The 132,237-nt window shown below is 44.6% G+C and overlaps 24 protein-coding genes and 4 long non-coding RNA genes across 35 annotated transcripts; 10 read left to right on the forward strand and 18 right to left on the reverse strand.

Annotated features, from left to right (window-relative positions):
• Positions 1-11,166: 11,166 nt before the first annotated feature.
• On the reverse strand, positions 11,167-13,582 carry LOC108163783 (coiled-coil domain-containing protein 28B). 4 transcript variants are annotated; one of them, XM_017299262.2, is made up of 4 exons: positions 13,381-13,582; positions 13,042-13,273; positions 11,864-12,295; positions 11,167-11,788 (listed from the first exon to the last, which is right to left on the reverse strand). In XM_017299262.2, exons 1-4 carry the CDS (start codon positions 13,507-13,509, stop codon positions 11,565-11,567), a joined length of 1,017 nt encoding a protein of 338 aa, XP_017154751.1. In that variant the 5' UTR covers positions 13,510-13,582; the 3' UTR covers positions 11,167-11,564. The 4 variants fall into 4 exon arrangements, with proteins under 4 accessions (XP_017154751.1, XP_017154754.1, XP_017154753.1 ...); XM_017299265.2 differs by having other exon boundaries at positions 11,167-11,785; positions 11,864-11,941; positions 13,381-13,581; XM_017299264.2 differs by having other exon boundaries at positions 11,864-11,941; positions 13,381-13,581.
• A 903-nt stretch (positions 13,583-14,485) lies between these two features.
• Positions 14,486-15,042, reverse strand: LOC108164171 (cytochrome c oxidase subunit 7A1, mitochondrial). Its single transcript, XM_017299787.2, has 3 exons — positions 14,946-15,042; positions 14,742-14,811; positions 14,486-14,684 (listed from the first exon to the last, which is right to left on the reverse strand). Exons 2-3 carry the CDS (start codon positions 14,784-14,786, stop codon positions 14,541-14,543), a joined length of 189 nt encoding a protein of 62 aa, XP_017155276.1. The 5' UTR covers positions 14,787-14,811; positions 14,946-15,042; the 3' UTR covers positions 14,486-14,540.
• Positions 15,043-19,358: 4,316 nt separating this feature from the next.
• Positions 19,359-20,340, reverse strand: LOC117188756. The gene is made up of 3 exons (XR_004472824.1): positions 19,885-20,340; positions 19,607-19,823; positions 19,359-19,474 (listed from the first exon to the last, which is right to left on the reverse strand). It is a non-coding gene; the product is annotated as an uncharacterized LOC117188756 (long non-coding RNA).
• A 6,736-nt stretch (positions 20,341-27,076) lies between these two features.
• Positions 27,077-29,764, reverse strand: LOC108162068 (2-phosphoxylose phosphatase 1). Its single transcript, XM_017296613.2, has 4 exons — positions 29,363-29,764; positions 28,980-29,295; positions 28,771-28,911; positions 27,077-28,713 (listed from the first exon to the last, which is right to left on the reverse strand). The coding sequence occupies exons 1-4, from the start codon at positions 29,457-29,459 to the stop codon at positions 27,501-27,503; spliced, it is 1,767 nt and encodes a 588-aa protein (XP_017152102.1). The 5' UTR covers positions 29,460-29,764; the 3' UTR covers positions 27,077-27,500.
• Positions 29,765-29,907: 143 nt separating this feature from the next.
• On the reverse strand, positions 29,908-31,165 carry LOC108162072 (ubiquitin carboxyl-terminal hydrolase). The gene is made up of 4 exons (XM_017296619.2): positions 31,040-31,165; positions 30,760-30,900; positions 30,562-30,704; positions 29,908-30,493 (listed from the first exon to the last, which is right to left on the reverse strand). Exons 1-4 carry the CDS (start codon positions 31,073-31,075, stop codon positions 30,130-30,132), a joined length of 684 nt encoding a protein of 227 aa, XP_017152108.1. The 5' UTR covers positions 31,076-31,165; the 3' UTR covers positions 29,908-30,129.
• Positions 31,166-31,212: 47 nt separating this feature from the next.
• Positions 31,213-32,072, forward strand: LOC108162073. Its single transcript, XM_017296621.1, has 3 exons — positions 31,213-31,339; positions 31,394-31,846; positions 31,908-32,072. The coding sequence occupies exons 1-3, from the start codon at positions 31,264-31,266 to the stop codon at positions 32,036-32,038; spliced, it is 660 nt and encodes a 219-aa protein (XP_017152110.1). The 5' UTR covers positions 31,213-31,263; the 3' UTR covers positions 32,039-32,072.
• Positions 32,062-33,247, reverse strand: LOC108162071. Its single transcript, XM_017296618.2, has 2 exons — positions 32,497-33,247; positions 32,062-32,432 (listed from the first exon to the last, which is right to left on the reverse strand). The coding sequence occupies exons 1-2, from the start codon at positions 33,145-33,147 to the stop codon at positions 32,304-32,306; spliced, it is 780 nt and encodes a 259-aa protein (XP_017152107.1). The 5' UTR covers positions 33,148-33,247; the 3' UTR covers positions 32,062-32,303.
• Positions 33,248-33,300: 53 nt separating this feature from the next.
• LOC108162076 lies at positions 33,301-33,626 on the reverse strand. Its single transcript, XM_017296624.2, has one exon. The coding sequence runs from the start codon at positions 33,599-33,601 to the stop codon at positions 33,356-33,358; it is 246 nt and encodes an 81-aa protein (XP_017152113.1). The 5' UTR covers positions 33,602-33,626; the 3' UTR covers positions 33,301-33,355.
• Positions 33,596-34,027, reverse strand: LOC108162075 (protein CEBPZOS). Its single transcript, XM_017296623.2, has 2 exons — positions 33,811-34,027; positions 33,596-33,751 (listed from the first exon to the last, which is right to left on the reverse strand). Exons 1-2 carry the CDS (start codon positions 33,938-33,940, stop codon positions 33,618-33,620), a joined length of 264 nt encoding a protein of 87 aa, XP_017152112.1. The 5' UTR covers positions 33,941-34,027; the 3' UTR covers positions 33,596-33,617.
• Positions 34,027-37,333, forward strand: LOC108162067 (GATOR complex protein MIOS). Its single transcript, XM_017296612.2, has 5 exons — positions 34,027-34,355; positions 34,418-34,591; positions 34,648-34,899; positions 34,964-36,947; positions 37,017-37,333. The coding sequence occupies exons 1-5, from the start codon at positions 34,235-34,237 to the stop codon at positions 37,105-37,107; spliced, it is 2,622 nt and encodes an 873-aa protein (XP_017152101.1). The 5' UTR covers positions 34,027-34,234; the 3' UTR covers positions 37,108-37,333.
• A 765-nt stretch (positions 37,334-38,098) lies between these two features.
• LOC108162069 (tudor and KH domain-containing protein homolog) lies at positions 38,099-43,257 on the forward strand. Of its 2 annotated transcripts, none has more exons than XM_017296614.2 (5): positions 38,099-38,272; positions 40,862-41,223; positions 41,302-42,120; positions 42,183-42,289; positions 42,356-43,257. In XM_017296614.2, the coding sequence occupies exons 2-5, from the start codon at positions 40,931-40,933 to the stop codon at positions 42,856-42,858; spliced, it is 1,722 nt and encodes a 573-aa protein (XP_017152103.1). In that variant the 5' UTR covers positions 38,099-38,272; positions 40,862-40,930; the 3' UTR covers positions 42,859-43,257. The 2 variants fall into 2 exon arrangements, with proteins under 2 accessions (XP_017152103.1, XP_017152104.1); XM_017296615.2 differs by lacking the exon at positions 38,099-38,272 and adding an exon at positions 39,651-39,871.
• On the reverse strand, positions 42,947-43,715 carry LOC108162074 (protein C10). The gene is made up of 2 exons (XM_017296622.2): positions 43,697-43,715; positions 42,947-43,627 (listed from the first exon to the last, which is right to left on the reverse strand). Exon 2 carries the CDS (start codon positions 43,595-43,597, stop codon positions 43,247-43,249), a length of 351 nt encoding a protein of 116 aa, XP_017152111.1. The 5' UTR covers positions 43,598-43,627; positions 43,697-43,715; the 3' UTR covers positions 42,947-43,246.
• Positions 43,716-43,930: 215 nt separating this feature from the next.
• On the forward strand, positions 43,931-48,726 carry LOC108162070 (Golgi phosphoprotein 3 homolog sauron). The gene is made up of 5 exons (XM_033393078.1): positions 43,931-44,683; positions 47,411-47,538; positions 47,607-47,725; positions 47,788-47,963; positions 48,029-48,726. Exons 1-5 carry the CDS (start codon positions 44,465-44,467, stop codon positions 48,275-48,277), a joined length of 891 nt encoding a protein of 296 aa, XP_033248969.1. The 5' UTR covers positions 43,931-44,464; the 3' UTR covers positions 48,278-48,726.
• Positions 48,727-50,693: 1,967 nt separating this feature from the next.
• LOC108162935 (protein transport protein Sec24C) lies at positions 50,694-56,048 on the reverse strand. The gene is made up of 7 exons (XM_017297921.2): positions 55,563-56,048; positions 54,199-55,344; positions 53,680-54,139; positions 53,494-53,609; positions 52,559-53,426; positions 51,707-52,497; positions 50,694-51,637 (listed from the first exon to the last, which is right to left on the reverse strand). The coding sequence occupies exons 1-7, from the start codon at positions 55,779-55,781 to the stop codon at positions 51,497-51,499; spliced, it is 3,741 nt and encodes a 1,246-aa protein (XP_017153410.1). The 5' UTR covers positions 55,782-56,048; the 3' UTR covers positions 50,694-51,496.
• On the reverse strand, positions 55,918-57,972 carry LOC108162938 (endonuclease G, mitochondrial-like). Its single transcript, XM_017297924.2, has 2 exons — positions 57,701-57,972; positions 55,918-57,645 (listed from the first exon to the last, which is right to left on the reverse strand). The coding sequence occupies exons 1-2, from the start codon at positions 57,872-57,874 to the stop codon at positions 56,866-56,868; spliced, it is 954 nt and encodes a 317-aa protein (XP_017153413.1). The 5' UTR covers positions 57,875-57,972; the 3' UTR covers positions 55,918-56,865.
• Positions 57,973-61,236: 3,264 nt separating this feature from the next.
• On the forward strand, positions 61,237-65,746 carry LOC108162937 (phospholipase A1 2). Of its 3 annotated transcripts, XM_017297923.2 has the most exons (5): positions 61,237-61,690; positions 61,768-62,047; positions 62,602-65,227; positions 65,282-65,536; positions 65,622-65,746. In XM_017297923.2, the coding sequence occupies exons 1-3, from the start codon at positions 61,627-61,629 to the stop codon at positions 63,398-63,400; spliced, it is 1,143 nt and encodes a 380-aa protein (XP_017153412.1). In that variant the 5' UTR covers positions 61,237-61,626; the 3' UTR covers positions 63,401-65,227; positions 65,282-65,536; positions 65,622-65,746. The 3 variants fall into 3 exon arrangements, with proteins under 3 accessions (XP_017153412.1, XP_033248968.1, XP_033248967.1); XM_033393077.1 differs by lacking the exons at positions 61,237-61,690; positions 61,768-62,047 and having other exon boundaries at positions 63,398-64,177; positions 64,247-65,227; XM_033393076.1 differs by lacking the exons at positions 61,237-61,690; positions 61,768-62,047 and having other exon boundaries at positions 63,398-65,227.
• A 3,677-nt stretch (positions 65,747-69,423) lies between these two features.
• LOC117189052 lies at positions 69,424-70,407 on the reverse strand. The gene is made up of 3 exons (XR_004473107.1): positions 70,059-70,407; positions 69,608-70,000; positions 69,424-69,545 (listed from the first exon to the last, which is right to left on the reverse strand). It is a non-coding gene; the product is annotated as an uncharacterized LOC117189052 (long non-coding RNA).
• Positions 70,408-70,778: 371 nt separating this feature from the next.
• LOC108161346 (probable nuclear transport factor 2) lies at positions 70,779-71,855 on the forward strand. Of its 2 annotated transcripts, none has more exons than XM_017295584.2 (4): positions 70,779-71,019; positions 71,259-71,330; positions 71,385-71,480; positions 71,620-71,855. In XM_017295584.2, the coding sequence occupies exons 1-4, from the start codon at positions 70,912-70,914 to the stop codon at positions 71,728-71,730; spliced, it is 387 nt and encodes a 128-aa protein (XP_017151073.1). In that variant the 5' UTR covers positions 70,779-70,911; the 3' UTR covers positions 71,731-71,855. The 2 variants fall into 2 exon arrangements, with proteins under 2 accessions (XP_017151073.1, XP_017151072.1); XM_017295583.2 differs by having other exon boundaries at positions 70,782-71,019; positions 71,382-71,480.
• Positions 71,856-73,435: 1,580 nt separating this feature from the next.
• Positions 73,436-77,359, forward strand: LOC117185815 (nardilysin-like). The gene has a single exon (XM_033393775.1). It carries the CDS (start codon positions 73,571-73,573, stop codon positions 76,817-76,819), a length of 3,249 nt encoding a protein of 1,082 aa, XP_033249666.1. The 5' UTR covers positions 73,436-73,570; the 3' UTR covers positions 76,820-77,359.
• Positions 77,360-77,549: 190 nt separating this feature from the next.
• LOC108164103 lies at positions 77,550-78,380 on the forward strand. Its single transcript, XR_004473039.1, has 2 exons — positions 77,550-77,793; positions 77,855-78,380. It is a non-coding gene; the product is annotated as an uncharacterized LOC108164103 (long non-coding RNA).
• A 1,143-nt stretch (positions 78,381-79,523) lies between these two features.
• Positions 79,524-82,728, reverse strand: LOC108164329. The gene is made up of 4 exons (XR_001775828.2): positions 82,240-82,728; positions 81,901-82,186; positions 81,663-81,842; positions 79,524-81,608 (listed from the first exon to the last, which is right to left on the reverse strand). It is a non-coding gene; the product is annotated as an uncharacterized LOC108164329 (long non-coding RNA).
• A 6,375-nt stretch (positions 82,729-89,103) lies between these two features.
• On the reverse strand, positions 89,104-89,927 carry LOC108161454. The gene is made up of 3 exons (XM_017295716.2): positions 89,785-89,927; positions 89,566-89,716; positions 89,104-89,509 (listed from the first exon to the last, which is right to left on the reverse strand). The coding sequence occupies exons 1-3, from the start codon at positions 89,854-89,856 to the stop codon at positions 89,160-89,162; spliced, it is 573 nt and encodes a 190-aa protein (XP_017151205.1). The 5' UTR covers positions 89,857-89,927; the 3' UTR covers positions 89,104-89,159.
• LOC108161452 (longitudinals lacking protein-like) lies at positions 89,927-90,924 on the forward strand. Its single transcript, XM_017295714.2, has 2 exons — positions 89,927-90,451; positions 90,508-90,924. The coding sequence occupies exons 1-2, from the start codon at positions 90,001-90,003 to the stop codon at positions 90,753-90,755; spliced, it is 699 nt and encodes a 232-aa protein (XP_017151203.1). The 5' UTR covers positions 89,927-90,000; the 3' UTR covers positions 90,756-90,924.
• Positions 90,925-96,091: 5,167 nt separating this feature from the next.
• Positions 96,092-96,897, forward strand: LOC108163352 (Golgi-associated plant pathogenesis-related protein 1). The gene is made up of 3 exons (XM_017298594.2): positions 96,092-96,360; positions 96,425-96,651; positions 96,705-96,897. The coding sequence occupies exons 1-3, from the start codon at positions 96,166-96,168 to the stop codon at positions 96,796-96,798; spliced, it is 516 nt and encodes a 171-aa protein (XP_017154083.1). The 5' UTR covers positions 96,092-96,165; the 3' UTR covers positions 96,799-96,897.
• A 22,143-nt stretch (positions 96,898-119,040) lies between these two features.
• On the reverse strand, positions 119,041-119,930 carry LOC108163350 (trypsin alpha-like). Its single transcript, XM_017298591.2, has one exon. It carries the CDS (start codon positions 119,895-119,897, stop codon positions 119,160-119,162), a length of 738 nt encoding a protein of 245 aa, XP_017154080.1. The 5' UTR covers positions 119,898-119,930; the 3' UTR covers positions 119,041-119,159.
• Positions 119,931-126,801: 6,871 nt separating this feature from the next.
• Positions 126,802-128,542, reverse strand: LOC108163346. Its single transcript, XM_017298586.2, has 2 exons — positions 127,692-128,542; positions 126,802-127,623 (listed from the first exon to the last, which is right to left on the reverse strand). The coding sequence occupies exons 1-2, from the start codon at positions 128,422-128,424 to the stop codon at positions 127,430-127,432; spliced, it is 927 nt and encodes a 308-aa protein (XP_017154075.1). The 5' UTR covers positions 128,425-128,542; the 3' UTR covers positions 126,802-127,429.
• A 115-nt stretch (positions 128,543-128,657) lies between these two features.
• On the reverse strand, positions 128,658-129,143 carry LOC108161270 (myosin-2 essential light chain). Its single transcript, XM_017295490.1, has one exon. It carries the CDS (start codon positions 129,141-129,143, stop codon positions 128,658-128,660), a length of 486 nt encoding a protein of 161 aa, XP_017150979.1.
• Positions 129,144-130,821: 1,678 nt separating this feature from the next.
• LOC108163354 (dynein light chain roadblock-type 2) lies at positions 130,822-131,272 on the reverse strand. The gene has a single exon (XM_017298596.2). The coding sequence runs from the start codon at positions 131,185-131,187 to the stop codon at positions 130,894-130,896; it is 294 nt and encodes a 97-aa protein (XP_017154085.1). The 5' UTR covers positions 131,188-131,272; the 3' UTR covers positions 130,822-130,893.
• Positions 131,273-132,237: the final 965 nt, after the last annotated feature.

Raw genomic sequence — 132,237 nt, forward strand, 5'->3', positions numbered from 1 at the left:
AAGTAATTGCATTATTCTATCTATAAGTCTATGATTAATCGATTCATTCTCCTAAAGCTCTTCTGATTAACTTTAATAATTCATTATCTTGAAGTTCTTCTAATTAACCTTCAAATATCAACCTATATATTCTCATTGAGATCAAGAAAGATTCATAAATAATGTGTTTCCCTATAATCCATATCAAAAGGTGAGATTGTCAAGTAATTCCTTTAACAATCATTCATTCCAGCAAACAAAATACTCATTTATAGTAGAGGAACACCTCCATTGTAATAATAATTCTGCAAAACAATTTACTATAACCGGATCATTTCCCAGAAGGAGTGGCGGAACACACAAATGTTTCCGCCCTTCTCACAGAAGCGGATCCAATGCAGGATCTTGCACGATCCTGCCTACATACACCACCCACATAACATGACATCATTTTTTAGCATTAGGAAGGGATCTAGGATCGAATCGGATCTCTCTTATCCTTTTCGTTACACTTTTTCCTGCCCAAGAAATAATTGAATTGCTTTGAATGCCTCTTTTTGATTTTGTGTGTGTGTGTGTGTGTGTCTGTGATGTAAAGGATATTACGTGATGATCCTGAGATTCTAGGACTCTCTCGCCCTCGTCCTGGCCTAATTGTTACACATTCCTCTTGTGCAACAATGGGTAATTGTAAGATTTTTGCCGCCACTGCGCACATTAAGGATCTAAGGTTGCTTTGGTCCTTTGACAGTTGGTCCCCGACAAATCTCTGCCTTCGACGATGTATGTGCGTGTGTGTGTGTTTATGTCTGCAGGATATGAAATATGCACCCTGCAAAAAGGGAAAGAAGAAACCGTGGGAAACCTGCCCGCCTGTCTGGGCCTCTCTATAAGGAAGGCGACCAGGAGAGCCCCGAACAAAGGCCCAAAACGGAAAACTGATCGAAGAACCCACAACGAACACTCAAATATCGTATCGATCTTTGGCTACAAATCGTCGATGCCATCGTCGTTGCTGGCGACGTTGTTGGTCAGGATTATGGCAGCCCAGTCCCCAGACCCCAGACCCGGAGAAACGTTCCAATTTAGCGCCCAAACGAAGTGTAGCCAAGCAGAACGGAACGACCGACTCTGAAGAAGGAAGAATATACATCAGAATAGGACATGATCGAATACAAAGATGACCTGTAGGAAGAGCAGGATACTTTTCTCTATGGAATTATACACATACATGTGTTTAATGAACAACTGGAAACATAAGCATCCATTAACATAGAATATCATGCCATGTGCAATAGATAGATATTCTATTAATTCTGGTCATTTTTTGGTGAAATATGATAAACGATATGATCCCATTGGAGATCCTTCAGATATTGGAACACCTGATGGCCGCGGATACATTTTTTTCTACATCGAAAAGAAGTTTTGGCTTAAATTGACTGGAAAGAAGGAATAGGATCGAAGGAAATTATTATGAAATATTTTATTTCCCATAAACCTATTAACTACCGAAGAAATATTCAACCAAATGAAGCATAAGCACCCATTTCACCTGTTACACACCCATTCCTCTGCCTAATATTCCCCGTTTCTATACCACTCCCATTCAATGGGTATGAAAACCCAAGAGTGCACTTAAGGGATGGAAAAAAAACAGTGATCGCAGATCGATCCACAAGTGTTGGCAGGTTATACTTCTACCCACTCTTCCGTATCGGTGTATGACCTGTCGTGAGTGTGTATGGGTGGTATATGTGTGTGCGTGTGCGTGTGCGTGTCGAGAGCACCTTACCGCAAGAACGCCAGAGCAAATGACGGTGAAAGGTTTCAGATTTCATCTGGTAGATGTTGTTCGGGGATATAGTAGGGATAGGGATAGGGATAGCGGCTGGGAGGGGGGGATTCGAAGTTTGTTCGGGGTTGGAATGTCATTCGAGTGCATTGTGCAACTGAGATTCGATCCTCGCTGCCGCCAGGATAAACAGAGAGTGTCGTGTCCCCTCCACCTCCTCCTCCTGCTGCACTGCTTCTTTGGCTTCTTTCAGGCTTCATCTTCATCGCTCTGTGTGTGGAATGTGGAAATCTTTATCAATTAAATAATCGCTGTAGAAAGGGGCCTCATCATCATCAGAGAAGGCATCAGGCCTGAGGCACTGAAGGCATCTATAGAATGTATGGATAGGAAGAATACTTAGAGATGGATAGACACAGAAGTGGATTGAATGGCTGCTGGCTGCTGGCTGCCGTTGCACGCACACGCACACATGAGGCACAGAGTGGCTGGAAAATGTGCCCAACATCCGCTCTATGCGGCTCAGCCTCGCCTCTGTCTTTCTGTCTGTCTGTCGTTCTTCGATCTCTTCGAGCGTTTCTTGGAAATCGTTTAAAACCAGAACACAACACACAACCAATGCTGGAAGATTGAACGTTTCGAAGCGTGGAAATGGCAGCAAATGAGAAGCAGCAGCGGCAGCGGCAGGAAGATCTCTTCTCTTTCCAAATGAAAATGCTGTGTAATTAATTACAGAGTCTGGGTAGGATCGTAAGGGAAGCGGGAACAAAGACTGCCAGCAGCAGGAGCAGGTTGAAAACCCACCATATCGAGTGGCATGAGAACCTTTTCGGTGTACAGAAAGGAAGTGAAGTTATCCTTGGGTTAGCACATGGCTTATCGACTTTTATGCCCCTCTGAGTTCAGGCGGCGACAAAAGGAAAATCATTTCGTAAAAAATACATAAATTTCCCCCCATTTTTATGAGGCTCTAGAGAGTAGATGTAGAGTGTTGTTTGGCCTCTAATTGAAAATCCTGTTTCCCTTTTTGTCGATCAGGAGTGTTGGTTTTAGCTCTTTGTACAATTAGATAGTCACACCATCCATTTCACGGGTATTCGATTGGGAATAAGCGCAGTTTTTTTTTGGGTAGAGGAAGGCCATAAAAAATGAGTTAGAGGAAACACTTCAGTAAAGTAGATGATATTGAAAGAATAGATAGAATCGTTCGATCCTCAGGGTTATCATAGGGTTAGAGAAGTTTTAGAGATCATTTGGTCGGAATATTGTGGTAGAAATGTCTTTCAATAGTATCGTATTTATTGTATGATCAATGGATTGATGGATCATGAAATCTAAGGTTTCTTTTCTGTTCAAGATAGATTTTCGTTCAATGATTTCCATAATGATAAAACTTTAACATAAGTATTTTTTAGTACTTCGTCACAATCCAAAAATGAACTACTTAAAAGTCTACGGAGTTTCCTTAAAAAGTTAAATATTATTTAGTTAATATTATAGCCATATAGTCGTGAAACAAAGTGTAAGGACAACTTCATAGAGAGCCAAGCCAAAGATTTGCAATCTCTCATTAAATATGTCGCCAATCCAATTCAACCATGAATTCAGTATTATATAAAACCATGAAATTTTTATTGTAAAAGTATCATATGTTCATATATTTATGATCAGTAAAAGAGTATAATAATTCAGAAGTGATCAATAGTGCACGATCACTACTACTCTACGATCATTTTTCCTCATTTTTCACCAAACAAGTTTCATATTTTTATGGCCTAACCATTTCCAGTAAAACGAATAAAAACCCCTTTAATGGATCGATCAGTAAGACTTCGATTCCAATCGAAATAGCAACTATAAAACTCTTGCTCGCCCCAAAAAAACCATTCCCAGGAAAGTGTTCATGTTGATCGATCCTCCTTAATTGCTAAACGATCATTTGATCCTCGTATCGATCACCACCTAATGGGAATCTCAGGAGCACCACACACCACACTGCAATGCACTCTCAGTCTCGTCTCCGAGGCTTAATGAGGAAGCACCACCATAACAGCCTTTCGGTGGGCACTCAATCGGATCAGTTACCTCTCTCTCTCTTTCCCTGGCTCTGTCTCTTGTGCCACTCTTTCTGTCGATCGTCCCAACCTGATTGCCCACCCACATAATCCCCCAAGACGAGAGGCCTCCTCCGAAGCCAAAGTTTCGCATTTTTGTTGTTGGTTTTTTTGGTTTTTTTGGTTTGTTAATAACTTTCAGGCTGGGGAGAGCGGGCTCATAAATGTTAAATTGATTGAGGCATATTGCCGACATATCGCGATGTTGTCTCGATTATATAACTTCCTCAAACCAGACGCAAGACTGCAGACCCGCAGACATCAAGACACACAGAGCTCCCCCGAAGCTCTACCCCGAAACTCCAGTGTTGAAGAAAAAGTGTTACAGACACGCTACCGTCTAACGATATCCCCGATACCATACACCATACACCAGACCCCGACGCCGGCAACAGCCGCAACTTGGACCCCGACTCAGACACCCACTGCCTTACATTCATAATCTATTTTGCCACCACGCGTTGCACACTAAAACTTTGCTCAAGCCCCCCAGAGAAAGAAAGAAAGATAGAGAGGGAGTCAGAGGGAGACAGCATCCGGAATCGTTATGCCAAAAAACGAAAGAAAGAAACACGAGATATATGAATGAGAGGGGGTTTTTGAATACAGTGATCTTTGTATACTCTTGTGGATTGGGTGGAAACTAAAGAGATCTTCTCCTGATTTTAGGAGAATCTTTGCTTTAGGGTAGTCGCTTAGATTTGAAGGAAGTGAAAGCTCATACGAGTATCTTCCAGGGGATGAGGGTTTTGATTCGATAGAATCAGAAAATTTACTTAAAGGTAACTTCTTGTACATACAAACTGATCCTAGATTGGTGTTTCGATTGAAATGGAATATCTTTACCAGAAAAGAGTGAAAATATAGGTTTATAGGTAGATCCTTTGGGTACTTCTTTAGGTCATAAATAAATATTATTGCAGATTCGAAAGGAATGACATCATATCATAGCAGATAGGCTATTTACATATTTATTTGGTAGATTCCAGAGAACACACATTATATTTTTCAGACGCATTTGAGTCAAATGGAATTATATAGCTGATTGATTTCTTTTTAAATTCTACAACTTTTTTATTAAATTACCTAGTGGCACTGTATATGTTCAATGTTTTAGGAGATACATAGGTGTATTTTCTGGAACATATCTTTCACTAAAACAGATCAGCTATATTCAAAGTTGGTGTTTTTGGTGGTGTTTTTTGTAGATAGAATATCAAGAACGTAATTAAATTTTGCAAGGAAAATGGGGAAAGATTCAATTTAAAAGGATTTAATCTAAAGAATGTACGAAATGAAAGCAGCGTTCTTTAAATAATGACAATTTTTAGCAACAACAAATGTATTGTTTGTCTTCAAACTTCTTCAAATAGTTATCTCTATATCTTGCCGCCTATTTAGATCTTTATAGGCACCTGCTCTCTCACCCGTAAGAGTATTATATTGAAAGACAACGCCGAAGAATTCAGGTTTGCAATGCGGTAATGCACCATCCAAAGCGACGAAGAAGAGTCTGAAGATGGTAACCAGCCCCGGGTATGGGGTCTGGGGTATGGGGGTCTGAGAGTCAGCCAGTGGGTCGACGGCGTCATCATCAGCTCTATCTGCATCGCCAGAGCTCCAGTGTGACTTCTGCACTGCGCGCATGCGCCATAAATGGGAAGAGGAAGACACAACAAGAAGAAGCTGCCGACGAAGAGGATGATGAAGGAGAAGGAGAGGATGCAGACGAGAAGAGAAACTGGAGGAGACGACCACTGACAACCGACAAGCGACTACTGTGCCACTGTTCCACATTCGGATTACGGAAATATCTGCAACAGCAGCAGCAACAGCCACAGCGACAACAGGTCGCCGACAGGTGGGGTCCGGTTCGGTTGTCGTTTCGGTGTGTCTTTGGTTCGGTTTTTGGATCGGTTTTCTCACCGTTTCTTAGCCTGACCCGCTATGGAGTAGTGCCTCCGCTTTGGTGCTCGCCTTTTGCCTCCTTTGCGGTTCTCAACAACTTTCACCTTTCACGTAATCCCAATGTCCAACAGAGGCCTGCAGATCAGGCTCCGGCTGTGTCTCTGGAAGCTGAAGCTCATTCTCTCTGTGGCCAAACAAATCTCTTTTGGCGCAGGCTTTCTCAGCGCCCCGTCTCGATGAAGATTCATTTATTGTCTCTGCTATTTGCCAATTGACCATTTCCAGATGGAGGAACTCAATTACAGCGCCGCATTCTCATTCGCATTCGCATTCGCATTCGCATTGGGGATCTCTCTCTCTTTTTATGGTCCAGGCATCGGCATCTAGCGGTACATTCACCATAGATTGAAGATTGCCCCAAAGAACGGAACGGGGGGGTAATCATTGAGGTAAATTACATACCCCATATCCCCACATTTCGCTCGCTGAAGATTCTCTCGTTCTTCGTGGCAGAAGAAGCCATTGGTGGTTCCCGATTTGGCTAACGGGCATGGCAGCATCTTTTGGGATACATGCCTCTGCAGGCAGGATGTAACATTTTTCTAATGGCATCGCAAGGAAGTTGGCTATTAGGAGAGGCATCTGTGGAAACTGAGGCATTCCCTCGTGTCGGCAGGTGCTTTGGCATTAAAAGTGTGCTGGTAATGGGAGTGCAGCTTTGAGATTTTCACTCCAGTGGATCTAAGATCTTCAGAACGCAGTTTGAGAAAGTCACAAGTTGTGGGATCTACCAACAAACCTCAGTTATATATTGTGCTTCTTGGGGAAAATTTAACAACCAAAATAATGAGATTCGGTTCCCCAAAAGTTCCTTGAACTCCATGATATGATATATTAAGCCTCAACTCGGGTAGAGCACCAATGGGTCTTGTATTATGTTTTTGCATTCTCGGCCACGAGTCTCTTAACCAGTCTCGCTCGCGCATTCTCGGTCATTCGCTTAAGGAATGGTAGCCGATGGGAGCAAGGGCGTTGAAAGATAAGTTACACAGTTTTGAGGACTTTCCAATCCCCAAAGAAAAGTAGAAAATATTTCCAATTGAAAAGGTTTGGGACTTACATTCTAGATATTTTATTAGGGATTTCGAATCCCCAAATAAAGGGTCGAGTATAGTAAAATATTTTATAGCTAGAGAGTCGATTTGGATAATTCTGCAGGGTTTCTGCATCATTTAAGTCAAAGAAAGTCTACCCCATAGATGGAATCTTTGACAGATTCTAGAGAACAAATCTCAGGAGATCTCTGTATCCTTAAAGCATTCCTTTGGGGTTTCTCTTTGAAGCTACAGCCTTTAAATTCCCTTTAATTGAACTATGTACAATGTACATCCTTAAGGAATATCCTTCCTTGTCATTCCCAACTGAAAACACAAGTAGATTTCCATTCTATTCCATAAACTCAATTCAATTTGATATTTATCCATCACACACACACACACACACACACATTCTATTCCGTTTGCAAAAGGCTTCCTTGGCTGTTTCCCTTTTGCTCCATGATTTATAAACTTTTAACATATCATTCACCCATAAATCCCACAACCACATAGTGCATGTCCTTTGCTTTCCATGGGGCATCGCATCTCTCCAGCTATCTCCTCCCCCTGCCTTGAGGAAATAGTTGTACCCACAGTACGCCCCTCCTTCTGGTGTCCTAAGCATCTCTCCTCTGGCTTTCTCTCTCTCTCCATCTATCCAAGAGATAGAGTCTTGGGTGGGTGACAAAAATTAACTTTGCATGGAATTTAATTTACGTCGCTGGGACGATGATTTCCTGCCAGAGCAACGGTGTCCTGTGTGTGCCCCACATCTCGCTCTCTGGCAGTCCAAGAGGGAGCGGGAGTCGAGCCGAGCCGAGTGTAGTCGAAGGAGCCCAGTAGCTACTGCTGAAGCTGCTTCCGTCATTTCCTTGATGTAAAGGCTTTTGCCTCTCGGATTCCGTTTGCCATTTTGTGGAGGCGGACGCCGAGGCGAGTGGGAGTGGGAGTGGGAGGCAGGCCGGCGGCAACCGTCACGCTTCCTGCAGGATGCGACAACGTAGAGATGTCCAACTCTCTGTTGCCGCCCCCTCCTTCTCTCTATCCAACGCTCTTCCGTTTATCCTCCCGTGTCCTGTTCCACTTGTGTTGTTCTGTTGCTGGTCCTCGTCCGGGGTCCTGCCTGGCTGCCGGGCTGCCGGGCTGCCGGGCTGCCGGGTCCTCGTCCTGTCAGTCGTCGCTGTTTACCCGCTTTAATCAAACCATCCAAATCCACATTCATGTCCATGTTTTGTGCTCTCTACCTCCTCCTCCTCCTCCTCCATCCCCCTGCCTGCCTGTCATCATCCTCCTCCTGCTTCCTGCCCCGTCACTTCCTTGCAAATGCTGCAGCTTCCGTTTCCGGGATATAATGTTCATATTTTCGAGGACATTTTCAGGAAATAAAGTACGTCGCCCTCTGCTCTGCGCCCCGTTCAACGCTCGGGGATAACGATAACACACACACACACACACACAAATAGAGGAAGAAAGAGAGCAAAACCACCCAGCCACCCCTTGCTCTGCACTAGTCACTTCCTCTTTGGGAGTCCTCCTGGCTTTCGGGCAGGAAACTTTTTGCCTTTTCGCCGTGTGCGCATTTATGCCAGCCCAAAACCCAATGTGGCACAGCCACCCACTCAGCCACTCTGCCACTCTGCCACACGGCCACACATAGCCGCATAGCCAGGCGCCCTGCCACCTCCTCCCTGTGTTCTCTCTCCATTTGCTTCCGCAGTGGCAGCAGGATGCAGCCACCAGCAACAGAGAGAACGACTCTCTATCTCTCTCGCTCTGTCTGTTTGAATTTTGTCGCACTTCCTGTAGGTAGGAAAAGCTTCGTGCGTCTTCCGCTTTTCCTTCAGCTGCTCATCAGCAACGTAATTTCCGCAAAAGGTCTCCACCAGCAGTAGCTACTGCTCCACCAGCCCCTCCTCCTCAGCTCTACCTAACCCGTCTCTCTGTCTCTCCGTCTGTGTGTTCATGGGTGGGCAGGATTAAGTCCAGACAGAGGACCTTTAAGCCAAATGCCTGAAATGTTCTCCTCGGAAAGTCGGAGTGCAGGTTAATCAAGTATCGGATTCCTTTGAGGCAACAAGTGACAGTGCACCTTCCCCAGACCGAACGATGACTGCACCTTCCCCTCTCTCTCTCTCTCTCTCTCTGTCGCTTATGGTATCAACGACTCTCCACCGCCTTTGGCAGTTCATCAAATTCTCATGTGACCAAAAGCCAAGTAAGTTCAATTCATTCGAAATTTGATATGCGCTACACATATTTAATGACTTCTTTCCCTGCCTTGGTTCTTTACACACACACACACACACACTCTGGGGGGAGAGGGGGTTCCGATGAACTGCCAACGATCCCAATCCAATCCGTTTCGGATCCCCTGTTGCACCCACCAGCAGCAAGAGCCACCAGCGGCACTTGTCGCGCACATTCTAGGGTTGGGCACACAACACAACAAAATGCCGCGGATATTCCCCATTTCCATGTCCAATCCTCGATCAAGAGAGGCGACCTCTGCACGTGATGGAACGCCGGACAAATGGAAGTGGGGATGGGATGGGATGGAATGGGATGGGATGGAGACGCGATGCATGTCTGTGCATGTGGTAGAAAGGAAGATTGTATGCCGGAGAGAGGTGGGAGTAGCAGTGGCACTTTGTGGTAGCAATTTTTTGTTTTTTGGATAGATGTGGCGTGTGTGTTTTCCCTGCCACGCCCTGTCCGATCCAATCCGATCCGATCCAAACACTGCATTTGTATGCAGCATAGCGGATGCGACGGTCCAAGCGTTTATTTCTTCATTTCTTGTTCAGGCAAATGATGTTCCAAGCCCCAGACCCCAGACAGAGAGCTGGATGGAATGCACTAAACCGCTAACTAAGCAACGAACCCCAAAAGAACCCGAGAGCTACGGCACCACAAAGAAGGAGAAGCATAAAGGGAACGGAGGAACGGTGTGGCATACAACAAGTGGGAGTACACTCGAGAAAAGATTACAGGAATTACAGGTCGAAAGTTGTAGGAAATTATACGAAATTTAATGCTACGGGATATTAATTAGGATAGAAATAATGGTTAAGGGTAATCTCAGTCGTAATTAGGGTAGGATGATGTTTAATTGATTATGGAGTTCTAGAAGATTATTGTTTATTTCTGTATCGTTTTTAGGGGAAACTTTCAGTATAATTAGTAAACAATATAATCAAAATGTATTTAGAATGAAATGAGCATAAGAAAATATAATTGTAATTATAGTTTTTAAACTATAGTTTAAAAAAAAACTATGTCAAAAGCCGCCATTTAGCATCTGCCATTTTGAATGGCAAATGATAAGCAAAATCAAAACCTGAACCGGAATCCTCAAATTTCGATAAGTTGCGGATCAAAGATTGAAATTGCGGATTGAAAGAATCTCCCGTTAACTTTTTAATCCTTATTAATACTTAGATCCTGATAATTTGCAATCTGTTATGGAATCAATTCCAATTTCTAGTCCCCACTCAAAAATTAATCTTCCAACATGTCATACCCATACTAACATTTCTCTCAGTGTAGAGTTCTTGTTATTTGAAACCCGGATTTACACCAACATTAAAAAGAAAGAAGAACGAACAACATATTACTTTTACCGATCACAAAACAAAACGAAACACAACAAAAAAAGAAGAACAGAACCCGGTGCTGCGACTGCGCAATGACAGCCCAGAGACTCCCCGCTTGAGAGGAGTGGAAAGAGGAGGAGTAGTGGGAGGTGGAGCCATTGAAGGAGTACACCAACGGAATACAAATCCATAAATTAAATCAATGTTGAATAAAATTTCCTATGTACGAATGCACTTGTCGAAAGGTTCACATCAGACATTGATATGCCCATCCAGAGTCTCCGGGGGGATACGACACGATACGATACGGATTGTGCATGCAGAACGGAACATGCGGTGCGGTGCGTTGTGGGGGCGTCTGTCACTGTCGATCGGTATGGGGACATTCTTCAGGCCGGACGAACCCTCCTCAATTATGGGGAATTCCGTTTCAGCAGAAAATTCATAAGAGGGGAAAGGTTCCTTAAGCGACAGGCCACATAAATAAGTTCATTTAATGATAATGCTATGAAACCATTTACTGAATATTTGTGTTATAAAAATGATAACTTTAATAGGTTCCGCGATGTATGTATATGGGTTTATGTATGTATTGTATGTATGCAAATAACTATAACAAAAAAACAATCAATTGAACAAATTTCATTCGTGAATCATCAAAAGCCTGATAACAAATTCTGTTTTGTAGCACTCAAATGAAACGCAAACAATGTTTCTAATGGTCAACTTTTTTTCGTTTTTGTTTTTGTAGCACCCACATCTTGGCACTGTCCTGTCTTTGAGGAAACTATTGCTATGCTATGCTAGGCGAAAGATATAATCTAAATTAGTTCACAATCATTGCGAGTGTGCTAAACATTAGTTAGCATAAGAAGCTTATCGTCGAGTTCTGTCCTACTACTTAAGCATACAACTTAGATATTTACACAAATCCTATATTGAAAATCCTATGAAAAACTTTTGCTAATCTCGTTTAAAAACATGTTGGTTGAATCCCATTGCAAGTGTGTCTGTGTGTTCGTGTTCGTGTTCAGAGCCAGAGCAGGCGTTGGTCCCCCCGTTGGGGCTGGGCCAAGTCTCAGAGACCCGTGTGACTTGTCTGCAGCTGCTCAATGGAGATGGACAATTGTTCGAGGCGCTGCATCAGCTGCAGCATATTCTCCTGCGCCTTGTTGGTGTTGAACTCGTTGCCATGTTCCAGGGAGTCCTCCTCGGCGGCAGCAAGTTCGAAATGCAATTTGGCCAGACTCTCCTGCTGCTCTCGTATCTTGGTCATCTGATCCATGGTGCAGCCAGAGCCTGCTTGTTTTTGTGGAGCAAAGAATATTATTCAATTAGAAGAACTATCGTTTGTTTTCAGTTTCGATTGAAGCTCACCGAATGCCTTCAGCTTGCCAGAATGAAAGTCATCCAGTAGACCGAGGAGGGCACGTTCCATATGCTTGACATCGGGCACTTCGGAGACAAAGGAATGATGTTTTATTGGACGATCGTCGAATTTGTCGCTATGGACGCTGGCATTTGGCATCGATGCTGCTGCTGCTGTCGCTGCTGCTATTGGCGGTTTGCGACGCTGCGAACGCGGTGTATTCGTGTTGCTATCATAATTAATATTACTACACGTGCTGTTGATGTCGGTGTCGTTGTGGTTGGGTTTTGTGCTGTCGTTGTTGTTATTCATGGTGCTGGTGGCGGTGGTTGTGGTGTTGGTGGTGATAGTGGGATCTGGGGATAGCCACTCGCTGCTGACCAATGTAATGGCATTCAAACTATTTGCACTGCTGTGTGTGGGCTCCAATGCATCACCATCTGCACCACCATCATGCCAAATCATACGGGTGGAATGGAATTACGTAAAAAAGTATAAGAAAGAAAAAGTATAAACATAAAAAATTAATAAACTAAACATCATCAAAGAAAATTATATATACAATATTCAGGTGCAAAAATCTATGAACTATGAATAAATAATGCTCCAATTATAAATTTCTATAAATATATACGATAGAACGTGCGAATGAACCGACTTGTGCTGACACACAGAACCTAAAGGAGAGCCACAACCAGACACAAAGCCAAAAGGGGAGGGCTAGGCTCCAGGCAGAAATCAAAGCCAGATATAATAGGAGAGGCGCAGGCCCACACGGAACTAAAAGGCGAGGAGCGCCATAGCGTCATACGGAACTACAAAGAGAGGCCCGGCCCGGCTCTGTCTAGGCACTAGGGAGGTGCTAGGCAAATGTATTGTTATTTCAATTATTAAAATTATAACGAGATATCCAAGAATGTGGGTGGACTGGGCTGTGAATAATTTAGCCGTAATGTGTCGTCCCGCCATATGGCCAAGTGGACAGGGGCACGGCTGACTCATAGCTAAAAAGAGGTGCGGGCGGGCAGTGACTCGATAGACACCCATCCATTCGACAGCTGGTTCTTATCAATAAAACGAAACGGAGACAGCTGACAGATCGAATACCAATACCGCGCGTTCATGGCAACTGGAAGATAAGGAGAAAACCACATGAGTAAGTCTGTTTCCATCGGCAGGAACCCACCTTTGAGCAGTTTGCGTGGCCTCGTCTTGAACTCGAAGCGTTCATCGCCAGCACCTCCGCTGCCGCCCTGGGCCTGGGGGCGTGGTCGTTTCTCGTTTACATAGGTCACCTTGGTGGCAGTGGGCTGTTGTCCCTTCTCTTTGTCCTTCTCGGATATGGTACGTTCTATGGAACAGGAGGCAGAGTTTCGGCTACGCGTGGTGTCCCCACTGGATATGCCTTTGATTTTGATCTGGAATATGGAGATATGATGAATCTTTGACCAGGAACTTGTCCAACGAAAGGATTTGGGCGGGGTTTGGGTGTGATTATCTGTTTGGGGGAAGTGGGAATCTTTACATTTGGCACTGCGGGCGAGGCAGGGGTTTGAGCTGATTTCGGTGCGCTTTGGCTTTGAGCTTCTTCCTCCGTTTCCACATCGTTTGGCACGAGTTTCTGGCGCTCTACCACTTCATCGTTGGGCTCCATTCTTCTTTTGTTTTGCTAAATTTTACAATTTCTGTTTCTACCAGTGTGACCGCGGATTTATTGATAAAATATACCGTCCGACCCTCAGAAATATTCCGAAACATACCGTCTCATTTAATAAATATACCGTAAATATACTGACGAATACAAGTTATATTTGTGAGTGAAAATTCAAAAAACCTTCGTATGAAAGTTTCTATATTCCTTTCTTCTTCAATATACCTTTCAAAATGAAATTTAATAGATTGATGATATTGACAAAATATACCAATATACCACTCCCCAACCAACCATCATGTTTAAACAGTTTTCAGTATTTATTTTTAGTTTGTCTGCAAATGGTACTCAAAAATTCCATTTAAAGTATATATGGAGATTTCGTCATTCCCATCATTCATCGACCACCAGCCCGCCAGATTTGAATCGCAAAGGCGGCAAGGGCCGTTGTGTTGGTGCGATTTTCAGTGCAGACAAATACCATTTGAAACGTACGCGACATTTGATTGAAAAGCGTTGCAAGTTCTTGGCCATAATGACCTTTAATGTAGACGGAAGTAATTTCCGGTATCTTAATTTTCGGGTGGTTTGATTTCGGATATCATATCATATTCTTATACATCTTATCGGCAAGTGCAACCTCAAGAGCACCCTGTAGCTGCCCAAGAGTAGCTGCAATCTGGCTACGGGATCGAAAAGGTCCAAAAGACGCTCCTATCGCTCATACATTCCCAATCCGTTGCTCCGTTGCAAGTAGGCGATGAAAGTGCTCCTGGATATTTATCAAACGTCTACGATGATGGGATGACCTTGAGATTCAAATCCTGGCGGTCTAGAGACCGATGAATGACGTGGAATGACGAAATATCTCAACTCAATCTATTTTTGAAGAACAGTGCTGCTCTGCTAGATTTGTGAAAAAATGTCCATTGGCGGGCATTTAAAATGTAGATTTCTCATGTATTAAATAATAAAATCATTAACAATACAGTGTCTTGCTTTAATAGATAAAACATGACATGTGAGCGCTTAGATTAGGCCTTCTTCTTGGCAAAGCCCATTGTGTAGATCATATGGACAATGCTAATAAGTCCGATTCCGCACAGTCCCGCCGTAATGCCGAACAACGCCTTGTCTATGGGGCCACCTTTCAGGAAAACTGGAACATCGTTGACAGCCTAAAGAAACTATGCTTATCAAATATGATTTACTAGAAATATGAATGGATAACTCACCTGGAAGACCTTCATTTTGTTAGACAATCCCTCGGGCAGCGCCATGGTCTTAATGATCTGTTATGTAATGCTGAAAATATGCAAAAAAAAAACTTATAAGAAAGCAACCTGAATAAGTTTAAAATATTGTAGCACTAGCGAAATTGATGCAGCTGTTATTTCATGCATTAGTTTCCTTTTATTCCTATAAAAATTAGCTCTTACCTCAAGAAGCTTCTGTGAAAACTTACGAATTGCAATATATTTGCTGCAATTTCTTTGTAAATTCTAAAAATAGACTTCAACACAGATGTTTTTGACAAAAAAACTGCATTCAAGAGTTGTCAGACGCTGCAGAGCAAAAATACTGCCAGAATTTGAATCCACGCGGGCTCCGCCAAACGTTAAAAATTCAAAAAGTGCTACGTAGAACAAAGAACATTCCGATGGAACTATTTACAATTAACTGATTAAACCATTTAATAACATTTAAACAATAAAGATAATACTGTAAAAGAACAGAAAACTAAAAACAAACCCCAAGCATGAAGATATTCAAATTAAAGTTTGTGAAAATACAGAAAAAGAGCTAGTTTTGCCAGTCTTTCCCTAAAGATTGCCAAGCCGCGGAACGTCCAGTGTACCCGATTTATACGTTCCGCGCTATTTTGGCTTTTTGTGAATTTTTCAGCAGGCGCACAGCGAAAACAACACGCGGATTGCGTCATTTCTGCACTATTCGATTTTACGGCCGCATGTGAATGCAACACTGGTCGAGAGCGGGACGCATATACAGGCGTATATGGGGCGCGGCAAAAAGCCGTTAAGCACAGCCGTTGTCCCGCTCACACACACATGGCGGAAAGCGCTGCGAGCTAAAAAAGCACTCCGAAGACATTTGGCGATAACCGTCTGCTGGTTGTTTCTGTGCGCCTGTTGGGGATTACAATAATTCTACACCGAATGAGTTGTGCAATTTGGCGGTCGGGCGTTCGTTGTGTGCAAGCGGCGGCCGGCTTCATAAAATTTGTAGACACAACGAAAGCGAACACCGAACGGCCGCAAAGATTCCGTTGGTTTCGATTCGTATTTCTCCATTTCTCGTCGTGTGGGGTGGCTGTTGAATATTTCTATGCGACAAGCAAAAATGGAACTTAATTTTAGACCGACAGACAGCTAAGTACTGCAGCAGCAGCAAACAAATAATATAATTTCTTTGGGTAAAAAGCTGTTTAAGCTCTCAGCAAAAAAAGAAAACGCTTACGCTCGGATCGGTCTCTGCCGCTACACCGGTGCCGACCATCGACCTGTTTTAAAACAAATACATATCGCCCTGCTAAAGCCTTCGACGATTTTCAGCGCCCAGCACAAGAACTTTCAAAAACTGTAGCTTCCATCAGAAATTAACTTGCCAAAGTTGCGATGCGGCGGGCTGCTTTTTGGTATTCCGAAACGAAACTTGAAAAAAGTTAAATCTGTCAAGTTCACCTCCGAGTGCTTTTATTATTACACATTCGTATGCCAGGGAGGGGCGGGGGGGACGATTGAAGAGAGAGGAGAGTGTTGTTCATGAGTGTTCGGTTAGCTTAGGGCTGCGGCTGGGTTCAGTACTGTTCTTTGTCTCTCTTTGGTCTCTCTCTCGAAAAGTTCCAAGCTAAATAATTCCAAGTTCTGAACGTGTTTTGCAAGCTGCATCGTCTGACCATGTCTTACTCTCTGCTTCTGTCGCCGCCTCGCCTCTCTCTTCTGGGTGTGCGGTGAGTGTGTAAAAGTTCTGAGTCTAAGCAAATGGCGCTGGGAACATTAACCAAAAGCGTTATATTTAAAATACATACATATATAATACGTATGGGTTGCGAAACTAATATAGAAATCAATAGAATCGGATCACTTTTTGAAAAAGACTAGAATAACATTTTAGCCAAGATCGCTTAAGATGACGATCTTTTAGTGACTCGGAAGGTTCAAGGGATTCGAAAAAATATTATCTGCCCTGCGCTTGTTCCCCAAATTGGTATAATCTATGGATCAAAAAGCACCTAAATTCTCACACACACACACAACCAAACCCACACACACTTACAAATCCATTGAAAAGCGCTGTTAATGCTTTTTTTGTGCTTTGCGGATTGAAAGTTTTATCAGAAAGCCAAAATGTGACGGTGGTTACCCCCCCCCCCCCCCCCCCCCCCCCCCCCCCCCCCCTTGTCTACAAAGGGGCTGGCAGCCTCAATCCCGGCCTGAGAGACAAGCTTATTTTCGAAACAAAAGTTCTCTAGGGCTGAGCAGCAGACCCGCAGAGCGGATAAGTCAGAGGAGCTTATGAACGACAAGCCTTCAAGCAGATTGAAATTACTTATAAACATTTTATATTAAAGATATAATACATTAGTTTTTTGTTGGATATGGATGAAATACGTATGTTCTTGATCAGCATCAATAGCCGAGTACGTACAGCTACATACATACATATGTCTGTCTGTACGTCTGCACTTTTTCGTCCGTCCGTAGTTTTCGCAGACTATAAGAGCAATGGCAACCAAACCGTTAATGCAGAATCGTAGAGAATGGTCATAACTACCAAATTGGTTTAGATCGGCCAGTCTTTTGGTATACATCACCCTCTGAATTGTTAGGATATCAATCGTGATCGTGCGCCAACCATCGATTCACTTGCTTATGCAGCAAAAAATACCCTCGACCACGATTTATCAATAATTTACGTGCAAAACCTATTATGCCTCAAATGTCACTGATGTAGTACTAGCTAATTTTAATAATATTAAACGGATGACAGTTTCAGGGACCCCGATTTATCAAGAATTTACGTAAATAAACTTTTTGGCGGTCAGAAATGGTTAGACATTTTTGTCCACATATGATCCCGGATCCCTGATCACTCACGTATTACTCTCTTCTGTCGCCTCGCTCATCTGGTAGAGTATGTTAAAGGACCTTGGTCAACCATCAATCAAATGCCTCCGAGAACTTTAATTATAAGCGTTACATTTTAACAAAATTTTGTATGTATGATATGATATTGTGTCATCTATAATATCTTCGAAATATCTTTAAAAATATGTACATAGTCGTATGTTTAGAGGCCTATGCTATTTTTTATTAAATCATAAGCACCTTAATTCTCACATTAACGCGACAGACACCCACTAACAAATATATTGAAAAGCGCTGTGAAAACTTTCAATCCGCAAAGCACAAAAAGCATTATCAGAAAGCCAAAAAGCGGGGTGTTACCCCCCTCTCGTCTACAAAGTGGCTGACAGCCTTAATCCCGCCCTGAGAACCAAGTTTATTTTCGAAAGAAAAGTTCTGTAGGGCAGTGCAGCAAACCCGGAGAGCCCAAAAGCCAGAGAAGCTTATAAAAGACGAGCCTTAAATAAGATTCGATCAGAAATAAGGAATATTTTTTTTAAATTTCATTATAATTTCATTTCTAAGAAATGTTTTGTTTAGTGAGCTTTGTAAATAAGCTGCGTTTTGTTTACTGAAGATAGCATGCAAAATGCTTAATTAGCTTTTTGGCACTCAATGCGCTTAAAGCTTAAGACTCAAATATCAATTAATCATTGTGTAAACAGACACGTCTTGTTGCTGCAGTCAAACTCAAGAAATCCAAGTAAATTATTGATATGATATAAGCCGCCATAGTTTTACTACCCTTTTCGGGAGGGACGATGGCTCGCCAACAGAAGAGCACCCTCAGCATCTGCTACTTTTTCGCGCAGCTTTGTCTCACGTCCGTTTCTTTCTCGCAGCTTTGCCTATGACGAACCGGCGAGACGGCAATAGTAGCAGAGATGCGAGACAGCAACAACAGAAATGGGGGCCAGGCCAGAACATGAACATTGGCGCTACTCCTTTTCCTTTTCGCAAAACAAAATGGATTGCTCTTTAACTAAAACAGTTATCAGGCGCGCAGAGAGAACAGCAGAGAGCGCAACGAACCATCGAACACTGAGCAAACATGTCGTATATTCATCTCTCTCGCTCGGCCGCACTGCTTTACCAAAAAGCACAACCAACCAGGGGCCAACATGAGCACGCCCGCTACCTTTGAGTGCTGAGAACCTGTTACAAAATTCACAAAACCGCTACGAATATAAGGCATTCACAGTATTCACTCACTCGCTCTGTGTCATACTCGTACTCGTTTGAGAGCAAGCAGTCCGCCAGCCCTAGACATAGGAGTACAGTGGGTCTTTTGGGGGCTGGTTGGGGAGTGTTACTGTGACTTTTGCACTGCCTCTGAAAATCGTTTTGAATTTGAAGCAGCACTCGGAATCGGACTCGGACTCGCACTCGCACCCGGAGTGGGTTCGGAACTGTGAGTGATTCAACAACGGTGAATCGGTTCGGGTTGGCTCTCCACTTGGCTGATGATTTTGTTTTCGATTAATGTTGTAAAAAATGTTTGAACTGTTTTAAGTTTAAGTTTTAACGGTAACAGTGACGCAGAAACGGACAGCAGGCTGCTTCCACTCTTGAACGCGGCATTGCGGGTGACTGAGAGAGCAACAGAGAGCAAGCGAGAGCAGACGAGTGACACCTTGACAATGAAATACGCTCACGCTCATTCACACACACACACACACACACGCGCGCGCGAGTAGTTCGTTTACCTTTATTTCGTTTGGAGAATTAGATGCCCCTTTGCTTTTGCTGTTGTTTGCTTGTTGCTTCTGCGTTAGAGCGGGCCAGCAATATAGTAGGCCTTTAGCTAAAAATGCTAATTACTGAGAGAGGAGAACTATGAGTATGAGTATATTTATATATAAGAACTCAAATGTTTGCTCATCCAACATGTTGTTGTTGGTTCGTTGAAGTTTCTTCTGCTTATGCCCTCAGAGAGGGTACTCTTACCATACCGTTTATTTTGCTCCACGTATGTTGTATCCCTTATGGTAAATACTGTTTTCGGCAAGTGAGAGATATATAGGAATGGATTGGAAAGGGTATAGAACGTGAAAGTTTTGGACGGACGCCATTGCTGAGGGCGATGTTGTTGTTTCTCTGCAAGGGTATCAAAAGCTTCGGTCTTCTAAGCTAACTTGCTGCTTCGGTCGTGATCATGAGCTTTTGCGCCTGTCAAATGTGTTTCAAAGTCAATGTCGTGTGTGCGAAAGAGCAAACATAACGTACATACATATGTGGGCCCTTTTCCCCCCTTGTTTTGCGTGTGCGCTTCCCGTGAACTTGCTTGCTCTTCCTCTCTGTCTCTCTTACTCCCACTCTGTGTTGGGGTTTGTTTTATCATTCTAAGTGGCTGTTGTGTTTTTTGTTACTGCTCTCCTGCGCCGGTGCTCCCGTCATCATTTAGAACCGTTCTGTTCGGTTCTCCGGCCTGCGCATGAGAACAAAAAAGTAAATGGGGCGGGCTCTGAGCACCCCGCCGCAGCACATGCGAATATACATATGAGTATCATCATCATCAAACTGTCGTCGACATCGTCGCTGGCAGAGGCAGAGGGCAGAAGAAGCAGCACCAGAACGGAACAGAACCCGAACAGAACCAAAACCTGGGCTACAGCCCTACGAATTTGCTGTTCGCCTATTCGAAAATTTCACTAAAAATTGTTTGCACTCTCTCGTCGGGCATGAAATGAAAGTATCCTTTTTTCGAACCCCCCCAGCAAACATTCAGGTGCCCCGGCACTGCCCCACCCCACGCACAGAGGGGTATAAATACGTGGGGGACTTCAGTGGTTTTTTGGGCAAAATTGTCGTTCTGTTTCAGGTGGTCTGTTCTGTTGGCCAGGTGGGTTGTGTCAACTTTGGCTCCAAGTTGGAGAATTCATTTGATATGTGGTCGGGCATGCCATAATTTTTGGTGGGGTTGAAAGGACAGTGACGTTGTCTAAGGGGGGTGCGACTTATGAAAAAGATTTTTTTATTCCTTACAAAGTTCAAAGATAACGAATTAAAGTTAAAATATTTAAAGAAACTTATCGGAAACGTAACATTTTGATGCTTGGAACTATAATTTGATAATATGTCCATATCAAAAGCTTCATATCAATATTTCCTTATGTCCCTCACGTAGATTTCTTGAAAGAATTGTTCTTTCCTGTCGATATTTCAACTCGATTTGAATATTTTGCAGTTGGATTGTAGGAGCTTATCTTTTATATAGAAGGAAACTTTACAAATATAATCCTCTATAATTTTCATAAATCAATTAAGAACCTTTAATTTTCCCCAAAAACGACGCCCCTGTTCCTCTAAAAGTAATTGCCCTACCCTACCGAACTCTTATACAATCCAATAAAAACTGTTTCAAATTTATTCAAGCCCCATTTACCCAAAAAAGGCTCTCCTTCAGAGTAGTATCCTGCTTTGTAAATTCCGCAAGTATGACCGTGGCTTCCCCAAGCATGCCCCTACCTTGCCCAACCATTCCCCTTCGGTTAGGTCAACAAGTCGCCACAAAGTTCATGAAAGCGTGATGTAACCAACAGTCGAGCGAAGCACGAAAAGGGCGGAAAGACAGAGGAGGGGCATGGCACTCATTTTACTGATACGCGAAACAGACACGAGTACTCGTACAATTCCGAGTGTCGGGTAATCGCATTTTCCCCTGACTACTCTGCCTACCCCTCCGCACTACCCCCCCAACCACCCACTCGCATAACAAACAAACAAGCAACCCACCATTACCCCACCTTCCCAGACCGAGACAGAGAGAGAGAGAGAGAGAGAGAGCGCCACGTGGTCCCTGTGCTGCCGCCTTCTGATCGCCTGCTACGATAGTCAAGACTTCCCCATGTCGGCGTGTGTTCGCGCGCCTCAACTGCGACTAAAAAGTGGAGCTCCCCCAAAGGTAGAGGCCACAACAGCCTTGAGAAGGTCTCGTGTAATGGTGGTGTGCCCCTTAAATAATGCCATCTCTCTCTCTCACTCTCTGGTTCGGTCTCCTCTTTCCTAGGGCGGCCCCAACATCCGAATGCGAAGAATACTCACGAGTACTCGGACTCGTACGCGTACGTTCCCCAACCGATTGTCGATGGGGAAGTCTACGAATACGAATACGAATCTTCGTACGAATAGTATCCGCAACATTCGCTATGCTATGCTTTCTGTTAGCCCGCTTTGCTAGTAGCCATCTTTTTCGATTTTTTGCCCAATAAGACAAAAAAGAAAAGTAAAATTCACATCGGTTCGCATCGCATCATCGGAACCACGGTCTCATTGAGGATGGTGGCCTGTTGTTCTCGTTTCGGATTGTATGCATGTCTAGGCGTGTGGTTCGGTTCTGTGGTTCCCCTGATTTTCGGCATTGGTGTGTTTCCATTTTAGAGTGCACAACTTCTGTTTTCCTGGTGTAATTAAGCAAACGAAATATAATAATAATAAATTATAATTTTAGAAGGCCCCATACGCAAAAAAGGCCTTACCCTGGCCTAAGAATTGGTGCGATGCCTTTCCTCGAGGAGGGGCACAACCTGGGGGCTCCTATCTCTCCTGTGGCATCGCATCGCTCTTCGTTTGTGTGTTTTAAACATAAACGAACAGGCTCTAAGAAATTATCAACGCGGCAAAGTAATGCCCCGCCCCATTGTGCTATAAAAAACGTTGGAAATTATAATTCGAAAACGGAAAATGCCCCCTATCTATCTATTTGTTATGTTAATTTTACAGCCAGCGCCAACCATTTCGATGTTAGTGGACTGAAAACCTGAACGCCAGTTGGAGTCCACAGCTGCAGAGCGCACTACAGTACCCCAGTCCGGTCTCCAGTCCAGCCCCACCCAGCCCAGAGACCGAGCATTCCTAGCCCCACTCAAACTGCCAAGCTTCAGCGCCATCTCCGCCTCAAGTTCCAAGCTCCAGCTGCTCCATCTCCACCTCTGGTTCCAAGCTCCAGCTCCAACCGTCGATTACCCAGTTCCTGGCAAAGTTGCGGCCAGATTTTTGCCATTTCTATGAAAACTTGGTAGCTCTCGGGTTGCTTCTAATGATTTTCTATGCCCATCGCTGTTAAAGAGCTCCCCAGCTGCGGCAACCACTCGGATGTGCGCCACGCCGCCGCCGGGGTAACAATCTGTTGAATGCGGCCTTCTGTCTGGTGTCTGGCCTTTAGTGGCGCGCGGTTGAGAAATGTACGTTCTTGGTGGAGTTTGCGTCATGCGATGTTAAGGGAACAGGCGAACAGAAGGCAGCCGATGGATGACGTAAGACGTAACGGCAAACGGCGCAACGAACCGAACGAGATGGCTATATACGGGAACAGACAACAGAAGGTCGCACAACTTGTTCACTGTGTGTGTGTGTGTGTGTGTGTGGGTGTGTTTGCTGCGAGATAGAATGGGTTTGCGAGTGTGTGCCTGGTTGAGTGGGGCCAATGTACTCGGTCGTTCAGTGCATTGCACTCACACTCACACCAATCCTCTTTGTTATGCCCCTTCGCGGTGTTCTGTACTCGTATCTTGAGTCTGAGGATCGAACGAACAGACGGGAGAGACGCTCTTTGGTATAGGGTGGATGAGCTCCAGCATTTGATGAGAGTTCTCCTACATAAAGGTTTCGGGTAAGAAGATCAGCAGATCACTAGATTACGGAGTTCGAAAAATCATATTCCGAAACATTTGTGATCTTAAAAGTTAAAGACTGCCTATAAATTTGCATTTTCTAATGCAACGAAAAAACACCTGAATGCCTATGAGATCATAAGAAGATCAAAAGTCCTATTGATGGATTATTTCAGAATAAAACTTATTTGAAAATGTCTTCAGTTAGTTCCATTTTTAATTATAGCTGAGATATATGTAGGTCCAATTTTTGAAGCATTATGACACTACATGTTCCCTAAAAGATTTTTAACAGATTTCCTGTGTGTATTAGAATATCCCCTTTTTTTCAGCTGGAACTATGGATCATATGGAATATGTACTCCTGTTATCTACCTGTACCTACTATACACTCTATAAATAGACAATCTGTCAGTAGTAATACCACAGAGATGTTCTTTCACCTTCAACTTCCTACCTGTTGCCAAGTCAACTTATAGAGGAGATCGACATTGCCCGCCGCCCCTTGCGCCATATCGGCAGTATGTTGCAATTACGGCAACGTCATCGCGTCTACGTACAGTGTGGTGTGCCATTTCTTCTTCTACTCGTAAAATGCACGTAGCTGCAGCTAGCTCTATCTCCCTCTACAGAACTAGCCCTCTCTCTCTCGCTCGCTGCCTCTCTATAGCTCTATAGCTCTCTTTGGTCTATGGGTGTGAGAGTGAGTCTCTAGCCGGCTCCTATTGCCGCCCCCTCCAGCCCAGTGCAGCCAGAGAGCGGCTGATGGAAAACTGTTTGAAAAGTGCATCTCCCGATGCACCCGACACCCGCCACCCGCTGTCGCCCTGCATCTGCCGAAGCGCAGTCCCAGACCGAGGCCTAGTCGAGCCTAGAGTCCGACGCGTCGTCTGCTTGGAAAAACTCTTTGAGTTTTCTGTTAGACAGAGCGCAGACGACATAGACCAACGATCCATGAACGAACCACCGAAGCAGCAGCAGCACCAGCGCCAGACCAATCCGATGCAACGAATGCACCTATTGGGGGCACATGCAACTCCAACTGGTTGCATCTATTGCCCCGCCGTTTGCTACGGCTAGGAAAAATCCTGGCCTCAGTTTTTCCCCAAAATGAAAACCACACGAATGTGTGTCTAGCGGCCCATAGAAGACTCCCCTCCCTCCAAATGGTAGCAATCCTCCTAGCGGACCCTGTTTTGGGGGTACTTCTACCCCAACCTCCGTTGCACGCGTACCAATGAAAAATGGTTGAAAAAAAAGTTTGAAAAAAACGTTGTATGATTTTTCTTCGTCAATATTTTGTAACAGAGACGCAGCACCGATGCAGAAGCAAATTCCCGGATCCGACGACGACTTGTGTAACAATAAAAATGCACACACGGCCAGGGCGAGAGCGAGAAAGAGTGATAGAGACTGACTGCGAGAGGAAAGAGTCATGTCACGTCACCTCCACATCGGTTACTCTTTCCTACTTCCCCTCCAAATGCAGTCGATTGCCCCAGTTCTACGTTTGCGTGTATGTGTGTGACTCTGACTGCTGTCTCTCTTTCTGTGTGTGTGTTCTCCTGCTTTGAACGTTTTTCAATGAGAGCAAGCGAGCCAGACATAAGCGGTACGAAAGAAAAAGCAAAAGAGCAATGCAATCGATGTTTTAGTCGGTACAGTGGTATAAAAGAATTTGGAAAGTGGTACATTTTAGATTTTATGTAGTACAATATTAACAGCTAATTCGTATAATCAAAAATCAATTCCCAATATATGTATATCTTATACAGAAAATATATGCTTTCGCCAATGAAAACTTTTAATCGATCATAAAAACGAAAAACATTGGTAAATCTTTACTCAACCAATTTTCACCCGATTATCAACCGATGTGAGCCCACTGTGCAAGTGCATTCACCTTCACAGACGCACACCAGACACCGCTTGCATGTGTTACTGCAGCTGAGTGAGAGAGGGAGCCAGAGAGAGATTCGAAAAAAAATCGAAGGCAAGCAGAGAGCAAAAGAGGCAATGCAAGTGCATCTCAGTCGCAGCGCAGCAGCAGCAGCATCAGCTCCCAGCAGCCCCCACACACCAAAACACCCCAAGAGACGAAGGCAGACACAACGGCGTACAGCAAACGGAGAGCAATGACGTTTGCTCGTCTCTCACACACTGATACAACCCTGGCACTTGGACATGTATTAACTTGTATCGAGATTTGTGTATGGGAAGGCCTTTGACTGCAAATCTTCTCCACGCGAAACAAGGCGCGCACCTGCTCCGCCCCATTCTCGCTCGCTCTCACACACACACTCGCAGACGCGTACATTTTTGCATTTGCTGTATTTATTTTTTGCAAAAAGTGCATCGCTTCGCTACGAAATCTGGGCTCCTTTTCCCAATGTAACACAACCATGCACCATGCGAGTGCGGATGGCCCCTAGGGGACCCGTTACGACAAAAATGGCGTGAACGTGGACGTGGTTTTTACAGCTCTTCCACCCTGGATGGAGATTGAAGTAGGATTCTCTCGGAGATGGGGCACAGGATTATGGTAAGGGACCTGAAAGGAGGCTGGCACTGCCAGTGTTCGTTTTCATTACATGTTATCCCTCTCCATCAACGGTCGCGGGCTCCATTCCCCGCAATGGAGCCGTAGGTTCTCCTCCTGGTGTACGGCTCCTCTCCAGCTGGCGGCCAACTCGGAACACTCTGGGGTCCGCCGGCTGCGTGCACAAAAGTAACAAAATGTACTGAATGTCATCAGGCTCTCAGTTTTCTGTAGAGCAACGATTTTACATTACGCTGTTCGTTGTCGTCGGACTTTGTGGGGGGCTCTCAGTACGGTACACGCTCATTGCGCGATATTCCCCCCACCCTCTCGTTCACCCAACCACTCTCTTACTTTGTGTGTACTCGCTGTGTGCGTGTGTCTGTGCTGTGTACTGTGTACTGTGTGTGTGTGCGCGTGTGTGAGCTATACTTGCGCGGTTGCTCCCCTTTCAATCCGCCCTCTCCCCAACACTGTACAAGTATTATCTGTGGCTCCACTGCCCTGTTGTCTCTTTTGTTGTTGTTGTTGTTGTATGCCTTTGCCTTTGGCGGGGTCTTTGCTCCCGCTTTGCTTTATCATTCTCGTCTTGTCTTGCCTTTTTCTGATGCGCTTTCTGTGTATGCGAGAAAGACAGCAGAATGCATTTCTGGCCATCCTATTCATTCGACTTTCGGTTGCCAAAGAGATAAATTCTTCCAAGGAACGGATTCTGCTCAAATAAAAATCGCGACTTATGGGGTATATTGGAATTGGTTGTTCAGAAGGATCTTATCACATGGTTCAGATCAGCTTCATTTAACTCTTCTTTGTGATTACTACAGAATATCAAAGAGTATACAATACTACAATTTGTGGTACGGGCGCGTGGGTTTGGTACTTCCATTCTGCAAAAATCTGTGGCCCCCACAATTTTTATGATACGAGAAACCCGAAAAAGCAGAATCATGGAGGATGACCAAATCTACTAGATTTCCTTAGCTGGTTTTAGACTGTGTATCGGGTATAAAAGTAGTGAAGTCACAGTGTAGTAGAAAAATTTAATAGAATGAAAAAAATGGGATTTAAAAATATCTGAAGAAAAAATTTAAACAAATAAATAACCAGTGATCATGTATCATGTCTTAAGGTTCATGGCGAACGCCTGTGATGCATTATCCCTGGGTGGAATGAGCGAGATATAATTCTTCTCCGTCCAGTGGCATCCATGGTGCAATATCCATATTTATTACATCAAAGAATGGCTCCAGGAATCAACATATTCGTTCATATTCTTTAAAATCGGGAACATTTATTTAAAGGCATACTAAAATCTAGAAGGCTTTCTCCCTCCAATTTTGTTGTATAATTAATTTATAACTTTCGCTTGATATGCTTACGTTTTGGACTTAGGTCTAGGAAAACGTTCACACACTGATATGCATCGGTTTTGCTAAGAAGTTTAGCTCGAATTCACGATTTGATATGTATCGATTTCGACTCCAGGATCAACAATTATCTTTCAATAACTAAAAATTCGTCTAACTTGAGATAAATAACATCGCAAGATGCGGTCGTTTCGTATATGTACTATATGTATGGATAGCTGGAATGGTCGCTGCTGCTGGAATTGGGCTTACTTCGGGGGCATGTTAACTACGTATCACAGTTTCAAAAGTGCGTGGGAGACTCCTTGATGGGCGGGGTGGGGCCGGCCTAGAACTCGTTTGCCTTTGGTGGATTGGTGGTGCCACAGGCCTCCTTAAAATTGGTGGCATTCAGCGGTGCAAAGTAGTCCTCGTGCAGGAAGCGAATAATATTCTCGATGGGACACAGGTCCGCCTTGTTGCCCCTCGAGTCTCGGGTGACACGCAGACTCTTGCCTCCCTCGCAGAAGTCGATCTGCTGTGTGACATCCCGCCCATTGTAGACGACCCGGAAATAGTAGTCTGTGTGCGCCTCGCTGCGGTACACCTCGAAGGCCAGCCGCGAGGCATAGGCAATTGTCTGTCCCTCGCTAATGGCGATTCCCAGCGCCGCTGTAAGATACTGCATGGTGCAGTCGTGGCCGGAGTATAGGACGAACTTGGTGCGATCTCCCGAGATCATCTTGAGCATGTAGCTGACGATGTGCCGAATCATTCCGTAGGATCGGAGCAGCCCGGACAGCTTGTAGTACGCATGATCGGCGGAACGCTTGGACAGTTCATCGGCAAAGGACATCAGGGTGTCCACATGGGTCGCCTCCACGCAACCTTCTTGATGATCCTCCTCCTGTGGCAAGGAGGGATTGCCATTGTCTCCCTCGTTGGACTCTGGTTCCATGTTGCCATTGTTGACCTCCTGCTGCAGATTGGGCGCCGCCTCATCCTGATCAATGTTGATCACATCCACCAGCTCCTGGTTGGGGTTCTTCCTGGCCGGCCTCGCCGTCGGGCTGCGTTTCTTGTGGCGACAGGGCAGTGGCGCCTCGTGGCACAGAACCGTCAGCATAGCGTCCACAACTTCAAAGGGATTGGTGATTCCATTCGGCGTATGCTGCAGCAAGGTGCCGCCAATCCACTGCATTGCCTCCACAACATCCAATCTTTTCAGCAGCTGCGTGTCGCCCATGGCCTGCAGTCGTTTCCGGAGCAGTGCCGACTGGGCACAGGTGCATTCCCCGAAGCAGAAGGCCATGCTGTGGGATTCTCGCACGTTCAGGCCCAGCCACTTGTCCGCTGGCAACAGGGTGAACAGCATGGCCAGGGCAGACTGAAAGGTTCGACGATAGCGCGTGGTGTAGACCACCACCTCATCCGAATTGAGCAGCGTGTGCGGTGTCGTCTCCATAGCCCCGCGATTGAGTGTCGGCTTGAGGAGCAGACCCAAGGGATGGGCATACACCTGATGAATAATGTCACCCACATGCAAGAATTGAGAGATGCCCCTGAGGAGAATAGAAGAGAACGGATATAAACCATATGAAGTGCGTGACAGCACTTACTTGTAGGTAAGTTGCCCCAATGGACAGCCACGCTCTGTGGCTGGAAGCAGAGGAAAGCCATGAAAGGGTCCCACCTTGTTCCAGTACATGTGATTCGAACCCGAAGCAGAGCTGCTCGAATTGTGAAGGAAACTGCGATATCTGGGGGTGAGTAAGCGGTAAGCGATTACCTAAATGGGATGGGAGGTGTACCGTGCACCATAACCCACCTGTTGACCAGGTTGTCCGTTCCTCCACCCACGCCACAATTGATGCCTGTTGTGCGGACATGCGACATGGGTCCACGATCCCCGTGACGAATGACGAGGAGCACGCCTTGCAGCTTCCAACCCTCCAAGATGCCGCCATCGTCCAAACGCTGCAGCTGTCCAAGCGGAGCACAACGCACTCGATACTTGGCAAAACGCTGAGCATACGAGGAGGACGATGTGTCACCCAAGGAACTGATTGTGCCTGAGCTGCTGGGGCCAAAGCCAGCCCCAGCACCAGAACTCGTCTCCACATTGCCCATATAGCGATACATGCCTGTGGAGGAGGATGCCTTGGATTAGAGATATGAAAGATTAGGAAAAATGCAGCTGCTCCATCTTACCCGCTATGAGGAGGAAGATCCAAATGCTGAGCAGCACATAGCAGTAGAAGGTGCGATGCTGCGTGGCCAGACGCATCAGTTCCTTGAGGAGCAACATGCTACCACGACCTTGCTCCGCCTGGTTCTTCCCTTACCTTACCCTTCCCACAGCGGATATTACAGGGCATATAGTATTCTCGATGGCGGCACTCTCAGAGGGTATTCTATGCTGCTTAAAAGAATGAAGTTTTCTAGGCAAACAAAAATCCTTTTAATTGCTCCAATTCCACTTCGTCGGAGACCGTTTTCACAGCTGGAAGAAAAACCTGGTTTAATTATTGGAGAGAGAGAGAGAGAGGGGGTGGATGGAACTGTCAAGCGACGACGTGGAGCATGTCCAATTGTCAAGGCATGCGCATTGGAGGTCACAGCGTTATCAGCTGTTTTGGGAGCCAGTGGTGGCGCCTGAATGGGGGGAAATTTAAACAAATATATACAGCGAGATGGGATCTTTTGTGATTAGCTTCAAGCTTGAGAGTTTACTCTTTAATTAAAAATTTGAAATGCTCCCCATACAGTGTGGCTTTGGGTGTGGCGGCTTTTTGGCTCAAAGCTAAATAAATATATGCATAATTGTATGTTTAAACTGGCTTAATGGCGTGCCCTCATGCGCCTTAAGACAGCTTACAAATATATATAATAATGTACGTGGTATATGTATGTATGTATGTAGGTGTATCTGGCAGATCAGAGATCATCGTATTCTCGTATGCTCTTTTGGAAGCAGCCTAATCCTGCGCAGCAGTCAAGGCCAAGACTGTGAAACGTACTTCGGTGGGATCACGGGCCATAAACTCTTTGCACACCTTGGCCGCATCGCTCACAAAGGTCTCCTCCGTGGTCTTGCCATGCTTGATGGGAAACGATTTGCGTCCATCGAGCTCGTAGAGGGTGCCATCTTTGTTCACCAATGCAATAAAATGATGGATCACACTCTCATGCTCGTCGGCATTGGTCTGGCCCTCTTGAGCCAAGGCCTGATGGTCGGCTGTAAACTCGGTATCGTGCTCCAAAGCAGAGCCACGCTCCTCTGGCGACAAAGCGGCGGTTTTCTCCAGGAACTTCTTCAGAACTCCCCCAGTTACATCCACTCTGAAAGGAGTAAGACATAGGGTAAGGTGATGGATCTCTTGGATTCGATTCTGACAAAAGGAACATACTCCTTGTTATTGGCCACGCTATGGATGAGGGCCACAGTGCCGCAAGCATTGTGAGTGAATTGGCGCATGTAGAACAGATCGTCGGGATGCTGCTCCTTCACATCCTTGATGCGCTCATGCTCCTCTGCACGATGTTTCTCATACTGCAAAAAAATGTGTGTAGAACGGGACCTGTTTATGGACAGAGGGAACGCTTACAGCCTCGCTGCATGGAAAGAGCAATATGAAAGCCTTCACTGGACGCGGAATAAACTCGAGCATTTCTTCGTCCAGACCAATGACGTCATTCACCGACCAGGCAGGCGACACGCCTAGCTTGTGTATGTACTTGGTCAGCACCTAGGAATGGGTACAATATCAATGGCGTCTTATAATTGCCAATTTCAAAGGAGCAAAGCACTTTTTGCAATGCCGGCAATCAGCCAATATCCCAGTTGCAGAAATTTTTAATCATCCACTTAATAACTATAGTAATTACCTCGGGGTTGGATTCAAGTGGCGTCCAGGTCGACATTTTTCTTTATTTTTTCTTTTTATACGTTCGAACAAAATTTACAAGCAAAATGGCTTTGACTGAGAATTACCGGCACTTTTGTGGTGTCAATGTGTTGGGAAGCGCTCAAAAAGTATGCTTTTCACAGTGCTGCACTGCAGAAGTATATCGATATCGCTATCGAAATCTATCTCTAAATTGTTTACAAAATGAGCAAAACAAAGAAATCGCCACAGAAACAAAGCGAAACAGATATAAGAACTACATCTTTAACACCAGTGCGATGTGAGTTAGCTTAGTTATCAGTCTGTGTAAGTTTTACCTTTGGTATAATTACAGATCTGGACAGCCCGCGCCTGCAATCTCCCACAAGTCACGATGCCACCTTGGGCACCTGCAAAACGCGTCTGGAAACGTTGGTGAAACAACTTCAGGATAACTATGCAAAATGGCAGCTAGCCCAGCAGCGGGGCACTGCCATCTGCTATGCCATTGAGGCCAAGAAGACCAAGTGCTTGGAGAAAAGCGAGGATGATGACAGCATCAGCACTGCCTATCCAGACGACCTGATCCTCCCGTGCAACAAGTTGGCCATCATTGCTTCGATCTTCGGGGACATTGCCAACAACACACGCGAAACGCTGAGGCAGCTGCTTGCGCTAACAAAACTACCTGGCGCGGCGGCAGACACCATATTCTATCGCTCCTGGCGGCTGTCGCAGTTTGTGGCCTTTACCCGAGAACTCGCGGAGCGATACGAAGAGGAGGCGCTGGTCAAGATACAGGTTTCAGGTGAGAGGTTTAGGTTAGGGTATATTCTAGGAGATTATATGTATTCTATGTATACTTGTAGAGAATATTGCTCATTGCACGCGGAGAAGCGATCTGATAGCACATACATCTCTCTGGGAGTATCCGGAGCATGTCGATGCCTACGTTAAATTGGGATTTCTACTGCTGGCCGAGGAACTAAGCTTAAAATAATCAACTATAAAGATTCATGCACGTTTTTACAGAATGTTCAAAGTTTTCTTTTTAATTATATGAGAAGTTTTGGAAAGTCATATTTTTCCAAGGGGAATGCTGCAGAGATTATATATATGGTGCTATATGGCTATTCTTGTCATGTCTGTAGACAATTTGTTAATACACTTTTTATATGTTCATGTTTTCCACTTAAAAATATCGAAATCTATGAGAGGCTGGAAAGCAATCTGTTTCCAAAAGGAATGAAGTGCATAGATTATATTCAAGTCGATAGCGAGATCCTGTCGAGTCGTGCAGATCCATTATGCTTGGACCACCACCAAAACCAGGCACAGGACAAGCCCAAAGCCATGGCTGCATAGTAAACGCAAGTGACGAATTTTAACTTTTTCTGAAAGCGACAAAGATAAATATAAAAAACCACTAATAAATCCAAACTATGTATGTTTTCCAACCTTCTTGGTGCCTCCATTGGCCTGGTTATCATCTATCTTCTGCAACTCATTGACAGTTTTCTCAATCTTCTTTAGATCCTTGGACATCTGTTCCAATGTCTCCAGTGCAAAGCGACTGGCATAGCGCTTATCCCCGACAACAAGATCTTCCACGGGCATCATTTTCATCCTGGAATTGGCGTTCTCAAAGGAGGAACACAGCGCCATGGTATGTTCTGTGGCTTTGCCTATGATCTGAGAGTTGTATTCTTTGGCCATTTCCGAATTGCAAAGGTAATCATAGCTGGGATCCTGGTTGCCCATTTCGGCAAATATTTGCAGCATCTCGGCGCGGTGCTGCTCCGGTTTGAAACCAAATAATTGCAGATCCTCGTCGGTCAGCGAGGCTAGGTCGCGGTAGCAGATGCAATCGGGTATGGTGCTGTTCGAAAAGCTGCTGGACTTATCCACCAACAGCGTCTTGAGTAACTCCCGTTCACGCGTTGTATCCATCTTGACACTAGGCCTCACGTAGGAACGCTTCCTGAAGCCCAAAAATGGTTTGTCCAGCTTCTGTTGATGGGTTTGCTTTTGGAATTCCTCGTTGGCGTCAAATTCAACGGCAGAGGGAATATTAGCAAAGGATGCTAATGGCACATATTCCGCGGCCATGTGGAGGCTGCGATCTAATATAATAAACTAAAATAAATGAAAATGCAGAGCAAAGAGCATCCGATTTCTTCTTTGAGCCAAATGCTCTTTTTGCAACACTGTCCCGCCGACCAGTGTGAACAGAGCGCATATGAATTAAATGCTCAAAATTAATATTTTTCGAATTTGTTTAACAATTTACATATATTTAAACGAAAAAAGTTCCTAACTAGTCTCTTTTGTCCCCTGTTGGTGTCCTGTATATTGGTGCACTGGTGCTGGCCGCCTCCTGCAAACGCTTCATAAACAATGCCTTCTTCTTCTCATCGTCGGTTTGGTTTGGATGACCACGGGTAGAGGCTTTTATACGCTCAATTTTCTCGGCATTTGGTTCGGTCAGCAGCATCAGGCCATAGCCAATGCCCCCGAAAGACACAAGCCACAGCAGGGACTTTAAATACGGGTTGCCAAACATGGGGAATTGTGGGTGTTTAGTCGCTTTTCTTCAAGGTGCTCCAGTAGCTGGCGTCCGACTGACGGGCCTTGTTGTCGCCTACGATCTCGCCGATTTTGTAATAGTAATCAAGCACAAAGGGATAGTTCTCGTGGATATGCTGGCGGAATTCTGCAAAATGGGAATTATTTTTAATTCGGAATCTTATATAAAGGTTGTACTGGACTTGCCTCGATTCGTGTTCATGCGGTAATACACGCCGTAGCTGGCAGCAAAACAAACCGCCTCCACTACAAACAGAGTCTTGGCGCTTCCCTTGATGAATCTCCAAAGTGCAGGCTTGGGTGTTTTCGGCAACATTACAGTGATATAATTAAAATGAATAAAGACACGTGTAAGAAGTTAAATGTTAACAAAATTCGTCACGGGATAAAAACAAAAAATATTTCTTACGAAGTTATGGCTTAGTGCTAAACAAGGCCAAATGACAGAGGTACAAACAGCTGATTAACCGGCCTTGTGTGCGTGGGTGTGTGTGTGTGTGTTTATCTCATTTTTTTTTGCGACTGATAACACGACGCAATTAGGTGTCGCCTGGGAAAATCTGGGGAAAGAAACTGCACCACAGACATTAAACCGAATGGAAAACAGCTTATGATGAGTGGCAACATACACGGCCTCAGTTGGTTTCCCAACTTTCCCGACAAGTTCGTCTCGTGGGGCCAGGAAATCAATTTGTACGAGTTGCGCAGCAAGGATGATGCCCCACAGAAAAGTGAGTGCGATCTAGCATATGGGTATTTTTGAGACACTTTTCGCTTCCCATCCTCCCACCAGGTCGCCTGCCTTATATATCGGTTAACTATCTGGCCAACGAGTCGCGGTACCAGTATGCCCGATGTGTGGCCGCATCCTACCACAGCCATCAGCCCATCATAGCCGTGGGCTTGGCGGATGGCAAGATTGGGATATGCAACTTTCGGGACACCTACGACAGCAGCTGGGAGTACAGTGGGTAGAGATTATCCACCGCTATGGTTCCATTTGACTCTTGAATTCCTCTGTAGCGCCGCGACAGCAGCGGATGTGCACTTGCTTAGCCTGGAGCGAGATGGATGCCAATATACTGGCCGTAGGCCACGATCGCCATCGTTCCGACTCGTGCATAACGATTTGGGACACTGAACGGGGTGTGCCCAAGGAGACGGCAAACTTTTTTGGCCAGGCCGAGTCCGCCAATTCTCTTTGCTGGGATCGCAATCATCGAATGCTCATAGCAGGCATGAGCCAGAAGATTATCAAGCTGTTCGATCTGAGACGTAAGTGGCAGAGGTTTCCGCCATAAACTCACACTAATGTAATCCCTAATCCACAATCCCTTAGAGAACAATGCCTCCTGCCAGAGCATCCCCACAAAGACTGTCCAAGGGCTTTCGGTGGCCCCCAATGGCAATGATCTCTGCAGCTATGTAGACTCCATCATTATGCTGTGGGATGTGCGCTCCATTAAGCAGCCACTACGTCAAATACAATCCTCCAGGAATCATCTACAGATTGCATGGTGTCCCACCAGGAACAGCCTGCTGTCGTCCCTGCAGCGTGACTCGTCCTACATCACGCTCTATGACATTCGCAGTGTGGAGAACGAGAACTCCAGAGAGATCTATCATGTGAAGCGACAGATCAGTCCGTTTCCTTCCAAATATCATCATAGTGGAAAGTTTGCGTTCGTCAATTGCCTTTCCTGGCACTCCCGTGACTTCGAGCGGGCCCTGCTGCTGGCGGATGCTGTGAACATCCTTGATTTTCGACTGCCTGCCACGCTACATACAGCGCATAGCAATCGGAGGAAGCTGCCGCTGCTCATGCAGAGGCCTCTCTATGCTCCCGCTTCGCCCACATCCAGCACGGCCACGGCCACGCCCACGCCCACACAGCAGCCGACGAGCAGCTGTAGCCTGAACAGTGGCAGTTCCCTGGATTACAATGGTCCCGCGTCGCATTCCGCATTGAATGTGGACTTTCTGGTGCCGGAACTCTTTGAACTGGATCTGGTGGACGAGACTCGGCAGCGTGCCCTCGACGATTATGGAATCAAGCCGGATAACAAGAGATTTGCCGAGCTCCATCTGACGCCATATCTGAGGAACGTTTGGTCCACGCTGAACAATGTCTATTGCGATGATCAGTTGTCCGGTTTGAAGTCCGCTTTGGGCATCAATTTGGGTCACACGTCTGAGGCCTTGATGGCCAGCTCTCGCATCGAATCTCAGCTGCTGCAGTGGCCAGATGGCATCAATAATTCCAATAAGCTCGTGTGCTACAAGAGCGAACAGCGTGATCATGCTTTGCAGCTCTGTGGCTGGGCGTTTGAACTGGGCGAACTGGAGCGTTTTATCGACCAGCTGTATGCCAGCAAGGAGTACAGCCGTGCGGCCATGATCTGTGTGTTCCATTTAAAGATAATGCATGCCTGCAATATCCTGTCCTCTGCGGCGGACAACATGAGGGACCCCAGCATGTACAGGATCACAGTGATTGCGCTGTCCAGCTTCAATGCGGATCGCTGTAGTTCTACATCGCGCAATCAACGCTCCAGTGCAAATATGCAGATACAGGATCCACATCTAAGGGCAATTTTCTCGTTCCTCACGATGGAAAAGGACAACTTTGAGGCTGTGCTCAAAGAAGAAGGCGTCTCGCTGTCCGATCGTATGGCATTTGCATGCAAATATCTGTCGGAGACCAAGCTGACGGACTATGTGAAGCAACAGATACAGTCGGCCATCGAATGCGGTGATCTCAATGGACTGCTGCTCACCGGAGAGTCGCTCGATGGCATAAACATACTGCAGTCGTATATGGATACCAGTTTTGATGTACAGACTGTGGCCCTGGTGGCCATCAATTACTTCCGACAGGAGCTTTTCTCGGACAAACGCATACAGTACTGGATCTCGAGCTATTTGGACTACCTCAACAGCTGGGGTCTGTGGGAGAAACGTGCCGAGCTTGACATCAAAATTGAGGGCATACGGGCGTCGGCGCGCAGCTCGCGAACCGTTTATCTGTCGTGCAACTTCTGTGGCAAGCCCGTGTCGAATGCCCTGCTGGACGAGCCACGTCCGCGGAGCACCACGACCAGCACAAATCGCCTGTCGTCCTGCCCCAGCTGCCGCAAGCCCCTGCCACGCTGCTCGCTCTGTCTGATGCACATGGGAACGATGATTAACATGAGCAATGGCGAGACGCTCAGCACCACGCCAGAGGTGCAGGGCTGGCAAACGAAGCCATTTTCGAAGTGGTTCTCTTGGTGCCAGACGTGTCGACATGGCGGTCACACCGAGCACATAATGCAGTGGTTCAAGTGAGTCTCTAATTTACTTCCAAAAACCCAGAAAATCATTCGTTTATTTCCGTTTATTTTTCTTTGCAGACAAAACTCTGAATGTCCCGTCTCTTGCTGCAATTGTCGGTGCTTTGATATGGATGGCAGCAAGCCAAATACGCTAAGAGACATTTCCTAGCTGTTCAGGAGCAACAGCCAGAGCCACTAAACACGCCCATGCCATAATGCCTTAAGTTGTTGTTTTTTCTTCCAAATGTGTGCGCGCACGCCTTAAAACTCAGAAAGTGTTCATTGTACTTAGACAAAAAGGGATGTCTACCCGTATAGTTAGTGATTACGACCTAACAGCTTTTAGCTGCTCAAAATGCATTTTATATTTACATTCAAATAAATGACAATATAGAGAAAAGAGCGCGCTTTCAATTTCAATTTCTGGGCATACCCTTGGGAAAGGGATATTATAGAATTGAGAATATGTTTATCATCCCAGGCTCCAATTAATGCAAGAACCATTTTATTCTCTGTTTTAAACCTATATCAACGATATTGTGCAGCTATCAGGATCGGGCTATAATTCGTTTTATCCTCATATTAAATTAACGAAATAGGGTATACAAAGGTATATACTACGGCTTACACACAACATGTACCAGCATCATTGCGACTGTTTTTGTGGAACTATTTTGCTTAAACCTTGTTTTAGTCAAAATACAATAAAAGCAAGGACTAAATATTAGCCAATCTTGTAAAAAATTTATTCGATAATGGTCTAAAATTATGTGGGCAGAACTAAGGGTTTTAGTTAGCCAGAATTATTCAACGGAATCTCTAAATTGAGCAATAGTTGAGTTGAGTTTTTTTTGGTTGACCATTTTTGCTAAAACCTTTTTTAGACAAGATTTATATAAAAGCAAGTATTTAGAATAAGCCAGTCAAGTAGAAAATGGATTCATTAAATGCATAAAATGATGTGGGCAGGTCTGAGAGATCTAGATAGCAAGTAATATTCCACGGAATATCAAAATCGAGGAATATGTATAATAGAACTTGAATTCGTCAGTATATTTACGGTATATTTTTAAAATGAGACGGAATATTTTGGTATATTTCGGAGGGTCCGACGGTATATTTTAGCGATAAATCCGCGGTCACACTGGACTCGGCGTTTTTGTTGCTTTTTGGCTTGTTGCACGTTTTTATAAAGCAGACTCGATGTTTTTGTTGTTTTCAAACCAAGAATTGAGTGAATGGTTAATTAGTGTCGGCTTAAAGAATTAGATATAGAACAAATACAGCCAGGGAATCGATAGAACATAAAGACGGCATTAAGATAGCTGTATAGGGTAAGTTAACGTATTGAATGGTCGAATTCGTAGCACTTTTACTATCAGTTGTACGCAAACACAGGAAAATATACCTACGTGTGTGTGTAGCGTACATAACTATCCAAGTTATTGACAAAGCTTTAAAGCCATTTAGTAACCCCTTGATTGACCTTTTTACCTTTTACGAGTGGCATCTCTACCTTTGGCTGCTTCTGCTCTTCAACAAACTGGTTTTCCATTAAGAACTTCACAAAGCCGCAAGCTGCAGCGCACACAAATCTAAAATGCAAATATACTCCAATGAATGATAGATTTGGTTCTTGTTCAATAAAGTTTCTCCAAATAGCCTCGCGGATTATTAAATACCTTAAGATGACGTCGATATTTGTTGTGGACTCGGCTTTATTTAGCAACAGGCAGGCAGAGACAATAAATACATACATACGTACAGGCGAAATAAAATTTGAAACTTTGCCAATAGAAAATTCGACTCATCCCAAGCATTTTCACCGCGTGACCTCTTCGCCAAACAGAACGCACAATTGTTGGCAGACAATATTTCGTGCGAGGGAATCGGGAACGTCCGCTAGGTAAAAGCTAATGGCGACTCTTGTTAGGGGATCTATTTATTCTAACTGTAATCCTTGTTGTGGAACTGGGGGCCATTCAGAAATCGATCATAAATCAGCTCTGTTTGAGAGTACAGAGAGGGTCACAACCACAACTTAAGCCAAGCGAACGGTTTATTATGTCATTTCACTAAATTTAGCACTCTGCGCACTCTCCCGCTGTTCTGTTCAAGCTATTCTCGCTCGCTCTCCTCTCCCTCTGCATCAGACACTGCCGCTAGCTAATTTACGTTTTGTTTGCTTTTCATTATTTGCCTTTATGCCAATAGTCGTATTGCTGTTAATTACCACAGCCATATGCGTGTGTACATGTGCTTATGCAGCTCTATTCAATTTTTCAATTGCTATTGTTCACACTACGACTACGAGATACCCTCTAATCTGGTTTGTTTGTTGATGGACTCAAAAGGTAATGATCCAATTGGCATTCAATATATGCCAATATATAGTTTCACTTATTAGGGCTCAAGAATATATTTATACTTTATCGGTTCGGAAAAGCTCTCTTCCACCTGTTACATACGTATACACAGAAACAATACACTCTTCTATTCCACATTTACCGTGCAAAATGAACCGGCAAAATAAAAACAACAAGAACCCAGCTAGACGCTCTCTTGTATGAGTGTATTGGTGAAAGAGTATGCTTCCAAAACAGCTGATGTCGGCGCTCTCTCTCTCTCTCTCTCAATGGAACCCGACCGACCGTTTGTGCGGCCAAATATTCAAAATGCCTTCTTTTCAACAGTTTATATTGAAATGTAGAGGCGACGGCAAGCCTTTTATCTCTCGCGAGAATTAATAATTTTCTAATAACTTACGAATTACGAACGAATTAGACGACGTGAAAATGGAAAAACCAAACAACTCATCTGTCGACTCAAATAAGACGCTTCATTGAGTTTAAGCATTTGTTTTAGCAAACAGAAAAAAAAAACACAAAGGAAAAGCTTTAGTGCGAAACAATCTACAGCAAATCACGATCAAGGTCAGCGCCACAAAAAAATCAATTAAATGTGCTATACTTATGTTATTTTTGGCTGTTGTTTACCATGTATTCCCATAATTAGTTTGGGAGTTATCAGTAAAAAGTAAATAGATAAAAAAGCTTACTTTCATTTAGCTGCATTTGGAGGAAATAAATGTTAAACCGGTCTGATAACACATATGAGCGCATAAACTCGTTTAACTTGTCCAAGAACCAGTGCAAAGCTACGACAATATTGTGAATTATTGGGGTTTAAAAAATGGAATATGTATACAAAACAATAGACAGTGAATACTGGCTAGGGGAGAACCCATTATTTGGGTATCTATTTTGGTTAATTGCGTTACCCAGTTGCTAGACTTTATGGCTTTTCACAGCACTATCCTGCATAAGTCATGCAATTTGCTCGACTCGAGACGCACAAGCGCATTCGCTGCAAAAGAGAAGTGCAAATCTTAAATTGAAAAACAAACCTGTCCAATGCTGATCTACCATATACACAATATCATATAAGTTATGTTTGGAAACAAATTCTGGCCTCTAATCGTAGGGAAATCCTGCCAATTGTTGCAACATCTTCATCTCAAATTTGTTGTATAGTGTGCGCACACGGGGCTAACGTCACACATCTATTTTCTGTGCAGGGGAACCTCTCGCTGGCAATTTCAATTATGAAGTCACTTTTTGTGTGGAGGATTGTTTGCCAAATTTAATTTGTGCTCTGCGGCCTGCAATATGTCGGAAATTGTCAAATTGAATGTCCAGTGACAAAATGATAAGTGTTTATGTAAGCGAAGACCCAACCATGGTCTTCTATAGATTCACTTACTCACATTAATGCGTATTATATGTCGTATTATATTCTATTTTAAGGTACCGTACCAGTACCGTACCACACGCAATAAATACTAACAAATTACACGACCTTGACCTTGGAAAGAAACTTGAGAAAATTTATCCATCACCATTTCTTTGATCTGTTTGTTGCAGTTTGACAGAAAGCTCAAAGGAATAATCAAGATTACGACTTAAAATATTCTAGAATAGAAACTCCACAAAATGTTACGCAATACTCCTTTTGGTGGCACGCCCACATATAAATTGATATTGGGCCTGGGACTCTGTTCCCTGGGAGGTGCCATGCTGTATGCGTACTTTAAGAATCGCAGCGATGAGGAGGAACAAGACGAGGCTAGGAATCGGATAGAACTGGAGCAGCAGCAGCAGCAGATTACAAAGGAAATTGTATTGAAAATCGTAGTGGATAATGAGCATGTGCCGCTGATTATGGGACGCGGCGGAGCCAATATGAAGCTGATGGAGGAAAAGACCTCGGCCAAGATAAGATTACGGTAATTGGATTTAAATTTTGGCCAAAGTTACACAAGACACAATCTCTAATTCTCCCCCATGGGCGCTTGCTTTTTCAGCGACAAGGACAGTGAACACAAATATTGCGACATTAGCGGCGTACCAGACGCCGTAAAGGCAGCCCGTGTGATGCTTGTACGCGAAATCGAGCGTGCACCCATTGTTAAAGTGGAGCTGCAAGTGCCACAGCGGCTGGCTAGCAAACTGTACGGACGGGGCGGCGAGATCATCCAGGAGATTGGCCGCAATTCGTTGGCCAAGATCACGATCGATCCGAATGGACGGAATGGCAAGGCCAAGATCACAATTGTGGGCAATCAGAAGCAGGTGAATATTGCCCGCAAACTACTGGACGATCAGATCGAAGAGGATGAAGAACTTCTGCGCTCCGTGGAGGACGTGGAGCAGCGCCGTGAACCACGCCGTTCGCCCACCAATAGCATGGCCTCCAGCATATACTCCTCGCAGACATCGCTCAGCTCCATGCAGCCGCGTGACAAACTGATGGCTGCCCGTGGCGATGACAAGCCCATGGAGGTGTATGTCTCCGCTGTGGCCTCGCCCACTAAATTCTGGGTGCAGCTGGTGGGCCCGCAGTCGAAGAAACTCGATGACATGGTCAAGGAGATGACCAATTATTATAGCAGTTCAGAAAACCGAGCCAAACATGTCCTGACAGCCCCTTATGTGGGTCAGATTGTGGCCGCTGTGTTTAAATTTGATCAGAAATGGTATCGTGCCGAGATTGTCGACATTATGCCAAATCAATACAATCCCCAAGAGCAGGTGATTGATCTTTATTTTGTGGATTATGGAGATAGCGAGTATATCTCCCCAGCGGATATCTGTGAACTGCGCACGGATTTCCTAACACTCAGGTGAGACGACACATACCTTTAGGTATAGCTATAGCTTTAACTTGTGTTGATATTTCCCTTAGATTCCAAGCGGTGGAATGCTTTTTGGCCAATGTCAAGTCCACCATTAGCAATGAGCCAAATACATGGCAAAAATCATCGATAGCAAAGTTTGAGGAGATGACAGAGGGTAAGTTATAGCTTCTAAAATGATTTCTAAATGGAAATACCTAAGATAAATCATTGTATGTTTTAGTGGCCCACTGGCGTAAGCTAATAGCCCGCGTCGTTACCTACAAGGAGCGTCCCAAGGTGACGGCTGGAGGGAATGCAGCCACCCGTGAGGGCACACCATTGCCAGGAGTAGAGCTGTTCGATCCCGCAGAGGGAGCTGATTTAAACATAGGTGATTTGATGATCGCGCATGGCTTTGCTCTGCCCCTAGATGATGCATATCCGGTGCGTTCACGTTCCAGCACGCCCTCAAATCAAAGTGATTCAACGATTGAGGAGCTGTGTGCCAGCATAACGCCTGTGACGCCACTCTCACCCATGTCGATGTCAATTACAAACGATGCCGATAGCATCTCCACCACAGCGGCGGAAGATACACATTTCGCCCAGCAGCTTGAGCACCTGCAACACAAACTGAATGGCAATGACATGGCCAGCATAAATCCTATCAAACTCACGGCGACAGACAATCAGAATGGCAATAATAACAATTCGCCCACCACAAACGGGAATGCAATGCACTAGTTATCCTCGCTTAATTGTTAATTGTTTCGGGGCAGCTCTCACTACTTGACGTGTACATAATGTTTAGATTTTAAGGAAAGACTTAAACTATAGGTACGAAGAAATTGTTTATTTTATCGCCCCGAAAGCGTGGGCTGTCTTCTCGACATATCCTAGACTTGACTCTGACGATAATTTATATATATATATACGTCGTGGACTGGCACAAATCCTTAATTGTTTATAGATATGAACCATATGCCATGTTACTTATTGTTTTAGCAATAGACAACAAAATTTGTAAAAATACACAAGAAACAAACACAAATGTATAAAAAGAAATGCGCCTATGTGGAAAGTTAACTTAAGCCTAGGTACAGTCTTGGGGCAGAGTATAATACATTCTCTATTAAATCAGTATATCATTTGTGGTATTTATAGCTATGGGCGGAAGGTAGATGGCCCGAATCTGACTGCGCAGGCGTGCAATTTCCATATCATCGCGTTCCATTTCCCGTATGAGCTGCGAGAACTGCACCAGGCCCTCGCGGTTGCCGGGAAAGCCATGGCTCTTGATTACCTCCAGCTGCAGCTGCATGACCAGTGGGAAGACGTGCTGCATCATTAGCATCATCTCCTTGCCAGCGGATGCCTTGGCCTCGGATAACTTTTTCGAGTTGTCCGGCTGATTCACACACCGGATGATGTCCATGAGTATTTGCTTGGCATTCTCGTTGTTGAAGTTGGACAAATACGACATGGTTACAGCGTCAAGTGGGCGTGGCAGTGACTAATGCAATGAAAAGAATAGAAAATTTACGAAAATCCTTCAGCTGTCCACTGTTTTTATTATACACACACACACAGGGATTCTACTAGAGCTGGCAATCACAACGATTGCAGTATCGATAGCAGGTGAAAAATAGGAAACCATCCTACAACCCTGGCCAAACAGCTGTTGAGTGGTGCCTAAATATTCATTAAATTGTACAAATCTGTGTGTTTTATACACCAATTTAATATAAAATATCATAGTAACTTATTAGTTTTCAATTAAATTGGGAATTAGTTAGAGTTTAAGCCCACTGTTGGACACGCTTTCCAACACTAGACAAGAAAATGTCACGTCGAAGAAACAGAAGCGACGACAAAAGACACAAATAAAAAAGCTTATTTTGCGCAAGATTTCATATAATTAAAGCAAACGCAAGGATATGCGATTAAACATTTAGGATGTGTAGTTAAATTATATTAAATTACAGAGTTATATTGCCAAAGTAAACGGTATACAAGCAACGAGAGCCCCGACGACTACGCAGTTTTTGGGAGAGTAGAGTGCATTCTAGTGCAAGAAGTGAAAAGTGCGTGTGTGCGAAAAGCAGAGAAAAGTTCGGGGGCATAAAGAAGCAGAAATAACAACACAACACACCAAATTTACAGATACACGCGCGCGTACAGCAAAACGCACACTCTGTAAACAGGCTAACCACCATCCCCGCAGCAGCCGACGAGTCACCAATTTGTGCCACACACACAAAAAGAACGACCAGCAGGCAGAAGCAGCAGCAGCAGCCACAGCCAGCATTAACAACAACATCATCATCACATTTGTAGCTTCCATCAGAAAATGAATCGCACGGATGGCTTGGTCAGGCGCACCGTGAAGTACCGCGAGAACGGTGCGGAGGGTGCAGCTGGTGGCTTGAATGCCAATACACCAGACGACAATCAAGATCCAAATGACAGCGGCAAGGATCAGGAGGATAACATCGACGATGGTGACTCCAAGGAGACGCGGCTAACGCTTATGGAGGAGGTCCTTCTGTTGGGTCTCAAGGATAAGGAGGTGCGTTACCCATAAAAACACTCTGACAGGCGAGTGGAGTATGTACGTTCCCGCCTTATCTTTGGCGCTCGAGCGCTAATTAATTGCTTTCTGAAGATGTTTGGCAGCATCAGCAACTAGCTTCGACTGTGATCTTGCTCTTTCCCCTTTTGTTGCATTTTTGGCTTGCGACACCTCCATGTCGTGGCCCCCCGTGCGCGTTCGCCTCCCATTCGGAGGTCTGTTGTGCAATAAACTATGAATGTTTTCCTATATAAGTAACTCTGGCTTTTAAAGTTGCGTTTCCACCTCCCCTCCCCCCCATTTGTAGTGGCCATAAATCTGTCTTCTATGACGTTTTGCCAATCTGTTTGGATGTTAATTTATGCAGAACTGATTCCTATAGGTTTTGAGCTGTTTGCTGTCTAATATCTGAAGGTAGAATGAAGCGTTGCTCTCTGGCTCTATCATTTAGTCCGATTAGATTATCCAATCCACAGCTGTTGGGGCCGCATAAGCTTGATTCAATTACTCAGTTTTCTAAAAATATACCTTCTAAGAGATGGAAAGAATGCCCGCTACTTCGATGTATTTCGAGTAAAGCGTACAGAAAAGGTCAAGGGTTTATTTTATAATGCCGTGTTAGTAGGGAAACGGAACTATACCAAGAACACTGTGATCTAATTTTTATGTTTATCCTTATATTTGATTATAGATTATAGCTAAGTGCTCTATTCAACGAAATGGGACCCTCATATCTTTAAATTTGTGAATGCCACAGCGAAAGAGCACTTGGTTTCCAATCCCTTGTAATAAAACAGGAGTTTACATCATACATTTTGTTTCTCTAGTTCTTAAATGTTTTTACAATGTCTGTTTAATGCTTTATGCTATGAAAAACACTCCTTGTCTTTCTACTACAACGCTCACTCTGCTCACACATTTAAAATAGCTCTTCCTTAAACTTCAAATCAGATACAGCCTCCGGCTTTGGGGACTTTGAAGCATTCCATCAAACGAGTTTTTCTTCCCCCTCTCTCTCTCGCTCTCTCTCTCACTGTGTGTCTATTTCTTAATTTGCATATTATTAAGAGATATTCAGAAATATATTTGCATAATATTTGGTATGTTTGCCATTAAAATACGTGCCCCATTGGAGTGTATACTCAAATTTCTTCATTGGAATACGTTTTTTATATTGTATTTCATTGGGCTGATCGTTCGGGTGCTTTATCGCTCAATTGTTGTTCTCAGTGATGTAAGTAGACTTGTATATATGTAGTAGTATATTTGCCTGTTCATATGTATATGTCTCTGTGAATGAGTGATACGACGTCTATTTGTTTTTATTAGTAGTATATTATACCCGCAGTGGCCGGGTGGAACCAGAGAACGGACGTGGACATGAACGTGTCGCTCTGCTCTCCATTGTTTCTCTTGAAAGTATTCTGTGTGGCAGCAGAAAGAATAAAAAAACTTCTTATCAGAGACATTTTTTCACCATTTGGTTAATTGTTTGAGGAAGTTCTACAGAAAATGTTCCAGCACACGCTTGCTTTTCATCCGTCGTTTCTTATCAGCCCTATGGAACGTCACTCAATATTTGAAAAGATATGCATAAAAGAACCTTTAAATATCAATGATACGGTTTTATGGTGTTTCGAATGATTCATTCGTGATAAGGGTTCGACAATTAATTGAAGAAAAATAGGTTTAATGGCTACCTTTTATCGGTAGCATAACAATCGATGGCTTTATCGATATATAAGAATTTTATATTCGAAAAATTCTATTTTTAAACCATACTCTCTTCAAATTTGATTGTTTATTGATATATTGTATATTTTAACAATGCAACATTGTCCAGTATTTAATTATATGGAAATATTTAATCGTACATCAAAAAAACTGCTAAATTAATTCATAAAAATTTTTTTTTTTTTTTTTTACTAAAAAAGCAAATAAATCACCAAATTATATAGTTTTCTCCACGTGTTGCACGGGAGAAAAAGTTAAAAAGTAATATTAAAAAATAATAATGATGTCAGGGCCGAAGAGCCTTTTTTTGTCGGGAACACAACAGCTGTTTAAACTTTTGAACAGTTGAATTTGTTTAGGCTATAGCAACGAGAACAGAACCAAGCCAACCTTTTGGGCCGGGGGCTGCTTTCGGACATTTCCATCAATAGAAGCCAGCCAGAAACAAAATTGCTGTGTAAATGGATCTTAAAACAATACATAGATCTTCTGCATAAGTGCAGAATGCATTTAGAGGGTGTGTCAATGTACTTTACAATCTAGATTCTGGAGAAAATATAAAAAAAAAGATTTAAATATTGAATGTTGAGGTGGCCAGGTTTTTTTAAATTTAGGAGCATTTTCACTGGGCGTATTTGGTTTTTGGATTCATTGTCCCGAGCCTCGGTCTGGAATCTATTGCGTCTTTTGGATTATTGGTCCCTAAACCAATCACACAGCTGCCTTAATGGCATTGCATGTATTTTGTTTATGCATTCTCGGGCATTGTCTTTTGCGCTTGTGCATCTTCCTGGCATCGTTCGCGGAAGAATAAATCTCAATGCAGGGAGCCAGGCCATATTTCAGAGGCCCTTCATAAGTTCTTAGCATGCAATCAAACAAATAATTATTCACAAGGGGATTCTCTCCAACAATAAACCTATGAAGCCATCCACTTTCCGTCTTATTAATGGAGTCTAAAATGCATATTTCTTAACCTTTTGTTGCCAGGGTTACACATCGTTCTGGAATGACTGCATATCAAGCGGATTGCGGGGCTGCATTCTCATAGAACTTGGCATCCGAGGACGTGTGATGATTGAAAAGTCTGGCATGCGGCGACGTGGCCTATGTACAAGGTGGGGTCGTGAAGAAATACACATATGTGCTACCCTTTTAAATGATTCCCATATCTTTTGTCTCATAGAAAATTGATACTGAAATCTGATCAGGCGACGGGTGATGTTCTTTTGGATGAGGCGTTGAAACACATTAAGGAAACAGATCCACCAGAGACGGTCCAGAGTTGGATTGAATATCTCAGTGGTAATTATTATTAGCCTACAGCTAATCCTATAATGATTATAATGATATGGTTTCTGTTTCAGGTGAAACTTGGAATCCATTGAAATTACGCTACCAGCTAAAGAATGTACGCGAACGTCTGGCCAAGAATCTGGTGGAGAAGGGTGTTCTGACAACGGAAAAGCAAAACTTTCTGCTTTTTGATATGACGACACATCCGCTCAACGATAATGTTGTTAAATGTCGTCTGGTTAAGAAGGTAGGACTGCGTATAACCCGTCCGAAAGAATACCTTCTAACCAGCTTTCCTTCTGTCTGTTGCAGATACAAGATTCAGTGTTGTCTAAATGGGTGAATGATCCACAGCGCATGGATAAGCGTATGCTGGCGCTAATCTTTCTGGCGCATGCCAGCGATGTCATTGAGAATGCCTTTGCGCCGCTCAACGATGATGACTACGAGGTGGCCATGAAGCGTGTACGAGAGCTGTTGGATCTTGATTTTGAAACGGAGGCGGCCAAGCCGAATGCGAATGAGATACTTTGGGCGGTCTTTATGGCGTTTACGAAATAGAATGTGGGATACCACTCCTCTCAACAGCACACACACACACACAAGAAAAACACAGACCCAAATACACACACACACACAGATCTGGAATACATTTTGCTGCTTTTTGTTTAAGAAACGAAACTTTTGCTGTGACTGGGACTCCTCCATTCAGTTTCAATCAAATATCTATGTTATACTTTAAGCAACCCCCCAGAAGAAGAGCAGCCATAAAAGATATACCATCTATATATAAACGATATAAAGAAGCTGCAAAATTCGAAACAGTATCCAATCAACAGATCCTTTCACCTTTCGGTTAAATATTTCTTTTACGTATTCAACAAATATTCCGAATAAACGAAACGAAACGATATGCTAGCCAATAGTTGAAGTTCTTTTCTAAACAAAAAACAAAAACCACAAAAATATTTAATAAGCTGTGTTCCAGAGTATGTGACTTGAGTATAAATCGAAACAGAAAAAAAATCAGTTAACTCTTGAGGTGTAGCTCGGGAGAGAGAGATTGACGAGAGTGCAGGAGATCGAAGCAGATCGCAAGAGATAGGAGCTATGGCAATGTTTTTGTAATTATAAACTGTAACACCTAATTGTAAGTGCCGTGCAAAACTCTACAGCCCCCACCCCCGCCCCGTGCAAATCTCTATTTTTGTCTGACGATCCTTCTATATCCTACACATACCATACATACTTTATATATATACATATTTTTTAATGTCCCCCCAAAATTGTGTGTGTTGTCTATTATCAATTTAATTTGTGATTGCCAGGCGGAGTATCAGTTCAAAACGTTTATTAAATTCCGCACTTTCGCTTTTTGTTTAAATTGAAATATAAGTACAGCTACACACAAAAGTATATGTGCACCTGCCCCAGACACACACACAGAAGAACAGACAGACAGAAACACTCGCAGAGACATTCATCTTAGGAAACCTTTTTATTTTATTTTAAATTGTTATTGAATTTCGGGAACATTGAAATTGAAAGATAAAAAAAAATAATTTTCTAAATGCTAAAGAGAAAACCTTTTCTAAATGTTAAAAAACAAAAACAAAACATAATATATACAAGAAAAAGAAGAAAACAAAATATTAAATTTAGAGGAGACAAAAAAAAGAGTACGAAAAAAACCCAATCTATGTAAATGTAAAATGTGCACGTCAAATAATAATAATTCTTAGATATTTAAAGGCCTAATAAAATATATAATACAATATATATATACATACATACCATATAAAACGAATATGTATATGCAACTTTGCAAAATTCTACCCATTTATGCGAATTCGGGGATCGATATATTTCATTCCCATACATAATACTTGGGGCATACACATACCAATTTCTTATAGTACTTGCTATGCTTGGATGAGGATGGCTAGATCTAGGGAGGGTTCTTGTATATTTTCAGAAGTTACTCGTGTGTAGATATTCGGAGGAGCTATACATTTTACTCTATGCAATCACTAGGATCTATACCATATAATAGATGTTATTACACTTCTACAATTTTCTTAAAGTACAGGGCAAGCGTGGAAGATGTGGAGTCTCTCAAACACTCAAATATGAGGATATGAGATCTTTACAACGAAACGAAATGAAACAGGGCTACCTTTTTGAATAGACAGTCACATGGCGACTTGTTCAATCTCTATTTAGAAAGAGAGTACAATAGTTTATTTAATTCTAGCCCGTTGAGGACCTTTATGGCGAGAGGTTTTGTATGAAGGGTTCTACATGTATCCAAAAGTTTTATTTAGAAAGAACAAAGCTCCGAAATATTATCTAGACAATATATATATGTATATATATATGCATAAATGTTTCTAAGATATTTCATCAATGAAACTATGTTAAGATTTTTAATAAATACTAAGATTAACTCTGGATTTTCGATAATTTACAGAACAGGAAACGTAGGATAAAAAGATGTATTTCAGACAGTACCTCAACCGATGTACACACCTAAATATTTATGGATATCTTTTCTATGATTATTGAATTTTATCCATCAACTTGCTAACTCTAGCCAGCCCAACATCTCATATCGATGATCTTAAGTTCAAAACTTTTTAATAATATTTTTAGTTTTATTAAAGGGATTTTATTCCATAATTTGAATACGCTTTAAGATCGACCGAACGAATCATATGCTATCATTTATGGAATACAAAGCCCAGCATAAATGTCCTTTAGACAGAACATCAATCGCACTCCCCATACTCCACATACGAGCACTCGCATCTTTCGTTTGAAAATTTAAGACAGATTTAATATCTATAAAGACTTCCCCTCCTTCAAAATCCACCACTATCTTATATCAAAATATTCTATCTAAAAAAAAACAATTTTCTAGCGAATTTTGTGTTTTTATTAAAGAGTTTTTATTCCGGTTTTCTTTTTTTCACTTTCAGTAATATATTTTTCGTTTTTGCTTTTCTGTCTGGGGAGAAGGCCTGGGTGTAGTGTGAGTAGGGGCAGTATACCATAGAATTATAATAGTTCTCACATCAAAACATTTATGTTATAATAATAATAATAATAGTTTGAGTTACATTAAGTAGTGGATAAAAAGCAGGGCGCAGCGCACACAAAATGATTGACAAAAAGATTAAAAATACAAAAAAAATACGTGTGATGGGGGAAAAACACTCTAAAAACTCTAAATCATGATCTATAATTTGAATCAATTGAATCCTCATCCTAAAAGATCTCAAGTGTGGTAGGAAATTTGCAAGTAATTTTAAATTACATTTTTGTTTTAAATATTTATGGAATTTAATAAGAGAGTAAAATTTTGATAGTTGTTGGCCTCGTTTATCAAATGTTTCATTTTTTAAAGGCCCTGGGCGTTCAAGAATTCATAGATCGAAGGGAAATTTGTTGGAAACAATGTGGAAAATGTGAAAACTTTAATAAAATTAATGGAAGATTTGATACGCTCGAAATGATAGCAATTAATTAAATATATTTATAGATGTATATGTATTTATATGTAGATATAATTGAAGTTCCAGCTCCTGCTTCACTCCACACGAGCCCACATGCCACATGCCACGCACATACTCCATATACTCCTCCTCACTTGCCAAAGCGACTGCGCATGGACGATAGCCGTCGCATACGTGCCCGATTCTGGGAGTAGCTATCGGACCAGTCGCGTCCACCGCTGGAGGAGGCAGCTGCGGCGGGCAGCTTGTACGTGTAGCCTACGTGCTAACTTAACAGATCCTTGATCTCCTTGTGCATGTAACAGAGGAAATCCACATAGCTGGCAGAGCCATCAGTGCCCCGATCCTCGATGAGGAAATGCCGGAACACGCTCTCCAGTTTGTCGTTCTGTCGCAGCCAAGTGATCTGTCAAGAAAGAGATTAAAGAAATGTATCCTTTTGCTTAGGGGAACCTTAAAAGAGAGATTTCCTTACCCTCATATAGCGCGAGCGTTCCTGCATAATTTGCTCGAGAATATCAGTGATGCGTCGCGCCAGTGGCGTCTCCGCTGTAATGTTGAACCTCTCGAGAGCCAGCTGCTGCAGTCCCTGGACTCCAAACACGGACTGCACAAAGTTCTGGGACAGCGACTGACCCAGCCAAATGAACAAATGCACACCGTTCTCCAGTATATAGGCGCCATCCTCTGTGATCTTCTCGTGCGTGCAGCGCACTGGTGTCGGCAGCTCCGTCTCCTCTGCACTGACATTGTGTATGGGAATGAATCTGGGATACAGATAGTTCACAGACATATTCAGATCCATCGAGAGCACAAACTGAATGACAAACGAGCGATCGTCCAGCGTCATGTCCGAGCCACCCGATATCGCATCGTTCTTGAGCAGGCACGAGGCATACAGCGGCAACAGTTTGAGGCACTCGGGCAGGATCAATTGTCCCGCGGATGTGGGCGAAGTGCAGTGCTTGCGATAGCAGGCCAAAATCTGTGCCGAACGATGGATTAGGTTATCCTTGACCTGTTTGGGTGTGTGCTCCATTAGCTTGAAGCATGCCTGCTTCGCAAAGAACAGCATAATGGCATCCAGATCGCAGCTCTTGAATACATCCGCAATGGTGGTGGTCACGCGCAGAGCGAGATTAAGGACACGCAGACGACGCTGGCCACTGCACGAGGTATACAGCAGGGCCACCTGCACATAGACGTTCTCCTCTGGCGGCAGCTTGTCATCGTGTTTGATCTCAATGCTCACAGACTTGGTGGCATCTGTAAAAAGGGTTCGATTAAAGTTTAGAAAGGGATAATTTAAAAGGAGGCGTGCACCCACCAATACTGGCCAGTTCCACATCCGTTGTGTTGGACATGTAAAAGTGTCCAAAGAACTCTGTGGGTCGTATGCCCGCCGATGTCCTCACACGCATCACCGCATCAAAGGCAATCGGCCGCGAGACGTTCTTGATGATGTCCTCGATCAAACGCTGGCCATCCACATCTGCCTGGAAGTAGGTGTACTTGTACACCTCCCCTCCCGTCAGGCGGGCTACCTGTCCAATAGTGGCAATGTCGATGTACGCATTATTAAAGACAAACAAATCCACCGAGCATCCCTGCTGCACGCACTCCTGTCCGAGCGTATTGTACGCCGTGGTCTGTGGCGTCAGCACAGTCTTCTCTTTGTCGGTGCCCAGGAGTTTCCGGTCATCGCGATTCTTTAGTTTACCCGGTGCCTCGGCAATGGGCAGGGTGGAGTTGAACACGAGCAGCTTGCCCGCCGCATTGGAGGCTTTGAGGGCCTCCAGACCCGCTTGAATGGCCGGATAGAGAATTGTTTCAGTTTCCTTGGTGTCTGCAAACATGCGCGGTATCTCCTCCATCAGAGCATCAATGACGGCTGCAGATTCCTCTGGATGGCAGAGGAAACCATCGAGTAGCGGCATAAACATCTCCTGGACATCGCCCACCACCATCATCTGGGGCTGGGCGAGGTTGCTCTTGATGTTGTAAAAGTGCACGGTGCTGTTGTAGGTGATGAAACCCACACGCACCTTGGACTTATCCTGGCCCTGATCCACCGGCAGGTGCTTGAGTATGTTCTTGATTTGGGCGCACAGCAGATGGACCAAGCCCGATTTGACTGTATTGTAGGATACATCAATGATGAAGATAAATGCAGGCACCTCTGGCTGGACATTGTTCTGTTTTGGGATAGAGATAAAACCATGAAGAAAGGACTGCATGGCCTTGTGGGCTTTATTCGCTTACACGACAGTAATCATTGGTGGCCAGAAATTCGTAGGTTCCCAGCAGCAGTTCAGGTCTTTCATGCTTATCCACACGCTGTCCTGTGTGATCCAAATGCTGATAGTAATCGGGATGGACTGCCAAAGAAGGGAAAACCATGATCGTTAGAATACATGAATACATTCCTTAAGGTCCTTCAGCGCTCACCCTCCGATGAAACCTTGCACATCAGGCACTGGAAACGGCGTCCTGCATCCACAAACTGCATATTGGGCGACATGTATGCCTTGCAGCGATTGCAGCGAATGGGTCCCATATCGCCAAAGTTCACAATCGGCGGCTCCAGCTCTCCCTTTGCAGTGCGTGCCAGCGGCGAGATGTTCAGCGTGAAGGGCAGAGCCGTGGTCTTCAGTATGTCACCCGTATTGGGGATGCAGTACAGCGATGAGCGCAAGTATCTCGGCGACGAATTGCCCTGATCGTGCACTACGAATTTGGTCGTTACCAGCGGCGGCAGCAGACCCGGCTGATTGGTGACGAACGGCCCACCGGCTAGCCTCTGGTTCTCAATCATCACTTGAATGGGATTCGGCATTTGGTCGGGATCCAGACGGCGTTGCTGCGGTGCCTGTTGGTACATGTTGCCGGCTCCAGGCATCGGAGGTTGCTGAAAAAAAGAATTGGTAGGTGATATTGGTATCCCAAGAAATGGCATTTCTCACTCACATTAAAACCAGGACGTTGCTGCTGTCCTGGCTGCCCTGGATAGCCGCCTGGTTGCGGTGGGTATCCTGGCGCTCCAGGCTGTTGTCCAGGTTGCGGGGGATAGCCCGGCATGGACTGCTGTCCGGGTTGTGGGGGATATCCCAGGGCTCCAGGCTGCTGTCCGGGCTGTGGGGGGTAGCCAGGCTGCGGAGGATATCCTGGTGCTGATGGCTGTTGTCCAGGCTGTGGAGGATATCCTGGCTGCTGTTGTCCAGGATATCCACCAGTTTGTGGCGCTCCAAATTGTGGAGGTACCGCCGATTGTTGACCGGAAAGCGGTGGTGGACCACCTGGATAGCTGCCTGGGAAGCCACCCGGCTGTGGTGCTCCTGGTTGCTGCTGAGGTGCCCCAAAGGACGTTCCTGGTTGCTGCTGCTGTGGTGCCCCAAAGGATGCTCCTGGTTGCTGCTGCTGTGGTGCCCCAAAGGATGCTCCTGGCTGCGGTTGCGGCGGCAATCCAGGTTGCTGCAGTGGCGGCGGCAGACCTGCCTGAGACTGCGGTGGCAATCCCGGTTGCTGCATGGGCGGCAGACCCGACTGCTGTGGCAAACCGGCCTGCTGCATGGGCGGCAATCCCGTCTGCGACTGTGGCGGCAGTCCTGCTTGCGTATATGTTGGTGGGGCACCCGCTCCCGGCGGCAAGAGAGGCTGGCCTGGTCTTGAGGTGCTCACACCAAAGGGTCCTCCAGCTGGTTGAGCTCCTGGCGCTCCCAGGGATGGCGGCGGCGCAGCTCCTCCTGCGGATTGGGGCGTAGCTGACTTGGGCGGCGGCATATGGGGCAATCCGGACAAATGGCCGCTGTTCAGGCTCATCTGATTGATGCCACTGGCCACGCTCTGCGGGGTATTGGTAGGCGGTGGAGGAGCACCGGTTGTTGGTCCATTGGCATAGCCTGCTCCTCCTCCACTGGCAGGCGGCGGCGCAGCAAAAGCATTATTATTGTTGGTCGGAGGCAGAGACGCATTCGAATTGAATTGATTGAAACCCGTTGGCGGCGGCGGCTGTGCACCCTGACCGGCGGGAGGGGCCGGCTGCTGGGCAACCTTCAGAGGCGGCGCAGGCACCCCACCACCACCCACATTAAGGCCACCCATCGACGTGGCCAGCTGGAAGAAGGAGAATCGTTGAGCATCGGAGAACATGTTAAAGCAATTTCAATTATATATTCGTTATCTACAAGCACAGCTTCCACTCTTCCACTCATTACGAAATCGAATCTTGACCTTTTTAATGAATGAAGGCTTATCAGTGGAGGGATTGAACAGTCCCCAATCCACGACCCAACGGAAGATTCTTTGAATATAAATTGAATGATGTATTTTACCTGCTGCTGATAGTTGCCATTGAGGTACGTTTGTGGGGCCGACGATGGGGGTGGAGCTCCATACTGTGGTTGTTGCTGTTGTTGCGGCTGCTGCTGCTGTTGAGGTGGCCAACCAGCAGGTGCACCTCCCGCACCCACTGGCGGCGGGGCTGCTGCATATTGTGGCTGCTGCTGTGGCTGGAATTGCGTAGGCGGCGGCCCGTACATATTCGGATTCATACTTTTGGCCCACAGATAAAACAGACAACTTTCACACACACAGAGAGAAAAGAAATTGACAGCAGCTCAAAGTTCGCCAAGGCAAAAACACAATTTCCTGGCTTGTTTGGGCCACTTTCTTTCCACTGACTGCCGCTGCTGGATGCCCTTCAAGCGTTCCGCTGGAACTTTCCTTGGCCACGGCACAGGGATTGCAATTAAAAGCGAAAATGGTTTGAAGCAAAAAGGAACTTCCACGTCAGTTCCCTAATTCGATTTTTTTTGCTGCTTGCCACGTAAAGTTGTCGTCTGCGCGGGGTGACTGGCAAGCAAATCAGCTGTTCGCAGTCTCTGTTAACTAACACGGCGTGCTGTTAGCGCACTGTAGTTGCGTGTAGAGGTGGTGCGTGTAATGTAATAAAAACAATTTGTGACGTCACGTGGCCATATCTGCTTGTAATTATAAATTAATGAAAAAAGATACAAATTCCAATTGTTTTCTAATTGTATGCACACTAAATTTTGCAAAAGTCAAATTACAAAAACAATTAAAAATTTGAAATAAAATGCGGATCATTTTACGCGTCACCTTATTCGATTGCATCTCTATTAGATGATGTCAGTAACTTAGTGTAAAATTTCGATCATTGGCTGCAGATCCTTGTTTATCCTTAGTCTTTGATGCGGAAACGATGATCGCTTAACTTGCAATGGAACCGGCGTGTGAGTATAAGAACATTAGTTACATTGTTTAGTTTAGTTAGTGTATACCGAAGTTTCCCGCGTTTTTAACGCGACATGCGTCCCAAATAAGGCGCTTGAAGACCTTGCCCATCTCAATGGAAACAACACTCAGCACAAATACATCATTGAAGCGCAGATTCAGGATATCCAATGCGAAAATGGTGGCATATCCACCCTTGCGCACCTCTCATACGAATCGCTCCTAATGGAGCCTTGGAGACACCTCCTGCTGCAGAAAAGCCCAAAAAAAGAATCCAGTCTTTTCCTTAGGATAGAATATCGAATTATATAATACTTTGTTGAGAGTTAGGAGACTGATGAATTATTTTGCCAACTGATTTTGTCCCCCTCGGATTATTTGTTAACCGAAATCCCGAAACACTTGAGACTCCCTCGGATAATTGCTGGCGAAAATTGCATTTCTGATACCATCGAAGAACTTCAGACCGGCATAGTGTTCAATTTCCCGGATGTCACAGAGGAAAGAGCGCAAATTGAGTCCATCTGGAAGGGCAGTGTTGGGCAGAACGTAACCCTCCATATAGGGTTTGCCCAGAGGCAGCTTCGACTCCACAATGATGACCTTGAAGAAGTGCGTTGGCACTGCCACCATATTCAAGCCAATCATCTCGAACTCCACGCTGAGTTTGCCTCCCGTTCGCTGCTTGGGCTTGTACAGAGGACCCGTGCAGACGTACACCGATCCAAAGCGAAGGGTTAGATCCCTCACATAGATCTCCAGTTTGTTCCAAGCCCCACTATTGAAGCCGCGACCAATTTGTGGTGCTATGTTGGTCAGGAAGAAGGTTTCGTTGCAGTGGCTCTGGAGTCCGCGATGATTGCCAGCTGCCGCCAGATGACCACGGTCGAAGCCAGAGCGATGATAATCCGCCAGGGTTGATCGGAAATTCGAGGGCACACTCAAATCCGGTCGATACGAGGCACGATGTCGACTCACTTGGCCGGACTGCAGTGCGTCCACCTGCAGATGCTCACACACCCAATGGGCCACACGATTCCGTCGATCGTAGGATAGCACAAAGTCACTGTACAGCCGTAAGTCATCCAGACCCGGGAAACCATACTTCATGATCTGCCTCAGTCGATGATCAGCTTCATCTTTAGTTCTAAAGAAAGAAAACTACTTGCATAAGGGTGATAATGATTGATAGATTCTGGCGAGGACCTCTCCTTACCACTTTATAGATTTTGGGACTAATGTAGTAGGCATAGGGATCTTCTTGTATCAACTGCTGCAGCCTTCGACTGGCGATCTCGTGATGGGAGTAAAAACCTGCCACAAAGGAGGTACAGACAGTGGTCAGTCCCAGGACAAGCCCAAGAGCCAATAGGTGCCATTTTCGGTTCATTGAAGGGGGACGGGACGCAGGATGAAGGCTGTTAAGGCTAAAGTTTCATTTTGTTTTGGGGTAAATGAAAGATTTTCCTTGGGTAACTGAGATCCCAAAGGTTGTGATTCATAAACAATAGGAAAATTCTTGCTAAAGTTGACTTTGGTTCCTAAAACTATTGGTTTTTAGAAGTAATGTTGTTTATAGTACAATTTCCAGTGATCTGTATGAGGAGTTTGAGCTCTTAACATTATGCAAGAAACCCATTGCTATTCAACCCTTTGGTGAACTAAAATCTCTAAGAATTTACTTACGGGTCTAGCATCCATCAGCACTTTCGGATGAGCGGAATATTCAAATGTTGTAAGGATTTAAAAATGATATCACAAAGCTTTAATTCTGTTATTTCTCTTCTCTGGCTCTGTTCTCCAATGCTTTAAAGTTTTCTGTGTCCCAAGTTCAAAGAGTGCCGTGCCTTTTGTAGAAAATCTACAGCCAACACTTCGTTGCACTTTCCAACTGCATTAAGTCAATAGAAAAAGTTGAAGTCATCGTCGCAGCGTCCCGAAAAACTAGAAAGCCCTTGGGACAAAGCCAACCATGGCACCCCAGCCTCAGTCTCAGCCAAAAGTCCCCACCAATCCACCTTTCCACCCCTTTTTTGAACTACATAATAAGCGTTTTTGGGGGAGGGCAATGCCTGACTAAACCAAAAACGGCGTTAAGATTTATACGCCAAATCTCGTCGTACTTTGTTATGCTTAAAAATGTTAGTTGAGGATTTAGAGTTTTTCGGTTTTTGGTCAGAAAAGTTTTGGCTCTCTGCAGAAAGTTGGAAAAGGTGAAGTGGTGGACTGTACCGGACCGTAGAGGTGGAGGTAGAGTGTGGGGGTTTGAATAATGTTTTGGCCTGGAAATTTTAAACTTTGAATGGAATCATCTACAAATTATCAAAGGAAGTTTTAATACTTGTTAGTGAGTGAAATAATACAGATACAAATGTAATGTTTAGTTAAGAGACTAGCACAAAATCGTGTCTATATAATTCTATACAGAATCAACGTCTATGCTGTGTTGAGCATAAATTGGGAAGGAACTAGCCATCTCTATTCTTCAATCCCCATTCCACAGATTCAACACTTCAATTCGCAAACTTGTTTTCTTATTTCCAACACAATTTATAGCAAAAACCTTTAATGACAAACGACCATTGGAAAACAAAACCCCCTAGGCAATGGACCGACCTCCCTCCAATCCGTTTGGGGAAACAGTTTGTAAGGAAAATTTAGCCTTGGCAAAAAAGGAAAAACTTTTGCGACACTTGACAAAGGTTCTGCGAAATAGAGAAAAAGAAAAACTCCCAGAAAATAGCGCAAAAGTGCAGTAAATTTGTAGTCGAAAGAAGAATTTTCAGAGGCTTCAGGCTCTCTGATAAGCATCTCATCATTGTCAAAGCCAAATGGAAACCTCAGATTTCTGCTCCTTGAACTCTCCTCAAATCCATTTGCAATTTGAGGCAGGCCCGAGGCATTGCCAATTAATTTTCAACATCTAATTGGTGGTTTGCCAAATTCATTAGGGGACGAGGATGTGTTTGTTCTGCCCTCTGGCCTTGCCTTGCCCTGCCCGGCCAGCCTCCTCCTCCATATTGATTGATTTGAAGCCTAAAGGGCAAGGAGGGGGAAGTCCCTTGGCAGCTGGGATGCACCTCAGTCCTGGTGGTCCTGGTGTCAAGGGTTTGACGTTTTTCCTTTTGCGGATTTTCTAATCAACAAGGCTCTCGCCGAAAATTTGCATAATTAAAATGCTGCTCAGGTGTGCCAGGAGTTGAGCCGAACGCAAGACTTCCCACTGGAGGAGGGCTCTCTCTGGCTGGGGAGACTGGCTAAGTGACTGAAAATTTGTCGCCTCATTTGAGTTTGGATTAATGAATTATGTACTCGGGGGGCGGAATAATTAAACGAGCTTCAAATCTGATTAGGGGCCAGGCAATTAAACGTTAGAGTAGGGATTCTTTGCCCGCCCTGTGGTTGTGGTTTTTTTTCGGGATATGCGGTAATTATTTGCTGACTGACAGCCATAAAAATGTTGCCCGAGGATTGGAAAAACCAAGCTCATTAATGCTTGGGGGTTTCACTCGTTTTCTTTTTTAATTTTGTTGAATTTATTGCAGGTCCACTTAATGGGGTAATTAACTTATCTGAGGGGAGGGATGGGTGGTAGGTGGTCCAATTTTATATTTGTTTTTAACTTAGTTAATAAGTGAAACATGTTCTGGGAGAGAAGGATGTGGCCTGGAGGCGAGTGCTTAAAAATGGACTGCACATAAAGGTAAGCGATCCGTTAATTGGGGTTTGTTTGTTGGTGGTTTCTGGATTTTTGACTAGAATTTGGCTTAAAAAATCATGAGTTAGCCTGTTAATGAGGAATTATTACTACAAACCACAGCAAACTTTTATAAAATAATAACACCTAATATACTTATTTCTGTATTATTTTATTTGTGTTTTCAAGCTTGAAGCTGTAGATCCATTGTTTAAAAGTAGAATTATACATATATACATTTAGATAGTCTTATATTAAATGCCACGAAAATACAGGAAACGGAAACGGAAATATGTTGAGAGCAAAGCGGACGTACATGAGATTCGTGTAAACCTTGGAACGGAAGCGATCTCCCATCTCATCCGCCTGCATGAGCTTATGGAGACTCGTAAGGTAGCAGGATAAATACCAGATAGTGAAGGTCTTTAAGTAACCTAACCTTATTAGAATACGTTACAATCCCTGGGCTAAGATCTCTACTCACTCCCTTAAAAGAGACATTTCTGAGATTTGGCTTTTTTCAAGAAAGTTCTTGGACCAAACTAATTTTTATAAAAACTAGGTTCTTTAATGCTTTTAATATTTCAAAGTTGAGTGTCCCTAAATACTGCCGATCTGTTTTTGATTTTCTTTCGTTTTTTCAAAGGTTTTTATTACTAATAAATAGTAGTATTATTTATTATTTATTTATTTATTTTCAGGCTGGATACACGCACTTATTTTAGTTATTTACAGAGGTGATCTCAACAAGTGATATTTTCTATATCTTAAATCTTTTCGAAGACCTTTTTATGGAAACTATGGGAGACGTCTAGGCATCTCCGTCTCAAGTTTCCCTTTTTTTCATTTCAATAAACGATCGTATACTGCTCGTAAAAAAGCATAATGATATTCCATCCAAAGAGGATCAATATATCATCTTACCTTTATTTGTCCCTTCCCAAAAACATTAACAAGGTGATCTTAATCTCTACATCCCCATGTTTTTTTTTATATTTTATTTTCGCGAATATCGAATATCAACGAACAGAGATACCTACTATTGTCGATGATCGTCGTTGTCGTCATTAGCAATTAACACCTCTAGCCTATAACTTATAACGAAAATGCTCCCAAACAATTATCACGAAAAGAGGGAGAGAGAATGAAGGAAGGGGAGACTGAAGTGGAGAGGTAGACATGACGTCGCCACGCTATATCTCTCTCTATAGTTCCCTGTGCCATTCGGCGGTTCGGCGATCGTTCAGAGCCAGAGCCAGAGCCAGAGCGTTTTGTCAGTTGTGCACGCACCATTGAGCAGGTCAGAGCTCTCATCTGGCTGGTCGGCGGAGAACATCTAAATTGGTGGAGTGTACGGGGGAGATCGGTAGATCAGATCAGAGTCAGAGTCAGAGCAACGCACGCACACGAGCTCTCAGACGCCCCGTGGCGATCTACAAACAGTCATGATCTCGCAGCTGAATCTGATCACCATCGTTGGTGCGGTGGCACTGAGTGCTCTAGCATCGGGTGAGTCCGTAGCAAATACATACATGTGTATATAACTCCATTATTGAATAATCTAAGCAAGTGTTTACCCTCGTTAGCATCACCTACAAGCACCAGCACAGAGGCAACGGCCACACAGCTATCCATGGAGCTGTCTCCCCAATGCAATTATACGCTGATCAAAACCAAAACCCTTGGCGTGGATCCCTCATTCTGGAAGAAGTTCTTTACGCATCTGATACCCTTCGTGGGAAGTTCACGGAGTAAAATGCAATTTATACTCTTCAAGCGGGACTTTGCCGATTGCGGAAGAGAATTGTTAATCGACAATAAGGAGAATCTGAAAAACTCTGGCTTCGATGCACGTCATCCCACAAGGTAAGGGACGGGGGATTTCCTCGAAAGATTAATGTTTGCAATCGTTTACAGAGATGTGGGGTGGGGACTTTTTGTTTGGAATCGGAATGGGAAATGGGAATGGGAGTGAGTGCTTTAGAAATTCGTGTGGCGGAATAATTGTTCGAAAGCTGTTCAGAAAACGTCATAGAGTGTATTTAACACTCGGTTTGATATATATTAAAAGCAAAATTAATATTTGATAACTTCTATCACTACATTTAATGAATTTTTTGCGAGAGTAAATGCAAAAACAGGTTTTGTATATTTTGGTTTCTTACCCCCGCTTATCGCATTGAGTCATTGCCATTTGGCTTTTTAGCGCTTGAACATTTTAATTAGCAATTAAAAAGCTCGTAAATATATACTAGAGCCATGCATGTAATTTTAACATGCTCTACAGAAATTTTGCATTACGGAAAATAATGATAAGATAAGTTTTTGGCAAGAGAAGAGAACTTAATGAAACAGAGGTTCGATATTGTAGAGTTTTAACAGAGGTTTTTCATTGTTCTTCTACTGTACTGCCTTTTCAGAATCGTCATACACGGCTGGATGAGTCAGAGCAAGGGTTCCCACATCAGGAAAGTGAAGAATGCCTATTTGAGTCTCACCCAACCAGGACTGAATGGAGAACCACCAAGGTACGAGGACTTCAACGTGATCGTCTGCGATTGGAGTAAGATCTCAACGAATGTGAACTACTTTGGAGTGGCCAATATGGTAGAGGATATGGGCTTCCTGCTGGCCGATCTAGTGCGCTATCTGCACTTGAATGCCGATCTTCACTACGATGACGTCTATGTGATTGGACACTCGCTCGGGGCACAGATCGCAGGAAGTGCGGGCAAGCAGATACAACCGTTCCGGTTCAACACGATCTACGCGTTGGACCCGGCCGGACCAAAGTTTCGCGATCAAACGGATGAGTACCGCATCGATGCTAGTGACGCCACCTACGTGGAGTCCATCCAAACAAGCGTCAGCCTGGGCTTCGAGCAGCCAGTGGGGCATGCCACCTTCTATCCGAACTACGGCAAGAACCAAAAGAAGTGCTATGTCTATGGCTGTTCCCATAAGCGGGCCCACGACTACTTTATGGAGTCGCTGATCAGTCCCGCTGGATTCTGGGGTCCTCGTGCCGAACGTCAGACAAATGGGACGTGGATCCTCTTCCTCAGCGACGGGGAGTTCCGTATGGGCGGGGAGCCATCGGTACCGAAGAATGGCACTTTCTACGTAAAGACCTATGCCAAGCCACCCTATGCCATGGGCCACCGATGGCAGACGGAGCCAGATCCCGAAGAAGATGATGAAAACTCAACAGATGAATAGCACGACGGAGGAGGCAATACACTTGTAGGAACTGTGAATAAAATATGGTTAGAATTTAAACAGAATGATTGAGGTTTTGTCTTTGGTTTGACCGTAGTTTTGTTTCTATTTAGATTTCATACGAGTAAACCTCACAAAACCCGAAAAACCCTGAATGTACATATGCTTATCTTTGCCCTTTGTCTATGCAAAAACCTCTTATCTTTAAAGTAATTTCAAACATGTGAAACAATTTCAGTTTATGACAAAACGTTATCCAAGGAATTTGTTTGTTATATTTTTGACGTAACCCAGATCAGATGGTTATTTATGTACACCGTGTACTTCATAATGTTTTCGTAGCATGGAGTATATATAGTGGATGTCCATTCCGTAGTTGTTCCATAAGCAGGTGGAAAATGTTACGAGCTCCAAGACTTTGCGGGATTTTGTTGGTTCTACTAGCCATGGCTGTGGCCAGGCCTGAACGAGATCATGTTCGATTTTCAAGTAAGTGGCCAATAGTCGGTACGGACGCGGGAATCGCTGGATATAAAAGTAAAGGACAGGCAGAAAAACCCGAGAAGGATTCTAGAGAAGCAAAAGAACAGGCACGGGACGAATATTCCGAAGATGCAAGTGAAGAATTATTTGAAGAATATGAAGAATCATTTAGAGAATCATCGAATGAATTTGCTGGAGAATCTTTTAAAGTGTTGCTTAAGCAACTTCGACAAGAAGGAACACCTATTCAACAAAATACAGAAGAACCAATTGTTCCAACAACGATGGGATCAGGTGAAATAACTACGGGATCAGGTGTCCAAGCAACTACGGGACCAACTGTTCCACCAGCGATGGGATCAGGTGAAATAACTACGGGATCAGGTGGCCAAGCAACTACGGGACCAACTGTTCCACCAGCGATGGGATCAGGTGAAATAACTACGGGATCAGGTGGCCAAGCAACTATGGGACCAAGTGACCAAGCAACTATGGGACCAACTGTTTCAACGATGGGATCAGGTGACATAACTACGGGATCAGGTGGCCAAGCAACTATGGGACCAACTCTTCCACCAACGATGGGATCAGGTGAAATAACTACGGGGTCAGGTGGCCAAGCAACTATGGGACCAACTGTTCCACCAACGATGGGATCAGGTGAAATAACTACGGGATCAGGTGGCCAAGCAACTATGGGACCAAGTGACCAAGCAACTATGGGACCAACTGTTCCACCAACTATGGGACCAGGTGACCAATCAACTATGGGACCAACTGTTCCACCAACTATGGGACCAGGTTACCAATCAACTATGGGATCAAGTGAGCAATCAACTATGGCATCGAAGCCAGAAACAACCAAAGAAACGAGTCTGGGATCGACTGCGCAGACAAGCCCGCAAACAACTGAGAGTCCTAGCAAGACAACAACCGAGATGCCAGATGAATGGACCGAAGATTGGCCCGAAGAAGAAGAAGAATCAAACGAAGATCTTTTTGAGGAGGTAGCGGAAGAAATTTGTTCATGGTTCATAGAATGGTTATGTTGGTACTGATAAAACTCTACGAGTACCTTATACTTTACATCAGAGGAGCCTTCGATTTTGTTTTAGTACGTATTTTTACACATATGTATATCAGACTATGTTTGAAACTAAGCTCAAATTGTTTTGAATTATATTGAGGAAACAATAAATTGTGCAATAATGACTTCAATTGTGGTTGCTTACGTATTTGTGTGGCTTTTGCTGATGATCCATATCAAAGCCATAGCCATACCCAACATGGATCCGTTTCTAAACCAGCCAGATACGGACTATGAAGATGTGGAAGAATGGGGCGGTAAGTAAATGAGTTATTTTTGGTGATTGCAAGAATTAAAAGTTGAATTTCCAGCAATTTAAGGTCCGCAAAGAAGGTCCACCTATAAACACTGACACTACACTGAATAATTGAGCGGTGCCAACAACATTCAATCGTTAGGCCCCTAACATGTAACATTTTCAGGTGCGACCTATGCCCTCCGCCCACCCATCAATACTCATCATGGCAAGGCCCTGGTTATAATATTTACACGCGATTCACACAGAGAAAGCCTTGAAATAAAATCGATCACAGCTATACCCGATATGGACCTATTTTTAGTGGACAGTAAGTAGTGTGTTTTTTTCCAGCTTATTGAAAGACTTACATGTTTCATTTGAACGATTTAAATGCCTCATCTCATCCTGATAAGAGTTCGTGGAGGTGCTTCCCCATAATCTGTTGATGCCCCTCAAGACTGGTGTGCTCATAGAATGGAATCAACTTTACTTCCAAAACTTTGAAGAAATAATTACAAATTAAACAAATAGAATCATATGTGGGTGTTTTGATATTTCTGTGCTTTTTGCTGTTTATCACGGACTTAGACGATGTGGATCCATATTTAAACGAGCCGGACATGGACTACCAGGATTTGTTTCATGTTTCACTTTCCGAAAATTAAGGGCTATGATGCCAGACGATGCCACTGCCACTCTGCTCTTCCTCTACGTTGCACACAATATTTTGAACTCAAAAAAATTTAATTAAAAAAAACAATATGTTACCTAAATTGTGGCTGGTTGTAGGATGTGGTGTGTGCGGGGTAGCTGCAGAACATTGCAGTTTTCGTAGCGAAATCCTGGACCTGGGCAAAGTTTGTTGTTAATACATTTACTCGGCTTAATTAGTTGAGATTTTACATTATTCACAGCCACGTGTGACCACCAAGTGGGCTTAACCTTTGTCCTTCCCCCCCCGTCGTGTGCTCTTCTCTCTCCTGCTCCAGCAACATCATAATTTTCACTTAATTAAAGTTGTCCTTTTTGTGGGTGCTGTGTTAGAGTTTGGTCTGGTTGGGCACGGCCGGATGTGGGAAGGCGAAATGTTCTTCTGTGGAATTTTTGGGCACATGTGGAGCATGAGGATACATGAGGTATCCAAAGAATATATCATCTTCCGATACACACAAACGATCAAGCCAATTATGTCTCAATAAGCAATTATGTACCAGCACATTCAACATGTTATTGACAGCTGGCCAACATGCAAAGGAAACTCGTTCATCTTCCAAAAAAGGCAACGAAACATTCAAGGCAGGCCATAAGACAATTGAAGTTTCGACATAAGTCACTGATTGGCTTAATAAACGTCTCAACGCACTTATCTTATCGTAATTGTTGTCCTAAATTGACAGATTGACGGGCATTCGAAATGAAAGCCAAGACCAGCCGCAAGGATAATCCCTGAGGTTTTCGCACACACACACACACATCTGCATACGGGGTTAAATCTCAGGTGGAGAATGGTTTCACTTAAATTTTATGCAAAATCATTTACCCTTTTCTTGAGGATGCGAGGAGGGTGCCCCCTGCCGAAATAGTTGGGTTGGAATTCGATTAAACGGGCAATGCCTGAATGTTAGCCCCGAGCCGGGACTACAATGTCGATTGATGATTGTGTGTGTGTGTGTGTGTGTGGTTTTCTACCCACTGAATTTTATTATTTAAATTTCACATTCATTTTCATGGCATATACATTATTTATGAGGCGTGTGTGCTTGAGTTTTTGGCATTCTAATTAGGACATCCCACAAAATGTCTCCCCAGATGACCACAGGAGGACATTAGACTCCGTAACCTTCCCTTCTCTCTGGCTAAAATCCTTAGAATTCTTAGAGCTGGGTCCACCCTTTTTCGGTTAAGGCCTAGAAATGGACCGTGCGTAAAGCCTCAGAGCAACATAACTTACTGGATGTGTGTGTGTTCGGTGTTGAGATTGTCACGCCCAAGGAGCCAAAGGAGAGAAGGGAAAAATTAAAATAAAATCAAGTTTCTTTTCTGTTGTGAAAAAAGGGCTACAAAAGGCGGCCCCAGATATCCCCAACAAATGAGTCTCCCGGCAACGACAACGATATGATACCGATGACAATGACTTACACATCTCGCAAAAAAGAAGGACCTGCAGCAGGACACACCACAGCACTCACACTTCGACCCATTCACACTCGTTAAAGTTCATGTGCACACGCACTTAGGTCAGCAGATACTCGTACTCGTACTTGTACGTATCGAGGAAGTGAGAACGTACGGATACGGCTTTCGGCTACGGGTAGACTCGTATTCTGTATCTACTATTTGTGCAATTTTACAGCATTTTTATGGCACACAAGTTTTGTACTTTGTGCCTGGGACGGAAAGGGGTGTCCTGCGTCCGGTTTCCTCTTTAAAATATTTAAATTTGATGTGTGTGTGTGTGTGTGTATGGAGACCCAGCAATTCGGCTTCGTTGTGTGCTCAACTGTGTAATAGAGGCGGCCGTCTTGAAGTAATGGAAAGTACTGCGCAAAATGGCTATAGTCTGAGATACAGGCAGGGCCTGAAAATTGTTAAGTTGAACTTTTTAAACAAAAAGTTTGAGTGCATAACGGCCTGTCAGATCTATGGCGATGGGAAGAAGAGATTGTGCAGGGGACATCAAGAGTGCTGATAAGCCAGCATGCACATTTAACAGCTAAAGATATTGTAGGGAGGGGCCTACTTGTAGCTCTTAGCTTCGACCAACTTTCTGGACTCGTTTTCTCCATTTCAGAACCAAGCTACTCGCAACACATTCCCATAAGCACCCACATATGCAGGTCTATATATGTATATATTGTACACCCCATATCCATGTCAGTTCACTTGAGGGTTGTTGCCACTCCTTTTTAGGCCTTTGCGGCCCAAGTTTGCGGTGTGATTTTATGTGCAAACTTAAATTATACAATTTGGGGGCCATGAATACATTTTTCGTTGCCGTCATCGTCTTGTGCGCTCGTTGCTGTTGTTGGGCCTCCAGCTGGGAGCTGTGGCTGTGGCTGTGGCTGGTTGAAGGGGACAATGAGTTGCTAAATGCTTTGAATATTCTTCTGGCCATTGCCTTGCACTGCATGCATAATATACGATATATGGCCGCCTGTCAGATGCGAATCCTTCGAGTGTGGTCACAGCCACCCACCAACACAAAGCAGGGGGAGCCTGAGTGTGAAGTCTTGACGGCAAAGCAAGGCGGCCGGTCGGTCGGTTGGTCGGTAATGTGTTGACAGGTCGAGTGTGTCATGTGGTTTCTGTACCCCAAAACAGAGTCTCGGTACGAACATGGATGTACCACCTCGTCCCCACTTGTAACCAATAGTTTTTGGCGTAGAATGTGCCTTTTAAAAAATAGTACTTTAATTATCTTGGAAAAAGCAATTTTGTTTATTAAAATACAGTTTAAGCAAGCAATTGCTGCCTATACGCCGACTTTGACAAGATGTTTGCATTCCAGTAAAGAAACCCCTGCTATGTGCACACATCTATCTGTCTGGGTGTCTAACTGTTTTCATGCTGAATACTTTCGCCGATGTATAGGAGAGCAAATGCTATGCTGCATGAGGATATCTGAGCTGAACAAAGCAGTTATCGTAATTTATACTGTGTCAGAGCCGAAAGTTTCGGTTTTTCTTTCTCGCTCACTTTCTACTTGATTTTCTGGTAAAGTGATGACCATCTGGCTGTGGATTCATGCAGGGCTTCAGTGTAAATGTTTGTATATCTAATAGCTGGAACACAAACGATCAATATTCAAGATCAAGATGTAATATTTTTATAATTATAATTCATATAGATTTTATGCATTTTATACTCAAATTCCGTAAACATGACCCTTTCGAATTTGTTGACTCCCGCTTTATGGAGTGCCCTCTCTTTATGGAAAGGCAGGTTAATGATTGGGGTTTAATGCGCTCACTGCTACTGCTCTTAATGCCTGTTAAGCACTGGACAAAGTACGCACTTTGTTAACACTTAAAAGCCAGCAATAAAGACAACGACATCTGCTGGCCTCTGGGCCAGTGCTGCCAGATTTTGAGCGTCAAAATAAGCTAGATTTCACAAAAACACAAGCTAGAACAAGCTAAAAATTGTAAAAAACAGGCAAAAAAATAGGCTAAAAATAAAAAAAACACATAGATATACACATTTCTAATTGTGTTATTATTTTATCCAACTCGCTATTACTCGAATCGGTATATTTATCGCTGGAACGTATTAAATTTAAATATTTCTCCGGTAATTGTTAGTTGTGGCAACATTTGCCATGACGGCGCAATCCATATCTGTAAAATTCAAAAGAATTATAGTCGTATTCATCAGACAATTAAATATTACTAAAACAAACCTTATATTTAGTATTGAGTTTAAGGATTTAACAGTCATTTTGTTCCTAAGCTTGGTCTTAACGATATTTATTTGACTGATTACACGTTCAATGGCAGCATTTGACCACGGTAGACTTAAAATTTCAATGGCAAATAAAGCGATTTCTTCAAGAGGTTTGTTTTTGCCAGCATCTTTATAATTCAGTACTTCTGACCAAAGCTTTATAGTGTCATCTGTACTTTGCCAAGGGAATAAGTGAATTTTGCCATATTGGGCAAGAATTCCATCTATATTGCTATAGTTGAAGTGTTCCAATATGGAAATGAGATCATTAGGATTTTTATTATGTTCGAGTACATTTTCTGCTGCAAAAAAATGCAGTTTTTCCAATGTCTCAAAATTATCTGGAAGTCTGAAATTAAACAGCAGATTATTATTTATTTTTAATATCAAATCCTATTGAAGCTTACCTTTCTCTGAGTTGGATAATAAGCTCCTTTATAAAATCCTTGCACCTCAATTTTACACAATTACACATTTCACACGATCGCCAAGTTTCTGTGTAGTAGTGACCGAAACTTTTCAACGAAAATATACCATAAATGAATTCTAAAATACCATGATACACCAAAATATGTACAACAAATATACTTTTTGTTCGATTTGCCTAAAAATATATGTAGGATATAAAAAGGCAAACATAAACAGAGTGAAATTAAAAAAGGCTAGATTTAAGGCTATAATCATTTTCATAATTTTTCAAGCTTTTCCGTTTTCAAATAAGCTAGATCTAGCCTTAAATAGGCTAAAATGGCAACACTGCTCTGGGCGCAAAATGTATGCAAGCAGAGATTTTTTTTTGCTGACGTATATAGTGGAGTATATAGTGGGTATCACTAAAAAGCAAAGACAAATGCTTGTGTTTTGGCAATTTAATAGTTATAGCTAATTATATTATAATTATTATTATTATAGCTGATACTCAGAGACTCCAGATCCCTCAGAATCACCGGAGGTGGCCGAAGGCTTTTTGCTCTCGGCCTCGCTGAGACTCTCCAGTTTGGAGTCTGTCTGTTATTTCTTTCAGACAAGAGCGTCGTTTTTGAAGTCTAGTGGAAGTCTTGCCTTGTTTTTCATTCCGAATAGGCAGAGCTGTATTTTCGTGGCCTATCGATATTGCCCCATAGGGGCATAACATATGTGAACATAAAGCAAGCGTCACCTCTGTGTTCATTCTTGTGTTCTTTTCATTCAGAAGACTTTTCAATAAGTCAGCAGTGCTGATTAAATATTTTTTGTTGCTTCGAAAGTAAACTGAACACGATGTCATTGAATTTGCAGTACGAAAATATGGCCAAGAGCTTTGTCCAGAAGTTCTATGCCCTGTTAGACGACCCGGAGAACCGAATTCGTGTGGCCCATTTCTACAAAGTGAGTTTTACTGCATATGTTGGCCCTTTTTTGAGGTGAAACTTTGCAGACCAGTTGCCTTTGCAGAATTCTAGTGGTTCTGTCTGCTGCAGCAGCTCCTCTCTTGTCTCGCAGACGCCGTGCTCTGCGACCTTGATGAGAAAATCACTCAATACAAGCGCACCCACAGATATACACACATACATATGCCTATGTTTTATGTTGAAGTATTATTTTTCATTGGAGAATTCTCCTTCCAGGCCAAAGAATCCCTAATGACCGTCGAGGGCCTTCAAAGTCAGAGAGCTTCAAAGATATTAGAGACAATTCAGGTAAGCGCATTATCATCTTTAAGAATTTTGCTCATGAACCGGTTCCCACAGAAGCTGAGTTTTAAAAAGATTCAGCACGTGATAACCGTTGTGGACGCGCAGCCCACCATCAATGGAGGAGATCTAATCTGTGTCATGGGACGTCTCAAGGTAAGCGTCAGGGGGCGATCGAAAGAAGAAGTTTCGATTGGGTTCTCAATTGATGTTTGCACGCCTTTTAATTGAAATTAGGAACACAATTGATGTGCAGAATTTGTAATTGTAATTTGTTTGATCCTACATTTTGCAGATCGATGACGATCCCCCGTTTGCCTTCTCGCAGGTCTTTGTACTCAAGGCCGATGGAAACTCGTTGGTGGCAAACAAAATTTTCCATTTAAGTGAACTCAAGTCTCCATGAGTAATATCCATAAAAACACATACTGAACCCCCCTACGCACAAGTCGACACCTCAAGGAAACTGATACTCGTAGTATACATAAACTTAATCGGCAAATATAAACGCATTTCCACATAATTAATTAATACACTAAGATCCCAATACATTATATAATCCTTAGTAGAACTCTGAGGTGGGTAACCGCTTGTCTTCCGGAGGAAGGACTCTGCAATGGTGTTGATTTGCTGGACACGAGTTGGTGAGGAGGACGAGAAGTTGTGTTCCTTCCTTGTCTTTTATAAGTTTGGCTGTGATAAATGCTGGTGTCCTGTTCTCTTTTTGTCTGCTTCTGAGAAATGACATCAACTCTTCGTGGACTATCAATGGCCCTGCGTTCCTAGCCGCAAAAGATTCGCTGCGAGCTCTACTGGCTGCTCGATACTCGCTGTTTTCACTAGCGATCTCTTGCTGGGTGACTGCTGGACAGGGTAGGCTTTTTCACAGGGTAAATTTAGGGTGTTATTTAGGGTCTGTTAAGTCAGTATGTTCCCATTTAAATTCTTAGTATACGGCAACATACACATCGAATAACGAGGGGGAACGTTGTGAGTTGCTGCGGAGACCGCAACTCTACAGTTATACCCGATACTAAGTCAGTATGGCTCTCCTCCGGCAGACGCCGCTAATATTAAACGACACGACAAGGAGTGCGTGCGAGAGAGACAGAAAATCAGTCTGAGCGTGACGTCGGGCGCTGCGTAGCCAGTGCAAATTGATTTGTTCCTATTGGCTATAAAAATGATCTGATCTGATCCAGATTCAGCAATCTGATATATATGATCATTATCTATGATTCTGCGTTTTTAGTTTTCTCGAATGTGCAATATTGTGGATGCAACAGATTTTCGTCTTTTGTGGGGGCGGAAGGGGGTGGGGCTCAATTTTGAGATATACGTTTTATAGTGAGATCTAACAGGAGTGCGGATACCAAATTTGGTTACTCTAGCCTTAATAGTCTCTGAGATTTGTGAATATCCCCAGATTTTCATCCTTTGCGGGGGCGGAAGGGGGTGTGGCGAAATTTTGAAACAAACTCGTCTCGGTCCGATATATTAGGAGTGTGGATACCAAATTTGGTTGCTCTAGCTTTTATAGTCTCTGAGATCTAGGCGCTAATGTTTTACTCTAAGCAAAGCCGGCTATGCTACGTGTGTGTTAGAGAGAGACAGGGCGAGAAAAAATTAAATTGTTTTCTTGATTCTGGCTATAATAATTATACGATCTGGTTCAGATTTTGCACTATAGAAGATATAGTCATCTTCTACGATTCTGCGTTTTTAGTTTTCTCGTATCGTCGAAATTGTGGATGCCACAGATTTTCGCCCTTTGTGGGGTCGGAAGTAGGCGGGGCAAAGTTTTGAAATATTCTTGTAGCAGTGACATATCACAGAAGTCTGGATCCAAAACATCGTTGCTCTCGCTCTTATAGTCTTTGAGCACTAGGCGCTGAAGGGGACGGACAGACGGACGGACGGACAGACGGACAGACAGACATGGCTCAATCGACTCGGCTATTGATGCTGATCAAGAATATATATACTTTATGGGGTCGGAAACGATTCCTTTTGGACGTTACACACATCCACTTTTACCACAAATCTAATATACCCCAATACTCATTTTGAGTATCGGGTATAACAAGCAACCTTAACATTGAGAGCGTTTCAGAATTACTAGAGATTTGGTAACCAAAAGAAAGAGACATCCCTGAAATTCTAGGAGTCTATACAAAATTTGTTCGTTTTGTTGTTTTAATCGAAATTTACGAGTATTTACATTTTAGAAAAAACCAATAGAACATATGGTATTGAAGATGTGCTTCGAGCCACGGCACAGGTTCAGAACAATCACGAATAAAGTGTACAAGTGGGTAAATCGAACATTTCAGACCACTGTACAGTATCACGAGCCACCGGATAAATCCGACGGCGACAAGAAACTCTACCGGGCCTTAAGTCTATCGAATGGATTGCGCGCCATGCTGATATCAGATCCTACGAATAATATGGAACACACACAGGATGTGCGCCATCATCTACCGGCAGTGGGGGACAGTGGTAGTGAGAGGTCCAATCCGTCGATGGAGCACTTCAATGGAAAACTAGCTGCCTGTGCGGTGCTTGTGAGCGTGGGATCGTTTAGCGAGCCGCGCCAATATCAGGGAATGGCACATTTTCTGGAGCATATGATATTCATGGGCTCCGAGAAGTATCCCATTGAAAACGAATTTGATGCATTTATAACAAAAAACGGAGGCTTCACCAACGCGCACACAGAGAACGAGGAGACGTGCTTTTACTTTGAGGTGGAAGAGGCCCATCTGGATAAGGGTATGGATATATTTATGAACCTGATAAGAGCACCGCTCCTGCTGCACGATGCCATGGCCCGGGAACGTTCTGCAGTCCAATCGGAGTTCGAGCAGGTGTATTTGCGGGACGAGGTGCGCCGTGACCAGATATTGGCGAGCTTGGCCAGCGATGATTATCCCCATGGCACTTTCAGCTGGGGAAATCTGGCATCTCTTCAAGACCAGGTAGATGACAAACTGCTGCAAGAGGCGCTTCATGAGTTTCGACGAAAGCATTACGGATCCAATCGTATGATTGTCTGCATTCAGTCGCAGCAATCGTTGGACGAACTGGAGGAACTACTAGTCCGTCACTGTGCAGATATACCCAATAGCCAGGAGAATGCCTCAGACATGAACAGTTTGAGCTATCAGAAAGCCTTTAATGAAACATTATTTAGCGATGTCATTCTTGTGCAGCCCATGGAGGACGTGTGCAAACTGGAGTTGACGTGGGTTCTGCCACCGATGCGGCATCAGTATCGATGCAAGCCGGATGCCTTTCTCTCGCAACTGATCGGCTACGAGGGCGTGGGCAGCCTATGCGCCTACTTGCGTCGCCGTCTCTGGTGCATGAGCGTTATGGCGGGCACTGGAGGAAGCAGCTTTGAATCGAACTCCATTTACTCTCTGTTCAACATCTGCATCTACCTTACAGACGATGGGTTCGAGCACATAGACGAGGTATTGGAGGCGACGTTTGCATGGATTAAGCTGCTGAATGAGAGCGCCCATCATCGAGAGGATTCGTACAAGGAGTTTCAGCAGATTGCAGCCAATAATTTTCGATTCGAGATCGAGCTACCTTCGATGGACAACGTACAGCGTGTGGTGGAGGGCATTAGGTATCTGCCACCAAAAGATGTCCTCACGGGACCAAATCTGTATTTCGAATTTGATCCGGCTGCCATGCTGCTCCTTAAAAAGAACCTAAGTCAGTTTCATTTCAATATAATGATCTCCTCGCACATACCATTCATGGATCATAAATACGATCAGAGGGAGAAATGGTTTGGCACGCAGTACACGACGATTCCTATGCCCTCCAAATGGAAGGCCATGTGGTATGATCCGGCACCAATGAATGAACTGACCTTTCCACAATCGAATCCCTTTATAACCACGGACTTCACATTGCACTGGCAGGAGGCTGGTAGGCCACACATACCGCGTCATCCCAGGGCCCTCATAAGGGACGATAATTGCGAGTTGTGGTTCCGACAAGACGATATCTTCCAACTGCCCGATGGCTTTATAAATATATACTTCATCACTCCTTTGATTCGGGAAAGTGCACAGAATTATATGGTGGGCGTCCTCTTTACCTACCTGGTGGAATTCAGCATCGCCGAGCAATTGTATCCAGCTTTAGAGGCTGGTCTATCCTATGGCCTCTATATCGGTGACAAGGGTCTGGTCCTGCGTGTTAGTGGTTACAGCCAGAAACTGCCTCTTTTGCTGGAAATAATCATGAAGGTGATGTCCACTCTGGAGTTGGATCCAGCTCAAGTGATTTCCTTTAAAGACCTCAAGAAACGTCAAATTTTCAGTGCTCTCTTTTCTGGAAAGATTTTGAACCTCGACTTGCGTTTAATGGTTTTGGAGAACAAACGATTTAGTATGCTGGAGAAATACGAATCAATCGATCACATAACCGTGGATGACATCCAGCACTTCAAGGAGAATTTCCACAAGAAAATGTACGTCCAAGGACTCATACAAGGAAACTTTACCGATGAACAAGCGCGTGCAGCAATGCAACAAGTCCTTTCCACTTACGAAAGCCAAAAGTTAGATAATCCATCCTCGCTGGACGACAGCCTAGTGCAGATACCACTCGGATCGCATTACTTGCGGGCGAAAGCCCTAAACCACAGGGACACGAACACGATTGTAACAAACTACTATCAAATTGGACCAAGTGATCTCAAGTTGGAGTGCATGATGGATCTGGTGGAGCTGATTGTGGAAGAGCCCTTCTTCAACCAGCTGCGCACCCAAGAACAGCTGGGCTACAGCCTGAGCCTCAATCAGCGCATCGGCTACGGCGTACTGGCCTGTGTCATCACAGTCAACACTCAGGAGACCAAGCACTCGGCCGACCACGTGGACCGACGCATCGAGGCGTTCAGGTCTCGCGTACCGGAACTTGTGGCTCAGCTCAGCGAAACGGAGTTCGATGATGTGCGCGAGACCCTCATCAGTGGCAAGAGGCTGGGCGAACCCAGCCTGGACGAGGAGGTAATGCGGAACTGGAGTGAGATCGTAACGTCTGAATACTTCTTTGATCGCAAGGAAAAGCAAATAAAAACGCTTAATGGTCTCACAAAGCGGGACGTCTTGGACTTATTATTGGACTTCGAAAGCAATAACTTTCGCAAGCTTTCGGTTCAAGTGATTGGTCGAAACAGGCCACCATCTCGGCCCTTAACGCTGCCTATCTCGGAAGCTGTGGCTGGTAGGCAGGTTTCTGTACCAGGAAATGTTCAAAGCGGCTCGTTGGCAAGTTTATTGGAAGAAGTTCAGCGCAACATTTCCGATGAACAGCTCTTGTACGAGCAGACAGGCAGCAATATTACGATAGAGCTCATCGGAAATGGTGATGATGCCACACACATCGTGGACATTCCGGCCTTCAAAAAGAATCTACATGTTTACCCACCGTTCATCACGAATCCGAAGTCTAATAGAAAGTCATAGAAAACACAGCATACTAGATACTGATTTGTTAACCACAAAACCAAAATCCACATGTAATAAAAGGATGCTCTCTGTCTTTTGGTATCGTATCGCTGTTCGAAAAAGAATCCATCGATATCATTATCATTTTCTTTTGCTTGGGAATTCCATTCTCCTGATCAGTCGACTTCTTAGTGGGGGGAACAATTCCTAGTATTTCCAAAACCTTAGCAGGACTCAATGTGCCCGATGGCATCTCCTTCTTTCTGGTCTTCCGGAGTTTGGCACCCACCTTCTTTTGGAGGTATTCGGTCCTCATGCCTGCATAGACAACTGCTTTGATCAGGTGGTTGCGCCACTCGCAGACTTTCCAATTCCATCCCTATCTCCTCCGCTGACTCTTGGGCACCTTGTGCGTCCTGTGGTCGAGCATTGGTTTCCTTCCGCCTACCAATGGTGTCCGTTTTAGCAAAGTTTTCTTTATAGGATTGCCGCAAAAGCTTCACTGCGAGCTCTACTCGCTTCACTCTTCTCGCTACTCGCTGTTTTCCCAAGCGACCTCTCGCTGGCTGTCTCTGCTGGACTGGTTAGGCTCCTGCAAAGGGTACATTTATGCTGTTATGTAGAGAATTTTAATTCAGTAAGTTCCCCTTTAAATTCTTTGTATACATCAAAATCCATATCCAATAGCAGCCTTGTCAAATCCGTAAAAACAGCTGTGATCCCTTTCAGGGCCCTTTCAGGGCCCTTTCAGTTCAAACGAAAGAGGCATCCCTGAAAGTCTAGGCGTCTAAACAAAATTTGTTTTTTTTTTTCTTTGTTTGAATCGAAATTTACGAGTGTTTAGAACAATTTATCTTAGAAAAACGTATAGCTAATATGCCTGTGCGTTGCTTGTGAACGTGGGTATATTTCTGAACCTTATAAGAGCACCGCTCTTGCTTCCCGATGCCATGGCCCGGGAACGTTCTGCAGTTCAATCGGAGCTTTAGCAGGTAAGCAATGCGCTTGAAGCAATGCAACAAGTACCTTTCACTTACAAAAGCCAAAAATAAGATAATCCATCCTCGCTGGACGATACCATGACCATGTGGACCGACGTACCGAGCGAATCCCTTATCAGTGGCAAGAGACTGGGCGAACCCAGCCTAGACAAAGAAGTAATGCGGAACTGGAGTGAGATCGTTGCTACTGAGTAGTTCTTTGATCGCAAGGAAAAGCAAGTACACACGAAAGGTGAAAAGTCTCGCACGGCAGAACGTTTTGGATTTATTATTGGACTACGAAAACAATTACTTTCGGAAGCTTTCGGTTCCAGTGACTGGTCGAAATGGGCTACCATCTCGGCCTCTAACGCAGATCTCGGCTCATTGTCAAACTTTTTATAAGAAGAAGTGCAGCGCAAAATTTCCGATGAACAGCTCTTGTTCGAACAGACGGGCATCTATATCGAGATAGAGCTCATCGGAAATGGTGATAATCCCACGCACATAGTGGACATTCCGGCCTTCAAAAAGAATCTACATGTTTACCCACCGTTCATCACAAATCCGAAGTCTAATAGAAAGTCATTAAAAACAAAGCATATTTGATACTAATTTTTTAGGTGAAAAACCAAAATCCACATGTAATAAAAGGATGCTCTCTGTCTTTTGGTATCGTATCGCTGTTTGAAAAAGAATCTATGATGAATAGATTTGATGGTTGTTGCGGGGATCTATCATCTTTCCACCTTAGTGAATGCACACCTGGTCTGTATACGTACAAAAGGTACTAGTCTGACAATGATGCAGATCTTACCACCTTGACCTCTCCCCTACTCTACCCACTAACACCAACAAACGGGAATTGTATTAAAAACAAATACAGTGCGCCGGACCAGTTATGGTACAAGATGTTTATAAAAGGCCCGACCAGGCACGTACCATGCCCAAGCAGCAGAGGCAGCACGAAGAACCAGAATGGAAGGATAGCTCGATGGGCCGGAGAGTTTGATACCCTTGCTTGTGGGAGGGTGGATAGAGGAGTGCTTCAGCGATGAGTATGATGAGTGCTTCAGTATTTCTAGCTGACTTGCTAAACTCTATGAGAGCGGAGTGGCGAGTCGGGTGGATAGCGATCTTCCAGCACTTCCAGCGAGTGGTAATAGCTAGTGGTAACAGCGAGAGGTATTTGCGAGTGGTAACAGCGAGCGGCTCCACAAAGCGGAAACATGCTGTTGCTATTTACAACACCTCAAATGCTGTGTTAGTGTAAGATTTTGCTTTAAAGCAGAGCTGCCCACGTTTCTTTATTTCGAAGACAGACATATATATGACATAGTGAATCGATCTTGTGGGTTCCAGCATATCAGCTCGAATCTGAGGCAAGGTATCCGCTGCAAGGGTATTCAAGAAAGCAATGCATCCCGAGAAGACCAAACAAACAAGGAAACAGAAACAGGAAGCCTTCCGACACGGATCTCCCCAGTTGGCCTGGTATTGGGTTGAGTGAAGAGCAGCAAACAAATCGCAAATTGGAAAAAAAAAGAACGTAGATAAGTGGCCTGAGCTTCCTCCTCGCCCACGAAAGAGAAACTGAGGCCAAGAGAATGGCAAATAAAAATCAGAGCCCCCGTTCGTGCTCTGGCTGCAGGAGTCCTTCTGCTCCTCCTCCACATTCCCCCGCCGCTCCTCGAAGCCCTGTTAAGCCTGCAAGTTATGCATTCTTAATTTAATCGCTGAAATTGACTCTCCTCCAGCGCGAACCTGCACATTGCCCTTCTGCCACTTGCAGAGAGAAGTTTCCAGCAGAGATTAGGCATATATCATGCGATTATATGGCATAGTTGGGCTTGCCCAATGACTTGGAAATCGCTTTTGCCCCCTGCCCAAACAGAGAGATTATGTTGCATACACTTTTTGCCACTTGGAGCAGGAGGAGGAGGAGGAGGGAGGAGCGGGGTGGCAAGGCATTCCCATAGTTCCAGACGTCGCGAAGTAAGTTTTTATCCGCCTGATGCAATGGTGGGGGCCAACGGCTGAATGGATTATGGAATTTCATGGACATTATGGAATGCGTAACGAATTTTGTGTGGAATTAATTGTTTAAAGATTTAAATTTGAAACTTAAAGGACTTAAAGGGGGGTCTTCTATGTGTTGGAATAGGAGAAGCCTCCATTTCCCGGTGCTCTGCCCGTTGCGGCGTCACATAACCTTTCCTGAGTGATAGTTCGATGTCTTTAAACTGGACACGTTTGATGGGAGATCATTTCCGGTGTTCCATGCGCGGCTTCAGCTCCACTTTCGGGTGTTTTCTCAGACAAAGCGATCCACTGTACTCTCCGTTTTAGATGGAAAGGACAAGGTGAAGTGATGCCTACAAGTTCTTCGTTCCTTTCCTTATGTTGGGTTCCAATTATCACGACCGGAAAAAAAATATAGGCTGATTAAGTATATGAATAGATATCCGATTGGCTTACATGTCTTCTTCGATAATTGTTTCTTAAGCAAAGCGTCCATTCGTACGATACAACCATCACAGCAATGTCATTAGTGCCTAATGATAGCCTATATGATGACCTCCGGGTTGTAGGAAAACCTATCAAGGCGATGGATGTATCCTGTGTGCGGCAATGATCCAAACAGATAGCAGAGGGAGACATCTGTTGTGGCTGCAGCCACCATCCATCAAGAGGCACAGAAATCTTGACAACCTGAAGAAAGACCATAAAAACTATAGTTACTGGGGATATACATATGTAAATGCATTGTTATGGGTCTGCTTTTGGTTGCATGGGTGTGTGCACTTCATTAATTAATTCATTGTTGTCCTCTCGACACCGACTGTGCGGCAGACATTGCATTAATCATAAGTCCCGTGGTGCATGTTGTACTCGAAGCCGAAGTCCTATCACATATTTCCATACCGGTTGCCGGTTGCCGGTTCTTGGTTCTGCCTGAAGCATCCATCAAATTAATGGAATTTCATATTTGCTTTGCTCTTGCTCACTCGCCAAAGAAATTTGTTTATCCAGCTAAAATGTTATCGAGCTCACGTTCCGGGCCCCGCCTCTCCCCCTCCTCACTGCCACCCATCGTCGTGGCCGCTGATGTAGTTAGTTCTTTTAGTCGGGAGCGTAGTTATTTTCTTGCATTATTTTTGTTGTTTTTAATAGAATTACTTTCCAGACTTTTGAGCAACATAACTGAAAATGGCTCGCGGCGTGGAGCAGGGCTCCAACGAAAGCAATTTAAAACGCTGACTCATAAGCGATGTGGCCTCTGAAACAAGTTTGTTTGAAAATGTTATTGAATTAAACCAATTTGGTATGCATGTGGAGCGGTATACGCACACCCCTCCTCCTCCTCCTCCTCCTCCTCCTCCTTTGTTAGGATTAGGCCATTCAGCTGATACGATACCCCTCCTTGTGCTCCCTCTGCTCCTTTCTGTTGGAGCTCGAAATTCCAGGCACGTAACCGGACGCAGTTTAATGTTTTTAAACGCTTTTCGAACCACTATTCACACAGAATGCAATCAGATAGTCATGCACTTGACGCCCGGACGGAACGAATGCCCAACGGGCTGTTGCCGTTGTCAACAGCCATCGCCATCGCCCTCGTCTGCTGTGTTTGAGGTGACAATATGTCCCAGGGGAGGGGGAGGGAGTCAACATCTGCTTGTCCAGGGGTTAGTCAAGCTAATTTGGTGAGGGGAGCCCAAAGGCCAAGCCAAGTGGCTGTCTCGAAAGTGGGAAGGATTGCACTCGCCCAATTAAACCCATGACGGAGTCCGGAACTCGAATGCACTCGAAGGGCATAGAGATGGCAGCTGGAAGAGATGAGAATGTCAGTAAGGGGTATGGAAAGGGCGTTTTATGGTTACCAATTACAGGGGGAAACCGGGAAAGTCTCACAGAAAGATATGGAGTATCCTTCTTATAAGCCTTTGCCTTTGTTTTCCTTAGGGAATTCCTTCCTTCCTTCCTTCTTTCCGGACCAGATTGATTTCAGCATCAGCTTTGGGTAGTTCCCATTTTCCTCAGCGATATGATTTTGAAGAGATCTGGAAGAGATAGATTTAGGAATCAGTTGTAGATTTTAGTAATGGATCAAAGCTTTACCATCATTCCAATGAGACTTCATTCCCTTTCTTTCTCTTTTTACATCAACACCACACCAAAGCCACACCACACAGCATGGGGAAGAGTGAGTCTGGCTGCAATATTGGATTCCATCTGCTTCAGGTCTGCTTCTAGCCATCTGCTAGACATGGTCGACTCGGCTATTAATGTGGATCAGGAATATATACTTTGAGGAGTCGGAAACGCCTCCTTCTGGGTGTTACAGGCATTTACTTTGATACCCCTAAACTTTTTGAGTACCTCCCTCCCAGAGGGATGGGAGGGCCTGGAAACAAACTTTCAGTATCCATCATACGAAAACCTATATAATTATCTTACCGATACCTCCCAGCGTTTAGTGGTCGCTCAATCCCTATCGGCCACGATCACGTGCCGCCGCCTCACGCTCCCACCTCCACTGCCTGCACTTGGCATTCAAAATTGCAGCAGAGGGCGGCGGCAATTGAATGATAACAGAAGGAGCACCAGACCCAGCACCAGCACCAGCTGCAACGTTAAAACTAAATTGGCCAACGAGCGACCAAGCGGCTGCATGCCCCCTCCTCCGCCTCCGCGACTGCCACATCTGTGGGCATTTTTGGCAGCAAATTGAAATGAAAAGCTCGCCGCGGTTTTCTGGTTTTGTTCGACCGGCGAGGACGCTGCTGGCTGGTTGAATGCTGATAAAGAGATGGGATGGCCGGTGGCACAGGCAGGTGGTGGGAGTCGTGCCACGGATGGGGTTTTCCCACATTCGGGACACAAAATTATACAAAATTTACACTTTTTGCAGGTCGATCGCAGTTCTCGTTGGGGATGATACAAAAACACCGATAAGCATATCGATATATGCGTGATTGCCATCGATAGCTGTGTTGTGGTTCAACCCTGGTAAAATACAGTCGAAATTGCAGACGGGAACACTCTATACACAATCCATTCATATCGTAAAACACAAAATGCAACTGCATTCAAAGCACCGCAAAACTATTGCCAACGTGGGGGAGGGGGGGATGGCCCCATTCCGGATATACGCAGCCATTTCCGTTCAGGCCCCGACCAGCTTCCTTCCGTCCCACCTCGCACTTTGAATCCTCGTTGAATGGAGGCATAAGCGTCCACCGTGCGTCTGTCTGGGATACTCCGTCATTATCCAGCTTCAGCTTCAGTTCCAGCTCCCCTGGCCCCCCTGCCCACCGGCTTGTGTCTGGCTCTGTGGGCGTCCTTTCAAATGGAAACTTGACTTTAAGCGATGGAAATTTTAATGCGCCAATGCGCAATTTATGATTATTTCATGCTCGTTTTAATTTGCGCATTCCGCAGACCACTTTAAAGGGGGGAATAGTTTTCAGTAAAGTCACGGAAGGGTCTCATTAATTCCACGCACGATTCCGTGCTCTCAAAGTGAAAGATGGGTGGCGGGGGAGGGAGAAGAAGACTGAGAATGGGAGATACGAGGCCGCTAATAAAACAAAAATGGAAAACATATAAATCAGTGTCCTTGGCACGTGTCGCTGTCGTCGAAGGCTTTCGAGTCGTCCCCCAGGTGCGCCCCTGGGTCAACCTAAAGGGTCTCCTCGCCCCATACAGGTGTGGGGGGGGGGAGGGGGGGCCTCCTCTCCACTTCCGCTCCTGCGGCACTTTTGGACTTGTGCGCTGTCACGTTGTAAATCTCCGGAGAGCAAACACCGGCGACACAACACGCGTGCTTAGCCATATCCGTCTCCAAGGGGTGTGGCGCAGGGAGGAGGGGGCGTATTCGAGGCCAACAATTGCATTATAAATTAAAATCCGTCAACGCAACGCATCAACAGCTGATGCCAGAACAACGAGTATAAAAATTAGGGAAAATAAAACCCAAATAGAAACGGAAATAGATCTACAGAAACGAAACAAAATATGGCTGTGGTTCAACGTTTGGCATTTTAATTAAATGCAAGCCATTCAGAGACAGAGAGAGAGAGAGAGAGAGGGAGAGAGAGAGAAGCACAGAGAAGAAACTTTACAAAGTGAACCCCCGACCAAGGCAAATATTGTTTTCCTCTCGTTTCGTTTCGTTTCGTTTCGCCAAAGAGACGGAGACCGGGACGAGGGCCTTGGCTACTGTTATTTGTCCGCTCGGGCGGAGTATTTAATTGCATCCCAATGGAGCGTACTCTCGTCCTTGGCAGAGCAGAGCAGAGCAGAGTGCAACAGGAGATGCCGTAAACAGCAAGCAGCAAGCAGCTGGCAGCTGGCAAGGAAACACGAGCAAGAGCTGCCTCAAAGGGATCCCCGGGATGCGCTACGGAAATGTAAGGGGGGGGGGGGGGGCGGGGCGGGGAAGGTAATCGAAATGGCTGCTCGTTCGTACAACTTTTTTTTTCACAAAGTTGCATCTTCTGGAGGTGCATCCGAAACGGAGGGGCATTGCCAGAGTAAACAAATATTTACATATGTTTGTTCAAGTTTTATGCTCCGCTGGGTTTCCGCCCCTCCCCCCTCCCCTCCTTGCCCCCCTGACAGTTTCTTTGTGATTTCTTATGCAAAGGAAGTCAGCTTTTTTTTGACAAATTAGTTGAGGGGGAAACTTCGTTGGGAAATGAATGAAGAATATTCTGCTTGGCTGCAAAGCAAATATCCTTGCAAAGCAGTTTCTCGCAAAAGTTGAACCAATTTTGAGCTGATTTATGGCATTCTAATTGGTTTCTATTCAATGATAGAGATACATACCTTTCCCTAAAGAAACAGAGGGATTGAAAGGTGAATCGTTAAAAAAAGGAAGGGAATATTTCTTGGGGAAAACTTTTGGATATTCCAAAATAAATAGAAATAATAAACAGAGAGAGACGAGATGTCGCCCATAAAACTATCAACAAATTTTTGGCAAAGAAATAAAATATTTACGGACGTGACGTGAGGCAGATAGATATGGGTTTCCACTCTGTTTTCCTCTCACATCATGATTTGTTTATTGTTTTAATAAATGTCAAGGACTTCTTGGGCTTGCAATTAAAGAAGCATTCGGCATTCGGCATTCGGCATTCGGCATTCGGCAGGCAACGAAGTGTGGCAAGGCACACATGTTGCAGACACTCCTCCGGCACGCCCGGCGAATGATTAATGCCCGAATGTCAACTGCGAGTTTATTCGCAAAAAACCCAAAACTAAATGCCAGCCCCAAAAGGAGAAGCAAAACTTTCGATGCAAGCAAATGCAAGGCCCGAATGATTTATGGCCCCAAATTGAAAATGGAAAATGTGCGATTGTTTCAAGCCACTAAAATGGAATGGAAATGGAAATGGCAGCGAGAAACGAAGGGCCAGGGGGGGCCAGGGCCCATCGCCATTTATTTAACGTATGCGAAAGGCGAAAAGCGAATCGTGCTGCGATTTCTTCGATTGGAAAAATTGAATTATACACATTTGATGAGCATAATAAAAACTGGCAGCTGCCTTTGCCAATGAATGCATTCCAAATTGTTTCGCTCTGGCAGTGGCACAGTGGCAGTGGCACAGTGGCAGTGGCACAGTGGCAGTGGCACAGTGGCAGTGGCACAGTGGCAGGATCCTCCTTGCAAAAAATTGTACAATTTTTCGGTGCATTTATTGACACAGAATTGATTTATTTTTGTGTGCATTGTGGATCTAAATTGAAAACAATTCAAATGAAGTTTTAAGTCTTCGTGGCTGGGGTTGGAATTTAAATAAAGAGCTGGCTTTGATGGATAGTTTATCTACCAAATATTTACACTTTAATTAAGGTTTTTTGGAATTGATATCCTGTTCTTTTCCACACAAAAGGCAAACAAATCAAATAGGTTTCAATTTAGTAATGAATTGGCATTTGAGGATGCCTTAAGTTTGAGTAAACTGAGGGAAAAACGACATCCACTCATTCTTTAATTAATTGAAATACAAATAGAGTGAAATTAGTTACAATTTACTTTGATTTAAGCACAAATGTCGTACAAGAAACATACGAAAAAGTAGAGCCCTAAGAAGCGACGAAGGAATCCCACAAAATAACGAAGAAGTGCATGTGAGCATGGGGCAATGGAGTGAATCTCAATCACAAGGGGCACGCGATGAATGAATTCAACAAGGACTATTGGATCGGAGGCTCAAGCCCGCCGGTAGGTAAAGGACACTCTCTGAGAAAATGGCAGACAACGCCAACAAATACTTCGAGCATTTACATCCGTCTCGTTTCTTCGTCTCGCATTCGAGTAGGAGCCCATAGCTGAATATTCCGCTCATCCGAAAGTGCTGATTGGTGCTATAGGACAAGGAATATCTATATTTTCATGCTCTCAAATTCAAGCAGAAGTTGGATGATATGTGCTGCGCTTCAGTAAAAGTGCACCTGCCAGAAATGGAGACGCCACCAGAAGTTCAATGGTTCTTGCTCTTCAAGCAAGTTCCTGAAGTCCCATTCGCACTTTCAATCCAAGCTTTCCAATGACTTCGTTCGGAGCAACAGAAATGGATCAAAATAATGCCGCAAATGTTCCAATTCAAATGTAACCATTCGATACCCAGGGCTCTTCCTCTTTTGGCGCAGTAAAACGCATATTCTGAGGCATAGAAAAGGTAAATTCATTCACTTAACAAAGCATATTTTGCGATTTATTATTATGGCCAGAACCAATGCAGTTTCGTTTGCTATTAAACGTTAAGTAGAGCTGCCATAACTATAAATAGCTGCTAAAACATAGCTCCTATTGTTATGGGCGGCAGTTATTATTGTGCTTGTTTTTATGCCCTGCTATGGGGCTAGACACGGAGGGAGAACTTCTTTTCTTGCCTTGAGCTAAGCTGCAGCTTTATGTGTTTCGAACTGGCGCAATTCTGCAGATTTCTTGCCACATCAGGAAGCTTTCAGTGGCATGCGGCAGGGGCACACACACACACGCACTTTTCACATGGTGGAAAAATCCTGCCACCGATTGACGCGTCGAGAACTTTTAGCCAAGTTTATTGCATCACAAACGGGGCCAGAGACAGAGCCAGAGTCAGAGCCCGACCAGGCCATTTAGCCCGTAGCGGGGGCGGGGGCGGAGGCAGGGGCGGGGCACGACTCCCATAACCCGCTCAATTGAAAAAGACAAAAACGAGGCGACTCTCAGACACGTTCCGGTGCCCGGCCGTCGGCCGTCGCCGCCCATCTGGGGAGGTTTCATTCGGAACAGGCGCACAGCAATCGACAGGCGGCACATGCAACAGCGATTTTCGGTGCTACGTGCACCATGGACTGACAGGAGGCTGAAGGGGGAGGGGGCGGCAGAACATCGAGAGGATTGGCCACCATTCGTAATCCACTTTCGCGTCCTACGCTTCTTTCTGCATTTCGTTTGAGCCGCAAACATTTTAGCTTTTATGGCCGAAAGGGGTAAAATGTGACCTCCCCCCCACCCCCCACACACACACACGTCGGGACGTGGAAAATGCAATTTCCAAAAACTCGTCGATGAAAATGTGGCATACGAACAACAATTTTTTGTACTTTTAAGTCGCTCCCCTCTACCCCCCGCCAGAAAATATTCACAGAAAAAACTTTTCGTTTTGGCATAAACCGATTTGGTAGCAAATTTTATGTCAGTTAGGTGGAAAAATTCCCAATCGCCTGCCTCTGGGCCGCTGCGCCTCTGGGCTCCAATCGGATCAGGGATTCAAGGAGCCTTTCGACTGAGAGGAGTGCTCTGTATTTTTTTCCTGGCTGACTTGTTACCGTTACTGTAGTTTACCGTTAAATGACATTACAGGGGAGGGGGTGGGGGGGTCAAATGGAGCATCTAGGACTAATTGAATTCCGGGAAAGAGTAAAAACTACAGAGCTTTTCATTGCAAGGAAGGAAGGAGTGTAACAGATATGCGGAAAGCTGGAAACTGGCGGAGAGATATATTTCTAGCAGGGATTGGGGGGAATTTTGGATGGAAGAAACATCAAGAAAGAGGTGGCTTGAAGGACCTATCCTTGGGGATATTAAATGTATTTTATAACACCTAAAGGCAGAGACCATATAGACAGCCACAAGAGGGATTGAGATCCCTCAAGCCAACGCTTGCATTCCCATTTCTTTGAGGTCTACCAGAAAAGGCTACATTGATCAGGAGCCATGTCAAAACCCCCATCGATAATGCGGGAAATCTTTGGATGGACCAATGGCAACAAGAGGTAGTACCCATCAAGGAAATGATGGCTGCTCTGAAGGTGATCAAGCAACAGATCGGCCTCAAGGCCAAGCCTAAACCGAGGCCTCTACAAGGACTATGTTTCACAGGGGAGACTAAGTCGATCTGGCCCAAAACCGAGTTCATCTGAGACTCCAACGCCAACCAATATATTCTACAAGAATGAGCAGTGCTTTGAGGACAACAGCCACAAAAACTGACGATGGGCCGTGAGGGTCACGGGTGCAGAGGCTCACTCAGAGGGCGCTCAAGGCCTTTCCACTCCCTCAGACGGCGTAAAGCCCACCTTAGCCAGGCTAGAAGGCTTCCTTTTCTGGGGGGATATAAAGGGGGATCCAATAAGCGTCTATTTGTACAGGATTTTAAAGCCATTTCGTATATCCTTCCCTCCAAAAAGGGCTGTTTTCCCTCAACATTCCTGTTGTTCATTCGTTGGGCTTTAATTAAGTTGCTCTCGATTAATGACAGAACACGGCCAATGCCATTTCAATGGGTATCCGAATACGAATACGAATACGAAACCATGCATCTGCATCTGCATCGGAATCGGAATCTGTGCAATCGAGTGCATCCGGCAGCAGATGTTGTGCGGTTGTCGCTGAAAATGTTTGTCCGGAGTGTGTACGGATTCAGTGTACGGATAATGCCCGCATACACGCCTCGGATCGAATCGGATCGCCACCCGCCAAACAATGCCATAAATAAACGAAACGGAACGAAACCAAATTTGCGAAATTAATTAAATCGACAGGCAAAAGTAACGTGTGCGCTTTGGTTCAACGCTTTGAGTGCGGCCATTTCTACAAACCAAATAATACACGATGCCACACACTTCACTGCCCTCCTGGGGCACCGCACCGCAAATGTGGATGGTTTGATGGGACAACAGGCCTTAAAGCCTTTGACTGTGGCGATCCAAGGCTGAGTGGAGAGAGACAGAGGGGTCTTACAGCCAGGCACAGAAAGAGGAGCCGCAGACGAGGGCTTTTCACCCACAGGAAGAGAGATTAACAGCCTAGGATTTGAAGCATCTGCCGTGCTAGCCGGGCATTATATTCATAAATACTAGAAAACAATGACCAGAGATCAAATCTTAAAAAGGTCGCAACGCTGGCTCCTGGTCATCCTTCTCTGCGGCAATTCCTTTTGCTTGAGAACTCTATTCTTCTTCGAGGGCGGCAGGATTCCCAGTACTTCCAAGACCTCCGCAGGTTTCAAGGTGCCCGAAGAAGGAGATGCCACCTCCTTGCTGTTCTTCCGGAGTCTGGCAGCCACCTGCTGCTGGAGGTATTCGGTTCTCATGCCCGCGTAGACAACAGCCTTGATCAGGAGGTTGCGCAGCGCCGTGGCGCTTGCTAGCTTGGAGGCCTGCTTTCTCGTCAATGTGTCCCCGGCGGCCACTGGGTTGGCGCGCTCTACCAGGGCGTCATAAAGCGCTGCAAAGTTGCATTGGAGATTGAATTGAACCCTGGAAATGTCTGCATTGTCTTACGTTTAATTTGTTCGTCGTCTGCGGGGTTCTCCTTGAGGACTGCCTCTACATTCGCGGCAGCCGTGCGCAGTACAGGGTCCGATTCCAGCACATCAGTTAAGATATTCATCGGAGATGCTAGCGAGCTCTGGGCCTTTGCTAAGAGGTTCATCTGGAAACACAAATACCCCAACTGAACAAGGGAATAGCCTCAACAAAGGGAATCCTGGACAAACTTACCTGCGCCACTCGCAGACTCTCCAGCTCCATCCTCATTTCCTTCAACGACTCTGGGGCACGTTTTGCTTCCATTTTCGCCAAGTTTTCTTCCACGTGCAACTCTGCGCATATCAGCTGGCTCTCTACTATCGAAACCTATCGATACTAGTGTTGCAAAGCTGAAATTTCGACTGGTCGTGTGCTCTGTGCTTAGTGCTGGGAAAATCCATCCACGCGATGGCCAATAAAAAGTTCTTGTTTCGCTGGAACGACCACCAGCACTCGCAGATCGGAATGTTCGAGAGTCTGCGGGTGACCGAGACCCTGGTCGACTGCTCGCTCGCCGCCGAGGGCAAGTCCCTGAAGGCCCACAAGGTGGTTCTGTCCGCCTGCAGTCCCTACTTTGCCGCCCTGATCCGCGGGCAGGACGACAAGCATCCGATCTTCGTGCTGAAGGACGTGAAGTACCAGGAGCTCCGCGACCTAATGGACTACATGTACCGCGGCGAGGTCAACGTCTCGCTGGACCAGCTGGACGCGTTTCTCAAGGCGGCAGAATCGCTGCAGATCAGGGGCCTGTGCGAGCCGCAGTTCACGGTTCTGCCAGAGATGGGAAAGCGCGCTCGCCGGGACTCCTCCGGATCGGGCGGGGATTTGTCTAAGGTCGAAAAACGCAGCACGGAGAAGGGTGAGTACTGCAAAAGGAAGTAAACCTCGCCTCTAACCCATCGTGACCCCCGGCAGGTGCCCGCGAGAGCTCCGAAGCCATCATCAAGGTGAAGGTGCAGCCGCAGAGCCCAGGCGCCGGCCCCGGAGAAGCCGCTGGAGCCGTGCCACTGGCAGGCGATCCCACGGACCACAGCGCCGGCTCAGAAACGAGCAACAGCAGCGGTCTGAGTGGCGAAGCAGTCTACGAGTGCCGTCAGTGTGGCAAGAAGTATCGCCGTCTGCTCTGTCTGAGGCGCCACGAGAATACCGAGTGCGGTGACTAGGAGCCGGCCCATCAGTGCCCCTATTGTGTGCACAAGTCGAGGCAGATGGGCAACCTGCGGCTGCACATATTGCGGCATCACCCCACCCTGCCCCAGCTGCCCCGGCAGCGACGCAGCAAGAATTGCCCCTAAAGTAGAGCGAAATGTGGTTTCACTGTATCTTTTTTTTTTTTTTTTTTTTTTTTTTTCATTTGGAAAATTTGTATTTTATTGTAAACAAGTTTACTGCTACCTTTCGTGGCAACTTAATCTAGTTTTACATTTAAGGGGAAAAACAATTGATCACAGGAGATACATACATAAACTTAATGTTACATATATGGAGTAGGTACATACATTATTTACAATATTTACAAAAAGTTAATGAGATGTTATAGGAGGGATCTAGTAGGGAGATCCAGTCGATGACACCTTTTGAGTCTTCTTTTCCTTGGCGGGTTAATTAGACGTCTGGCTAGCGCATTAGGGTGACCACCAAGTCGTTGCAAGTACCTTGCTGCACGTAATTGTATAACATCGCCCACTTTGGGAACCTTTAGGTCCCTCTCGATGTCGCTGTTTCGTATGTACCATGGAGCATTGCATATTCGTCGTAGAATTTTTGACTGAGCAACTCTAATTTGATTTAAGTTGGTTTTTGCCGCGATGCCGTAGACTTGAAGTGCGTATTTCCATATGGGGCTGAGGATGGACTTGTATATCGTGACTTTGCTGTACAGCGATAGCTTATTTCTTGGTGCAAGTAGCCACGCCATCTTTCCCGCTTTCGCCATCACCGACTGTCGAACCATGGTAGTATGGGTTTTGAAATTTAGTGACCTGTCGAGTACAACACCCAGGTATTTGTACGAGCTCTTGTGCGTAAGTGTGGAGCCCAGCATATTAATGCCTCCGCAATAAAGTGTTCTCGTAGCAAAAGTAACATTAGCACATTTGCTGCTGTTGATGCCTATGTTCCATTTCTGAGCCCAGACCTCAAAGCTGCTCACATATTGTTGCAGAGCTTCCGTAGCTAGATTTATGCTTGGACTTCTGGTCAGCACTGCAGTGTCATCCGCGTAGGTTGCTATCAACACATCGTCCTCGTCCAACCCAGTTATTACCCTTGAGGAAGGCATATCGGCTGTATATAGGGTATATAACGTTGGTCCAAGAACGCTGCCTTGTGGGACGCCTGCACAGATTGGGCGCTTCGATGATTTTGCTCCATTTACAACAACTCTAAAACTTCTGTCCATTAGAAAGCTACTCACCAGCTGGAATAGCTGCGGCGGCAATATGTTTCTCAGCTTAAAGAGGAGGCCATCATGCCACACCCTGTCAAACGCTTGTTGAATGTCCATAAACACAGCTACCGAATACATTTTTTGCTCCATTGCATCAAGCGCGAAGTTGACCACTCGATGAAGTTGTTCTGGCGTGCCGTGACCTTGTCTAAATCCAAACTGCCACTTAGGAATTCTTTTCTTTACAGGTTCAAGCTGCATGATGCGGTTCAGTATCATTCTTTCCGCCATCTTCCATCTGTAGCCATCGACTTCTGTGTGTTGTTTTTCTGGCTTAGGTACCATGGAGATTAGCGCCATCTTCCAGCAGGTAGGAAAGTGTCCTATCCTAAGAATGCTGTTGAGGAGCAGCACTATAAATAGCAGGGCTTTTTTAGGCAGAAGTTTTAAAGTCCTGTTGTCCAGCAGGTCCTCACCAGGGGATTTTTTGGCCTTCAGCTTCTTAATTTGCTGCACCACCTCTTGAAATGTGACTGGGCTTGCTGGCAAGGACATTTGAAATGGCATTTCCAATTGTAGCTCGACGGCCCTTCGTGTAACAGCAGACGTAAGATTAAATGGCTTAAATCTTTGCTCTAAACTGTCTGCGAAGATATCAGCCTTTTGCTGACTGGAGTAGCACCAACCGCCTGCTGGATTTTTAATTGGCGATTTAGGCATGACTACTCTTTTAAATCGGCTTGTAAGCTTCCAGAGAGTATAGTTGAAAGATGCATCGGGGCCAGCTTTTTCTAAAATGTTATCAATGCTCGTCTGCTTGACTTTTGCAAGAACCTTTTGCAAACGGTTTGATAGTCTCAAGTAGATTTGATGAACTCGAGTATCACCCGTTCTCGCATACTCTCTTCTTACTCTTCTTTTCAGGCGCAGGAGTGCTACGGCACTTGGGGGAAGAGTATCTTGTCGTCGTTGGCTTGGTGAACATTGGTTTACAGGCGCAGCAGAAGATGCAGCCAATATTACGTTTCTCATAAATATCGAGATTGCATCTTCTATATCATCGGGACTTTTTATTTCCGTGTTGAGGTTGATTCTACTATCTAGTTCGGCTTGAAATACTTCAACGCAAGAGCCTCGAGGGAGAATTTGTTGCTTCATAGTTTTGATTTGAGGAGAATGATGCACTGATGCTACAATTGGCAGGTGATCCGAGGAGAGTTCATATTTAGTTTCGACTGACAGCTTGTTTTGCGCAATCCCGTTGACAATGAAAAAGTCGAGAGCAGAAGGTGTAAGGCGAGTGTTGTATGAGAAGAAAGTTGCCTCGCCAGTGGCAAGGATTTCGCATGTGCTACTGACGATGGCCTCTTGCAATCGCTTCCCTCGACAGCATGATCTGACGTTACCCCACCATGGGTGCTTTGCGTTAAAGTCACCGCCAGCGATGAATCTGTTCCCCAGGCTAAGAAAAAGTTGCTCAAAATCAGTTGTACTCCAAGGTTGGTTGGGTGGCAGGTATATTGAGGAGATCTTGATGCATCCAACATTAGTCGGCACACTCACGCTGGCAACTTGTATGTTTATCCTGGACATAGGTTCGTTCTGAGTATGGGCAATGGACGATCGTATGAACAGAGCAGAGCCACTTTTCGATGTTCCACTGGGATGATCAGCGTAATATTGATCGTATCCTGGTACGAATGCTCTCCGACCAGGGCGCATATGTGTCTCTGTTATCAACATTACATCGATTTTATTAGCATTAAGGAAAAGTCTAAGTTCTTCAATGTTCTTGACTAGCCCTCGTGCATTCCATAATCCGATTTTTAATTGAAGCTTGTTCATTTTGAAATAAGCTTCTGTACCAGGTCGCGGAAGGCCTCCATGTTTGCCTCCATCGTATCCTGTATTAGTTTGAACATTTGATCCATTCTACTATTAAGGTCGTTTATAGCTTTTTCTAATATTTTGAATTTGCTACTAAAATGTTGATCTTCAGCACCATTAAACAACCGGGAGCTGTCATGTAATGTGTTCACGTTAATATTTTTCTCTGCACGCGGTCTTGTTATGTCTGCATAGGAGAACCCACTCCTCACATTGGCATTTGAGATGACTTGCGATCCGACTGGGTGATTTTTATTTTTGCTACTGGCAGGCATTCCATCTTCTGGTAGTCTGGCTGTCGGCTTAAGCTTCTTGCTGAGTTCAATTCGGACTGAACAACTTTTATAGCTAGATAGGTGATCTTCGCCGCAGTTTGCACAAATGGATTTGTTACTAAGACTTAGTTCGCACGATTTTGATCCAGTATAGTGGTCGCCAGAGCATTTTCCACAGACTGGCTTTTTAAGGCAGTAGTTTCGCGTATGTCCAAAATCTTGGCATCTAAAGCACTGCACCAATTCTTTACTGTGCTTTGCCTTAATTACTGTTACTCTGTGCCTTCCAATTTGAGTAATTTGATCTTAAGTGCCTCTGCAATATTTGGTGTTTTCTTTAGGTTCACGTAGAACATACTCTGTCTTGTTTTTAAGTTATTTATTTCATGATCATCCTCTTCATTTATTTCAATATTACGCCAGTTTGGCTTCCTGGGGCAGTAGATGTTCATGACTGTGAAACCCTTGTCGGTGAACGTGTGCTCAATTAAGTGTTTTGGTACATTTGGATGGATATCTCGAATAATCAATCTGTACGGCGTATCCTCTCTCAACTGATGGTGCCAGAATTCACAGTTTTGCTTCGTCAGCATATCAATAACTGTTCGAAAAGCTTGGGAATTTTTTGCATATATACGTGAAACTCCAAATCTGGATGTGCGAATGTCATACTCATCAGCTGGAATTACAGAATTGAGGGCGTCTTCGAGTTTGTCCATTTTATTCACTTGCGGCACGCAAATAGCTGGAGGCTTAGGCACTATGCTTGGCTGCTGCTCATTGCTAGCTTCGTTTGCTACTAGCCCATGTTGCTCTTCTTCGTCCAGTTCCATGACAGATTCAGCTTCTTCAGATAGCGCTGCATAGCGATTATTTAGAAGTGCTACTGAAGGGGTAGTAACAGGTGTAAAATTTTGGCGGCCCTTGAATGAGTGATTTTTTGGAATAGCTGGGTGTGTATTTTTTTGAATTGTTTTTGAGACTTTATCAGCTCTTTTTTGCTTTTTACTAATAGAGACCATCGGCATCTGAAAGGTACAATCTTTTCCTTGGGATACTTTTTTGGCTAAGCTTGAAGTAGACGCCTCAGCTCTCGAGGTGCTCGGTACTGAACATATGCTGCCAGTTACGGTATTTGCCATTGAGTAATTCGCTGGACATTTCCCTGTTGAAAAAGATAGTGTGCTCGTGGTCGTTGCGATCAAGCTACTATTGTAGTTAGGCGTTCCAATTGCCTTATATAGGTCTTTAGCCAAGCTGGCACGCAATTCTGCAGGTGCACCAGCTATTTTCCTCATCTTATCAGTCGCTGAAAGCTTATCACTAAGCTGGGAATGATCAGGTGAGTCTACGTCCATTTTTTGGCACTTCACGAAATTTGCTTGTTACAAATTTTTGATTGCCTAGCATCAAGAATTCTTGCTGCTAAGAAATAAGGATTCACACTTGCCCATCCATCGAGCACAGACACCCCACCCACCGACACACCCTCCACGCACATAAATAATCGATGGGCAAAAGCTGCGGGCGGGCGGGCCTTCCGCCTCTTCCTGCTCGACTCAATCGGCAATTAATGCCACTCAGATGTGTCTGGGCCCAGGCCGGGGCCTCCTTGGTTTAAGATATGGAAACATATGCCAAAGAATCGCCCGCTCGCTCTCATTAATAATCGGGCAAATCGTTCATACATCACTCATACGTCATGTGGGCTCAGGCCGTTCATCAAGGAACGTCTTGTCTTGGGGGGCCCTGTGCGTGACGGGCTGTCTAATCTATGGGCCCTTGTTTGCGGTATCAATCACAATGTTCAAGCTGGATGTTCAAGCGGGATTATGTGGGTGGATAGAAAGGGTTCAGGCAACCCCCACGGCCCCCCCAAATCTCTGAGTATTTAGGAGCTTATTAATACACAAAAGACTGGGGGGAAATGTGTTGGAAACACAAGGGGAAAACCCTAGTAACTAGTCGTTAAATGTCAACAGATTGTAGTCGGCCTGTCCTGGTCTCGAAAATTATATTCCCATGTCCAAGAAACCGGCGCCCATACCGAAAACCCAGCCCCGTGCCCCGGGCCCCAGGGGACAGGACACGAAGGCCAACAATGATCTGTTCCTGAAGGAGGTCTTCAATGCCACAAACAAATGCCGGGGCCTGCACGGCTGTCCGGCGCTCACCATCAACAATGATCTCAACAAAATCGCCCAGGAATGGGCCAATGTATGTCCTCCACCAAGAACGCTCCCCCTCTCACCTCTCACCCTCTCTCCCTCTGCCCCTCCAGCATTTGCGCGACAAGAACGTGATGGAGCATCGGCCCAATCCCAAGTACGGCGAGAACATCTTCCTCTCGGGCGGCATGGATGTGTCGGGCGATCTGCCCGTGGACATGTGGTACCGCGAGATCAATGCCTACAACTTTGACAAGGCGGAGTTCACGCCCACCTCGGGCCACTTCACGCAGCTGATTTGGAAGGCCAGCAAGGAGATGGGCTCGGGCGTGGCCCGCAAGTGAGTGCCAGTGCCCAGAGATGGCCCAAAACTAAAGTCTTGCCTTTCCCCAGAGCGGACAGAACTTGGGTGGTCTGCAACTACAATCCTCCGGGCAATGTGGTCGGTCAATTCAGGGACAATGTGCCCAAGAAACTAAAGGACTGAAAGGGAAGGAAGTGCCAGGAAGTGGGCAATGGGAAGAGCTATACTTTGGTTGAGTCTCTTAGGAAATACAAAACCAGGACAGGATACGAGTCGATCGAAGCTTTATTCGTTTTTTTCGGGGATTTCTTTGGGGATTTCTTTGGTGCTTTCAAGGAACCATTTTCAAGGCCAAGAACCCTGCATCGATGCTGGTTTATCCTCTAGAATGCCCGCCACAAGAGCTACAGACTACCTTCTGTTCGGAGTCCTTTTCCCACAGGTCACAGGTCCTTGAATTCCCAGAATTGTTGTACATCTTCCCGGGCAGTGACACTTACCCCCAATCTGCTGTGGCACTTTCCCCCCATGTCCTGTGGCATGGTGTGGGTGGCCGCCTGTTTCTGTATATTTTTTTAGAATTTTCCGCGTCACATTTTCATAAAATTTCCTCTTCTTTCCGCTCTGCTGTTTTTTTTAATTTTTTCTTTACGTTTCTTTACGTTTCTCTCTCTGATGAGAATTTCACGTCACACATCATTAATTTGAAATTTTTGTCATAAATATCCTGCGAGGCGGACGGCGGACGGCGAACATGGCGCCCGGCAGCGGGTGGTCGGGTCAGGCAGGTGTCAGGGGTAAATTATGGCAGCAGCAGGTGTCCCTCCCACCCCGCCGACATGTCAGCCTCTGATGGACTGTCTGTCAGCTGAGCGTGGAAATTAAAAGGCAACATTTGTTCGCCCTTTTTTTGGGGCTGGCGATTGAGATTTGTTACTTAATTGGGGTGCCTACTGTCTGGCTGTCGGCATTCATTGGTTTTCTATATATTGCGGATCCACCTCTATCCCTTCTGTGGCCTGTGCCTCCCTCTGGGTCCCCGCCAAACAACTTCTGATTCATCCCAAACTTTGACTGTGAAAATCTCCGCTTAATCTGGTTAATTCCCGTACCCTGATTCGCACCTTATTAAAGCAGACACACGCCGCCAGTAGGCGATAACTTTAAACCGCCGTAGACGTAGTCGTAGTCCCAGCCGTAACCGTAACCGTTAACCCAATAAACCACTTTTAGGAGCGACAACAGAAGGGCAAACGACTGTTGCCTGTTCTCTGTTCCCTGTTCTGCACCGTCAACAAGTGACAGCAAAACCAGCGCAAATACCCATAGATACACACACACACTCTCGCACACGCACTCACACACACTCACACTCGCTGTGTGGCACGTCAAAGTTGGCCTGGCATCGTGCCACTGGAATTTCTGTTGGCCTCATCACCTTCCTTCACACACAACACAAAAATAACAGCAAAAAAGAGTGCAAAATACCATCAGCCAGGAACGAGCGCGAAAAAAATATGTATAAACATATAGAAAAAACCAGCGGAAAGCACACGAAGCAGGCAATGAATTTTTAAAGACAATTTGCTGGATTTTTCTGCAAGTTTTTTAAAAGCAAAGGAGAGGCCAGTGGGGCAGGGATGTGGCTTGCTTGGGGCAGGACTTTGTTTGGCGATGAACGTGACGCTCCTGCAGATTACAGCCTTGACACTCGTTCAGAAAGTCGGCCATAAAGAAAGTCCCTCTGGTGTACGAGTACTCCCTGGGAGAAAGCGAATTAACTATTCCAAGGGTGTACCAAAAATGGGGATTTTCGCATAGATATCTTCAAGAATAAAAGGGAGGTATATAATTATTATTCATTTTATTATAATAATTATTATTATTATTTTAATTATTATTATTATTATAATCATTATTATAATTATTATTATTATTTTAAACATTATTATAATTATTTTTATAATAATTATTATTATTATAATTATTATTATTATAAAAATTATTATTTTAATCATTATTATAATAATTATTATTTTCATTATTATTATAATTATTATTTTAATCATTATTATAATTATTGATATAATTCTAATTTTTATTATAATTATTAGGTGGATAATAATAATTGTTATTATTATTATTATAATTCTTATTATAATAATAATTATTATTATTATTATAAAAATTTATATTTTAATCATTATTATTATAATTATTATTATAATTATTATTTTAATCATTATTATAATTATTGATATAATTCTAATTTTTATTATAATTATTTTTATTATTATTATTATTATTATTATTATTATAATAGTTATTATAATTATTAATATTTTTATAATAATTATTATTTTTATAATTATTATTATGTTGTTATTATGTTATAAAGAAAACTTTTTCAAAGTGGGCGAACCACTCTTTCCTAGAAGATACTTTATTTTGGACAGATTAAAATATAATTTTTGCAGAATTATAGAGCTCAAGGAAGTAAGATATTACTAGGTCATAGACTCTAAATTCTGCCAATTTGTTTTAATGTTATGATGGCTGGTAGATACCCCACATAATATGAGCCTTTTAAAAACATAAAAGTTCCGGCATTCCTTTCAACAAAAATGCAAATAAATTCCATGAATCCATCGACCTCAAACGAATGTACATGCATCTGTATGTTCCATTGAAGAGTTCTTTGTTTCCGCTGCTGTGACAGCGTTCATTGTTCCACCTGGCACCTTGTGGAATGGCACGAAACGGTTAAATGCATTCAGCTGTCAAAAAAAGCCGCATTCAAAAGTTCAATTTAATTACCACAAAGAAAGCGTGGCAACAAAGACAAGGATGCAGTGGCAGGGCGGCAGGGCGGCAGGGCGGCAGCTCCAACTCCAATGAATCGTCCCGCGACTGCCAATGAGTTTTACAATGTAATTAAGCTGACTGAAAAACTTCCCTTCTTTTTTTTGTTGCCCGTTCCAGGGGGCAAACGAGGTCACCAGGCAGCGGGGGAAGCCCAGAAGTCGAATGGCAGCAGGCAGCGGAAGGGAGTGGAGGGGCAGTTGGAAAGCTTTCTGCGTTATGCATTGTAATTTGCGTGTAATTTTCAAGGCGTTGGGAGAAACGTGAAAATGCTTCTGCATAACAACAACAACAAGAAAAAATAATTGCAACTGCAACAACAACTAAAAGAGAGGGATTCTGTGAAGCCAACGAAGCTGTAGATACTCTAAGGATTCGACAGACGCCAGAGATGTGTGATATCTAGATCTCAAAAAGTGCGGAAAATATGGTGGGTAGTGCTAGATTATTCTATGACTTGCTCGCTGTCCCTAGCAGTAAGCCAAACAGAGAGTGAGCGGGATAAAAAACCGAAATTTTGGGATTTTAAGCCATAAAAATGTCCATACCTGCTGAAGAGAAAGCTGAGACGGCCCCCAACGAATCGATTCTGTGGCCTGTTCATGCCTATAAACTATATAGCGATACGATCTTTAGGTTTCCCACTTATCCCCAGCTTTAACAGAGAGACAATTAAATATTGACTGGGTATTAGATAGACTTCTCTCTCTCTTCTCTCTAGACTTCCTCCCTTTGTTCTCTTCAAAAATCATCATACCCTTTGAAAAAGGGCCAACAACACCGCTTGGCAGCTGCTTTAAGGCAAAAGTCTCATTTATTTTAATGTGTCGACGCTGACGACGTGCAAATGTCTGCCAGTTTTCGCAGCAGCAGGTTTTCCCTTCAGTTTTCGCAGCAGCAGGTTTTTCCCTTCAGTTTTCGCAGCGAGTCACCACCCTCCCCCTTCCCCCCTTGCTCCAAATTGCTTGCAGATGCAACTGCAATTGTTTGTCTGTATGCGTGTGGGTTTCTGTGTCTGTGTGTGCTTCTGTGCGTGTGTGCGTTGTAATTATTAAGCTGACATTGCAGCTGCTGCTCTGGTGCTGCTGCTGCTGCTCTGCTGCTGATGATAGTCCCGTTGGTATGCGCAGGGCTGCATAACCAATAAAGAAAAGGTATTACAAAAAATTCACATGAATAAAAGGAGCTACAGAGAGCCCAATGTTTCGAGACAGAGCCACGAAATTGTGGTAATATCTTAAGGAGAAATTTGTTGTAGAAAAATTCATTGGAAAATCTCCTGCAAACTCTTTAATTTTTTATTCCCTAATTTCGTGCCTTCTTTCGCTTAATTATAGACTCCTTCTCGCCATGAAATCCATCCCCATCCCTGGCTCTGTGGCGCCCTGTCATTCGCTCTGTCATTCTGTGTGGGTCAAACCTCACTCCGCCCCCGCCCCCGCCCCCGCACGTGGCAGACAGCGGCCATAACAATGCCAATTTTAATGGTCATTACAATAAAGCTCATAGCCATAAAAAATGCACAGCAACATCGAAAACATCGCCAACAAGGGTGCCAACGGGGGGCAGGAGGCGGCGGAGGGGGAGGCCGGGGATATCATGAGCATTTATTGGGCTTATGGGTCGTATTAATAATATTCATCTGGGCGGCACGCGCTCCCCACATCCTAGAATAAAATGCAAATGAATTAAATTTCAATTTTGCAACACAAGGCGACGATGCGAAAAAAATATACTACACCCAATTTGTATGAATATTTGTTGTAGTTTTTTGTCACCAATTTTATTTCGAGCAGTTAATGGCCTTTTGGTGTGTGGTACAAATGTTTTTGGTTGTCAGGGGAAGGGGGGGGGGGGGGGGAGGGGTCTTTATTTATTTAAGTGTTATTTACATTCAAAGCTTAATTTATGCATTTTGGGGCAACTTTAGGCAGGAGGGCAGCCCAGGTAAGCCATGCCCGGGGCATAGGGACATTTCCAGAGATTTCGAGAGCACCAAAAAGTGTTTCCTCAGTCAACAGTTCCCACAAGGGACCAAGGGACCCACGGGGAAGGCCTCACAGGCATGAGGAACGACTCCTGGACCCTCGACAGAGTTCATATCCAATGCGATTGGTTTCACTTCTAAGATATAGGCTTTGCTGCACGTTTTGGGGTCCACGATGTCCAGATATATCCCAGTGCCCAATAATATATCCCATTCAGTTGGTGGCACTCCCAGTTTCCCTCCAGCCAGTGATGGAGGCAGTAGTCTCTGCTTTGGCTGCATCCCCAGCCAGTTCTATGGCCTTTACATTGCTCCCTAGTGTGAGGGTAGAGCTCAGCAGGATCATAGCTACATATATCATTGTGGCAAAGCTCCAGAGCCTGCTATCGAAGCAGCTTTACCTGCCACACCTGTCCGCTTATGTTTTTTGCTGCATATCCCATTCTTTTGGAGAGCTTCTTGGGCGACACATGGATCTCCTGGCTCCGCATTCCCCTGAACAGAGATTTGTAGGGGGACCCTCCCAATGGCTAGCGGGAGACATTCCCTAAAGAGATCTACCTGCTCTGAAAATAGACCATAAGACGGGGAAGTAGCTGCCAGAAGTAGTAGAAATAGGAGTAGTAGTAGTAGAAATACTGAAAAAGTTTGCTTAAACGTGATTATTGGGAAAGTAGCTTCGAGAGTAATTGGTAAAGGGTAAAGGGCATTTCCTATCGCCTTTAAAGTGAAGTATTATGAATATTCCTTCAAGTTTTACTAGCATTCTCGAGTGGATAAGTATATTAAGTCACGGTTTCTTCTATCTTAAGCAGAATCCCAAATTGTAGAAGCTTCAAAATCTTCTCCATAACAACCCAAAGAGCGGAAATCCCTGGCAAAATACAGTCAAATCCTGTGTTTCAATCCCCCTCGTAACCACTTAAGGGCCCCACCCGAAAGACGCCACAGCAATTACATGTACGAGTATATCACGCATACGCAGTGATGGCCATGCCACAATAAAGGGGCGCATAAATTATGCACAAAAGTAGCCGCGAAAAGTTTATCTTCAGCTTCCATTTGGTTGTTGATTTTTCATAGAGGAATTATGGCCCCAGCCGCAGTGGCGGGCAGTGGACCAGCGGGAGAGTCCAACTAAATGGCTTCCTGTGGGTTCCTGTGCCCCCCGCCACCCACCGATGCGGCCACCCACCGATGCCGCTGCTGTGCAAGACATATAAATATATTTTGCAAATTGTAATTTAAAACATTTTGGAGCGCAGCCAAGTAATAATTTGTGCCATGGCTGCACTTCTCCGGCTGCATCTTGTCCGTGGATTCCGTATTCTGTATTTTGAATTGTGAAATGGCGGAATTGATGCGCTCGACTGCACTGAGCTCCCCCTCTGGGGACTAGGGCTCATCCGGGAGGACAGGCAAAGGAGGTGCTTCATCCGAGGGCCCCATCCGTGGAAGCCAAAGCCGTGGCATTGTTATCGTATCCATTCCCCCCGCCACCCCCTGCTTTTTTCGCTTTTCGCTTTTTCTATTCTCCATTTGGTGGCATATCAATGCGACTCCTTGAGAATAGCATTTTATTGCTTCAAACAACATGGAAAGTCAAGTGCTGCAGTCTAGCGCAATTATTCTGGCCCTCCGATCTGATCTGCCGCCGCAGCGGGTATTTTTTTCGCCCCCTCCCCTCGGTTTCGGCGCAATAAATTCTATTAAAATGCAATTTGAAGGCTCTGTGATTTTAAATAATGCCAAGCGGCAGCGGCAGGAGCCCTCGGGCATCCTCCTTTTGTTATCCTTGGAGCTGCTTGGCATTCGCTTGGGTTTCCCTTTTGCCACCGATTCAGATTTATGCAACATCCTGGAGGTCCTGCTGCCCCTCCTGTTGTTTGTCTGCCGGTTATTCCAAGTATTTATGGTTGGCCCCGAGAGTCCTTAGCTAATTGGGTTGTCAATTTCAAGCGGATAAGTCGCATCCTCAGGAATTAGGAGTAACCCATATATGAAGCCAAAAGAAAAGTGCCACTGAAAATTTGGCCAAAAGAAATGGCAATTTAATTAATGCTCGAGGGGGGGAGGGCGTGGAAAGGCAGCGAAAGATTAAAATAGTTGAAATGTCATTAGCACCAAAGGGCGGGCCGCAGGAGCAGGCACTGGGCCAAAGGATCATCTGGGGGACCACACAATTGTGTGGTCACGTGATGACTTTTTGGCGCTGCTCTTGTGGTCATAATTTCACAGCCACAAAAAGAGTAGAAGAGGAATAGTAGAACCCAAAGAGAAAGGAGAGAAGGACGGAAGGAAGGAAGGCAGGAAGGCAGGAAGAAGGCAATTCAAGGAAGCACTCTCCCTCTCTCTCTGCGACGCCTCCCCCAGGGACTATCTCGGTGCTTTTTGTTTGCTCTTTAAGTTCCTGTTAAAAATTCATTAGGAGTTTTAATTAAAATTCCCCCTGTGCACCGGCAGAGGAGCGCCACTCCAACACTTAGCGTTCGCTCACATCGCCAATGTCTCCACCAAAGAAAAACTAAAAGAAAAACTGCCTTTTGTGCACAGAAGTTTGTTTATTTTTGGCAAGGCATCGCCTTTTCCGACTAATAATTCTAACAGACAAAAAAAAATCAACAAAAAAATAGAAGAAGTGGAAAGAAATGAAATGCGAGACTTGGAAGATGAAAATTTATATACTCTTTCAGTGATCATTGTTTTTATGAGAGATCTACGATTTAGAGAAAAATAAAATATTTATAAAGAAATATAAATATAAAAATAAAACAAGCATTAAATTATGAATATATAATAATATATTAATATAGTATACGAATAATAATAGTAATAAAAATAGTTTATAATATTTAATAATAATAATATAAATATTATATATATATTTAAAATATAATTTAAATATAAATAATATTTGATATCAAAATTATTAATAACAGTCGTATACTATAATTATGAATAATTTTATTATTACATTTTATTTATATGAAAGTATATTTAATTATTTTATTTTGAGTTATTATTTATATTAAAATTAAATATTAAATACATATTCAATTTATATTATTAAATATTATTATTATTTTATATTATATAATATAATATAATAAATTTATAAATATCAATAAATATCATATAATATAATAGAATAATAAATATTAAATATTATCTTTAAATATGTACATTGTACATATATCAACCCAATAATAATTAATTTATATTATTCTTAAAAAATGTGCAAATGGTAGATGGTATCTTTCTTCCACATAATTGTGGCCTCCCAATTTGTATTAAATATCCCAAAAATATCACTTTTCGTTTTAGCAGTCCGTTCCTGATTATTTGAATGCCCAAATTTCAAAGGAAACCCCTTAATATATGGCAAACCTTCAGCCCAATTCGAAATACCCTGTGGCAGGGCACACTGAGAGACAAAAACCTCGACGACAGCCTCCATATGTGACTCCGCCGGGACTGTCGAGGCGCTGATGCCGCTGGCACTTTACTTGCATGACTACGTGTCCTTTTAATATCCTGTACACTGGCGGCGGCGCTTCAAAACTTCCGCTGGCAAATAAATAAAAATGTCCTGGTAAGCACCAAATGAAAAACATGTATTTTTATGCCGAAATATGAGCGTGTTTGTGGAAGTTTTGTTGTGTTTTTTAGAGCTCCACAAATAATAATTTGTGGGCTTGTTGTTTAGTTAATTTTACATTTGTCTTAATTGTTTAATCCGTCTAATTGGTATTGGTTTTAAAGGAACTTTTGTTTGATAAACAAATACTAAAAAGAAGGGGATATGTATTTTCTATGTCCTGTTTTGGTGCAAAGCAAGGCCTGGATAATGCGGAAAACAGGTTCGAAAATTTATTTAAAAATTGCCAAAAAAGCAACAAACATTCTAAGATTGATTACTAATGATTTAATAAGCTAAATAAATAAATAAGCTTGAATACCCTAAACCATGCCATGCCCAGATATCAGCCCTGATCCGGGGATCGAAGATGTTCACCCTTAAGAAATAATTCTGATAAATTAGGTATGGGCGGAGGAGAACGAACAGACACGTGAAATAGTGCGAAAAAGTATCCCCAATCTCCGAAATATATCCCAAAGAAATTGAAATATTTCAATTACCTAAAAATTAATTTATAGATCCCTAATCACCCAATCACCTGCTCGCATTGTCATCAATCACTCAACAATCACCAATCACCATTTAAATATTTATACGGCCGTATTTAGTGAATTTTCCAATAAAATGCTGGTTAATTCTCCAGCGAATGCGACATTCCGGCCTCGATTCTTGTCGGTCTGACTTCTGGCATCTACTATAATGCGCTGCTATAATCATAATTAGTTTTGCATAATTTGAACCGCCAGTGCGGCGACCAGCAATGGCATTCCAGTGTGTGCTCGCCCCCGAACAATATTCAATTACAAACATTGCTGAATGCTCTAAACATTTCGAGTGTCTGGCTGGAAATTAATTTGTTTGTGTAACTGGGAAAACTAACACTACTATTCGTCAGTCCTTAGTCCTTGGATAGGAGCAGGAGCAGGGGCAGGAGCAGCAGGAGGAGCAGGAGGAGGTGTGCAAACAAATTGCGTACGTGTACGTGTACGTGTACGTGTGTCCTTTTGGTCCTTTGGTAATTGTAATGCGAGCAAATAAACGAGCGAGTCCAACACGAATATTCATACAACAATGGAACAAACAGCTGGAGTGGAAGCTGGACAGGACCCACCAAGGACATGGCCAAACACAGATGTGGCTGTGGCTGCAGATGGAGATGGAGTGAAAGGCAAATGCCAGAACAGGACACGACAAATGCCTGATGTGGGTGGCCACCCCCTCCCCACCCACCAACGCCCCGCCCCCTTTTATAATTCCAGCAAACAGCAACAAAAAATTTTTAATTTCAATTCCCATTTTTTGTCGGTTTCTTTTGCTGAAACAAGTTGTGTTACAAATTTGAATTTATGTGTGTCCTGCCAACACCTGCCAACAGTATCCTGCTGTGGTCAGCCCTCCCCCCTCCCCCTAACTACTGTGCTCCTGTGCTCCCAAGTTTCCCAAGCGTCGATCGTATAAAGTTTGCCCGAACATTACCTACATATGACATTTTAAAGTGTTGCCCTGTCTGGGAGTCGAGAGTCGAGAGCCGTTGCCTGGGGAATTGCCTGATTGGGGGTGGAGAAAATGCTGCTAAAATTGAATTCACAAAGTTATGAATAGTTAATATATGAAAGGGCGGCGGGGGAGGAGCACACACGACAGGGGAATAGGGAGGGGCCATGCGTGGGGGAGCAGAGAATGAGATTTAGCTAAGCTAAAACTTTTGTCGCATAGTTTAATGTTTAAATGGGAATTGTTGTATGCCAAAATACTGTATATACAGGATATTTGTTTATTAATAATCCAAAACCATTTCAATCGAAGCAAATTAATAAATAAATGTTATTAAAACCCCAACTAAAACAAAGCCAACGGCTTTTAGGCCCCCCTACATTTCCATGTCCTGTTGTTGGGTCAGATCCAAGCAGAACCCAGGCAGGCCATGACCCCAATCGATCCACTCCATTGTCCCAGCATCGAGTGAATTATTAATCAACAATGGAAAAGCGCACAACAATGCAAGTGCCATCCCCAAACCCATCCCCATTCCCATGTCCTGGCGTACGAGTGGTACCTGGGCTCCTGTCAATACAATCCACGTGTGTGGCGCAGAGAGTATTTTTCATTAGAGCAATTTTTGTTAATTACATGAGACGAAGTCGGCCAGCGGGCCGGCAGCTGCATGTCCATAAAGTGTCCATTTCAATTCGCTTTTCTTGTTATACCCGATGTTCATAAAGGGTATAAAGGGTATATTAGATTTGTGGTCAATACCCAAAAGGCAAAGGGCAAACAGCATACAAAAATCTATAAATACTCGCACCAAAAACCAATGCAAACACATTGGAAACTCAGTCTATCCATCTTCAGAGATCGATTCCCTGATTTGTACTCTCTTCCTGCTACAGTGTGTGCCATCGGGTATAAATGTAGAGCCGCGGCCCTTTTTTTGGGCGAGACCTTTGCCCTGTGAATCGCTGTTGCTGGTCTTCGATTGCGATTCGGTTTCGGTTTCGCTTTTGTTTTCCGTTTTTACTCCGGCATCGGCATCTCTGACCTATAAATCATCTAATGGCCAGGACGGGACACGACAGGACAGGTTTGGTTTCGATTTGGCAGGGGTATGGATGGCTTTACGGAGTGGCGATGCATCCTCTATCCCAGCCCACCTCCTACCTCCTACATCGCATGTGTCAATATTTGTGCGAAATGCGGCCGCAGTCTCGTCGACACAAACACTCTCCATCACCCGCATCCACATCCCCATCCCCATCCACATCCACATCCACAGTCGGTTTCGGTTTTTGTGGGATTTTAGTTTGTTTTGTTTCCGTTTCGTTTTTCCGAATTCCTCTGCAGCTTTTCCAATATTTTCCCTCCCCAGAGATAGCGAGCGGCTGTACGCTTTTAGTTGTTTAAATTTAAGTCCTATAGACCAAAAAAAGAAAGGAAAGCAGAACAAAGCACCAAAAGTCACATTCGAATTTAGTTGGTTCCCTTTTTGGTCAGCGTTTGAATATTTTAACTATTTTCTGAAGCTTTAGTCGGACTCGATTTCCCCCCCGCCCGAACAGATGGACATCTGTTTTGCAGTTCATTTGTCATGGAATTGAATTTCTTGGGTCTTCCCATCCCGCCACTTGTGGTGTCTGGTGCACAGCGTATGAGCAACTTATTTGCCATCTGTCATGGCTGGCCTGAGAAATGAAATGAAATCAAATGCAGTCGAGTGAGAAATTGAGAAGAATAGTTACGGAACAAGTTCCCCTCTCTTTTTCTCTCTCTCTCTGCAGCAGACTTCTTAATGGAGACAAGTCGAACACATCTTTGGGGAGGTTTAAAGTGGTCGATAGAGCTTTCGAATAATAATTTGGAAAGGGTTTTCCATGGAGATTAGGTGGAGAAAGGTGGGAATATTAATGGCTTATCCATAAAATTGGTTTATAAAAATATTAGATCCATGATTGGATGCCATTTTCTCGAACATATTCGTCATATCGAATCCCAACAAGAAATATATCTGCAGATCGAGAGATGGCAGATCTCCTTTGTTTTTGGTTTTGTTATGGATATATATTGGACGTAGGGTTACAATTTAAATGCAAGAATCAATTGGCCCCCCATAATGGTATTATTTAGGTATCAAATCGAATACGCTGCTCCATGGTGCAATTAGTTATATTAATGCGCTGTAATGTTGCATTGGATAAAACATCCCCTTTTTTCACTTACCCATATTCCTTCTGTTCTTTTCTCATATTCTCCATTCAGAAGATTCTGACGAAGAGAGACACCGCACGACGAATTCGAAGTTACGGCAAAACCGCACCGAAACCGCAGACGAAACGCGCAATACGATTTCTAATAAGAGCGCACACATTTTAGGCATATTAATTTCAGGTGAGGCACTAGGGGGCGGAAGTTCGTGTAAACTTACTAAGCAAGTGAGAGTCAGATCAGCACCATTGGGTGCGCCTCACCCTCTCATGAACTTCACTTGAGTGAGAGCGCTCAGTCCTTTTTGATTCTCTTCTTCACTGCCTCCCACTACTCTCCAGTAATGGGTGGGAATGGTGGGAAAGGGACAAGACTTGACGAATTTTTCGGTAAGTTTACAAACACGCGATCAAACGAAAAAAAAGCGACACATCGAAATATTACACCTTTTAGATATTTACACATGAAAGAAATTAATTTATGCCAAATAGCATTTTTTTCTATATACATACATATATGTTAATATTAGATGAAACACATATACATTTATATATCACAGATTGATGCACTTTTCCTCCGACGAGCTGCATTGGTGTCGCCATTTTTCCTTTTTCTTCGCCCTCGCCCTTGACCGAACACATTTTCTTGCATTAAAACACTTTTTTTGCATTTATCGCACTAAACTTCACTTAACACACCTGCGCGACATTTTACCCGATGGATTATCACCATTTTCCCGATTTTCAGGGAATAAAACGCGGAGCTGACTTGCCAACGCCCGCTGGCCCAGTGAAAAAATTTGAGTGAGAACGATGCAAGTGCGTTCATTCTTTGATCTTCTGCTCCTCTTCCTATTTGCTCTATCTCCCCCGCACTATTCCGGTACGTTTACGAAAACGAAACGAAAAAAATGGGAATCAACGGAACGACAACTCATTTTTGCTTTTACACATGGAAAAAAAGAATTTATGCCAATTAATACATATGTTTTCTCCATATAAAATATATGAAACACACTTGCATATATACATATATTACACATTGCTGCACTTTTCTTTCGTTGTGCTGCATTTGTGTCGCCATTTTGACTTTTTTTTGCCCCCTCCCTTGACCAAACACATTATTTGGCCCCAAAAAACACATTTTCTTGCACTAAAACACTTGTTTTTTAAACCAAACTTCACTACACTCCCGCGCGAAATTTTACTTGATGGGTTTTTCACCATTTTCCCGATTTTCATTGAATAAAACGCGGAGCGGACTTGCAAACGCCTGCTTGGCCCGGTGAAAAAATTTGAGTCAAAGCGACGCAAAGACGTTCATTCTATGCTCTCCTGCTGCTCTTCCTATTTGCCCTCTCTCCAACGCTCTCACGAGTGCTTTTGCTTTTGCTCATCTATACTCCTTGTCTTCATCCTCTGCTACTGAAAAGAGAGATCAATTAATTTAATTGAATTAAGTATTTTTACAAAGAGAGATTAATTAATATAATTTAAATAAGTAATTTCACCTTGCGATGCACCTACACCGCGCACTGTAACTCTCTCACCAGTCTCTGCTTCTCACTCCCACACTCTTTTGATCTCTCTTTGCAGTAGCAGAGGAAAACGACAAGGAGCATGATGAAATTATACAAGGTAGTCATTTGGTCATTTGTTCATCTCTCGCTCACCAAACATGGCTTCAAAGCACTCTCAGTAGCGCTGAGCGTGAAAAAAGACTCGAAAGAGAGTTGGCGGACCGACCACCTTGCATAATTTCTTTATGAGCAGAAGTACCCGAGAGAGCGTGGGTGAGAGACCAAATAGGAAGAGGAGTAGAAGATCAAAGAATGAACGCACTTGCATCGTTCTCACTCCAATTTTTTCAGCCGGCCGAAGCGGGCGTTCGGATGTCAGCTCCGCGTTTTATTCCCTGAAAATCGGGAAAATGATGAAAATCCATCGGGTAAAATGTCGCGCAGGTGTGTTAAGTGCAGTGCTCGTATATAAATATATAATATAAATGTGTTTCAGTGCAAGAAAAGTGCAAAGGGCGGGGGCGCAGAAAGATGCAAAATGGCGGCGAAAATGCAGATCTACGAAGAAAAGGTCAGCTATTTGTGATATATGTACATATGTGTATATATTTTAACTATGTGATATACATATGTATACATCCATATGTGGATAGGCATATATTTTTTTGTAAAAATTATTTTTATTCATGTGGAAAATCAAAAAGGTTTCGTTGTCCCTTTTTTCGTTCTTCGTTTTCGCAAAAGTACCGGAATAGTGCGTGGGAGAGAGAGCAAATCAGAAGAGGAGCAGGAGATCAAAGAATGAGCGGACTTGGGCTGCGTTCACTCAAATTTTTTTAGCCGGCCCAAGCGGGCGTTGTATGTTTTACCACAAGAAAATGTGTTGAGGAAATAGCGGTGGCGCAAAAGAGGCAAAATGGCGGCAAAAATGCAGCTCGTCGAATTAAAAGTGCATCAATGTGTGATATGTATATGTGTTTAATATATTTGCCATATATGTACATATGTAGAAAAACATATGTATTACTTGGCATAAATGAATTTTTGTTATGTGTAAATATCTAAAATGTGTAATTGTTTCGTTGTCTCCCTTTTTTTCGTTTGTAAACTTACCGAAAAATTCGTCAAGTCTTGTCCCTTTCCCACCATTCCGACCCATTACTGGAGAGTAGTGGGAGGCAGTGAAGAAGAGAATCAAAAAGGACTGAGCGCTCTCACTTCAAGTGAAGTTCATGAGAGGGTGAGGCGCACCCAATGGTGCTGATCTGACTCTCTCTTGCTTAGTGTGTTTACACGAACTTCTGCCCTCTATCGCCTCACCTGAAATTAATTAATATAATCGTTTGGCGCGTTTTGCTTGCGGTTTCGGTGCGGTTTTTTCGTAATATCGAAAACGTCGTGCGGTGTCCCTCTTCGTCAGAATCTTCTGAATGGAGAATATGAGAAAAGAACAGAAAAAATATGGGTAAGTGAGCAAAGAGAAATTATATTGTTTTTACAGTTTATACTTTTTTCCTTTTTATTTAAAGAGCACGTATTATTTACGTTACAATTCTCGCTCAAGTCGGGTATTATGTTAAAGTTCTCCAGAAAATTAAATCCCGAAAATATTTGAGTTCTATAAAGCTTCTGTTCCACATTCCCAAGATGCAAGTTTCCAAACCGATCATTGGTTTCTGGACGATGTTTTGCGGTACTTTCCTTTTGTTTCAGCTGTCGTTGAATCCAGTCTGCCCCGCCCAAGTGAAAATTATCCATAAATAAATTAAGTTTATAATTTGTATAGCTTATAAATAGAGCTTATATTTGATTGCAAACATTTAATACCTCTAAAAATATTCCAAAAATGTTGGTTAACAATCTCAAAACGTTCTTTGGTGTGGTCAAGCGGGCTTATGTAGTTTTCAGGATATTTTTAAAGATAATTTGAAAAATACAGGATACTTTTGGGCATTCAATTGAAGTTTATTTAAATTCGTTCTACTTTTAAAAATATTTTTGAGGACCTGGTGGTAAGAACCTTTGGTAGTACCTCACGGCTTCTCCCCTGACCCGAACGAATATCCATCTTAAAAAAAATCGTGCAACCCTCTGTTGGGAATGGCAACACTTTGGCGACAATTAAAAGGCAAATCTGCAATTGTTTAAACTTTAAACCCCGTGACCACAAGCCGTGACAATGGATGGGATGGAGCCGGAGCCGGAACACAGGGAAAATGGCACTGCACAAGCCGCAAAAAGGCAGAGGCAGAGGCAGAAAAATCTGAGAGCATTTCAGCCGCAAGCTGCGGCAAGTCCCAAAATAGTCATAAATTTCTAGCGTTTTTAACAAGAAACAGATGGGAAATGGAAAATGGGAAAAAGGCAGAAGGCAGAAGTAAAAAAAAGAATGGGGAAAAGCAAAGCGAAAATAAATATCTGGAGAATACTCGGACGCCCAAGGAGTTTGCTTTAATTTACTTTTTGTTCTGGTCTTTGGTGCCTCCTTCGACATCCTCCACTAATGACACTTTAAGGACACAACTCCAGTCCGAAAAGTGCATCCAATTTGGCCGGAATGTAAATCAAAGTTCAGCCAGATATGTGAATAGTTAATGGCCATCGAAAGGGGCCATAAGTGTGGGCCAAAATATATATTGTTTTTAATATGGCTGTCTGCGGCATGCCCCATGGCATCCACCATGCTGAAGCGCGAACATTAAATGGCAGGCAATGTGGCGTTGTCGTCTTTGGCTGCACAAGAAGTGGGGCTCAGGCAGGAAGTCAATCCTGGGCAATGCCTTTGTGGGCGAGACATTAAAACAGGAAGAGAAAAACTCAATCAAATGGTGCAGATCGAATGGGGAATACCCTAAAGGAGGGAGAGACTTGGATGCCTCTCCAATTCCAGGACTCACGGCAAAGCAGGTTGGTGTCTCCTTGAGGTAGGGTGCTGCCCCGTCATCAACGACGAGACCACGCACGTAGCCGGCAACCGGCAGCCGGGAACCGGAAATCCACACACTCTAAAAACTAAACACAAGGGGGTGGCGTGGGTGATGGGGGGGGGGGGGGGGGGGGGGGGGGGGGGGGGGGGGGGGGGGGGGGGGGGGGGGGCAAAACAGCAGTACGAGCATTAAGCACGTCGGCAACATAAATATTTTAATTTTGCTAAAAATTTGTGCTGAAAAGTCGCTTTTTTGCATTAGCAAGAGACTCCCTCGGTATACACGTACACAGACACACGCACTCACAGACAGATGCGCACGCACACACTGACACAGCATAAACTAAACAAAATGGCGTCGACGAAAGGATGCGCTACGTAACGGAGATGCTCGTCGCAGGCAGACGTTTGTTATGCCCTTCCAAAGGGTATAGATCCTGCTTTTATGTGAAAGACATACCAAAAAAACACAAAGGATCGTTGGAAAAACCAATCCATTCCAAGATTTCAACAAAGTTTCGATTGTGTCCATCTTTTAGCTTCCTTTGAAAGCAAGGGTATGTAAAACTTCGACCAAAAGCTGTCCTTATCCCCCGTTGTTGTTACTGCGGTGTTGGTGTTGGTCCTGTTGGTGCTGCTGGGTGTATCCTGGGCCTTGGCCGGGCCTGTAATGATAAGCGCTGTTAGTGTTTTACTTTAATAGGCAAAATTATGTTGCCACACACACAGATGCACAGCAAACACACACAAAAGACTTTGACTCAAACACGGCTCAAAGGCATAAATTATTGCGGTTAACTGGCTTGGCTGCCGCCGTAGAATGAAGCACGGAAAACGTTGTCAGAGCCGGAGTCGGAGCCTCCCCCTTCCCCCGCCACCAGCCGGATGGCGGTTGACTCTGTGTCTTCCCCCCCCTCTCTTTGGGCCAAATGAAAATAGTGCTGGCCTGGCCTACATGCTGGCACATAGTTATTGTTTCTATTGAGTTGGTCGGCTCCCTCCCCGCTGGCCCTGCCTGTGACATAATAAGCCAAATAACAAGGAAGTGCCGCATATAATTTCACAGTTTTTCTTCTGTTGTTCTGTTTTTTGTGGGCCAAAAACCAAAGTTTGTTAAGATTTATGTAAAGAGTTTCGCTTGGAAAGCGATTTCTAGGCAATTCCGTTTTAACTTTCATGATTAATGGGTCCACTTTGGGGGGTATCCACAGATCCACAGATTTCAGTGCAAGTTTTTGCAAGAAATTCAATTTTCGGGCAATAATTAAAATTGTTAAATAATTTCAAAAGTTAACTAGGCTCTTAAGCGGTGCTTCTAGTGGCTTGATTTATGGGGATGAGTGGGGTGGGGGGACACTACCAACTCTTTAAAGTTGCTCTAGACATAAATCCTTAACAAATCTTCAATTAAATTCTTTCCCTCTGTGGTTTTTTGTGCCAAAAAATGTTCTTTAGGCACTTTTCCATTAACAAATTTGTATTCCCAGCTGTTTGACCCCCGCCATCAGCTTAATTAAATGCTTAGGAGATTGCTAAGTAAATACCGAAATTCATGCTCAAGCGAGTGGCCTCCAGGTGACCTTCTCCCGAGGTGGATTACAGCCTCTTGCGGTTTATTAGGCAAATGCATTCGAATGCCAAAACCCTAATGAAAAACCCTGCAAATATTTGCAGCTTCTTGCAATTTAGTAAACATTTTCGGGTTTTCTGTTAATTGAATTCGGGTCGGCCTCGAAGTTTGTTTGTTCTTCATATTTGTGGGTTGTTCGAACCAAGGAAAAGGTATACATGGGTGGCCAAATGATGGGTTGAATGTGTCACCAATTACGACATGGCCGGCCATCGAAAAGGCGAAAAAGCCTTGGGAAAAGGCCCATTGGGGTTTGGAAAAGGTTTTCTGGGCAGAAGATATGTCTAAAGTGCTCTGAATGAAAGCCGAATAATGATCTTCTGTTGCTGCTGGCACCATGCGGTGATTAATGGCCACGTCGATTCCAGCAAAGCAACTGGTTTATTGTTAAAATAAATACAATATACAGCATTTATTGGAAAATTAATGAAGATACCTTCCAGATGGTCCTTTAAGCATATAGAATATATTATTTAATATTTTCTTACTCCTCGTAAAGGTCTTCGAAATCTTCTCCAAAAAAACCCATAGGCTTCCACTGCATTGACCATCAGACACTACACCTTATAGAAAGCGCTTAAGACCAAAAAATGTAAGTGTTTTTCCTGTTACCATTCCCCAATCCCAAAAGAACATCCCCTCTACCCACCCTAGTAGCACAATTTATACCTTGGGCTAAGGGTTTTCCTCAAAAAAACAAAGTTTGTGAAATTCCCAGTTAATTTTTTCCATCAAATCAATTTTACAGACACGCCGCATTAAAAGCAAGCCATACCAAAAGTATCCAGTAGATGGATGGGCTTAGAAACGATATGTACGGGTAATATGGTCTAATACCCTCAACCATCGCCTTCTCCTACACCGATGATTCTTTTAACGAGTTCCTTGCTGATCCTAGCCCTCCTCAGAGGTGCTACGGCCTATTGCTGCCTGGCGGAATTCGTCCGATACGACGGCTTACGTTTGTGCGAAGACTACAGCCGCCCGACCCCCTACTGCGGGTACGGCAAGTGCAATATTTTCGGCTGCAACTGCGACGGGGGGTGTAGAGACAAAAACAAGCCCAATCCCGTGCCGGGCTTGTACCAGGATCAGGGAAGAAACGCAAGAAAACCAAAAAAACCAAAAAAACGAAAAAACCTGAAGGTTCGATTCAATGTGCGTGAAGGGAAGTGATCCAACTCCTTTTTGGCTAATAAAGTCTCAAATATTTGTCAGGGGAACATTTGCTTTATTTTAGGGATATGTCGTGAAAATAAAACACAATTTTATACCTTGGTCTAAGGTTTTCCTACAACGAATAAAAGTTTTTTGGGCAATTTCCAGCTAGTATTTTGAAACAAATCAATTTCACGGACACAGCATATTAGGAGCTTGGCTAAAAGGCATATCAAAAGGGATTAATACCCGAACCATATCCAGTAGGTGGAAGGAAAGTCGGTGTATCCATCGAGGACTGACTGTGGGCGGTAAACAAGGCTCTACAACGTATCGCTATCCCTTAAAAACAATCCAAAATCTACTATATTTTGTGGATTTGTGGGTAGAACAAGTCGTGTGCCCGATTTGTAGCCTCTTCCTGGTGCAGTGTGCGCCATCGGGCGGAGTATCGGCCTGGGCGTTGGGTGGCCTTTAATGCTTTGATTTAAAAACCGGAAATTAATCCCGATATTTGGAATTTTTCATTAAAAAGCTAATTGCTCATTGGCTCAGAGTCTCCATAAATTATTCATGACATTTTTAATGCGACACTAAATTATGGAAAAAGCCTGAAATAATATCAAATCCACGAAAATCGCTCTCCAGCAGCGGAACGAAACGACACGAGATATCTGGCCGAATGGCTTGACAAATGTTTAGATTGAATACAAAATATTTGTAGATACCAGAAGTGGGGGAGGGCGGAGGGGCTAGAGCTGCACTCGGGATGGCACTGCATACGAGTATGTCTGGCGAAAGGATTGGAGCAGAGTCCTTGGCTCATCTCTGCCCCTTCTAGCCCCCCCTCCGTCTGGCTGTGTGCTCTCCAAGTCAAGTGTCTGGGGCTGTCTATCAAACGAGTGATTGACATGTGCGGGGCGTGTCAATAAACCGACCGAGTCAAGGGCCGCAAAATTGCAAAAAAGCAACTCAAAAATGCCAGGCAATCGACATTGAATGGTGGAATGGAGGATGCGAGGAAGATCGAAATTTCCTTTAAGCAAGGTTAAAAAAAAATACCATAAAGGGTTCGGGCCAGGGAGGGCCTTTAACGGGGAGGTGTTTAGGGATATTCTAGAGCGGGAAATACCACGATTTATGGGAGAGAAGGACCTACACCCAAACCACTTCTATACATATCTTTCTAGTATACAAAACATAATGATATATCCCATCATTTCCCAGAGTATTTAGACCCACAAAAGTCCCATAAAAGACTTTATTTTCTTTCGCTTTCCTGCTTTTCTGGTTGCGTATACGCCATGTTGATTTGAACCAGGAATTTCCTGCCGTCTCTCTGATATTTATGATCCTGCAGCATTAATGAAGCATAACCGAAAAATGCAAATGCAAATGCAAATTAAAGGCCATACGAATTTATGTTGTGGCAAAGGCAATTAATTATAGGCCGCCACTTGGCGATGGATCCGTGGGACAGGCCGCGTATGTAATTTAAAATTAATTTGCACCCCAAGGGGGGGGGTCCACCCCATGCAATCGCTGTGCCACATTGCGTGAGTGCTGGCATGGAACCTTGAAATGCATTTAAAATTCCAGCCACCTCTTTTGTATTTTGACACGAATTTTTAATTGTTTTCACCCACAGAGAGCGAGAGAGAGTGAGAGAGAAGGGGAGGCGGCAGAGAAAGTGGCACATTCGCATTGCACTCTGGGGTTTTCTGAAATAACTAAATATCGCATTTGTTGGGGTTTTTGTTGGGGTTCAAGTGGGTCTCGTTTCATTTGTATGGCTGCCACGGCACCGCCACCGCCACCACAGGTGTCCCACATTTCGATGACTCTTTGAGCTCTCTTTGGGGGCAAAACTCATTACCCGACCCCAGTCTCATCTTCAATACAGCCCCTCCCCCTGATTTATCTCCTGGACTCTAAAGTAGGGCATGGTGTGGGGTCGGGGCGGGGCGGGGCGGGGGGCGCATAAATTGAATTATGGCTCATAAAATGGACAAGTCGTAAGCGTAAATTATAGTCAATAAAATTGTACATTAATTGCAGAAGCAGTCTCTGAAATATAGCTCTTCTTTAAGGGTGGTTTTTATCCTAAAAAATTGGTCTTTTATGCTCAAATTCTCTATTGATTTCTTAGATAATTTTTAATAATTTTTTCTGAAATCAGGGCTTGCAAAAACGATTAAAACTCCTAAGACAAAAGCCTAAATTATAGCCTATAATGTCTCTCTCTCTCTCTCCCCCCCTCTCCCTGTCTCTTTTTAAACCCATCTCTGGGGGAACAACAAAAAAAACCCAGAGGCAAACCATTTCCAATTGCATAAATATTTAAATAAATCTATCAGACAAATGAAAGCTCTTGTAAATATTTGTAGTCTGCTGTCGTAGACCGAAACACACGCACACACGGACACAATCAATTGGCAGCTGAAATCACACACCCACACCCACACACAGATAAAGACATAAGCCCAACCACACACACCCACACACACACAGAGAGGCACACACACAACGGTGCAGATATTGCGGTACGCAGTTTTCGTTTCGTTTCGTTTCGTTTCTCTGTTGAATGGGCCATAAATGCCGGCTAAAGAAGCGCATAAAAAAAAAAACTTCAAATATAAGATAAACAAACCGGCAAAAAGATTCACCCACACACGGACACGGCATGCGAGAGACAGAGAGGGAGTGAGAGAGGGAGAGTCGCAGAGAGGAAAGTTTTTAATGCGCAACGCAAACTCAACAAAATTCCCTTTTGGCACAGGGAATTTTCTTCGAGAGGGAAGTTTCTCTGGGATTTTGGTCTAAATTATGCCTTTTTGTTTGAAGTAGGAAAAAGGGTCCTGGGCTGATCAGTTCCTGGGTTATGGGGCTATAGTTTTGGGGATTGGGTCCCCAAAGGAAATGCTGGGAGCATGGCTATGAGGAGCATGGCTTGAAAGGACCCTTAAATCATAGGAAACCAATTCTTAAAAGGCATAAAAGGGGCTTTTTCAGATCAAAGGGTTATATTTTTGGTTTCTTAGAGCTAAAAGGTTACCTTCTGGCAAAAATATCCAATAAATGAGCCCAAAATATGGAATGCCCGTTTCAATTTGTGGTTTTCCTTCAGGAAAGCGCTTCGATTGCATCTAAAATCCAATCCTTGTGATAGATCACACTCGAATACATTATGGGAGAGCCGTACCGCCCACCACAGACGACGCCCACCAGCTCCTTGTTCAAAGTCAGGGGGCCACCGGAGTCCTCGAATAATGTCGATTTGTGACTAGTGCCGGCACAAATGACAGCTTCTGTGATGCCATATTCGGGATACTTCAGCTGGCAGCACTCCCTGCTTACTATGGGTATCGCCACGCCCTGAAGGATGTCGGGGATTTGCAAAGCGCCATTCTTGAAGGTCCAACCCCAGCCGGTGATCTTTGCCTGGGCGCCAGCCTCGGGGTCTGCCACGGCCAAGGGGATGCTCCGCACTTGATCGCTGAACTCGAGAGGTTCGCTCAATCGAATGAGGGCAATGTCGTTTTTCCAAAATTCAGAATAAGAATATCCAGGGTAATATTTAATCGCCGCCACTCGGTGGAGGGTTCCGCCCTGGCTACGAAGCGTGGAGCCCGCCCGCACTTGCAGCTCCTCGGGGTTTACCTTCGAGACGCAGTGGGCGGCAGTTATGACAAAGTCCTTGCTGTAGATGGAACCACCGCAGGCATGGTCACCCCCCAGGACAAGAGACACTTGCCAGGAATCATCCTCGATGGGCGTGTCCTGTCCGCCTATAATGCGGGGCACACGACCAGCGGAGAGCAGAGTGGCTGTCGCGAACAGAAGAGAGACTTTGAATAGCATTTCTGGGCCGAGTTTGGTCTTCAAATGGGTAGAACGCCGCCCTTTTATAGGGTCTTGACTCCAAGTAAAGCCAATCCATCATTTCTATATATAGTTTGTGTTTTGCAAAATGCTTTGAGAGGCGTTTCGATTCTTCCGATAAGTTTGTTAGCTGAGGAATGCAGTAAATTCTGTGATTTATGAAGGTATGCATGGGGCTCTTGAAGGCACTTCGTATCACCGCCCACTGTACACATTCCTGAGGCATGGTGGCGTCTTCCTTCTTCGCTTCGGTCCTACCTACTCTCTCGCACTTTGTCTCTCTCTATCGTTCGTGCTAACACTCCCCCCTCGGCACGTGCCCCTCAGCCCGTCTGCCCTTGATCTTCTTTCGAAGATACCTATCGAATAGGTAACAAAAGTGACGCAATCCATGGAGTATTCTGTAGTATTTCTACTATTTTCAGCAGTCTCTTCAGTGCCGAAATCTTTGGAAAATCTTCCCCGTTGCAGGCTTCTTTCAGTTTTTCTAAGGGAGTGGCACTACACATCGTTCTTTGCCCCAATGGGAAGCCATTCCTTTGCCCAGAAACATTCAGGATCTGAGCATAGATCGAGGAGGGAATTCCACAAGAGAAAGATGAGGGAGGCCTCGACTGGCAGATGGATTCCCCGTGGCTTGGGCTGCCAGATATTCAGGCAAAACTTGAGCTACAAAAAGTCTCAAATATGCAGTGCTCTCTTTTCAATTTATTGACATTCAGGAGAGCGCTTCGATTGCCTCTTCGATGCTTCATCGGAGGCCAGAAACAGTGACTCCCACGAGTTTATTGTCCACCGTCAAAGAGCCGCCGTCGTCTAAGGCAAAGTAGGCGACCGATCGTCCAGAATATCCCTCACAAATGATGTTCTCCGGCAGACGGCAGGCGGATGGGAATCGTCACGCTCTGAAGGACTTCGGGCTTCTGCTCCTCGAGATTCCTACAGCCCCAACCCGTGGTCCTGGCCCTGAAACCCCGCACGGGCTCTTGGTCGGCCCAGGGGATGCTCTCCACTTGACCGGCCTTTTAAAGGGCCTCCATAAGGGGTTTCTAGTGCCTTAAATTCTCGGTTTATTGGAGGTGCGAGTTGTGGCCGTTTCTGTTGAAGGTTTTCTCTGATTTCTCAAGTAAATATTGGAATGTTTAAGCGTTTTCCTTGACGCGGAGATTGTTGCAAGTTGCATGCCCCACAATGGGGCACCCAAGAAGGTGAGGCAGAAGGAAGTAAAGCAAAAGCCGAGACCGTGCTGCACTTAATAATTATAATTTATTCAAGAGTCAACATTTGTGGGCGCCCACAAAAGGTGCACCTCCGTCCATCACGCCGCCTCCACCGTGCCCCGCCCCCGTCCGGGGACACACAATAAACTTTAGCCAAAAACGTAATTTACATAGTTTGTATTTTTAATTACAGCCAAAGGGGAAAGGAGGAAGGGGAGCGACCCCCAGACGAGATCCAGTGGAGCACAGTCCTGGCTCCTGGCTCTCCCTCCTGGGGGCCTGGGGGGCGTGGCAATTGCATTCCAAGATTAATATCCCTGCGCCGCGATGAAGAGTCGCGATGTAACGGACAGCTGTTGACCTTTTGCACTCGCGTTTGCCGAAATTTGTCGAGGGGGGGGGGGCGGGGAGGGGGGCTTCCGAATTGATGTGCCTCAATAAATGGGGCAACAACAAAGCCCCAACCGAGCTGCCACCCCCACTCGTGTCCATTACACTCCACGCATCCCAGCAACCGCACGGGGCATCATCCACAGCCCATCCCCGCACCCCCGCACCCCAGTTGACACATGTTGCAGCTGTAACGGCAAGTGGATGTGGCAGGCGGGGGTCTGGAGTGGCAGTGGACTCTGTTTGCGGTGCAAAGTGATTTGCCATTATGCCACACTGCCTGCCTTCGCTCCAGCGCTGCTTCGTGCCACCCAGTGACCCACCTTTGCTTTGCTTTCTCCTCTGCCCACTCCTCTGCCCACTCCTCTGCCCAGTCCTCTGCCCTCTCCTCCGCCGCTGTCTTTGGCACTTTGATCATTTGCCATTTGCCTGTTTGCGTTTTAATTAACTTACAGAAGCTTAATGAACTTTCCAGAGCCGAGAATCGAGAGTCCAGGAGCCCAGGAGCCCAATCCGATCCAGTCCAAACAGGGGGCGTGCCCATGGGCGTATCCCTGGCTTATTAGCTCTTGAAATGGTTCCATCGATTCCTTGTGACATCTGACGACGATTGGGCTCTAGAAGGGAGGTATACGATGGCTTTCAGAGGAGGCTTGGAGTCCAATCAGAGCGCGATAAAGAGTGCTAGAGTAAGGGCTATATTTCGATCTGGAAGGCGTGAGAGGCAGGCCCTTGAGCGCCCTTTTTTGGCCTGGAAAGAGAGCCTGCATGGGCCTTTATTTGTGTTACATTTCCACCCACTCCCCCTTCCGAAAAGTCTCTTTAGTAGAGCATCTAAAGCCTCGCCTTGCCCTGGGCTGGATTTTCTTTCTCGTTCGGCTCTTGGCCGTCTTACCAGTCCGATTGTTGACGTTCTGTGGCTCAATTTGATCTGCTGTCCGACACCTTGGCCAAGGGCTTAGGGCGCCCCGTAAGCCGCTTAAATGCTAAGCACTGGATTTCCCCCATAAATTCGACTGGCTTTCCAGCCATTTCCCCAACCTGAATCGTTTTTGTAGCCACCAATATTTTGGTGCGTATTTCCTGCAGAAAAGCATAAATTAAAATGTCATTAAGGTCTGTTCTTGCCACCAAAATGTTCCACTTCTGTAGTTTCTTGGGGCTGCCACAGCCACAACAATTTAGCAAACTCATTTTTATAATTGAGCCAAAAACTCTGCTTCTCAGAGCAAAGGCCATTAACAAGGACTTCAACGGGCTTCAAAATATTACAACAGAATTATTTCCAGCATAGCGGGTGTGGAGAGGAGGGTGTGGGGGCTGTGTGGTGGTGGGGAATCCATTGAATTTGTCGTTTAATTTTCGGGCCGAGCATTTCTGGAGAGCATTTCCATCATGGACTGGCCAGGACCTGCTTCTCGGTGGCCGTCCCGTCACTTTTTTTTTGGAAAGCTGTCAAATATTTGATTTGGCCTTGGCCCCAACTGCAGGCGGCACTTGGCGGCCACTTGGCGGCCTCTGGCTGTCTCTTTAATTCTAGTTTTTTGCGCCGCTTCGAGTGGCACTTGACACGAATCTTTCTTAAAGATGGCCCATGGACTCGACTAATTGGCCAGCTTATTAAAGCCGGAGAGGGAGAGCGGGATAGCGGGAGGAGAGAGCCATTGAACTTGGAGTTGGAGTGGAGCCAACTTCTGGCTGGCGGCACCAGCTGTTGGCTGGGGAAAACTTTTTTCCCGCCCCCACTTGCGCACAACTTTTCTAGCCATAAATTTCCATATTAGCAGCGAGGCACAAACAACTTTAGTTGATCCAATTAACTAACTAAGAATCACTTAGGTCGTTGAAAGTTGAGTGCTCTGAGGGTCCCTTTAAATGGTTACTCAATCAATTCTGCAATTGGGTCGCAGGATGGTCCCTGGATGGTCCCCGATTGGTCCCCGGGTGGTCCCTGCTCCCTGGGGGCGGTCCTGCGGTTACCCGGAAAGCACTTCTGGCGGCAGAAACGATTGTCAGGCCTTTGACGAGACAATTTGTATTCATTGCCACTTTAATATTTAGCAATGCGTGAGCCAAGCCCCTGCCCTGCCAGTCACTTCACAGTGAAGTAATTTCCCTCCCCTTCCATCCCTTTTCCATCCTTTTTTTATCCGTTTTTCTGGCCCCTTTTAAGTGCAGTAATTTGCATTGGTCAGAGGACAAAATATCCTTTTGCAAATGCACGCCACTCGAAGTGCATTCCGCAGCGAAATTCTCGTCGTGCGGGGGGGAAATGTAAATTTCCAGAGTGCTATTTAAATTAACACTTTCATTCACTTTCCCCAAATTGAACGCCATAATTTTGCATTTTGTATGCCCTTTCCGGGGGGGCGTGGGGCGTGGTGCAATTTATATATAAATTCCGAATTGAGATTAAAACTATTACTATAAAATAATCAATCAATGATCCAGGTACTACGAGTGCATACACTGAGAGAAAAGGGGCGAAAGGGGGGGAACTTGAATAGAATTTACATTAAAAAGTGTTTTTATTACAAGCCATATTTAATTGAAATAGAAAACCATTTTAAAAAAATGTCTAGGCAAAAATATTTAATTAAAATATATTTGTTCCGCTAAGCGCCTGCCCAAGGCAGCACAACAATTATTACAGAGAAAAGATCTCCAAGCGCAGCGCAGCTTGTTGTTATTGTTATTGCTTCCTACGATTGTAATCGCTGTATCCCTCTATTCTCCGCGTTCGTCAGCGGCGAGGGCTGCGAGGGAGGCTCGCCTGCACAGCATAAAACCCGACGACACCGATCGTCATCGCAGGCACAAGTTCCGTCGTCTCCCTAGCATTACAAATCGAAGAAAAACCAACAACGAGAGTATTTTCTCGAAATCTTTTTGTTGCTGTGATTATTTTTAGTCAATCGAGTTACGCCTCTGGACGAGGTTCTGTGGCTCAGCAATATTTGCTTTAAACTTAAAATATATTTCGATAAATTAATTGTATAGTCATGTTTTCCATTTTAATATTTTCACTCTCGGGGAAAATAGAATGGCATAAATCTGTATAAGTGTATATCTATCTATCTATCTATCAATCTATCTACCTATCTATCTGCCTCGTAAGTAAATCTATTTAAATCCAAGTGTAACTATTCGGGGTTTAGGGCTTTTTTCTCTGGGTGACATTAAAGGTTAAATATTTCTCGTATCTATGTTTATGTGAAAAAGGGGACTCTCTTTAGGAATGGAGGAATTTTTGGAAACAAATTATTAACGTTTATAAAACCGATGGACTTTTAAATGAAAGATGAATACATCGCAATGATTTATCGCCCTTTCTATGACCGAGTTTGCAGAGAATTTTCATTAAAAATTGATTGCTTGAGAGGGTACACAAAATGCGAAACGGATATTATAATTTTCCTAAATTTGTTGTCACCTGCCAAAGATAAACCAAGGAGTCTTTTGGTTGGCCTCCCTTAAGGGAAATTTAACTACTTTTTATATTAATATCTACATATACATTTATTGGAAATAATATAAAATTAAATGTGGAATATATATTTGTATCTGTGTATGAAAAAATTATGGCAAAAAGAAATGCAATTGTTGGATATCGTATAAACATTTAAATATTAAAATGCATTAAATGTTATTTTATTTGAATAAATTCCTGGAAAATGGAATAAAAGTTTCCCTGCAGACACTCGGGCATAAAGGAAACGCTCAAAGCTTTGATCCACCGAATGTTGCATATATTTGCGTGCCTTCCCCCTCCCCCTGCCCCAAGCTGCACTTTGACCGCTTTTAAGAGGGTGCAGCAGCGCCCCTCGTCTCTGGCTTGCAACTCATTAAAAATGTGAAAGGGGCAGGCAACAACAAAGCCAAACAAACGGGGAAAGGGTGGGCGAGGGGGGAAGGAAGAAGGAAAATCTCCGAAAGAGTCAAGGTGAACAGAGTGCAGCCCCCTCTCCCACTCTCCCCCCCCCTCTGTCTCTCTCTGATCCTTGCTGAGTCCGAGTCCGGGAGAGGAGGCAATCCCTTCGCACGCATCGGCCTTGCTGAATGTATTTCCCTGAGACTTTTCCTTTTCCTTAACCTTTTCCTTTGTTTATTCAGTTGACTGCACCCCCCACCGCCCCCTCGCCCCTGCCAATGGGGGAGAATGCCATAAGTCACCGATTGGTGACAGGCTGCACAAAAGTGTGTGGCCTAGTGCGACAAAAAAAAAAAGTACTATGCGGTGCGGTGCGTACTGGAAAATGGAAAATGGAAAATGGGTTACGAGTGCAAGGCTGGCACTGTTCTGCCGCTGCCCAACGTAATGGAAAGCCATAAAAACGATTTATGGCATCAGAAGTGTGTGTGAGCGCCAGAAGGAAAGCGGAAAAGGGGCCAAACGGGAGCCCAAGGTTACCCCCCAAGCGGGGGCTTTAACCAGAGTCCCCTCTCTGCACTTCATTGTGGCACAGACTTGTATCTAGAACGCTTTATCGTGCTCTTGATTGAGTTTTGGGGATCTCCCTCCCATATGACATCTGTCAGAGGCTCTCGTCTGATTAGCTATTTGTATTCACGTTACCCCCAATGTCCCCCCCTCCCAAGGGACTGCCTGCAATTAATCGCTGAAAGGATTACACGCCTCCCTCCCCCCCTGTGCTCTGTGCTCGGTCCTCGGCGAGCGCCCACTTAAATGATGCTAATTTATGGCCCTGACATTTCGATACAGGGGCCCTGGCCCAGGACGGTGACAGGACTCTGCTCATTTGCTGCTCGGTTTGCCCCCGAGGGGGAGGGTTTTCGGCAAAACTTTTATAAGCCCAGATTAGTCGGAATTGTTGGCAGACTTGTCTGCTCGCTTTACAGATAATCATGTAGGTTTTATAGAGGGAGTAACAGGGTCTATAGAGTGGCAGAAACTAGAAAGAGAAAGAGCGAAAGAGAGGGGAGATGCCAGCAGGGAGAAAGGAGAGCCAAGGCCTCTGCGATCTCTCTCAAGCCTTAACCCATTTGAGGGTCTAATATTTCAGAATAATATATGGCGGGGGGGTTCTTTATTTATGTAAAGGAATTAACATTTGAACTTAAGATAACTATCGATAATACCTACACGATATTTAAAACGCCTAACCGATAGGGGGCTATCGATATGACAGTCGATATTTGGAAGCAGAAGCCAGAAAGTTGATTGAAAGTCGGGAAAACAGACTCAATAATCTTGAACTTTGTTTTCTTGTTCGATCTAAACAATAATTTATTATAAATCTTACATTTATTTAAGGTTTAATAGCTAATTTTTAAGTTAATGTTCAAGAAATGTGGCTTAAATATGTCTTTTCCCCCACTCTCGCGTTTCCGTCGTGGTTTCCCCTCTTTTCGCCGTCGTTTTTCCAGGAATGGGATCTAGGGATCGTATCATCGTTGCTCTTCGTTTTTCTAGGGCTTGAATCATCGTTTGGCTGGGATTAGCGCTCCAAAATAAAGGCTTAAACGTCTATCCTGTATGCATAAAGATTATAGCGGTGGGGTGCGTATTTAGGGATTGAAACCATTGGAGAATCCCCTCAAATGTGAAGCCATAAGGCATTTGATCAGGTAAATTACAATTGGGTGGCTAATGCAATGAGAGTGCACTCCAAACCAGCTCCAAACCAGCTCCAAACCACCCCCAATGCCGCTCCTATCCCACCCCCACCTCATCCCCATTGTTGCCTAATCAGCGTCCGACTCACACGCTAATCAACTGTGGCCGCCAATTAGCCAAAGGCCATGGCCTCCGCTTTCAGGCCAAATAGAGCAGGAGCCGACCCAAATCGGGGGTTTGTGGGAGGCAACAGGAGAAGAAAAAGACAGGCCCAAGGGCTGGGGGCTGGGGGAGCACATTGAATTTGAGGTGTGATTATTGCGTCAATCGCCCTGACAACAATCCGGCATGTTGCAGGTGGCGGAAGGGGCAGAAGCGGAGGCGGAAGCGGAACCAGGAGAAGTGTTATCCGATTTGCCGCATTGAATGATCTCCGAAGAGTCCATGTTCAGGCACCCGAGGAGCATCTTGAAGACCCCGTCCAGTTTCTTGGGATCCATGGCGATGAGGTAGAGCACTAGAGGGGAGGAGAATCAGGCGGTTGTACGGAGGAGGAGGAGGAGCAGTGTCTCTCTCGCTGCTTACCTCCCGCCAGGGCTGCGCCCACAATGAACATCTGGAGGGCCGAGGGAATGGTGATGTCGTTCAGGGACAGACGGACGCTCGTCTCAAGGTTCAGCGGCGGCGACTCCAGGGGGTCACAGGTCGGGCTCGGAGCGATGCTCTGGTTGGCGGCACTGGCCGCATTGGAGGCACTGTACCTGCCGCTCGACACGCACGAGATCACCTGGCTGGCGATCATCCGCTCGGCGGCACTGCGGATCTCCGACGCGGCGGACGTCCGCAGCGGCTTGGCCGGCGCCGGCGCCACCGCTGGTGCCACCGCTGGCTCGGCCTCGTACTCGACGCTGATGCGCACCATGGCCTGCCGTGCGACGGGAATGTCCTTGAAGACGGCCAGGATAGACTGTTTCTCCCCCTGGACCCCGGCGGCGGGGGCAAAGGTCGAGTAGACGCTGAGGTGATGCGGAAACTGGCAGTCGGCCTTGGGCTCCGGGCCGTTCAGCCGGACGACCACCTCCAGGGAGCTGAACGGCTCGATCCGGCCGAAGAATGGCGTCACGTGGTACTGCTCGACGGCATTCGTCTTCATCTTGAAGATCACCGGCTGCTGAAAGGAGTTCAGGAGGGTCAGAATCCGCTTCTGGCTCCGATTGGCGGGAGCGCAGAATTTCAGGCACTTCGGGGACGCCGACAGAAGGTCGTAGACGCCACATGCCTCGTCCTTGTGCGATGGATTATTGTCCGCGTTAGCCATGAGAACTGAAATTTCCCGCCGAAATGGAATCGGAATCGGATTTGGTGGCGAATCAGCAAATTTTGGCTCAAATTTTGTTCGACAGCAGCTCGTACCCCGTGCCCCGTGCCCCGTCTGACTGAAAAGGCAATGCAATCTATGGCCTCCGTTGTCGCTGCCAAACACCCCAAAAAGAGGAGCCCCTCAACTGTCGAAGAACGGACATTTATTAGAGCTCTACTTTCGGGCGTTTTCTAGGACAGAATGGCATGCATCAGATCCACATAGTTGACCAGGCCCTGATCGTTGACCCGGTCCTTGAGGAGGCCCTCCATCTCCTCCTCGGACAGGGGCTCGCCGCATTCGGTGAGCAGGCGCCGCAGTCTCTCGGCGGGCAGGAAGCCCGTGCCCTGCTCGTCCAGGAACCGCAGGCTGCAGATGTACTCCTCGGCCTTGCCCTTGGCCTGGCCGGGGTCCACTATGCCCGAGTTCTCGCCCAGCCCGAAGTAGATGCCGAGCACCAGCTCGAAGGACACCCGCTCGAGGGACGCCGCCTGCAGCTTGCGGACGTGCCGCTGCACCAGCGACTCGTGCGGATTGGCGCCCATCGCGCGCAGGCAGTCCCCCAGAAGGAGCACGGATATCTTGCCGTCGCCGCGTCGCTCGTAGTGCCGGAAGACCTGCTGCAGCCCCGGGAGGTGGCCTTTAGGGCTGGACTTTGGCTTGGGTTCTTGTGGCATGGCTAAAACTGGTAGATGAAATGTTGGCCTCAATGGGGGTATAGAAAATATATATATATGGACTTTTCGTAGGTTTTTTGTCTTCTTCAATAACCCAGAATTTTTGTGGAAGTGAAACAAAGTTTTTTTGAGTGGAAAAAAACGATTGATTGATACACAAATTTGTGTGTTCTTCTTGGGGATACTTCAAGCGTTTTCCCTGGACACTTTTGGAGTTGAAATCCAAGACAGCGTCACGTAGCTTTTGTAGCTCTAAAGATGTATCTTTTATGTGCACTTAATCGTACTTTGAGGCGACATAACAGCCGTATGGAATGGGCAAGATATGGGAGAGAAATGGGAGAGAAATGTGCCATAGAAGCTTCACTTCACCCTAGGGTCCCGCCTCGAAGGCTTTCCAGATGCAGAATCAGGGGTAGAATGGCTCCTACCACTCCTTCAGAGCTGCCCCACAGGAAGACACAAATAACCTTCGAAAAATTCATTCCTTTAAGTGCGTCTATTCCAGTGACCAAGAAGAAAGTCCATTAAGAAACTGTTTAAAAAACATAATTTTGCTAAATTTCTCCACTTGAAGAATCATTAAATAACCAAGGTTTTTGCGCATCAACTTTTTTTCAATTCTTTAAAAATAAAATAAATTATAATTCTAATTTTAAGGCAAGAATGGGTGCGTCTAACCTATTGACGATAATCAAAACAATTGAAGGCCTAAACAGGGAATTGTTTGAGTTTTTATTCGTGGCCATGCAGTGCCTATAAAGCGGTTTAAATAGAACTTCAAAGACTAAGAGACTCCCCAGCCCTCTTTATATAGAAACTGCCTGGTTTTGCCCTCCGTTTTACCCACAAACCAAAGTCGAGGCAACTCCTCCAAGCCTGCAGATTGGAGCAGGCGAATGGCTGAAAGATTCACTCAGGCATGACTGACAAATCAACGACCAGGACGAGGACAGTGACCACAGGATGGGTCCTCGGTCCCGGCTCCTGTGTGACTGTGTGATTTTGCAACCAGTTTGCACTCTGCTTGAGCGCATTTCATGCAATTTGATGTTTATGGAATTATCACGAGCCAGCAGCAGGGGGAGGGGGGGGGGGGGGCACAGACGGATGGCCATCGATGGGAGAGTCCCGGCCATCGTCCTGTGTGCCATTTGCGACACACTTTACTTAGTTATCGTCTGCGGTGGATGTGCCTGCCTCCTGCCGCCTCCCGCCTCCTCCCGCCTCCTGGATGGTGCCTCCTGCCTCATAATGCACTTTGCATGTTAAATATTTAATTAAATGAAAAATAGCAAAAACCCTCGACAGTGGCTGGGGCCTCCGTGTGTGCTTCTGGAAGGGCAAAAAACACGTTCATTTGTTTCGTGGTGCCGGTGGCTGCCTCCGTGAGTCAGTCTTCATTTATTGTAAATGAGTTCCAGGCTGTGGCTCCATGGCGGAGGCTGTGGCTGTGGATTCAGGCACCACACACAAATGGCATTTCAATTCAATTCAATTCCAATTCCCAATGCAAATAATTTGCAGCCGAATGGCATTAATGCCGCTGAAATGCGATGACGAGGAGGAGCCCTACAGACACGCCTACACACACACACCCACACCCACACCCACAACTCCCCTCCCATCTGCCTGAACATGTTAATAAAATTTCTTTAATTTCTTTAAAGCCAAATGGTTTTTTTTCTCTTTTATTCAGGAACGTAAATTTTTTTTTTTTTTTTGATTTTCACTGAGTTTTTTTCGCTTGCTATTCGCATGGCTTCTGTATGACCACGATAAAGTAGTCGTCCTTCGGGCAGAGCATCACCTCGTGGTAGAGGGTCCGCATCCGCAGGGCCGTGAACTCGTTGGTGGCGTCCAGATCGAGGACCACCTGGCGGGCCTTCTCCCGCAGGGTCTGCATCGTGGCCGCATAGTGCACGGACAGGGTGTTGTCCAGCGTGGTCTTGATGGGAATGCCGTCGTTGTCGATCACGATGATGCCCACCACGTTCTTTAGGGCCTGGAAGCGCTTCAGCATCTCCTCCACCTCGGCGGACATTTCACGGCGCTTTGCTGTTGTGTTTTGTCGAGAGAAATATTTTCGATTTGTTGTGTTTAGACTCGGAGTCGGAATTATACTGAGGAAACGGCACTGGCAGTGAGTGGGGGATTGACATTTCAAGGCCCACTACGTACTTTTGTTGCCGTAAATAAGCATCGAAGTTCGTAACAATCCCGGATGTCTGTCTGTCTGTCCGTCCGTCTGGCAAAAGTTTCCCTTCGTTTCGTTTCGTTTCGGGAAATTAATTGAATGCCGGGACGGGGCTCCTGGTCCTTGCACTCGGAATCGCAGATGAAATGTTTGCATCAAGTTTTGTGCGGAAATTATGCCACTCTTCCGGACTCGAAGCCGGACTCGGACAAAGGCAGAGAGACCGGCGGCGGCCCATCGGGAGCTTGTTATGAAAAGAGTGTAAAATTGTTCACTTTTCAATTAATTAAAAGTCTTAAAACTCATAATGAAATTACTCAAACGAGCAGACAGCCGGCAGACAGCCGGGCAGCAGGCAGCAGGCAGCAAAGGGCTGCTCCATATGCCTCCGCATATCCTTCTTTGGGGCTGGGTCTCGTTTCCCCAATTCATTTGATAATTTATTTAATGTCCAGGTGAAAAAACCTCAAATGCAATTTGTCAGCCAGTGCCCGAAAATGCCTCTCAAAATGTGGAAAATGGTCTCCAACTTTGTTGTACGTCGGGGGGCGATTGAGAGGGGGCTGGAGGGGGCCTGGAAAGTGATATAAATTCTATGGCATATTTGCTGAATAAATATTGTGTTTTATTCGCTGGAGTGCCAGAGGATTCCTCGAACACGAAACTAAAATATTTACAAATGTTCTGGCAATTTATGCAACAGAAAAACATCGGGTTTCACTTTTTGGCACTCCGGTGTGCTGGCATTTTTCGACTATTTGATTTGTGTGGAATGCAATGTAGTTTTAATATTTATGGAAAAATACCTGCTGCGGATTTCCCTGAGAGAGGAGGCCTTTGTCCATCCCCCCCACCCCCCCTGTAACGATTGTCGAGTTTTCTCCACCAAATGTAACT

Source organism: Drosophila miranda, chromosome 4 (assembly GCF_003369915.1).
Source record: "Drosophila miranda strain MSH22 chromosome 4, D.miranda_PacBio2.1, whole genome shotgun sequence".
Classification (NCBI taxonomy): domain Eukaryota; kingdom Metazoa; phylum Arthropoda; class Insecta; order Diptera; family Drosophilidae; genus Drosophila; species Drosophila miranda.

Excerpts from the sequence above, each read along its gene's own strand:
- LOC108162073 (XM_017296621.1), top strand. The coding sequence starts at position 31,264 with ATGAGCAAAACAAAGAAATCGCCACAGAAACAAAGCGAAACAGATATA. Across the intron at positions 31,340-31,393 it reads ATCTTTAACACCAGTGCGAT|ATCTGGACAGCCCGCGCCTG; the intron begins GTGAGTTAGCTT and ends GTATAATTACAG. Across the intron at positions 31,847-31,907 it reads GGTCAAGATACAGGTTTCAG|AGAATATTGCTCATTGCACG; the intron begins GTGAGAGGTTTA and ends GTATACTTGTAG.
- LOC108162070 (XM_033393078.1), top strand. The coding sequence starts at position 44,465 with ATGAATCGCACGGATGGCTTGGTCAGGCGCACCGTGAAGTACCGCGAG. Across the intron at positions 47,539-47,606 it reads CGACGTGGCCTATGTACAAG|AAAATTGATACTGAAATCTG; the intron begins GTGGGGTCGTGA and ends TTTGTCTCATAG. Across the intron at positions 47,726-47,787 it reads TTGGATTGAATATCTCAGTG|GTGAAACTTGGAATCCATTG; the intron begins GTAATTATTATT and ends TTTCTGTTTCAG.
- LOC108164171 (XM_017299787.2), bottom strand. The coding sequence starts at position 14,786 with ATGGCGCTGCCCGAGGGATTGTCTAACAAAATGAAGGTCTTCCAG. Across the intron at positions 14,685-14,741 it reads ACAAAATGAAGGTCTTCCAG|GCTGTCAACGATGTTCCAGT; the intron begins GTGAGTTATCCA and ends TAGTTTCTTTAG.
- LOC108162074 (XM_017296622.2), bottom strand. The coding sequence starts at position 43,597 with ATGTCGTATTTGTCCAACTTCAACAACGAGAATGCCAAGCAAATACTC.
- LOC108162935 (XM_017297921.2), bottom strand. The coding sequence starts at position 55,781 with ATGAATCCGAATATGTACGGGCCGCCGCCTACGCAATTCCAGCCACAG. Across the intron at positions 54,140-54,198 it reads AGCAACGTCCTGGTTTTAAT|CAACCTCCGATGCCTGGAGC; the intron begins GTGAGTGAGAAA and ends TCTTTTTTTCAG. Across the intron at positions 52,498-52,558 it reads TGTGGAACTGGCCAGTATTG|ATGCCACCAAGTCTGTGAGC; the intron begins GTGGGTGCACGC and ends CCCTTTTTACAG.
- LOC108162067 (XM_017296612.2), top strand. The coding sequence starts at position 34,235 with ATGATGAGTGGCAACATACACGGCCTCAGTTGGTTTCCCAACTTTCCC. Across the intron at positions 34,592-34,647 it reads CGACAGCAGCTGGGAGTACA|CGCCGCGACAGCAGCGGATG; the intron begins GTGGGTAGAGAT and ends ATTCCTCTGTAG. Across the intron at positions 36,948-37,016 it reads CACATAATGCAGTGGTTCAA|ACAAAACTCTGAATGTCCCG; the intron begins GTGAGTCTCTAA and ends TTTTCTTTGCAG.
- LOC108163783 (XM_017299262.2), bottom strand. The coding sequence starts at position 13,509 with ATGGAGCCCAACGATGAAGTGGTAGAGCGCCAGAAACTCGTGCCAAAC. Across the intron at positions 13,274-13,380 it reads CCTCGCCCGCAGTGCCAAAT|ATCAAAATCAAAGGCATATC; the intron begins GTAAAGATTCCC and ends TCCATATTCCAG. Across the intron at positions 11,789-11,863 it reads TGGCAAGCTGAAGGCATTCG|CAGGCTCTGGCTGCACCATG; the intron begins GTGAGCTTCAAT and ends CACAAAAACAAG.
- LOC108163350 (XM_017298591.2), bottom strand. The coding sequence starts at position 119,897 with ATGCTATTCAAAGTCTCTCTTCTGTTCGCGACAGCCACTCTGCTCTCC.
- LOC108162075 (XM_017296623.2), bottom strand. The coding sequence starts at position 33,940 with ATGTTGCCGAAAACACCCAAGCCTGCACTTTGGAGATTCATCAAGGGA. Across the intron at positions 33,752-33,810 it reads CCGCATGAACACGAATCGAG|AATTCCGCCAGCATATCCAC; the intron begins GCAAGTCCAGTA and ends CCCATTTTGCAG.
- LOC108163352 (XM_017298594.2), top strand. The coding sequence starts at position 96,166 with ATGTCCAAGAAACCGGCGCCCATACCGAAAACCCAGCCCCGTGCCCCG. Across the intron at positions 96,361-96,424 it reads TCGCCCAGGAATGGGCCAAT|CATTTGCGCGACAAGAACGT; the intron begins GTATGTCCTCCA and ends CTGCCCCTCCAG. Across the intron at positions 96,652-96,704 it reads GGCTCGGGCGTGGCCCGCAA|AGCGGACAGAACTTGGGTGG; the intron begins GTGAGTGCCAGT and ends GCCTTTCCCCAG.
- LOC108162076 (XM_017296624.2), bottom strand. The coding sequence starts at position 33,601 with ATGTTTGGCAACCCGTATTTAAAGTCCCTGCTGTGGCTTGTGTCTTTC.
- LOC117185815 (XM_033393775.1), top strand. The coding sequence starts at position 73,571 with ATGGTATTGAAGATGTGCTTCGAGCCACGGCACAGGTTCAGAACAATC.
- LOC108161270 (XM_017295490.1), bottom strand. The coding sequence starts at position 129,143 with ATGCCACAAGAACCCAAGCCAAAGTCCAGCCCTAAAGGCCACCTCCCG.
- LOC108163354 (XM_017298596.2), bottom strand. The coding sequence starts at position 131,187 with ATGTCCGCCGAGGTGGAGGAGATGCTGAAGCGCTTCCAGGCCCTAAAG.
- LOC108162937 (XM_033393076.1), top strand. The coding sequence starts at position 63,700 with ATGGTTATTTATGTACACCGTGTACTTCATAATGTTTTCGTAGCATGG.
- LOC108162938 (XM_017297924.2), bottom strand. The coding sequence starts at position 57,874 with ATGAACCGAAAATGGCACCTATTGGCTCTTGGGCTTGTCCTGGGACTG. Across the intron at positions 57,646-57,700 it reads GTCCCAAAATCTATAAAGTG|TTTTCTTTCTTTAGAACTAA; the intron begins GTAAGGAGAGGT and ends TTATGCAAGTAG.
- LOC108162068 (XM_017296613.2), bottom strand. The coding sequence starts at position 29,459 with ATGTTGCTCCTCAAGGAACTGATGCGTCTGGCCACGCAGCATCGCACC. Across the intron at positions 28,912-28,979 it reads ACGGACAACCTGGTCAACAG|ATATCGCAGTTTCCTTCACA; the intron begins GTGGGTTATGGT and ends ACTCACCCCCAG. Across the intron at positions 28,714-28,770 it reads TTGGGGCAACTTACCTACAA|GGGCATCTCTCAATTCTTGC; the intron begins GTAAGTGCTGTC and ends TATTCTCCTCAG.
- LOC108161454 (XM_017295716.2), bottom strand. The coding sequence starts at position 89,856 with ATGGAAGCAAAACGTGCCCCAGAGTCGTTGAAGGAAATGAGGATGGAG. Across the intron at positions 89,717-89,784 it reads AGAGTCTGCGAGTGGCGCAG|ATGAACCTCTTAGCAAAGGC; the intron begins GTAAGTTTGTCC and ends TTGTGTTTCCAG. Across the intron at positions 89,510-89,565 it reads AGACGACGAACAAATTAAAC|CGCTTTATGACGCCCTGGTA; the intron begins GTAAGACAATGC and ends GCAACTTTGCAG.
- LOC108163346 (XM_017298586.2), bottom strand. The coding sequence starts at position 128,424 with ATGGCTAACGCGGACAATAATCCATCGCACAAGGACGAGGCATGTGGC. Across the intron at positions 127,624-127,691 it reads GGGCGCAGCCCTGGCGGGAG|TGCTCTACCTCATCGCCATG; the intron begins GTAAGCAGCGAG and ends CCTCCCCTCTAG.
- LOC108161346 (XM_017295583.2), top strand. The coding sequence starts at position 70,912 with ATGTCATTGAATTTGCAGTACGAAAATATGGCCAAGAGCTTTGTCCAG. Across the intron at positions 71,020-71,258 it reads GTGTGGCCCATTTCTACAAA|GCCAAAGAATCCCTAATGAC; the intron begins GTGAGTTTTACT and ends TTCTCCTTCCAG. Across the intron at positions 71,331-71,381 it reads AGATATTAGAGACAATTCAG|AAGCTGAGTTTTAAAAAGAT; the intron begins GTAAGCGCATTA and ends CGGTTCCCACAG.
- LOC108161452 (XM_017295714.2), top strand. The coding sequence starts at position 90,001 with ATGGCCAATAAAAAGTTCTTGTTTCGCTGGAACGACCACCAGCACTCG. Across the intron at positions 90,452-90,507 it reads AAAACGCAGCACGGAGAAGG|GTGCCCGCGAGAGCTCCGAA; the intron begins GTGAGTACTGCA and ends GACCCCCGGCAG.
- LOC108162071 (XM_017296618.2), bottom strand. The coding sequence starts at position 33,147 with ATGGCCGCGGAATATGTGCCATTAGCATCCTTTGCTAATATTCCCTCT. Across the intron at positions 32,433-32,496 it reads CCAATGGAGGCACCAAGAAG|AAAAAGTTAAAATTCGTCAC; the intron begins GTTGGAAAACAT and ends TGTCGCTTTCAG.
- LOC108162069 (XM_017296614.2), top strand. The coding sequence starts at position 40,931 with ATGTTACGCAATACTCCTTTTGGTGGCACGCCCACATATAAATTGATA. Across the intron at positions 42,121-42,182 it reads ACGGATTTCCTAACACTCAG|ATTCCAAGCGGTGGAATGCT; the intron begins GTGAGACGACAC and ends TATTTCCCTTAG. Across the intron at positions 42,290-42,355 it reads GTTTGAGGAGATGACAGAGG|TGGCCCACTGGCGTAAGCTA; the intron begins GTAAGTTATAGC and ends TGTATGTTTTAG.
- LOC108162072 (XM_017296619.2), bottom strand. The coding sequence starts at position 31,075 with ATGTCGACCTGGACGCCACTTGAATCCAACCCCGAG. Across the intron at positions 30,705-30,759 it reads TCTTTCCATGCAGCGAGGCT|TATGAGAAACATCGTGCAGA; the intron begins GTAAGCGTTCCC and ends ATTTTTTTGCAG. Across the intron at positions 30,494-30,561 it reads AGCGTGGCCAATAACAAGGA|AGTGGATGTAACTGGGGGAG; the intron begins GTATGTTCCTTT and ends TACTCCTTTCAG.